This window comes from Narcine bancroftii, chromosome 2 (assembly GCF_036971445.1).
Source record: "Narcine bancroftii isolate sNarBan1 chromosome 2, sNarBan1.hap1, whole genome shotgun sequence".
NCBI lineage: Eukaryota > Metazoa > Chordata > Chondrichthyes > Torpediniformes > Narcinidae > Narcine > Narcine bancroftii.
Window position 1 is genome coordinate 141357256 of NC_091470.1, and position 144179 is coordinate 141501434.

Here is a 144179-nt window from a genome sequence, read left to right on the forward strand (position 1 = left end):
AAGAAATAGTGATCTTTCCGATGATGCATACAGTGCATGCATGCATGAACAGTGAGAAAAATCCAGAACCCCTGGGGAAAATTCACACAGACATGGGGAGAAATTCCAGTCCCGATCACTGGTGCTGTAAGGGCATGGCACTAATTGCTATGCCAACCGTGTTGTCCTTGTGAGGGGAGAGGGCCTGCGAACTTAGATAGCCACATGGATATGAGAAGATGGAGAGATATCCATCGGTGTCTCTCCAGAACAGACGTGCATTTCTGAGCTATTCCGTTTCCTGTTCTAACTACATTTACCTTAATCAAGACTAACTACATTTACTTTAATCAGGAAGGTTCACAAGTCAGATGGTTGAGTCAAGGTTATGATTTTGTTACAATCACAAAAATGTGGTTCAGAGAAGGGCAGAGCTGGCAGGGGTAAATTTTTGGCATGACAGAGGAGCTGTGGCCCTGCTGATCAGAGAGATCATTGCAGCAGGACATCAAGGAAGGATCGTCCCATGAGGTTATGTTTGAACAAGAAAGAGGTGGTCACTTTGATGGAGTTCTATTGTAAGCTTCCCAATACTCAACGAGAATTGGAAGGACAGGTATGTTGGCATGTGGCAGAAGGAGATAAGAGCAAAGGGCTGGAGGAGTGTGAATGTAGGATTAACATAGATAGATGTATGCCAACAACAAAATTCCATGGGTTTTAAACTTAAAATTTTGACAAACATATTTCAGCTCCCATTTTATTCCAAATATGCAGCACAATCTTAATTTTACCCTATGTAAAAGTTTTAGTTGTGTAAAAAAAAAATCAAAGCATTTCCTGACGGCGCTTTTGAGAATTTTTTAATCTGATTGGCTGTTTAATCAGTTTGATGGCATCACTGCACTGGCAACAGTAGGTTCTCCTCTAAACACACCACTTGCAAGCAGGAGAGCAAGAGGGGAGCCTCCACCATCCTCAGCAGGCAGATTCTTCAGGATTCCCTCGTATTGCTAATCCTCCCCTCCAGTCTTCCCACTCCTCCATTTCCATCATGATTTCTTCATTGATAGGGATTCCTTCCCGGAACCTCTCTGCCCCTCATTCCTCCCCGGAACCTCTCTGCCCCTCATTCCTCCCCGGAACCTCTCTGCCCCTCATTCTTCCCTTGTAACAATTCCTTATGATCACGGCTCAAAATCTCCTTCCCCAGCTCAGACATTCCTTTGCTTGATAACAGTCACAGATAGATATTGAGCCACATTAACCATACTCTGTGATCTAGTGAGATCATGTTTATAATGTTGAGAAGAATGAGGTGGGAGTTACTTTTACTGGAAAGCACAAGGTTGGGTGAAATGAACAACAGGTTTGACTGCATCACTGCCTCATTGTCCAAACATTGAGCCCTAGTCATGCATCTGCATTGGAATGTTGACCTGTTTATTCCTTCTCATAAATTTATTGAATGGGCTGTGTTTTCAATTAGAAAGTTTATATACATTTTAAAGAAGAAAAGCAGGCTACTCTTGAAGATAAACTAATTGCCTATTTTGTAAAGATGTCACCCTATGCTTGCTGCTGCCTTTCACCGACACTCTCTGGTTTGGCACGATGACACAGACACGTCAGTCCACTGCCCGACTCACTCGAGCAGCGGCCAATGAGAGGGAATCCTTTCCCACATCTTGCCTACTGATCACCTACATCATGCATTTGTACCCTGCTTCATAGATAGCTACCACTGTCTGAAGATCATCTCTGTGATGGCTGAATCTCATCCTCCCTCAAATTACAGCTGTCAAACAATTTGCTTAGGCCACATGTGGACCAATGTGTTCAGTCTGGACACTTCATTAGAAGGATGAGGATTCTATAGAGAGGGTGCAGAAGAAGTTCACCCAATGTCGCCTGCATGGAAGGGTATTGGGTACATGGTGAAGTTGGATACCCTTGGGTTGTTTTCCGAGGAGCGCCAGAGGCTAAGAGGCAATCTGATAGAAGGTTATAAAATTATGAGAGACACAGTCAGTATCTTTTGTCTGGGTGGAAATATCAAATACCAGAGGGCACAGGCTTAAGGTAAGAGGGGAAAGGTTAAAGGAGACGTGCGACGCAAATATATTTGCTTGGTTGATTTATCAAGCACAGGTTGCGGAAGGTTCAGGAACGCACTGCCCAGGGGTAAAGCAGAAGCAGATTTGACGATGATGTTTAAGAGGCATTTAGAAAGGCACGTGAAGATGCAGGGGACCACGTAAAGGCAGGTGGGATTCATTTTGATTGGCACCATGGCCAGTACTGACATGGAGGGCTGAAGGGCCTGGTCCTGTATGTACCGTGGGTTTGATCGGCGTTGCAGGAAATATGGAACTTGGAAACTGCTGCCAAATTCTGACAGTGATTGCTTCTTTGACAAACCATTAATTGAAAGATCAACTGCCACAGAACAGGAAGAACAAATTGTCATTATATAATGAAACTAATTGTTTGAGAATGCACTGCAAGGATACGAAGTGGTTGCTGCAGTTATCGTTTGGATGAGATTGTCGTAAACAAGCAACTTACATCACTGCCATTGGATTCTGCAGCATGCAAGCCTTTGGTCCAAACTTGGTGGCTGGGCTTGGCCCATGTAGAGACTGGGTCCTCCTGGTGAAGAAAGGAACCAGTTAGTCAACAGAGCAAAGTGGTAATTATTGGGATTCAAATTCATTGTTCCTGAATCATAGCCCAGCCCTTACTGCCAGCATCAAAGAATGAAACAGAGAGAGCACAATCCAACATCTAACCTGGGACTCGGAACACTGTGCTAGAGACAGCAGTAAATGTTGTTTCCAGAATGAATTTCAGGTGACAGTGACCAATCCACTGCTTAAATGACACATCATCCATAGCTGGGGCAAGGCGACATGAAAGAAGGGCTCTGCGCTTCCCTCCACTTTGGCAGAGCTGTATTTGGCAGAGATGCAAACAAGCTGAGGCAGGTTGCGTGCATTTACTTAAGGTGCAGATACATGCTCCCCCTCCCTATATACCACCCTCCCTGCCTTTAGTACCCTCCACCCTCCCTGTAATCCACCCCTCCCTCCGTATAACACCCGTATCCCCACCCCTCCCTGTGATACGCCCCCTCCCTCCCTGTATTACCCAGTCCCTCACCCTTCCAGGTCACACCATCACATCTGGCAGTGGCAATTTATTGTCATCTGTTTGTCATTACTGGGTCTAAATGCTGGAAATTCAACCCCAACTGCTGCGAGTGGCCTTCACCAGCTAGGCTGCCTCAAGCACATTCGTAGCTCGCTACATCTAGCACAAAAGAAAAGCTCTGCTCCATGTGTCAGGAAGTGCTATAGGCTACTCTCATGCCATGCAAGCACAGATTATCAATTCGATATTTGCCTTCAAGGATGCCCATTGCCTCAAGACGATGGACCAAATGGCCTGTTTCTGGGTTGAGAAACTACAACGACCAGGTTTGTCTGGTCTTTTACCAGTTGGATCACATGGCCCTGCTGGGAGGGAGAGTCTGAACACATCTCTGAGGCAACTGGTTGAACGAGAAATGGAAAAGTTTGAAGATCTATCAAGCAGCAGAGAATCAGAGTTAAACAGTACAGAAACAGTCCTTCAGCCCGACATCCATGTTGAGAGGCCCACCTGAACTTCCCCTGTTAATCAATATTTGGCCCACAATACTCAATAACCTTTCCTATTGATGTATCTGTCCAAATACCTGAAATATTGCCAGAGGAAGTTGTAGTCACCTCTACAGCTTCCTCCACAGCTCGAAGTAGACAGTCACCATCCTCAGTTTGAAAACATTACCCCCCCAACTGTGACCTGTGCTCAGTAGTTCTAGACTCCTCTACCCTAGAGATAAGACTGAATGTGCACAGTTGATCCTTAGGCATCAGAGGTATTTTAAATGATCCACAATCCCGGTCTCTGGATTGCTATTGGGAACACAAACACCACATAGGTAAGATTCAAAGTCTTGCATTGTTCTTCAAGTAATGAGGACACTTCCCAGAGACTGTTCAACCCACTTGGATGGATGGTAACACGGAGAGCTCCCATGACACCAGGCAAGTCAGAATGTAACCTGAGAAATGATGGGTATGGGATTACCTGGAGCTGTGAATCTGCTGGCCTGACCACTACTGCAGTTAAAATGGAATATTGAGGCCAGAATCTCACCTCTCTTCTCCCTTCTCAACCATTCGACATCCCCATTGGGAATGACCAGATTTGGGCCACCATAAAAGATATATTTAAAAAGAATTAGACATACAACACTGTAACAGGCCATTTTGGCTCACGAGTTAGTGCCGCCCAATTTACACCCAATTAATCTACAATCTCCAGTACGTTTAGAACAGTGGGAGGAAACCAGAGCACTCGGAGAAAACTCACAGGGAGAATGCACAAACAGACAGATTCGAACCCCAGTCCCGATTGCTGGCTCTATAAAGGCGTTGCACTAACCGCTACAGCAACCATGCCATCCCAATGACTCCTTTCCCCAGCATAATAGAAAGGGTGCAACAGTGCTTTGTCGAGGGCAATTTAAAGACCACAGGAATCTGCAGCAGACAGCACAAGACGTTTCAAGTCTCCAGGAACAGATGCAAGCACAAAAGCAAGTTGTCACATGTCAAGAGAACATGTACCAGAGAAAGATTGACCCTTCCATCTCCGAGAAATACAGAGAGCATTCTTTTAGTCTTCAGTAAAACTGTTTCCTTCAAATTCTCGGGTAGGGTGGGGCACCTTGGCATGCAGATGGACTATTATCTGTGGAGATAATCTTCAAATGAGGGAGGGAAGTCATTCTTGTATTTGGATTTTAAAAGTTAGCATGAAGGTGCAACAAGTAGCAAGGTAAATGGCACTTTGGCTTTCATGTTGTTGGTTAGGTCACACCTGGAGAACTGAGCATCATTTTGGTCCCCTTTAAAGAAAGCAACATTGGAGGCAGTGCAGATTTTCACTGCACTAATTCTTGGGACGAGCAAGTTATCAACCACGTTTAAAGCAATTAGATTCTCTACATCGGATAGACTGGATGCAGACTGTGAGATTGCTTTGCTGAGCACCTTCCCTCTGTTCACATCAATGACAGTGATCTCCCAGTGGCCAACCACTTAAATTCTGCGCCCCACTCGTGCACTGATAGGTTTGTCCAAGGCCTCGTACTGTCCAATCATAAATGAGAGGAGCAACATCTAGTATTCCGTCTGAGCACTCTCTAACCAGATGAGATTAACCATTGACTTCTCCAGCTTATGCTAGCCTTCTCTTCATTCTCCCTCCCTTCCCTTTCCTCCAGCTCTCCATCCCCTTCCCTCTCCATTCATAGAGCCATTCCCCCTCCCCTGCTTGCTGAGGTGCCCTCCGTTATCCACCTGTGGGTCCGTGCTCCTCACCCTGCCCCTCCCCCCCACTATTTTGTTCAGGCACCTACCGACATTTTGTTCACACCTTGATGAAGGGCACAGGCCCAAAATGATGATGATGTCTCTTTACCTTCACTACATAAAGTCCACTGTTGGACTTGGTGAGTTTTTCCAGCATTGTGTTTATAGATCTGGATTATTTGTAGTTTAGAAGAACAAGAGGTGACGTCATTGAAACATAAAAGCCAGAGGGGCCGGACAAGATGTGCGTGGAGATGTTCCCACTGGGGAGTGCAGGCAGGAGGATGTCATTACGAGGAGTGGTTCATTACGCAGTCGCACAGAGGCTTTCTGTAGGCTACATTGCTTCAGATTGTTAAAGAGGCTGCAGATGGACTTTTGAATGTCGGGGTACTGAGGGCTACTTAGGACAGACAGAAAGGCAAGGGAGGCAGGATGGGCACGCTGGCCAGATATTGCCCCAACTTTTGTGATGAAGGGGTCCAGCCTGAAGCATCGACTATCTGTTTTCCTCCCTGAAGCTGCTCGACCTGCTGACTTCCTCTAGGAGGAGTTTTGCCCAGGTTCCAGTGGCTACATTCTGCTGTGTCTATTGCTTCTACCTTGGGCACAACACTGGGAGGGATTTGCGGGAGCCAGGTCAGAGATACCAGAAGCCCTGGAGTAGCTGGTGAATCCAGCCCATTCTTTGGTCTCCCAAACCCTTGCTCTTTAGAGAGTCCAACACTCAATCACTGGTAACTCCATCAGGACCTGCAGATCTAACAGCAGGTTTGGGGACAGCACCCTGAGGGTATTCACACAGTTCCAGGGAGAAGCAGTCACAATCCAGACTTGGTCCAGCATTGAAAAACTCTTGTGTCTCAAATAACCACCATCCAGCAGCTTCCCCCACATCAACCACACCTCTATGGAAGTAAAACACGAACATCTGCAGACTCTGTGGTTGCAGCAAAACCACAATGTTGGAAAAACTCAGCAGGTCAAAGAGTGGACTTTACATAGCAAAGGTAAAAATACAGAACCGATGTTTCAGGCTAAAACCCTTCATCAAAGTATGGAAAAATGTTGGCAGGCGTCCTGGACACCTGTACAGCTTTCCCCATCACCAAAATCCATTCAATGTATTTAAATGCAAAGTTTAGATTCTCCTCTCACAATGAGGCATACAACCAGGAGAAACAAACTGATCGCCTCCCTGGGATACCGTGATGTAGCTAAAATAGAACTCCAACAGAACATCAGCAGATGTGTGAGAGAATGAGCTGCCAGCTGAGGTGGTGAATGCAGGCTCAGTTTTAATATTTGAGGAACATTTGGACAGGTAAATGGATGGGAGGGGTATGGAGGGCTATGGACTGGGTGCAGGTCAGTGGGATTAGATAGAATAATAATTTGGCACTGACTAAAAGGGCTGTAGGGTCTATTTTCTGTGCTGCAATGTTACATGTCTCTCCTTGATCCAGTATCAGACCCATTTAGTCGTTTAGAACAGGAATCACCTGAAAAGTTGATTTTTTTGCACAATCACGGTTTAGAATTCAATATCTGACCTTGCTCCATTCAACATTTCCCTACTGCAATTCCACTGGGTGAGACAGGGCGGGAGTGGTTCACAACAGTCAAGGAGCCCCTATTTCATCAATGGAGCTTCACACCTTCTGAATCAACAAATTTATTTTGCAGACACATCCATTTTCTTCACATTTCCTCGTTTATTACACAGAATGCAGAACTGCTCCCCAGTCCATTCCAAACCCTCATCATTTTTATTTAATATTACACACTATTCTTTATTGAAGAAGTTTATTTTTTTCTCTCAAGGAAAGGGCTCCAGTGACTAAAATGTGTCTGGGTGGATAGAACTGACATAGCCGGTGACTTCATGACAACCTGCATGTTGTCGCCCCACCACTAAGACCAATCTCCGCACCCCCCCCCCTCACTATTTCCAACGTCCTTTACCACTTTAACAGACCGGTAGGTCCATCTCACTCTCCCTCTGGATGCTGTTTGACCTGCTAAGTATTTCTATCACTTTTTTGATCCTCCACCTGCTTCTTAATGACTTGGAGACAGGTCAGGTGGCTGGATCGGTTATTTCTGCTAAATACAAAAATACAGGCAGGAATCAACCATGAAACCACTGACAGCAGCTCAAAAGGAGAACGGCAACAAACACAACCCTCTGAGAAATGGTTCGACAAAGTTTATTCAACTAATGTTAATTGAAATAAAACAGATCTCTCCATTCAAAGGCTGTTGCCTAATCTTTAGCCTGTAATGAAGTATTCTATACTGAGCTATCATAGACATCAGTATACACATAGTCGAGTTGATGTATATATGGGGAAGTTTATGTACACATTGTGAAGTGAAGTGCAAGACCAACAACTCCCAGGCTTGCATGCTGGGCTTGTATACATCCCCGCTTCAGTCACATCGACATCATCAGTGATGTCGTCAGCTCAGAAAAAACTGTGTTGGATGCAGGTCAATTTCCAGCATTTCCCTCAGCACGTCCACCATTTAGGGAGCCGGTTCACTTGCAGGTAAGTGGATTGCCACAACCCAATGAAAACAGAGGCAATGGGAGGAGGGCACCATTCAGTAAGTCCATGACTGCAGCAACTTCACAACCCCTTCAATCCCCAAATCTCTCAACCCTCTCTCGTCCAAAATCTATAAGTTTTAACCTTGAATCAACTTAGTACCCGCTGTCCTCTGGAGAAGTTCCATAGATTTGAATCTCTTGTGTACGTTTGAATTAAATGAGCAGTCATAATGCTATCACTGCTTGCGATTGATTTACACGGACAATTGTAGTCATATTTTTGCAGAGCAGAAATGGTTCAGGAAGAAAGGTTGAAAACAATTGTATCAGAAATGCCAGTGTTTAGGTTTCACTAAAGACTATGGCTTTTTAGTTTCACAATTCACAGATCTTCAAATCAATAACAGCTGTGGTTGGCTCTGCATTGTTGAAAAGTGCCATCACTGAATGACTTAGCAGAACCCTCAGTGTACCTGCCCTCGTAACAAACAGCTTGTGAACAGGTGCAGCTTGGGTGGAGGAAGCCAAATACCACCGTCAAGGTGCAGGTTGACAAATTAACTGTCCTGAACTCACAGGGCCAATGGATTACAGGGAGGGAAGGTCTTCAGCCAGCATGACAATAGTGAACAGTCTCCTGCACTGTTAAATTTCTATAATTCCCCCATTAATTTTGGAAAAGGATGAAGACATGAGGAATCCTACCCATTCCCACAAGTTGCCATGACAGCCAACATTCCAAGGTACTACCATCTCTAAGTAAAAGCACCAGTGAATGTAAATATACTTGATGATCAGTAATAGAAAACAAAGGGCTGGTTTACCTAGATCTCACTGACCTGGAACTATGACGTGGACGTTATACTCACAGAGAGTATCTGGGCAGAATGCAGATGAATGAAGGTGAACCTTTAATACAACCTGACCTGTCTCAGGAACAATCTGAAGGTGAACTGATACTCTACAAAACACTCCCAACAATCAGTGCATTGCACAACAGTGGCAAGAGACAATTAAATTTTTTTCCAAATTATGAAAACGTATGCACGTATTACAAAAATAGTCTGCTCAACACCAAGATACGGGAAATTCAAGACAGCCACTATGTGGCTCTTGAGAAAAATAATCAGTTCAATAAATGGGATCACATGACATGGGCAACATGCCTGGCATAAACAGATTGACTTCTGTGCTGTGGACCTTCCACCAGGAAGGATGAATCAGGGACAGTAATGTGTCAAATGCAGAATCTGCCCTAGTTCCTGCACCAGCCCTCCATTCTCTGGCCCTCCATTCTCTGGCCCTCCATTCTCTGGCCCTCCATTCTCTGGCCCTCCATTCTCTGGCCCTCCATTCTCTGGCCCTCCATTCTCTGGCCCTCCATTCTCTGGCCCTCCATTCTCTGGCCCTCCATTCTCTGGCCCTCCATTCTCTGGCCCTCCATTCTCTGGCCCTCCATTCTCTGGCCCTCCATTCTCTGGCCCTCCATTCTCTGGCCCTCCATTCTCTGGCCCTCCATTCTCTGGCCCTCCATTCTCTGGCCCTCCATTCTCTGGCCCTCCATTCTCTGGCCCTCCATTCTCTGGCCCTCCATTCTCTGGCCCTCCATTCTCTGGCCCTCCATTCTCTGGCCCTCCATTCTCTGGCCCTCCATTCTCTGGCCCTCCATTCTCTGGCCCTCCATTCTCTGGCCCTCCATTCTCTGGCCCTCCATTCTCTGGCCCTCCATTCTCTGGCCCTCCATTCTCTGGCCCTCCATTCTCTGGCCCTCCATTCTCTGGCCCTCCATTCTCTGGCCCTCCATTCTCTGGCCCTCCATTCTCTGGCCCTCCATTCTCTGGCCCTCCATTCTCTGGCCCTCCACCAGTTCCCTTCCCCACCCCTCACCAAGGCCTCTCTCTCCCCACCCCCTCCCAATCCCCAGCCACCCCACCCCCAGTCCGCACCTCACGCAAAATCCTCCCACTTGATCCCCGCGGACCCTCCCCAGACCATTCCCACAGATCCCTAGTCTCCCTACTCTCATCCCCCGATCCCCACCCCACCCCCCAGAACCAGACCCCTACTCCCATAGACCCTTCCCCCCCAGATCCCTAACCCTACCCCCTCCCTTACCCCATCCCCCGCTCCTACCCCCTACCCTCCCTCTCTCCCCTCCCCACCTCCTCTACCTTACCTCCTACCTCCTCCTCCCCCTCCCCCTTCCCGGCCGGACGCCCCTCTGCCGCCACGGACTGAAGGCCTTCACCTGGACACCTTGCTGGCGACGAGGGCGGGCGACGCGGACAGGCTCCGGGCCTTATCCTTGGTTCGGATTCGGAACCGGGAAGCCAACCCCGTGTGCAGGCCGGGGCCCCGCGCCTCAGTCCGGCCGGCGGAACCCGGACTTCCCCCGTCCATCCCGGCCGTGGCGTCAGAGAAGGGCCACGGCTCCAGGCCGCCGTCGTCGCCGCTGATTGGTCCACAGCTCCATTCAGCAGCCGCTCATTGGCTCATGGTTTGGCCAATGATTGGCTCATAGCTCCAAACCGCCACCGCTGATTGACCTACAGCTTTAAGCCGCTGCCTCTGTTTGTCGGAACTGTTCCAGGTCGCCGCGCTGATTGGACACACTGCACCCGCGCTGACTAATAGCACACGCGCAACGACTCACTACCGCGCTCTGCTGTCCGGACACGGGGAAGGGGGTCCGGGCGGGGTAGGGTTTGGGTGAGGGATGGTGCGGGGGACAGGGAGGGTGGCAGGTGGAGGCGGAGAGGGGTCCGGGGCGAGGGTCCGTGAGCGGCGCGGGGATCCGGGGGTTGGGCGGGAAGGGTGTCTGTTCCCCAGCCAGCAGAGCTCAACAAGCTCAAGTGCAGCAAATCAGAATTTATTGCCATGAAGTTCGGTGTTTTTGGCAGCGTCGCAGGGAAAACATTCACATTATAACCATCTTACAACATTACTATAAAAACTATGGGGAAGTGCACGAAAAGTGACTGTGGTTCATCAGGAATCTGATGGCAGAGGGGAAGGGGCCGTCCTTGTACCGCTGAGGGCTCGTCTTCAGGCTCCTGTACCTTTTCCCCGATGGTAGCAGAGTGAAGAGGGCATGGCCTGGGTGGTGGGGGTCCTTGAGGATAGAGGCTGCTTTCTTTAGACATCATCTCTTGTAGATGTCCTCGTTAGAGTGAAGTCTGGTGCCTGTGATGTCTCAGGCTGAGTTAACAACTCTCTGGAGTTTATTCTTGTCCTGAGAGTTGGCACCTGGCACCTCCATACCAGGCAGCGATGCAACCACCAGAATCCTCTCCACAATACACCTGTAGAAGTTTACAGGATCTTTGGTGAGATTCCAAATCTCCTCAGACAGTCACAAAGTTTTTCTCCCCACACCTTGATGAAGGGCTCAAGCCCAAAACATTGATGTCTACAGACTTACATGTTTAACTTCTTTCTTCATGAAGTAGAGATAGATCTGGGGCTGTCAAGGCACTGGAGGCCCCCCTACCCCCATCACCCTTCAGCTGAGCTGAGGTCTCAGTATTCATTCTGTGTCCTGTCTCCAGTGCAGAGGAGGCCACACCTTGGCCACCAGAAAAAGCTCCCTGCAAAAATAAAACCTGGACCATGCTCCTGTGACATGTGGTACAGACATTCTCAACCCACTCAGGGTTGGGAGTGTTCTGGTATTTTGGAAACCTTCTTTGCACTAATAATCTGGCATGTTTTATACATTTTAATACAGGTTGCACTCAGCATTTTATGGGAGCTCCGTGGTCCAACACCTTTTGAATTTGTAGTACAGATCTACACCAATTATCTAAGTTCCAACTTCAACATGCCAAAAGCCTCTCATTATCTTTATGTGCAAGATGAGATTTACCACGAAAAAGATGAACCTAATTCCTCCTATTTAGAGCTGAGATGTATTCATCTATTGCACTCTCCACAAAGGTGTAAATCTGGGTTTTTTTTTGGTTTCTGACAATGGGTTGGGGAATTGAAATGTGCAGCTTTTTGCAGGAGTCATCTGGTGTTCCAGTTGTGGTCTCCTCAACATTGAAGACTGGATGGACACAGACTGGGAGATTACTTTATTAAACACCTTGGTTCTGTCTGCTGCAATAGCGTCGATCTCCCAGTGGCCACCCATTTCAAATTTAGTTCAGGGACCTTACTGGGTAGGTAGCACCACTACAGGCGAGCACAGTGTAATAATGCTGCCTCACATCTCCAATGACCAGGTTCCACCTGTGTGGCATTATCCCTGTGACCTGGTTTCCTCCTACATCTCAAAAAGGGTTTTGGTTAACTGACTACTTTGAATGGGCCCAGTCTCATTGAATGGTTATGTGTGGAGGAAACGTGGCCTCACTGCCTGTCTGGAATGTGTGGTTACATGTCTCCCCCATCTGAAACTTACTCAGAAGTCACATCACCTGTCAATTACAGGTGGACTCCAGCCACCCATTAGTGCACACCTTGCCACTGGCTAATTTAAATCACCTAGGGTCATTATTGGCTAGAAGCACTGATTATCACTGTATATAACAGTGGTTCTCAACCTTTTTCTTTCCACTCACATATTATTTTAAGTATTCCCTATGCTCTGTGCTTAGTAAGGGATTGCTTAAAGTGGTATGTGGGTGGAAAGAAAAAGTTTGAAAACCCCTGTTTTAAACATTCCTAATTGACTCATTATGTGCACTGCTATCCATTGGTACAAGAAACTGGACGTGTCTAAGAGTTTGTTTGTAGTGTGTGTACTCAAGTATGTGAGCATGTCATGTATAGGTTCATTGTCAGAATCCAACCTAGATCCGAGATAAATGTCTATATCATTGCTTAAGTGAAATAGTAATCAAGTACCATTTAACGTTCTCGTTTGTCTCCCATGTTAAAGTTGTGTAATTGCAACACTTGTGTCCAGACTTGTCTCTTTGTGAACCCACTAAACCTGTACTCCTTCCCAACATGATGGTGGTTCAGTGAGTGACCCACCTCCTGACGTGCAAGGCCTTTCCTCCAACGATAAACACCAATCAAGAGCACAATGGAATGCTCCACTTGGCTGGAGGAACAGCTCCAATAGCACCTAAAAAGCCCTTGCCCATCCAGACACAGCAGCCTATTGATTGGACCCCATTACCACCCTCAACATTTATCCCTTCACTGCCAGAACACTACAGCATGTACCATCTACAATTATTTCAAGGTCAGACACATTCTACCTGGTACAGGGAGAAGGGTTCTTTTGTGAGCAGTCCATCAAGTACACTTTAACATTCAGACATGGAAGAGCAAGAGCAGAGATTAAAGGTGAGAGGGAGAAGTTTTAAATAGGACTTGAGAAGCATCTTTCTCTCAGAGGGCATAAGGAACGAGTTGCCAGGACATTTATGTTAAAATATTTAGCCACATATCCCTACCCCTCTTCCTTTCTCCAGCTTTCTCTGCTTCTACCCTCCCTCCAGAATCCAACTGTGACCAGTTAGCCTCCTGCCCCTCCCCATCTCCTCTGCCAACTTTTTATTCAGGTGTTTTGGGCCTTTTCTCCCCCAGGTCAAAACATTGCCTTTTATTTCCTTAAGATTCTGCATGACCTGTTGAGTTTCTTCAGCACTTTTGTGACTTGCACTCAACCCCAGGATTAAGATTTTCTTGTTTAACTCCAAGATATTGAATGGCCTCAGCCCACACTGCAGTGTCCCAAACTCCATAATATGACACCAGAGTGACGATGTTGTTTCCTCTTTTGCTGTGACTGACCCAAGTGAGGCTGAAGGTTTCCATCGCCACACTCCCTGCACCTCTGGCCCTTGTTATTTCCACTGCACATCGCCTGCTGCTGCCACATACCACCCTGACCCTCAGTGTTAAGTCTGTCGACATCGAGTATTGTCTTGATTTTGTAAACAGTTTGTGGCCAAGGTTTCATTTTCCCTCAGTTCATCAAAACTGGTCCAACAGGAGGCAGCAAGGGGTCATCGACAGCACCACAGATCCTGGGAAAGCTTCACTCTGTTCACTCTGTTCCCATTTACAGATGTCTGGCTCTTCAGTAAGGTGACTTGTCTTCTAAAATAACAGTCTGGATCAAAAGAGCATTTGATTCTCTGCAAATGTAGAAGTGTTGTAAACTGGAATAATTTCAAAACTTTTAGCTTTAATCTCTGCTGACTACAAACATTACAAAAGAGAACAGAAGAACAAAACACTATTGGACATAAGTGAAGTTTGAACATTTAGACTGCTTTCAACTTTCACACAGAATACTGCAGGCCCTTCAGCCCACAATGTTGTGCCGGCCCATATCAACCAACTCCACGATAATTCTAACCCTTCCCTCCCTCAGCAAAATGAATATCAATTTAACAGGCTTTGCTGCTTGATACTTCTGAAAAATTGCTCACCTGTATAAAAATGAACATTTCTGAAAATGTTAGCCTTTTGGTCAATGAAACTTTCACACTAAGGTGAAAACATGGATGAGGACACAGTCATAGTTACTTTTAAGGCATTATTTTTCAATTAATATTTTATTATCACGCTGCTCAGCAAGTTAAAACATTTCTGAACTAAACCATTTCAACTTCTAAGAATATGGAAATCAGCCATCCTTCCAGTTGAATAAACAACTAAAAACATCACAGAAATGCAGCTGATAAATAGGAATCAAGGGCTTGCATCTACCATGTCAAGCCTCTTTGGCATTGGAGTGACAGGGCATACTCTTAGGGCCATGGAAAGGTGACCTTTCCATCAAGTGAGAAGAAAGCTTCTTCAATAATGGCACCTCACTTACATGCAGCAAAATCTGGGCCACCAATAGTCTATTTCTGCCTCTACATCTTATGGGCATCAAAGGTTCTGGGGAGAAGGCCAGGCAGTGGGGGAATGGATCACCTCATGATTAAATAGCCTACTTCTGCTCCAATGACTTGTGCCCATATCCACCATTCATTAGTAGTGATAGCCAGTCAAACTAGGTTAAGGGACATATTAACCAGGGAGCATATCACCTGGAATGTCTCATTTACTAATTACTCAAATTCTTTCCATCATTCACAAGGCATAATGGCCATGTGATGCAATATTGATTTTCCTGCATGAAAGCAGGACTATCCAAGACACTTACCCAACACCCTTTTCCACTAGCACTGTTCTGCAGTGCATTCACCTACAATGGATTTGTAAAAACTGTCAAAAGTTGCTTCCACATCACCTCGAACCCACCTTACAAAGGAAACCAATGCAGAGGGAGAACATTCTTCAGCACATGTCCCTCCAATTCACACATCCTGATTTAGAAATATAGCAAAGTGGTTAATCGGAGCTACATCCACTTCCTGCAACACATTAACTACACTGATGAGCATTGTTGCCACTGACTGCAGTTGGCTGCTCACCAGTTTCTCCAGGGTTGAGCCTACCAGTATGCTCTTCCCCTAAATAGAAACTCAGATTTTTTAAAAATATCAAACCAAACAAGAACCTCTACACTTATTTCAATTCACTTTAGCATCATTTGTAAATGTATTGCATGAACGATTTATTTGGAATACATCAAAAGTGTTTCAATTGGATATAAAAACAGGTGCTGGAGGAACACAGCCGGTATCGCAGAGATCACCGACGGATGCTTCAGGCCTGAGCCCTTCAAGGTAGGAGCAAAAAGCAGGCAGGCATCAGAATTAAAAAGCCAGGGAAAAGAAAAGCAGGAAGACGAGCACATACCAATAGATAAAAGGTGTTAATTGGATATAGATACAAGGACAGGAAAGGAAAGGTTGGGAGGGGGTGTGTGGTTGGCTGTGTTAGTGCAGAGCTGGGGGAGACAGGAGAAAAAGAGAGCTAGAGGAGACATGGGAATAGGCGGGTGTGCAGCATCTAGTCAGAGAAGTCGATATTCATGCCATCTGGCTGGAGGGTAGCCAGGCAGAATATGAGGTGCGATTCCTCTAATTTGCAAGCAGTCCTAATCCAGCAGCGTACGAGATCATGGACAGACAAGTCAGTAAAGGAATGGGATGGGGAATTGAAATGTGTAGCCACTGGAAGATCCCTGCCATTGGGCACCTTAATGTCCGCCGCAATGAAGCATTCTCCCAGCCCAGTCTCTCTATTGTAGATCACAACAGAAGCACCAGATGCAGGATTGTTTCAGATCAGATGTCTTGTCAACTCATCCATTCCGCAAAATATCATAGATCACCAGATCAAAACTGACTACAATGCTGTTACTTAGGCCTGTTTCAGTGTTGCCATGGGTTGTAGTCATCAATTGGGAGCAACTGCCCCAAGGAGCAGTGAAAGTAAAATTACAACAAGCAGTTGAGAAAAATGACAGGAGAGTTTCTGACACTGGTAACAAGTTAGTATCTTAATTGTTTTATTAATCCCATTTTTTGAGGCTAGAAATCAAACATTACATTCATAGCATGCAACACACAAGGCACAGTGTACAGGATACTGTACAACAGTGAGAAAGCTTTGAAAAGGAGAATGAAGACAACATGATACAAATTTTGGAGAGTTAGCTTTATGCTAGTTTATTTTGATTATTCAGATAAGTACCCAACTGTACGTGGTCAAAGTCATCATACCCTCCCAATACTGCAAACTGTGTATGAAGCATTGCTGGTGCTCCATCTTGTAACTGAAAGCACACTAGGACTGGGCATTGATCATAAATTTCTTTAAATTTAGTTTCTGGAAGTTTCTAATTAGACAATTCTAAGGAAATGGATTAAAGGAACCAGCCAAGGCATCACTTGTGTCAAACTGTTTTATTACATCTTAAATAACAGTACATTTTAATATAGTTTCTATCTTGCATCCAGCTTTCTGGTAGTACACTGACTTTAAAATTAAATACAAAAGGCAAAAGGAAAGTGAGGAAAGACCTACAGAATTAATGGAGAGTTGCCGGTGCAGGCCTACACACAATTACAGCACATCTGTACAAGTTGGCAGGAATAGAATGGAAAAGCGACTAATGCCAGTAAAGAGCACTTCTGTTTACAGTAAAGTATGGCTGCAGAAATTTCTGCCGTTCAACTCAACAGATTCAGAAAGCCAGAAACCTGTCCCTTACAAAATGATTCTAACATTAAGCTTTCTACAAATTTCATCTTTTAATGGATAAACAGGATGGTTTGTTTAAGAATCATTTGTGAAGATCATTTAAACAGGTCAAGATTGTGTTGGGTGCTACTCCAGCACTTTATTCTTCATTATGCACAGTGTAGCCATGAATACAATGGTTACAATTTAACTGGTGTCTTAAAAGAACATCTATTGACTTAATTCCATAAGCACTTTTTTTTTGCAATTCTACAGCATGCTTCTATAAGAGTTAACCCATGGTAAAAGGAAAAACAAAAAGACTCCCAAAAAAATTAACTTAGAAATTTCAAGATTATTTTCAACATTGAACTTACATCATTTGATACACACAGGACCAAATCCAAGCACAGGACATCTGCAGCTGCTAAAAGCAGGAATCTCCAGTAAGCACAGGCCATTCGGCACTGAGCAACTTTACCAAGAAACCAGTCAGCTTAAAATTCATTGGGGAGTTTTCATTTTTCTATGTTACCCACTAAAGTGTAGAGGGGGAAAAATTACATTTTAAAAACAAGCATTCACTATTAATGACTGTGTCTTGGTTAGTTAGTTCCAACATATTTCCTACGCAATATTTGTGCAACAAAAAGTCCATGACACAGGACATGACCAAAAAAAGATAGCTTTGATACTAATTTACAGTCATTGACAAACCAGGATGACGCTGCTCAAGGACTCCCTTGTTTTCCAGAAAATTTCATACTTAAATTCCTTAGCTAAAAACAACCGAAAAATTGAGATGCGTGTTAACACAAAGTCTTTAAACCCTTAATTGGCAGCAAACCCGCATGGTTTTAAAACTTTAATCTACTGAGAAAAATTATTTATTCATGATTTAACAAGTTTTCTTTTAGTTACATTTTGCGGGATAATAGTGTTTTCAAGACAAAACAAAATAATGGTCCCAAAAGGAATGCGCAATCTCATTTTTATACCACAGAATCTTCCATTTTAAGTTGTCTAACTTTGTGCTCTTCATTATAGCAAAGGTTAAAAGTACATTTTGCCCTTTGAAGTTGAGGGTGTCCAAGTCAGTATCAGTGGATCGGATATGCAACATAATTGAATGTGGAATGATCTTCCAGTCACCTCGGAGTCCCGTCTGCAATCTGGAAAAAAATGAAAGTAATTCATTACTGCTGCACCATAACTCCTTACTTTGGGTGAAATTGGAAATAAACATTCATTGACTGCATGCAACTTGTATGAAAAACAAAACCACAGCTATGTTCAACTTAACTTTCGCTGCCTTGGCACTTGCGATTCTTAGCCTCCAAATCCCTATTCTCTGATCGAGGTCTGCTCATTCCACGATATTTTATTACATCACACCATTCGACTTCCATATGCAGCATAATGGAGTTCAATCCAGATAAGTGTGAGATGATGCATTTTGGAAGGACAAAGGCTGAGGACAGGGCTAATGGTTGGTTACTTAAGAGCGTGGATGAACAGAGGGACCTTGGGGTCCAAATCCATACATCCCTCAAGGTCACTGCACAAGCTGATAGGATAGAAGGTCTATGAGATGCTGGGCTTTATTAATAGGAGGACTGAGTTCAAGAGCAAAGAGGTTATCTTGCAGCTCTACAAATCTCAGGTGAGTCCATACTTATTGTTCATGTTGATGCCATGGAGAGGGTGCGGAGGAGATGTACCAGGATGTTACTTGAATTGGAAAACAAGTCTTATGAGGTAAGGTTAGCAGAGCTGGGACTTTTCTCTTTGGTGCATAGAAAGATGAGAGGAGACTTGAGTCCTTCATAAATTAAATATTGAATATAGGAGTTGGGTTGTTATGGTGAGGTTATACAAGACATTGGTGAGCCAAATTTGGAGTATTGTATGCAGTTCTTGGTGCCAAACTACAGGAAGGATTATTGGTAAGATTGAAAGAGGGCAGAGGAAATTTGCTAGGATGTTGCTGAGTTGTTATAGGGAAAGATTAAACGTCACAACTTTATTCCTTGGAGTGTAGAAGAATGAGGAGATTTGATAGAGGTTTACAAAACTATGAGAGGTATAGACAGAGTATATGCCAGTAGGCACTTTTCACTTAGATTGGGAGATAAATACAAGAAGACATGGGTTTAGGGTGAAAAAGGAAAGGTTTAGGGGGAACTTCACACAGAGTAATGGGAGTGGGGAACAAGCTGCCATCTAATGTGGTAAATACAGGGTGGCTCAAGTTTTAAGAATAAATTGGATAGATACATGGATGAGAGAGGCCGTGGGGGGGGGGGGGGGGGTTATGGAATGGGTGCAGGTAGTGGGATAAGCAAAATGTTTCAGCACAGACTAGAAGGCATGAGTAAAAAGTGAAGGGAGGAAAGTCTAGGAGAGACATCGGGGCTAAGATCTTTTATGTGGGGAGTTGTGGATGCTTGACGGTGGTGGAGGCTGGAACATTAGGAGCATTTAAGAGACTCTTAGACACATGGATGGAAGAAAAAGGAGGATATGGGGTAAGGTAGGTTTAGTCTTTTTTGAGGAATGTATTGGTCAGCACAACATTGAATGACACTGTAGTGTTCTATGTTTTAAATATATGAAAGTTGTGCCCAATTTTCAGCTATTCCCCACAAGCCAGATAATAAGATCAAACAACTTCTTCACCTGAATAAAGGTACTTGTAGTCTGCCTGAGAAGAATGACAAATGAAATGCTGATGCTTCACCAGAGGCTTGAGGTTAATTAGCTTATCAACATGACCAAGTTTACAAATTAACGTAAAGACAACTTTCAAGCAACTGAACACTGCCATTTTCAACATGGCACGTTGTACAGATATAGCTATGGCCAGAGATGTTGTGGAACTAAAAGCATTTTATTAAACATTTGCTTAAAATAAAATCGCAACAGATGATTCCTAAATATCCAATAAGAGGGATGAAAAGAAAATGGACTGAAGGAGGATGCATCACTCGACATTTAAACTTGACACTAACTCAGGATCTAGCTGTTGAGTGGAAAATGCCACTTTCTACTGAAATGATTCTGATCGACACCAACATCCACAGGTCATTTTGTAAATTTGACATGGCAGCTTCCACCCTTAAACCGTTTACCCAGCTCATACATCAATCAAGCTCATTTACAACCCAAAGCCAAAAATACCCACAAAAATCAATTCATCTCTTGTGCTATAAATAAAATGCCTTTTTTTTTTTTAAAGCTACTCATCAGTTTGCTTTATGAATGTCAGATATGGAGTATGTGGCCAGTCAATGTGAGCCAGCCTAACAAAGAATTGCAAAAGAGCTTTTGTCTGAATGCTGAACATTCATCCAGAAACTGTGGGCCTCATATCTCTATTCTCAAATAGCCATTCCAAAAAATGCATCTTTTAACAACTTGCAGTTACACTGGAAGAATATTTACCCTTCCACACTTGTGCCACCTGGTTTGAATGGGGCTTTCTCTTTATAAAAACTATTACAAAATAATGAAGAATCAGAACATTTTATAACTTTTATTCTGAAATGTCATTTTTAAGAGGCCAATATAGATGTCACAAAGGGGGAGCATCATAATAACTACCTCACCAGTTATTTGAAAAAGCCATGTCTTCTAAATAAGCTATGTTTAAAAGTGTGTGCAAACTATGATCGCATTTAAAAAAAGCTTTGATGCTGGATTTTCACAAGTTTGAACAGAGTCCAGTGAAAAAAATAAGCCCGGTAAACTGTGACAATAATAGTAGACGAAGACACGACTGGCCAACAAACCTACAGGTTTAGTTCCAGATCTTCAGAAAACTATCCCACGATCCTGTTGCAACTGCCATCCCATCATCAGTCACACCCAGGCAGCTCACACGGTTATCGTGACCAGCCAGCACACCTGAAACAGTCAAAACTTCAAGGTGAAGGACATGTATTTTGGCTTTCAAGAAGGGAGGGGAGAGTTGACAGTAAAGGACACAAAGCAATTCACTCTTTTATCAATCTAGATTTAGGTTAATGTGAATTAAATATTATAAATTTTAGATTTACCCTGCTAATACATCTGTGGTATTTAACTAAATTATCACACTTTTGGTATGATAAACATTGTAAACTTATTGTTAATATTTTAATGTTATTGACAGAAATATTGCAAAAACCTCTAGGGAACAGAACAGTATCAAATTTAGAGAGCAACTTGCAAAGGGAATATTTACATAACCAAAGAATAAAATGACCACATTAGCATGAAACAAATACCAGCACGGTCCGCTTTCAGAGTATCCCAAACATTGCAATTGAAGTCATCATAGCCAGCTAGCAGGAGTCGACCACTCTTGGAAAATGCCACAGATGTAATGCCACAAATGATGTTGTCATGGGAATACACCATCAACTCCTGATCAGCACGTAGGTCAAACAGCCTGCAGGTGGCATCATCTGAGCCAGTTGCAAACGCATTTCCATTAGGGAAGAACTGAAAGTGAGAAGAGACAGGCATTTATACATAACCTCAGAATATCCTACATTTTATTACCAATGAAGTCTTCCTGAATTTTAGTTATAGATAAAATGTAAAATTAAAACAAGCACTTCACAAAGCAGTCTGATAATATAACAATATTGGCAGTGAGCATCACAGGTTCTTGTATTTCCCTTGATTTAACGTAGTCCAGTGGTTCTCAACCTTTTTTTTCCACTCACATATCACTAAGTATTCCCTATGCCATAGGGGCTCTGTGATAGTTAAGGGATTGCTTAAGGTGGTACGTGAATGGAAATAAAAACTTTGAAAACCCGTTTTAAATCGTACCTAATTGATTCGTTATGTTCACGGTTTCATAACTCCAAAGGAAATGGGCCAATGCAGTGGTTCTCATCCTTCCCTTTCCACTCACATACCATCTTAAGCAATACTTTAATTACAGAGCACCAATGGAATAGGGATTACTTGAAGTGTTATGTGAGAGGAAAGAAAAATGCTGAGAACCACTGACGTAGTCAAAAGACAAAACTTAAATCTGACAATTTGCAATTAATATCCAACTACAAATGTATCTGAAAGATTCTCTTGGTTTAGATTTCCAAGTTTCTATTCACTGAAGCTGCTCCACAGATGTCCGAGGAATGGACCTTCATGCGCCTCAGAATGTCTAAATACCTGAGAACTTGCCTACAAAATTGAAGAAAAAGTTCCAATACTGGCAACGCTTTAGTTTTTCTGGGTTGCTGAACATGGAGTCTTATTTATAACGTCAAGGCCAAGATTGCAGAGAAAAAGTTTCTCCTGCTTTTCAGACACTGCACACAAAGCCTACTGAAAGAGTATGAAATTGAACTCTTCTGGTATCCTCTGCACAATTTAAAACTTTGATGGAATAAGAATGTGATTAAAAAGGTTTTAATATTTGTCCAAATTCAAAATGAACTCCAGAACATAGATTTGATCTGGTACATTTCCTCCAAAACATTCCACTTCATGACAGAAGTGTTTTACATTAAAAAAAATTTGCAATCAAATCTTATCCAACAATAAACATACTAACTTAAACAGGAAAAGCTTGTAAAGTCTTGTGATCACCTTATTTAAAACTTATGCCATTTATTTCAGGAAAGTAATGGATATTTTTACCAAAACTAAATGCCTGGTAGTGAAAAGACAGCATTATACAGCCATGGTGAAAAGCACTAAAAAGACAAACTTACACAAATGGCATTTATATCAGACTCGTGGCCAGTGAAGGTCTGTCGGCACATGCCTTCTCGAATGTCCCAAAGTTTGCCTGAAGCATCACAAGCCCCAGAGACAAAAAGCCTTGTATCAGGGGCGAGGGAAAGGCTCATGACATCACCAGTATGGCCAGTGAAGGTGGTTGTTTGCTGCCCGGTTTCAATATCCCAAAGGGCACTGGTAACACAGAAGAAAAAAAACTTCAGATTACATAACCTATCACGCACGAGTATATTTGAAGTAGTTCAACAATATTAAAGAAATCAAATATTAGGGTTGTGCTTAAATCTGCTTGGATTTTTAAACTCGAGCACTGTTTTTGGATAATCTGAGTGAGAAATCTGTCAGAAAAATTTCAAATCTGCAATACATTTAAAGGAATATGAAGTAGGCCATTTAGGTCCCCGAGTACACAACTCATTCATCAGGATTTAAGTTGAAGTTTACTCTCACATTTCTGCCTGTTAAGGACAACTTTAGTGAGTTTTCAAAGCAAACAAAATGCATTTGGCATTGAATGTTTATATTTTTAAACCAGTGGTTTTAAAACTGTCCTCCTAAACTCACATTCATCCTTAAGTAATCCCTATGCCATTGGTGCTCTGTGATTAGTAAGGGATTGCTTAAGGTGATATGTGCGTGGAAGAAAAAGTTTGAAAGCCATTGTTTTAATAGTCCCTAATTGACTCGTTATGTGCACGGTTACATAACTCCAAAGGAAATGGGCCAGTGACCATTTTTTCCTCAAGCAAAATATTTCAGTAACAGTTGGGTTTCAAACGGATTCTCAACCTTCCCACTCACATCCCAACTTAAAGCAATCCCATAATAATCAGAGCGCCTATGGCATAGGGATTGCTTAAAGTGGAATGTGAGTTGGGCGGTGTGGGGAGTTTAAACATCTGTTTTAAACAAATTGCTGCAAGACAAATATTGCGTGAAAAGAAAGTTGTCCATTTGACGAAGTCAACATAAAAGATTAATTTGTTCAGCAGGAATCGTCAATATAATTTCAACACTAACCAGGTGGTATCTCCTGAACTGGTTACAATTTGGTTATCATCCAGAAAGCGGCAACAGGACAGGTAACCTGCCAAAAGCAACAGTTAAAGTTGAAATCAATAAAATGGAAAATTATAAAAATTCCAAGTTAGCATTAATTTCTTACTAACCTACTCCTGTAGTTTTTAAACTGTGCAGCAATGTGCGTAACATGCATATGATTAACTTTATTCTGCTGTATGGATTCCTTCACCTATCTTTATACAACATCCTTGTACTTTGGGACCACCTAAATAAATGGCAAACTATTCCACAGAATCATATATTATTCAAATATACCCCCAACCCCCCCAATCTCAACCCTGGTCAGGAAAAAGATTCAAGAGCGTGAGATTACACCTCAAATTGAAGGAAGGTTTCTTTCCCATTATCAGATTCCTGTATGAACCCAAAATAGCCAAGTTACGTTGCCGTTACTCCATTCCAACTGATATCTCTCTGCAATTATGCACTTTTGTATCGTCTTAATTGCATTACCATGTCTGAGATGCCTACTAGTCTGCCCATAAAACAACCTCCAATCATTGCATTTCAGTCTAAATTATAGTAAACTTGATCCATCTTCATGCAGGTCCTGCCAGCAGGATTCAATTCCAATCACCTGAAATGGATGCTGGCTTTTGGTGGTGTTTGCATGTTCCTTTTTTGACTGTAGGCTTCCTGAGTGCTCCAGTTTCCTCCAACATTCAAAGGCATGAATCGCAGAAGCCATTCTGATACATGGCTGATATCAATTAATGCGACAATTCAAGAACTATAGCCAGGACTTTCATGTTTGGCACCATTTGTCATCAATGTGCATCACAGGGACCAATTCCTCTTACAGCTGTGGAGACAGTGAGAGACAACACTCTTCTGCTCCAATGACTAATTCTGCTTTGGTTCAGATCCAACATCTGAAAAGGATCCATTTATTACCATACTCTCCTTCCTACCTACCAACCAGTTTTCTATCCATGTCAGCACATTAGATCCTACAGTGTGTTTTCCAACTTTGTACGCCAATATCTTAAGTGAGACCTTGTGAAAACATTTTTTCACCCCCCCCCCCCCCACCCGATGTGATCTACCAGGATTATTGACTGAAGATGGCGTGCAAAATTATTGAGGACCTCTTCCACCCTGTAAACAGCATCATTCAGCTGCACCTATCATCAGGAAGAGATGCAGGAGGATCAATGCCAACACCACCAGGCTAAGGAACAGCTTCTTCCCTCGGGCAGTGAGACTCCTGAACGACCAAAGGAGTTGCTCCCACTAACCATCCGAGACTGGTTTGTACAAAACAATATTTATTTATACGGATAAAATATTTGTCCTGTGTATGCATTGTTTGTGTATTATGCATGGTTGCGTCTACATACTTTGCACCATAGAGAACTTGACAAATACACCATGTAACTGGTGCACCTTGATCATTCTGCTGGTTACATTCTCAAATTCTAGATGGTTTCCCTTTTGTGCATTCAAAAGACTTTTAGAATGTCACAGGGATGCAAAGAAAAGAGGGTTATGGGTGAGGTACAGAAAAATTAGATTGTTGTGGAGTAGGTTTACTCAACATCATAGGCTGAAGGGCTTGTACAATGCTGCAATGTCATATGTTAAATCCATGCTGATCTGGGCTAATCCCATCACTCCTCTCCAAATGTGCAGCAATGACTTCTAATAATTGACTCCAGCTTTCTCCCCACTACCAAAGTCAGGCCATCTAGTACATTTCCTACTCTCTTTTAAAAAATGGTCAAACTTTAGCTGTCCGCCAGACCAAAGAAAACTACGGGAGCGTAGAGAATATTGGAACATAATTACTAATGCATCCACAATCTCAAGGGCCTTCTCGATAAGTAGTCTTGAATGCAGCCTATTGGGACCTGGGGATTTACCAAAAACAATAGCCTTCAATTCCTCCTCTATGATAGTCCCTCAGATGCCTAGTATTTCCGGAACGTCAGGTGCATCTTCCTTAGTGAAGACACGATGCAAATAAATTATTCCAATTGGTCTACCATTTCTTTGTTCTCCATTATGAATTCCTGGTTCTCACAGCAAGGGACCTACATTTGCTTTAACTAGTCTCTTTCTCTTTACGTGCCTATAAGAAGGGTTTGCCATTAGTTTTTATGTTCCCTGCAAGCTTATTCTCGTACTGTATTTCCCCCCTTTGAATGAGACTCCATCTTCCTCTGCTGAATTCTACATTTCTCCCATGCTTCAGGTTTGCTGCTTTTCCTAGCCAATTTATATGACGTTTCTTTGGTTCCAATCATTCCTGATTAGCCACTACTGAGCAGTCTTCCCAGTTTAATTTTCAGAGCAAACAGGGACATACACATTTCACTTTAGTACGATAGTTTGCATGAGGTAATTTGATGCATGTAGGAAAGTGGACATCGCATTTTCAGGTTGCAAAATGATGCAAAATAGATGATGCACTTTGGTGTAAAGGTCATCGATTGATTTGAATCATTACATATTTTTCTTCTCGACATACAATGCTAACCAGATGACTTCAGCATTTTGTTTTTATTAAAGTTTCTAACATTTTCAGTTTTTGCCTTTGGTCAAATTAATGAATACATTTCAAAATTAATCCTAGCATTTGACTAAAGGTCTGCTGCAGCTGAAGGGATAACCGATTGAGCAAACGTCACTGAAAAAAAGTCTTAGAACTTTTACAATGCATATGGTGTATTTCTAAACTTGTGCACAAATCAAAACTGGTTCAATGACCAGCCATGGTTCACTGAAAACTAATAGTTCCAGATGAACTGCGTTATAGTAGTTAATAAACTTCCAATAGTAAAGAACATGTTGCCAAGTTGACTTCAGGTACAAACCATGTAAGCAATATTTCAGAGATTTACATATTTAACAATTTCATTTGTACATAATGCATATAACAAAATGATTGTAGGCTTTAAGCAATACATCAGCCAGTGCATTTCATAATTTTATCTGAGGCAATGCTGGAATGTTTTGGAATTTAAGGAATTTCAATCTATTAAATCTAATTTTGATTCAAAAGAAAGATTTTCAATTAAAAGCTTTAAAAATCTACCATTACTGGCAATCAATCTACAACACAACTAAGTTACAAGACAGATAAGCACAGTCCACATTATCTGGAAAGGCAAAGCTATGTGTGGGAGCAAGTGGTCCATTAAACACAAACTCAAGGTTACTAGTTTAGGCAAATGTAACCTTGGTTTTACTTTACTTTGTAAAATAAATGATAATAGGAATACAAGGATTTTAAAAATAGAACAATACAATCACAACAGTAACTAAAAAAACTAGAGGAACAAAAGATTGACCATAGCGTGTGGTTTAAAGCCAATCGCTTTGGACAACCATTCCCCGACTCAGATCGTCTTACCTATTACAAATCTATTGGAAAAATACCAATAAGATGATAGAATAGAAACCTATTTCAGCAAAATTGTCAGGAACTGAGCTTCTGAATAGCTTCCAGCTTATCAAAGTATTTTAAGAAATCACAATTTTAACTACTAATACAAGTGGAAAAAAGCACAATTAGAAACAAAGTTGGCATTCTGGTGCCAACATGAATCAAGAAAAAAAGTTTTGTCTGGAGTGCTTACCTGTATGCCCAGCTAGCTCACGACTGACACGGACATTTCCTTCACGGGTTTTTAGATTGTAGATGGAACAGATGTTATCCAAACCACCACAAGCAACATAATTACCAGAAGGAGCATATGCACAGGTCATGACCCAGGAAGATCGCAGAGGTATGGCATGAACCTGTTTTATAAAAAGGAGAGTTAGCTTGAGGTTTTGAAGGCTCAATTTTAGTGGGGATACATTGGGGAGAGCAGGCAGAAATAGCAGAATAAATGCTTCCCTATTCCAAATATACAGAGCTTGTTAAGCATTACAAAAGGAGACCAAGATTAAAAAGGGATGACACCCCCCACCCCAAAAAATCTGAAAGAATAACTGAAAATACTAGAAATAGATTGACGGCCAGGCAGCATCTGCAAAAGGGAGAAATTGCTTGTATTTTTGTTGATGACTTTTTATACAGTTCCTATTTCCATGGGTGCTACCTGAACTGTTGAGTATGTCCAATGTAAATTTTGAAAACTCAATTTTTGATTTTTATAAAAAGGAAGACAAAACAATTCAAACAAAGTATTAGTTTTGGATTAAATTTTAACACCTTTGTTTAGAGCTAATTAAAATCCAATTGTAACGGCACACTGGGGGGATTCTCTGGACACAAGAGTATCTGAACCAATGTGAGATGCACACCCAGTACACCTATTTTGAACAATACCTTTGTTTCTCACTCAGGATAAAAGTGTATTATTCAAGAAACAGAGCAGATAAATATTTACTGTATATTTTGATGTTCAAGTTGAGTCTTGAAACCCTCAAAAAGCATTAAAAAAATGGCACCTTAAATTCAACCAAAAAACCCACTCAATGTAGATTCGGTGTTTAAGACGACTCCAGAAGCAACTACCCACTGCCGGTGCTCCCTTACTTCTCTCCACTGCCAGGTGCCACCATAACCCACAAAGATATTCTAGAATTGTAGAGCCTGAGGACACTGCTCCTGCCCAGGAGCTGACACAACTGTGGTTCTTGCATAAAGCACATTCAGGCAGCAATCCAACGCAGACAACACCGGACGCAATGATGAGAATGGAATTGCTGTCGCCGACTCCAGCTGCAGCCGAGGCTGAAGACTCGGACCCAGCTCTGTTTGACATTTTCCCAGCTAAAGGTTTTTAAACTTGCTTAATTACAGATTGGTTACTTGGTGATTGGGGTGTTGTAACAAAGGAAATCTCCTGGCATCTTTAAAACCAGTTTCTGGAAGGTGATCAAAAGTTCTGCCAAACTGGCTATTGAACTTTTGGCTATTAAGGAAATACAAGCTGATGAGGTGGGTACATTGAGAACATAGAACTTTACAGCACAAGAACAGACTCTTCAGCCTACAAGTCTGATGAACACGATATCCATTTCAAATTAAAACTCTGCTGCTTGCACTTGATATTCTTCCATTTCCAATGGACCCATGACTGTGTGACCAGGCACAATTCCAATGCCATCTACAAGTTTGCCGATGACACCACAGTTGTTGGCAGAATCACAAATGGCAATGAGGAAATGCACAGGAGGGAGATAGATCAGCTCGTTGAATGTAATGACAACAAACTTGCACTCAACGTTAGCAAAACCAAGATGATGATTATGGACTTCAGAAGAAGTCAGGGGAGAGTCAAGAACTTCAAACTCCTGGGTGTCAACATCTCCAAGGATCTGTCCTGGAGCCTCCATGTTGATGCAATCACAAAGAAAGCTTGCCAGCAGCTATACTTTGAGAATATCTGAAGAGATTTGGTAAGTCACCAAAGACTCTTGTAAACTCCCACCATGGCAAGCATTCTGGCTGGTTGCATCACTGTCTGGTACGGAGGAACCAACTATCAGGACAGGAATAAACTCCAGAAAGTTGTTAACTCAGCCTGTGACATCACAGACACAAGACTTCACACCATGGAGGGCATCTACATGTAGCAATGTCTTTAAAAAAAAAGCAGCCTCTATCCTCAAAGACCCACCACCATCCAGGCTACACCCTTTTTACTCTGCTACCATCAGGAAAAGGCACAGGAGTCTCAAGACTAGCACTCAACAGCACAAGGACAGCTTCTACTCCACCGCCATCAGATTCCTGAGTATGAATGAATGAAAGACATTGCCTTATTGTGCACTACTATTTTAAAATGTATAGTAATGTCATAAGATGGTTATAATGTGAATGCTGCAAACCACCTAATTTCATGACTTGTTCAAGACAATAAATCCTGATTCTGTTAATCATCTATCTACCTAGAAGCCTCTTAACCACTATTGTATATGGTTCCACCACTACTCCAAGAAAACCAGAACATCTGGCGTGATTTTTGCCCAACACATCTTCCTCCCCCTCACCTTTAACACTTTTCCAAGGAGTGACACATTTTCCCTGGGGAAAATATGGAGTATCCATCCTATCAATACCACTCAATTTTAAAACAAACGTATCAGGTTACCACTCACCCACTTATGCTCCAGAGAAAACAACCCAAGTTTGTAAAATATCTCCCCATATCTAGACTAAAATAGGCAATTTCTTTGTCAACTTCTGTACCCTTTCCAAAGCCTGCACACCCTTCCTGTAATGGGGCAACCAGAATTGCACACATTATTCCAAGTTTGGCCTCAACAAAGTTTCAACATGACTTCCTTGTTTTTACACTCAACGCCCCATTCATTGAAGCCAAGTTTACCATATGCCTTCTTTACCACCCTATCAACTTTCGTGGCCACTTTCAACGAGTTATGGACCTGGATCTCCAAATCCTTCTGCATATCAGTGTTTAAGAGCCCCATGATTAAGTGTATACGCCCCCCCCCCTCCAACCACCAATATTTGACCTCCAACAGTGCAATATCTCTGCTATTTCTCTTAGGGAACAAATCATACATTATAATGCTAAAGATGTAGCTACAAAAGTAGAATCTTCTTCAGGTGGTGGGCACAGTATGAGAATGGATGATGACTGTGTAATATTAAAATTTAAAATAACTGTACTACCTCAAAGAAATCAAACAAGGATGATAAAATTAAATTTCAAGTACCAATGAAAGTCCATACAACAAGGGCAACGAAGGGGTGCCCAGTTCAATGCAGGCCAAGAGCAGCTCTATTTAAGACAAGCTCAAGTTTGCATAACAAAGGGACAAAAAAAAAATTGATCAGGTGACCACGACAGTCAGATCACATTTGACAAAGGCACAGTTGTGAATTACAAAACGAATGAGAGTAGGGTAGAAGCCAAAGTATTAAAAATGTGGAAGCAGGCATTCTATGTAATACAATGAACACGGTCAGACATTCAGATAAACGTCAAAAACACCAATGTGAATTCATACACACAGAAGGGGTTGCCTTCATGGGCAGAAGAGTTGTAGTGTGAATAAAAGCTCACTCTGGAGTGAGAACGTATGCTTTTATTAGCTTATAACTGAGGGTAGTGTCTTACAGTGGTCTTCAGAGGGGCTCAGGGTTTAGGCAGGAAACCAGGGTTACATATGGGTAGATGGGGCGGAGCCAGCCATCATAACTCACCCCCAGTGAATCTCAGTTCACTACAAGAGTCTCCTGATCACAGTGAAGAGAGTGTCTGTAAAATTCCTAACTTTTTAGTTGAACAGGAAACTAACTGGGTACTTAATAATTGGAAGAGGAAAGGAGTTTGGAATTTGGGATGGGGGTGGGGAGTCAATTTAGAAGAAAGAATGTCCAATAATGAAGACAATTAACAATGTCTATATAAAATGGAAGCTAGAGGCCATGACCCAGCCACATTCCATCATTCAGGCCAGTGTAAATTTAATGTTTACTGATCACGATCAAACCCAATGCTCTGTGCCTTTTGCCTCCCAAAATAAGAATAATGAAAACCTATTTATAATTTAGGTGCAGCCATGAAAAGTTTTAAAGCAAATTCAATTCCAAATTTCAGACTGAACTCACCTTGTTTGTGGTGTAGCTATCCCAGATGATCAATTTCCCATCTTGGGAGGCACTGACAAGCAGTCTACAGGGGGAAAAAAATACAGCTGATACCACTTTCAGAATTACCAAGCGTAGGTCCAAACATGGTTTCAAATTCTAAAATAAACATTTTTAAAATTTCATACATCCTACAAAGTATCTTTCAGAAAGAATTACCTGGAGTACCTTGTGCATAATAAAACAAGCAAAGTGCATCCCTCAGAAGATCCATTATTTAATTAATATTAGCTAATCACAAGGATCATCTCAGGTGTTATTTCAACAGGTTAGAACATTATTCACTTCTCAAATTATTTCCTCCTCATACTTGCAAAAAATATTTAATGGAATTTCTTGAATAACTATTATTCAAATATTTGCAACATAAATGATTTTCCTTTACCTCTATAAATTTCACTTTGAAATTTCATATGGGTCCCTTTATTGAATCCCAAAGGATTTTAATATTAAAACATTAGAATTATAAGACTCAATTTCAAAAATTGTTATTAATATCTTAATGTTTTGGAATACAAAATGAAACTTAAGCACATAAGAATGCTAGGTGCCATCAGAGAGATTGAATGTAATGCACTGACACTCAAGCAGCAGTGTAATTCATAAGTTAAGGAAAATGTCACAAGGTTCAAATGTTTTTTGTATTGTGATAAAATTAGAAGGAATATTTTTCCACTTTCATAGCAGTAAATGCAGGAATACACCTGAGATCTTCCCTAGTACGTCATTAAATATCAAGGGTTTAATAACTTGAGGAAAGCAAAGGTCTACAACACATTAAAATCTAAAACTAACTTTACTGTACCATCTCACAATTGACTGCAATGCATTTTATAATAGTAACAAATCAGACTAATTCTTGCAAGTTTAAGGTTATTTAAAATTATAATTACAAAACACGGGCAACTGAATCGCTATAACGTGGCTTCCGCATATCACTGCCATTGTTTTCAAATTTAAGCTCCAACTACAAAACATCAATGTGTTTTCTCCCCAAAGATGTATAATTTATTAATTAGATTGTGTAAGTATTTCAGAAGATTATCGCATGGTCTACAACTATCAAATATTATGATGTGCTCTACAAATACAAAAAGCACTGTGCTGTGCATTATTTTCATGAAACAAAGCTGTAAACAGCAAATCATCCAAGAGCAGGCCTGAGTAAGCAATTTTATTAAAATATGAATATTTAATAAATGCATTCAAAAGGAAGTCTGATTTACTTATCATCTTTTGAGACAAAATTCCTCTTCTGCTATTAAATGCAACTGAAAATCACTGATTGACATTCCTAAGTCAAATTAGACTTACTGTGCACAAAACTTGCAGAAACATTGGAACACACTATTTTATCTACACCTGAATAACTCCATTCCCTGATGATTCCTCAGGTGTGAGTATATCTTATCACATGGCAGTTAGATTTGCCTAATTGGCCACACTGCACCTGCCTCCATTTAATTAACTGGCAAATTAGTTTGTATTCTCACACATGTACTTGGATCTTGACCATTTTTCACATGAAAGGGAACAATGCATTTCTGTAGCATGTTTTGTGACCTTGGACAGTTCAGAAATTTACAGCCAGTGATATAATTTTGATGGATAGTACTCTTATAACAGTATATTGTCTCTTCAAGTCTTAAGTTGTTGAATACTCAGTACTACAGGTGCAATGTGGGGCTAGCTGCAGAAAGGAAATTACTCTACTGAATTTCCATAAAAGGGAAGAGATATAAAAATGCCCAAAGCTAGTCTGCAGGCTTGCAGCTTTGGCGATAGGACTCATGAAATTCCAGTAAAAGGACAAATGTTCCAGAGCACATCTTGAAAGTATTGAGAGACAAGAAAGAGTGGGTGTGGAGAAGTCGATTCTAGTAGAGGAACAGTCTAGGTTATGGGAAGAAGGCAGAAGAGCAGGGAAAATATATCAATGTCAAAATCATAATTTGATCAGTCAGAATGAAAAATCCAATAAAAGGGTGCCAGCTCTCATTCAAGTCACCCAAAGCCAAATTTGCATTACAGATCATTCTTGCTTTCAATATCCCAATAGCTGTTGGAAAGATATTGTTCTTGAACCTCAAGATGCTGGTCTTCAAGCTTCTATGGCTTCTTCCTCAAGGTAGCAGTGAGAATACACTGTGACAAGGATGCTGGGGTCCTTTATAATGTTGGCTGCCTTCTTGAGATAGCATCTCACATAGATGTTTTCAATGGATAGATCAGAGGCTGTGATGAACTTGACTATGTTTGCTACTTTCTGCAGCCTTCTGTGTTCCTGGGCACTCAAATTACCAAACCAGGTAGTACTGCAATTAGTCAGCGTACTTTCTACATCGTACCTATAGCACCAGTCTTCAACATGCCAAATACTTCAGACTTTTGAGAAAGAAGAGACAGTATACCATCTTCACAGTTGCCTTGATGTGCTTGCTCTAAGAAAGGTCTTCAGGAACTTGAACCTACTAATTTATTCCACCTCCATCCGAACAATACAAAAAGGTACATGGGCCCTTGGCCTCCCCTTCCAAAAATCAACAATAAGCATCTTGGTCTTGGTGACACTGAAAGCAAGATGGTTGTTCTGGCATTACTCAAACAAATTATCAATCACTCCCTGCATTCTGATTCATCATTTTCAGTTATTCAGCCTACTAGAATGGTGCAATAGTAATTTTATAGATTGCTGAGCTGAACTTGACAACAGTCATGAGTACTGGAATAAAGCAGGAGATAATGCCAATCCACACTGATTGGGGCCTGCTGACGAGGAAGTCAAGGATCCAGTGGTTGGGGGACCAGCAGATTCTCAGATCCCTTAGATGGCCATTTGTTTTACTGGTATAATAAGTGTTGAATGTCAATGAACACAAACCGACGTAGATGTTTTTGTGGTCTAGGTTATCTAACAGAATGCAGGGCCTGCGGGATGTGTCTCCCATTGACCTTTTGTGACAAAAGGTATTGCTACTTTTGGGGAGCCATGGATACATCCTGAGATTTCTCCACATCAAAGTATCCTGTCATTTAAACATTACTTTTCTCTTGCATTTGATCTCCCAAGATACCACACTTCATATTTGTTTGGATTAAACTCCATCTCCCATTTCTCTACCCATATCATCTATCTCCTGCTGCATCCTTTGACAAACTTCTACACTACCGGCAACTTCACAAATTTATGTTTTGTCTGAAATGTTACTAATCAGCCCATCTTCATCTCCACCCCTCCCCCCGCCAAATCATTTATTCATGATTCCATGTGCATTAATTTTCTGGAGCGTCAAAAAATTACCGGCTTTGTCAGATGCCTCACTAAAGTTCACATGGACAACATCTCATTATCAATTTTCCTCACTCAAAAAACTTGATCAAGTCAGCAACATCTAACGTGCCCCAATAAGACCATCCTTTTACCAAATACCAGGGAATCCTCTCCCAACAGCTTCCCCATCACTGATGCAAGACTCAATTTGGGCAGCACAGGATCAAGGGCCAAAAGGGCCTGTTACCGTGGTGCATTTCTAAATTAAATGAACATCTCCAGTCCTCTGGGACCTCAAACTATGTTTAGAGAAGCTATGAAAATCAAGGCCCTAGCAAGCTTTTCTCTTGCCTCACCCAACAACCTGTTTTGATCCATTGGCCCCAGTGAACTTATCCAGCTTAGTGACCCAATACCACCTCCTTCTTAGTACCTCCTGTTAATAAAAAAAAACTTGCAGTGTCATAATGTGAATAACCAAAATCCAATTTGTGAAGTTCTATCACACAACTTTGGAAGCTTATTGACTATAAACCTTTCCTTTCAGGAAATCCAGTTTGACAAAATACTGGAGTAGCTTAAAGCAGGTATGAATGCAACCAAACAAGCTTCTCATGAAAAATAATTACTGAATTGGCCTTATCAAGCGAATGCCTATCATAGCTATGCTTGCAATGCATACTCAAATTTTAGTTCCTTTCTTTGGATTACAGTATATTTAGCTGGAGTCCTAAATTAATTTTGTCTCTTACTACATACATTTCAATCATTGGTGATAAGTGTATAGTATAACAAATACATGATTAACAATTCATAAATATGTTTTCACAAAAAACCTGTATTTATGTTGTGCACGAGATTCCCTCCAGAGTCATTAGGTAATGAAAACAGGGGCTTTGGGAATATATTACCTTCAAAAAAAATTCCATTAAAATAATGCTGTGCCAATTATTAGACTGCTCGTTACCTCCATAATTGACATTTTTTATTCTATAGAGCTGCTCTACACCATCACCATTTATCTGAACCCAATATTAACACTTAGAAAACAATAACTAATGATATACGCACCTGGAGTCAGTACCCCAGTGCATTGCATAAATTTTAGCAAGGTGGCCTCGTAGTGTTCGCCTAGTACGCATCTGAATTCGGCCCACAGGATCAATGTTAGCTGTGATCTACAAGGCAACAAAAATTATACTTCATCAGATAACCATTCAATTATTTCACATTAATTATCAGTCAGTACAATTATCAATAATCTGTAAACATCCAGTGATTGAAAGGCTCTCAGGAGCTAAATAACCAAATGGTTTTTTGTAAATGAAATTGACTAATTAAGGTTCATAATAAACCTTGGTCACATGAGCTTCTTATCTGAGGAAGGATACTTATGAATAAGCTCTGATGGACTCTGCCCTGATCTCCTTAACCAACATGACACTTCATAGTCAAGTTCAAAATTTTATTGCCCTTCAAATCAAGTTAACTCAGAAAAGAAACAGAATTAGAGACTCTTATAAAATTCCTGAATCTGAAAGTTAAAAAAATGGCAGGAAAGACATTTCACTATTAAGTACCCAAAGATGAAAATAAAGTTAAACCAAAATGTTCCAAATCTTTAAATTCATAATGAGATTAATTATTTTGGGCAACTGTGCTTAAATTATCAGTTTCAGATCTCAAGTATGACCAAGTACACTTCTTTACTGTGAAATAATTTCAATAGATAAGTGGACTTAATATGCTCTGTGGACTCCTGCCTGAAATTCACTGTCTTTATGCTTTAAAATCATCCCATCATTTAAAGAACAATAGTCCAATCAAATGTTTTCATTCCTTACCCAAATCACAGGCAAATGAATATGTTGGAAAACAATTGTTTACTGTCAGATAATCTTTCAAGCAAGTTGTATGTAATATCATGCACTGTGGAACGTCATTGGTGGCTAAAAGCAAAAAGACCCAACTAAAAGGGAAGTCTGTTGCACTGCTAAGTGAATCCCTTTAATTGAACCTATATATTCAAAGTGCACAGAATGAAACAAAATCTTGTGTAAACGGAAAAGGAAACAAGTCCATGGACTTAATACTGAAACAAGTAAATATCAGCACAATGGGAGCATGAACATGTACCAAAAAATGTTGCTAACATTGTGCACATTTCCAGAAAGTCACTAACCTCCAACTGTGAATAATTCTGCAGTATGAACCACTAAACTCCATGTAAATAGCTGGAGTGGGGTAAGCTGTAATTTGTTTTCAACCAGAAATAAAACTGCACAATAATACTTGTTCAATTCTTCAAAGTTCTGGTCTCCATCTTGATTGCCACTTAACTAGATTTGTTCTTCTATTATCTCCAATATCTTAGATAACTCACAATTAATCTAAAACATGCCATAGTATTTCCTCAATACATACCATAATATCAAACCTTAAAATTCTCACTTTAGCCCCAATTTCCAAATTATAAATCCCCCAATATTTATTTCAGGTCAATAACTTTCAATTCTTAATGCAATGTCTTCATTCCCTTCCATTAGATGACCCCTAATTGGTGTTTAGAACAGTCTTTCCTATGCTGAAGTATTTAAAAGAAAAAAATCTGAGCATTTTGAATCCCGTTACCTGGGCCAAAGTAGCATCCGCACATGCTTTTCTGGCATCCTGAAAAGGAATAACAGGATAGTAATAAACAAACACCGACACATCTCAATAAATGTTAACCCTGAAACATCAAAAGATTATACAACATTAATCCAATAAGATCCACACAACACATCATTCTACCTGGGCAGTTGACAGGCCAAATGAATTTTCCAGTGAGAAGAAATGAATCCCCTCTCTTCTTCTGATCTCTTCCCCCCCCCCCCCCCCATTTTTTGTCTCCTTTTTCACACTGTACCCCACTTATTCTCATCCTTCCCATGGCTATTCTATTCCACCTTCATTTCATCAAAAGACCCTGCTGCCACCCCCCCCCCACCCCCCTTACAGATCCATCAGGTTCAACTTGCCCATCTCTCCCGTAATAGCTTCCATATCACCACTATTATCTCATCTACTTATCACACTCTTACACTTTATTTCTCCTTATCAACTCCCACCCCACCCTACTTAACTCCCCTTCCTCCACCTGGCCCTTTTCACATCTCGTCTTTCTCCTTGTCTGGCACCTTCAGATTTCAGATTTATTGTCAGAGTACATACATCATATACAGCCCTGAGATTCCTTTTTCCTACAGGTGCGCAAAAATTACAATGCTTGTGCAAAAAAAAACTGTACAGTGTAAACATGTAAACAAATAAAGAACTGCAAACAATCAAAAATACAAACTGACTGCAACAGAGAATAAAAAGAAAATCAATGAAGTGCGAAAGTAAAAGTCCTTCAAAGAGTCAGAGTTTGTCGTTGAGGATTCTGATGGTGGAGGGGTAGCAGCTGTTCCTTAACCTGGTGGTGTGAGTCCGGTGCCATCTATACCTGCCTCTAGGTCAGCCATCACTCCTTCCTGGTTCACCAATCTGCTACTAGCCCTGTTCAACCTTTCTCACTTTTACTCCATTATACTGCTAATCTCTCTGCATTCTCAACATTGAAAGATTTTGCACAAAACGTTAACCATTCTTTTTCTCCCACAGATATTGCTAGACCCGCTGACAACTTCTGGCAGACTTTTTTGCTTCAGATTCCAGCTTTTGCAGTCTTGTCTCTTCAATACAAAGTCATGGAAAAATTCAGTTACTGCTCATCCTTCAAAATCCCATGGAAATTTAATGATCAACCAGGTCAAGGGTGTGAAATGTTGGATGAGTTCTAAAATAATGCAGCAAGTTTCATTTTTAAAAAATTCTTGAATCAGAGTCATACAGCATAGAACAGACTCTTCAGCCCATCTCATCCGTGCTGATCAAATTGGCATTCTGGGCTAATCCCATTTGCCTGCATTTGGTCTATATCCCTCTAAGAACATGAATCTGAAGATTTAGAACTAGATTTAATTTTACAGCTTTCTCTGACAAGTTGAATTTATGACTTTTCATTAACATGTTAAATAACTCTGGTTTAGAACTTGATGTAAAGTGATATCTATCTTCAAAAATGTAATAGAACCACAAATTTATCATTGCCATCAATTTAGAATGGATTCAGAAACCCAGAAGTGTTGTTAGCGTTTCAAAATGGCTCTCCGGCATTTCTACTTTCATTTTTTCCCCCTTTTCTTGAATAGTGGAATGAAAATCTGCTTGATGGTTTTGCACAACGTCAACCCAGTTCACTGAAATTGTTATCAAAAGCATAAATCTACTGAATTAAGGACTAATTGCTAAATGTGAGTCAAAAGCTGAGACAGTGATGATTTTGATAATTAAAATGTGAATTGGGAGTTTTCCCCCCTTGGAGCAGAGAGAGTGTGGGAAAGAAAACAAGGACACAATCAGAGATGACCTAGTAATTGTGATGAGTGGTGAGGTCATTTCGAGATAGCAATAAAGGGTTTAACTGTTAACATGGAGGGAGCTTAAACATAAGCAGTACTGCTCAGATACTCTGCACACAAATCTCAAAAGCAGCTACATATTCAGAAACGTTCTTTGCTTTACCCAAAGATTGTGATAGCTTTCATGAGCAGTGTCCAATTTTCCCCATACGAGAAAATACAGGCCCAACAATCTTGTAGAAATCAAGATTTTAACAGGTCCCTTAAAACATCAAGGAACACAGTGGAGGGGAGTATTTAACATTTACAAAAGCTGAAACAAATATGATCCATATTAAGACATTGGAGAAATCAAAGGTTAATAGCACAAGAAGCTGTCATTCAGCTGGCTGCATTGATACCTTTAAAAAAAGGTGGTGTAATTTCACTTCCCACATAATGGAAGATTAAGGCTCTTCAAGAGAGCTTGTTTGGCAGAAGCTGGTTTTTAATTCAATCTCAGGCTATAGGTGGTATTAGCAGATTCAGCATTTATTGTCCACCAATAATTCCCTTTGACACTAATGACCTGCTACATCATTTCAAAGAGGAGTTGAAACAACCATCTTGTTGACATAGGGCCACATTCTAGATCACATTGGGCAAGGATGGCACATTTTATTTCACGATAAACCACAGGTTAGATTTTCTTTAAATCCCGCAACTGATCAGCAATAAAAATTACATGTTAAATTGACTAGCCTTTAACCCTTAACCACTAGACTATTGTTCTCGTAAATTAAATGCTCCTATTAGAGTTGTAGAGTCAGCATTTTACAACAAGGAAATAGGCCTTCAGTCCAATTTGCCCATGTTTATCAAGTGAGTTACTGAAGCTGGTCCCATTTGGTTATGTTCATCCCATATTCCTCTAAACATTTCCTACCCATGTACCTACCTGTCCAAATGTCTTTTAAATGCTGTTACCAGTTCCTCTGGCAGCTTCGATTTTATACCCATGACTCTCTGAATAAAAAAGGTGCATCTCAGGTTCCAATTAAATCTCTCTTGTTTTAACTAGTTTTAGATTCCCCTCACCCGGGAAAATGAGACGACTTAACCTTCTTTATGCCCCTTACAATTTTATAAATCTGTATAGTCCCCTTTCAGCCTCCAATAAAAAACAAGTCCCAGCCTATAAAACCTCTTTATAATCAAGGTAACAATCTCACGAATGTTTTTCATTCTTTCCAGCTTAATGAAATTCCTTCCATAAGCCAAGTAACCCATCTGCATACAACTTTCCAAACGTAGTCTCACCAATATCTTGTGTAGTTATTACATGACATCCCTGCTCCTGTACTCAATGCTCTGACTAATTGGAGACATATGCTAGGAGTGAGCTTCATCATCATTTACCTTTGTCACCACTTTCATGGAACTGTACTACACCCACAACATTGGGAGTTTGTTTCAGCACAAGGGGTAAATAATCCAGTGACAGCCCAGAACAAATACCCCCTATTTGCTAGTCAAAATAAAGCATCACTTGCTGGCCAGAAACTTCTCTTCTGCCTCACCAAACCATCTGTGCCAACCACATTCCATCCAGTATTCTGTGTACAGTTGTTATAAAGGAATTTGCAACAGTTCACATGCTGGAATGTAATACTCACTCGGATCTGATTCTTCAGTTGCTCAGCCTCCTGACGTAACTGCTCCAGTTCACTCATTTTCCTGTTTTAAGCTCGCCTCCACTGGAACACTCCAATATCTGAAAAACAAAAAGCTAGTCAGTTCCTCCAACATTTGTGTTTTCGCCACAAGATGATGATCAATGATCTGGGGACAGAGTGGGTGAGAAAGCATATGAAAATAATTTCATACATTTGGTCCATTCAATGCATACAAGCGGCATTTCATGTTTTCATTGAAGACAAACTAGAAATCCGGTTAAAAAAAATTACATATGTTTAAGTTACACAGTTCAAGTTAAAATTAATCTATAATACAAAATCAGATAGGAAAATTATAATCAAAAGTTCAAATCTGACGAGTGTAACTTCATTTATTTTTTTCTACCATTTTAAAGTACATCCATTGAAAATATACTAAATATATCCAACAGATTTACAACAATTTTAGTCGGCACGATGGACCTTGCAACTTTTCCAGTCATACATCACCTTTCTTTAAAATGCACAGCAGCCGATGACAGAGAATTAAATCCCATTACCAGCACTATATGAATAAAGACCCCCCCCCCCAACCAAAGTTATATACTCGTACTTACTATTTAAAACAATTTTTTTTTTTATTTTTATATAAAGTGTCCTAATTGCTGTGATGGTTCAACACTCTCATACAGACTAGTCCATTCACTGTGTGCGAATAGCAGTCTGCCCTGCTGCATAATTCACTCAAGGTTAAGGACTGTTCATTTCACTGCTACGCCAAATCGGTTTAAGAAGAACCTGCTGATTATACAAACTCATGACAATCCATGACCCAAATCCAGTTACTGTCATAAGACGATTTATGTTTATTCTACTTTCTTTATGTTAAGCAAACTGAAAGGTGGCACTCAGATCAAACAATAAAAAGGTTCCATTGGTGGAAATGTTACTGAATTTTAAAAAAACGGGCTAAACCTGGGGGCATGGAATCTAATGTAGAATGAAACTAATATAGACCTCTCTCCCTTCCATTCTTTCTTTTTCCCCAGCCTTTTAATACAGGTGGATGCCTGCTTTTTGCTCATTACTTGAGGAAGGGCTCTGGTGCAAAACATTAGTAATATATTTTTACCTCTTATGGACATTGTGAGACCTGCTGGGTTCCTCCAGCATTTGTGTCACTACAATCACAGCAACTGTAGACTTTCGTGTTTTATTCTATTACCAATTCTATCAGCGTGATATAATGGACATGTGCAGCTCCAAATGCTTGAGCATTTTGCTTTTTTGATACAAATAACCTACTTTTTAAAACAATTAAACATCAAAAATAAACTTGCCCAGCTGAATTTTTAAACTTAAGATTTTGTTTTCCAGTTAGATAAAACAATTTTAGACAAAGATTATGCACACATTTGCTTTTAAATATTTGTCTAATTTACAATAGTATTGACCAAACTCACCATGATGACAAATTCATTTGAACTGAACATACTTGACCAGAGTTAAATCTTTGCTAGAAACTGGCTTCTAACTTGCACACCTTATTCCAAACTGATCTTGTGGTTAGTGCAATGACACAAAATCCTTTTAATCTTTATATGAAACAACATGCCTGGATTAAAACAATCAGAACAAGATCTAATCCATAGCTGTCAGTATCATTTACTGATCATTGGAGTAAATGACCTCCAACTCATTTTAATCATACCAACTTACTCAGTTGCATTGTTGCTTTAACTTCCCTATTGAACATCTACATTACTCCTATATTGAAAACCAAATTTGGGCCCCGACTAGGTACTAATGCTTTTAATTCTCATCTACTGGAACAATGACTTAGATACGTTTTAAGTCAGAGACTATTTATGTTCACCCATGGATTAACATCTAATTTAATACGTCTGAAAACGCAAATATTTTGAATGCAAGTCATTTACTTTAAGTTCAGAGTAACAACATTTTTAAAGGTTTATTCTGCAATTATGGAGAATCTTGTGTGAACTGCCAAAGCTTGTTTATAATCTTTATTTTTATATAAATAAAAATTATTTATGATCTAGTTTCAAATGACGAAACAAGTTGAAAATTACAATATTAAATGGATAGCAATTTTAGCAAACACTGGTCACTGAAAATTTTTTGGACACCAGCTGATAGCCAATAAAATGCGTCTTGATGGCATATGCACAGGAATAAATTAAAAGCAATATTATGCAAATAGATACAAAGAAACAAGGAAATTAAAATCTGTGCTCACTAATTTTAATTAAACGTTAGATATTGTCTACATATTTTATATGTATTCCTAAAAGAAAAATATAGTCTATTGTAAAATGATCTTTAATCACATGCTCGATTCACTGGACTTTGATGCAGTTTTAGTTATAATTATACAATACTGGTACAAGGGAAATATGCAAATAATGTATTACAGTTGCAGAGAGTATTATGTGATGAATAACATACAAATCAAATGGCTGCTCTAAATATTTTAAAATCACAGTTACACTTGAGTTTTACAATTAACAAAAATATCAGAAATAGCAGTCAATAAAACAGTGGAACAAGTGAATACAAAATAACCCAGATTCCCCTGAATTAAAAAAAAAATCACTGGATATAGTGCAGTGAAACTTGGGCCCATTCATGTAAACTCTCAACTTTACAATCTAGTCAGATAAAGTGGCTGTTAAACAAATCTGCAGATGCTGGGGTTAAATGCAATACACAAAGTGTACTGGAGAAACTGAGCCAGTCATGTCGTATCTGGAGGAAGTAAAGGTTCACTAACATTTCAGGTCTGAGTCCTCATCAGGGTACAAGAGAAAACAGCCAGGCACCTGAATCAAATAGTATGGGTGGGATAAAGTGGCTGTTACGTCCAAATTTGCTTGGTGATAAAAATGACTGGTATTTTTTCTTCACCCCAATGGGAGGCAAAGAATTTAAAGCCAATGAATTTCTCTAATCGTATGCACTTAAATAAAGAAATCATCCCAATCTGCACATCAAGCTCCCCCAAGAAGCAATACAATGAACTTTAAAAAAAATGGTTAATTGATTAAATACAAGACGAGGCTTTTGCAACTAGACAATGACTATGTACTACAATCATGTGGGCTGCTAACATTGCATTTCCCCAAATGGATTTGGCTTTCACATAATAGCTGATTTGGTAAGAAATACATCGACACATGCTGAGGAACTCATAACAGGAATTAGGGAGACATGAACAATTTAAGGCTCTCTGTTCTTTTAGTAATGGACTAGCTACAAAACAGATTAAAACGGAATAGAAATGTTAGAGAAATGTTTCTTCAATGCGGATTAATATTCTAAAAAAAATGTCATATCGTAGATTTTTTTATTCCTTCCCAATGCCAGCAACCACATTATAACACAAGGTTCACAAACTGGGAGCATACAAGCATGTTTAGTAGAAATAATAGAGAAAACATTCACTTCTTTTGCTCTCACAATATTAATAAATTTGCATTCTGAGGGAAGGTAGAAACAGATACTCGCTAGCTATGGCTGGGCTTGCAGGCCACTACATCCTACAAGGCAATGCCCTTTATAAATGGCTGTGTTGCTTTACTATCAGCTGAGCTGAACACTTTATGCTCACTTTGAAAAGGAAAATTCAATAGTACCAATGAGAATCCCTGCAGAGGCTGAAGACCATGTGATATGTCTGAGGCCAACATCTGAACAACCTTCCAGAGGGAACAACCTTCCAGAGGGAAAATCCTTGCCAGGCGTCCTGACAAGGACAATCAGTGGCAACCAACTAGCTGGAGTACATCTTCAATCTTTCAATGTTGCAGTCAATTGTTACCACCTGCTTCAAAAAGCAATTTTCTGGTGTCCAACTGGGTAGCCCAGTTAGCAAATAGCGGTTAGCACGAGGCTGTCATAGCGCCAGCAATTGGGACCAGGGTTCAAAACTCACTCTGTAATGAGTTTTAAATTTCTCCCCATGTCTGTGTGGGTTTTTCCTGGGGGCTCTGGCTTCCTCCCACCCTTCAAAACGTTCCAGGGTTGTAGGTCAATTGGGTGGCACGGGCTCGTGGGCTGAAAGGGCCTCTTAAAAAAGAGCAAAGTGATCTGCCTCAATGATTATTGCTCAGTCGCACTTGCATCTACTGTGCTAAATGCTTTGAAAGGTTGGTCGTGGCCAGAATTAACTTGTATCCAAGACACAAGACCTGGACCCACTTCACATCATCTAATGCCACAATAGAACCACAGCAGATGCTCCACTCAGCCCTGGATCATCTAGACAACAGCAACATGTACATCAGGCTGATTTTCATTGATTATAGCTCATGTTTCAATATCATCATCCCCTCAGTGCTGGTCAGCAAGCTCCAAAGCATGGGCCTTTGATCCTCCCTCTGCAACAGGATCTTTGACTTCCTCATCGGAAGACCGCAGTCAGTGAGCTCTTGTAGCAATATCTTCTCCTCATTGATAATCAACACAGACACACCTCAAGGATGCATGCTTAGCCCACTACTCTACACCCATGACTACATGGCTAGGTGCACCAAATGCCATCTACAAATTTGCTTATGACACCACACTCGTCGGCAGAATCACAGATGGCAATGACCAAATGTACAAAAGTGAGACAGAACAGCTAGTGATGCAACAAACATTAGCAAAACTGATTGCAGACTTCAGGAAGGGAAAACAGGAGAACACAAATCTTTTCCTCATCGATGGGTCAGCAGTGAAGTCTGTAAGGAACTTCAAATTCCTGGGTGTTAATATCTCCAGAGATCTATCCTGGGGCCTTCATGTTGATGCAATCATGAAGAAAGCTCGCCAGCAGCTATATTTAGGAGTTTGAGGAGATTTGGTGTGTCAAAGATTCTTTCAAATTTCTACAGGTGATCTGCAGAGAGCATGCTGACTGGTTTGGAGGTGCCAATGCATAGGACAGGAAGAGGCTAGAGTTGTGAACTCGGCCAGCATTATCATGGGCATTAGTCTTCACTCCATTAAAGACATCCACAAGAGGCCATCAAGAAAGCAGCCTCTGTCATCTAGGAGCTTCACCATCTAGGCCTTGCCCTGTTCTCATTGCCTAAAGACAAACACTCATCAGTACAAAATTAAATTCTTCCCCTTTGCCATCAGATTTCAGAATGGACAATGAACCAGACACCACCTCACTTTTTCTCTTTCACACCAATTTTAAAATGTAATTTATAGCAATTTTTGCACCAGTAATGCTGCCTCAAAATAACAAATTTTGTGATACATCTTCCTGACAATGAATTCTGATTATTGGAAATAAAACTAAAAGAGCCTAATTCACAAATATTTAAACATTCTACTTCTCACACTGAACAGTACAAAAAAATGGAAGAACTGATATGATCTAAAAAATTGAGTTGTGCTACATTTTTCAAAAGCTGTATCTGTATCATATTAATACCATCACGAAGAAAGCATGTTAGAACTTCCTCAGAAGCTTGTGGAGGTTCAGTATGCCATTGGTCCCTTGGCAAACTTCTATAGATGTGTAGTGGACCAGCTGCATCATGGTCTGGTATGGGGGAACCAATACCTGAGCAGAAAGCCGTTCAAAAGGTAGTGCACACAGTAGACCACAGGCAAAACTCACCCCTCCATCAAGAGAATTTACATGGAACACTGCCGTCAGAGATCAGAAGCAATCATCAAGGATCCACATCACCCAAGACATGCTGTTCTCATTGTTGCCATCAGCAAGGAGGACTCGCACTACCAAGCTCAGAAACAGTTGCTACCTTCCACCATCAGTCTCCTGAACAAGACTAATTCAGAAACTCATTCAAGAACTCATACTTTTCATTATTTATTACAGGTGCCTAACCTTTTTAAATCAGGGATTCCAAACACTGGCAACCTCCAAAAACTGGCACATTTTTCAGTAGATGACATCTGCTCATCAAATATGGTTTTTTACACACAAGTAACATTAATTTCTCGTAACAAGTTAGCACACTTGTCTTCGGAATGGCCATTCAGACACGTAGGGTGTTTGCACTAAAGGTTGCGTTGTTTTGATTTTGGAGGTTGGACATTTGAGGTGGGGTAGGTTGAATGAAATGCAACTGATTTTTAAAAAATGTTGTGCAAATATTGTCCATTTTCAGAGGGAATCCCCTGTGGTGGTGGCTGGCACATAAGAAATAGGAGCAGGAGTCGGCCATGCAGCCCATCGAGCCTGCTCTGCCATTCAATGATATCATGACTGATCTGATCATTGACTCAACTCCACAAACCTACCTTTTCCCTATATCCCTGAATTCCTTTTTTATTAAAAAATCTATTTACCTGAACCTTATATTTAATGAAGTAGCCTCAACCGCTTCCCTGGGCAGAGAATTAATTCCACAGATTCACTACTCTATGGGAAAAACAGTTTTTCCTCATCTTCATCTTAAATGTACTCCCTTGAATCTTGAGGCTGTGTCCCTTAGTTCTGGTCTCAGCTATCAGTGAAAACAATTTTTCTGCCCCTATCTTACCTATCCCTTTCATAATTTTATATGCTTCCATAAACATCCACCCAGCTAGAATCGATTTGCATATTCCCTGGCTCCGGCAGAGCAATTCCAGCTGCATGGGGGGGGGGGTTTAATGGGTGACGAAGACAGCCATCACTCCCACATTGAGCCATCACTGCCTGCTTCTCGTCACGAGCTGTGCAGCACTGTAAACTCTGGACTCAACAGCACTGCACCCCTGCTGCCATTTTGGGAGTTAGATTGGGGAAGTGACGGATGGTGAGGACCAGGAGCAAGGCATTTGCTTAAAGGGACCGTTATTTTAAAATGATTCCGAAATCCGAAGATTCCAAACAACGGCAGGTATTTGATCCTGGATAAAAGGTTAAGCACCTGTACTCAATATTTCTGAATTTGCACTCTTTGTATACATTTCTTTAGTCTTGAGCACAGCTTATAGTTACTGGTAATTAAAAATTCTGCCTGGCCCACAGGAAAAAGAATCTCAGGGCTGTATGTGATACCAAGTACTCTGATAATGAATTTGAACTTTAGAGATTACCCCTAAGCTTGGGAAACTAAATGGATTCTGGCAAGAGTTTTGAATTACCTTAAATATACTGTATTTGTCCCTTATATAGAGCAGTGACCCAATTTAGTTTGAATTAAAGGAAGATGGCTCCAGCACCACAAAAGGATGGTGCACGACAACAAGGTGCTTTTTTTTGGGGATAACTACAAATATTTCCCATCTTTTGTATTTGTCAATTTTTAATTCAATGTATACTACACTACAGTATTATATGAAGTAGCAAGAATTCCAGTTCTATGTACATTACATAGCATATATGACAATAAGATAGCTATTGTTATAATTCTATAAAACTACAATTGAAGCTATCATCCAATGCAATAACAGGATCCCTCGGGCAATTAGAAAATAAGCAGCATGCTGCCGTTTACACCTCTCTCCACACATTTTTCCAACCTCTCCAGCAGTATTCAATTATTTATGTCAGTAAGCACCAGCTGGCATTAGAGTTGATTAATCCCAGTCCCAAACATTCAGCCTGGCTTTGTAAATTCTAATCTGTCACTGCTACCCAGGGTTTCTTCTGTGACCGGAGAATAGTGTCTTTGGGATATCTATACGATTCCTAATAATAAACTGAACACCTACGTTGAGCTCTGTTCAATAACTCAAGAAAGCTCGGAGCTAGTTGACTTCTCATGTGCAAAGCATTTGATTTTTATGGCAGCACTAACCAAAAAGGCAAATGATTGAAAGCTGCTTGAAACTCACCGACTCAGAAATTTCACCAATGTTTGTCTATATTTGAGAATGAAAACAATTTGCATATGTCTAACATTCCATTTGACCAAAATAAATGATTTAATTTTTGTACATTTTTAAAATTTAATATTTCAGAGACATGTAGTACTCTACCAGAAGAAACTTGAACATTAAAATGCCACCCAAACAGGCCAAGGATCAAATTTGGCCAAGAATAAATTGTGTAGCCCTGATGAGTACTACCAATTGAACCAAACACACAATTCTACCACTTCCAGCAGGTACTTTGCAAGTATCGTTATAACATACACAATTAGGCAGTAACTTGATATGCCATAACTCATTAGTATCTGACATAGCAAGTAAACTTTCAATGGATTGGTGGCTGAAGGAAAAAAAGACTTACTTTAACCTGAACCTTTGACAGCATGAACTTTTTAAAATATGGTTGGAAATTTGAAAACAGATTCAAAAGGATTCAATAGAACACCAGGTACTGCAGAGAGATCAGAGGAAAGGGTGTTTACCCCATGCTCAGTTAAACAGATCTATCTGGAATTAAAAATTTGGTAATGTCTCATTTCAGGAACAAATATTATTGGTCATAAGTGCTTTCATAAAATGGCCTTTCACTTCCAGTCACTCATCTAGTGCTGATGGAACACAAGAAAGAGGAAAAGGAGCAGGCTATTCAATAAGACCATGGTTGATCTGGTCATAGATTCAGCTCCACCTACTTTTGCCCCATAACCCAAAAGAACAACAATAAAATTACACTGCTCGTTCGCTCCTGAGATACGAGTACAAAACAGTTTTAGATTCAAGTGTAGCACCAAAAGAGTGATACATCATTGCAGGAGCATGACGGGAATGAAATCACCCTCTCAAAACAAAGCAAATTGTATAATCTTTATGTTCGACAACCCCATCCTTAGGATTAGGGGAACTCACTTTAACAGTTTTGTTAATATCCACCTCACTCATTATCAAAACATACATTCACTGGTCATAACTTACCTAATGGTTTGTACATATGCTTCAGTGAGATCAATAACAAATCTACAGAAAATTGAATTTAAGTCAAAAAATCATCTTTCAAGGACAACAGAGGCATGAACACTTGAATCCCTTCAAGTTTCTGCCCTTCATAGTAACTGATACATTTTAAGTCAATAGTAACAAAGTAATAACTGTGATAGATAGAGGTTAGCCCTTACCCTTCATGACCTGGAAACTTTATCACCATTAGATAATCCAATGCCAGTTCATCATTGCCTTGTTCCATATAAATATCTTCACTGACTTTTCCTTAGTTTATGTATCTATTTTAACATCATTTCATTCATCTCTATAGCCCCTTTCACACTTGCATCCCACTAAATCTACTGTTCGGTGTCCTGGGATAGGAATGGGAATTTGTCTTTTCACAATTGACCATTCCAACTGGGATAGTAAATGCTTTCACACTTGCAAGGAATCATCCTCGGGGTTCTACCAGTAACATCATGACACTGAGTGACTGAGGACATGCCCCAAATTCTGACCAATGTATTATGATCTTATATTTGAACAAAATTAATCATGCCTAATTATAACATAATTAATCTTTATGTCAGCCCCTGCTGTTGTTGCGCTGAACTATATAAACCTTAAGGGACCGTGAGAAAGTGCTAGCAACAAACAGCAATAGTGGATACATTTTAAACAGCTTGGGAAGTTGGTCCTGCTAGAGTGCACAAGTTATACTCAGTGTTGGAAAGTTGGTAGCACTCTCGCATACAATTTAAATACCGTGGGGGAAAAAGTGTCAGGGACCTGCCCTCACAGAATTCTGTGCGGCAGAAAAAGGGCTGTGGGCACAGCTGTATATACAGAGCACATATGGAAGAGTTTCTCTGCTGCATGGCATTCTGGGAAGTCAGGTCTACCATTGCTTTTCCCCATGGTCTTTATAAATTGTGCGTTATAGCGCTACCAACTTTCCCATGCTGTTTAAAAATGGACTGCTATTGCTATTTATTACTTTTCCTCTTTCCCCACCCCCCCTCCCACTCCGCTACTTTCCCACAGCAAAGTTTAAACCTTCATTTAATGTTTTCTTCCTTCACATTCCTGCACTCACACAAAAACTTGGGTCATTTCAATTCCACAATGCAATCGTCCATTCTACACTTGCCAGATTTCAACGTTGGTGGCTGCAGATGCAGGGGATTGTACTAGGGGTCGAGCCGTCAATCACCAGCATGAGATAACTTCATTTAATGTCAGGGTTGAGAAGATTTTCCTTCCACACTAGACACTTTAAAGGCCAATTGGCTGTTAATTCCTGGGACCACTTGCAAGTGTGAAAGGGGCTTAAATTGCCTCTAAAGAACACAATTTTAAAAAGTGTAATGTCCACATACTTGCAGGTGACAAGCTGTAGCCCATCACCACTTGAGTCCCTCTATAAAATTCCCATTAAGCAAAAATTGGCAAGATCAATATTTCACAGACCATCACACTTTTTCTTCCCACGACCTATGTGAAATTGAACCAGGCTGCTTGTAACTTGGCTAAGATAATCTTCAGCCCAGGTGCTGGAGCCATTATTAGGACCTCCCATTTCCACTTTCATAAAGTTGCTCTGCTCAACTTCATATCAGGTATCTGTTCCTGAAATACCCATCCTTGTTATCTAAATACTTTTGGCCAGTAACTCTCAACAAAATCTATCCTTCACATTTGTAAATTCTCCAAAATTCTGTTGCTCCTCTTCAAACTTGCTGTAGAACAACAGCTGCAGATTAAGCAACACTTCAATTTTATTACTTCTATTTAATTTCAAAGCACCATCCCTTCCAACCTCAATTTTTATTTTAATAACATTCCTGTGAAATATCTTGGAAAGATTTGATCTCATAACTGACAATATAAAAGGTTTGCTAGTAACTAAGTTACACATAACAGCACTGTGATGCTGGTTCCAAAATAGCAAATTCTTCCATTTCTCAGATTTTACAATTAAACAAATTCTATCAGCACAAATATTTATGCATTTCCTAAAGGGTTAACAATCTTCAAGACAACTTGAGGTTGGTGATTTGCCAACACTGTGTATTTCAACAAAATATAAAAAGAAACCAGAAATGGATAAAATTTTAAACAGACAAAAATTATAGAAACTTTCAATGCCAATCCTCCAAGCACATGTATGCAGAGACACCATAGAACAGATAAAAAATACACTAAAACATCAGGGGTTAGGAAGCCAAAATATTACTTCAAAACCCACAAGGGAAATTAAAATAATAATTTGTTAACTGGAAAAATAAAGCCAAGGTGGCATGCTTTAGATTTGCAAAGTTCCTTTAAGCCTCCACACTTTGCTCTTGCCATCACTCTGATACAGGTTAATTTTGGTCTCATCTGTCCACAAGACCTTTCTTCAGAATTCTGGAGGCTCTTAAATACTTCTTGGGAAACTAGTGGTTTGTATCTTGCAGTGTAGCCTCTATTTCTTTTCATGAAGTCTTCTACACACAGCAGTCATTGACATATCCACACCTGAAGAGTGTTTCTGATCTGTCAGACATACATTTGGGGATTTTTTTTCTTCATTATGATGAGAATTCTTCTGCAATCAGCAGTGGAGGTCTTCCTTGGTATATCAGTCCCTTTGCAGCTACTGAGCTCACCAGTACACTTTTTCTTCATAATGAGGTTCCAAACTATTGATTTCGGCAATACTAAGGCCTGGGCAATGTTTTCAACCGTTTTATTCTTGTTTTTCAGCCTCATCATGGCTTCTTTGACTTTCATTGACACGCCTCTGGACCTCATGTTGAAAAATGGCAACTACAGACTACAAAGGTGATCAAAAGCTTCGAAACAAACCAAGCTCTCGTGCCTGTACCAATGAGGCAATTAAACATACGGATTTGATGGCAATAATGTCCCAAACATTATGGTGCCCTGAAATGAGGGGACTTTGTATAAAAGTGCTACAATCTGGAATGTGCACTTTAATTACCTGTGAATTGTTTGTTTACAAATTTAAAACAATGGAGTACATCAGGGCAAATCAAGGGGAAAAAATGACTGTCCCAAACATCATGGAGGGCACTGCATGTGATTATTGTGTGTGCGCCTGTGGACCATGGTCTGGAGCAAAGCTGTGGCTATTCCTCACAACAGCTCGTCTCCAGCTCAACTCTTTTTTGCTGCAAAATGGTTCTTTATTTTAAAAATTGAATATCAGAAGCATTTATAAATTACTTTATGATAGAAAGTTGTTTTCACTGTATACAGGGTTTGCTCTCTTACCACATGGCTATTGCATTTTGGAAATATGAGCAGACTGCAGAAGATGCAGATTGGCAACATCATGCACCCGCTGATCAAGATTGAGTGCTTAGTCTCCTACTCTATAGTCATGAATGGACTAACCAAGTTTGGCTCCAATGCAACCTATAAATTTACTATCAACACAGTGCTGTTCAAAAAAGGAAATGGTGAGTCAGAATATTGGATGGAGATAGAATCTGGTTTCATGGTATCAGAACAATCTTGCTCTCAAGGAAATAATTTTAGACTTTAGGATGGGGAAGCCATGATTTTTGAAAGAGAACATTTCCGATCCCCTCTACTGCCATCAACTCAGAACTTACTGGCATCTTCTCCATTTCCCACACAACTGTACTGGCCCTCCACCCTTAAATGCAACAATGCCAAGATTCACCTTGTTCTCACCTATCACCGAGCCTCTGCGTCTAATTTCTGTGACCATCTTCAAGAGCCAAGTTTTTCCATATTAACAGTGGTGGGTGGGTGGATGAAATACACTGCCAGCAATGGTGGTGGAGATATAGGATCTTTTAAGAGACTAGTAGATTAGCACATAGAACTGAGAAAAATTGAAGGTTATGCAGTAGGAAAATTCTAGGCAGTTGTTAGAGAAGGTTATTAGGTCGGCACACCACTGTGGGACAAAGGGACTACACTGTGCTGTAAATTTCCATGTCCTATTTTGATTAACACTAGAACATATTACAAACTCAAGGATTGGATGAAATATGTAATTTTAAAAATTCCTGGAGTTCAATGTTAATTTAGATCCAGAGATCCAAGCACAAAATCCATAGAAAACACTGCCTCCAGGTAAATATAATATTGTATTGTAGCGGCCTGAGCCGTCGTCCCAGGTGACCTCGCACGGCAAGAAGACTGAAATGTGGTAGGAACGATAGCCAAATCCAGGCTGGCACTCTGATGACGTGGTGCCCTGACGTCAGCACCTGGGCCCTGTATAAACGCGACAGTCAGTGCAATAAACCAGTCTTAACTTCAAGGCTTTGGTGTGCATGTCGTTTTTATCCATGCCCATGTAGCGCGATTGCCATACTGGTGACCCCGACAGGTTCAACTGGAAGTTGAACCCTAAAATGACGGACCAGGCAGAGCCAGAGACTATCCATGTAGTCTCACTCAGGTTCCCAGCATTTTGGGTGTCACAACCACACATGGTTCGAGCAGGCAGAGGTTCAGTTCTATCTTCGACACATCGTCGCTGACAACACCTGCTACACACTTGATCAGGACAGTGAGAAGGGTCATGGACTTCCTACAGTACCCTCAGGAGAAAGGCAAATACACGGCCTTCAGAGCTGTTAGCCCTGTCTGCCTTGATGAGCGAGATGCTTGCTTTGCCCAAGGGCCACAAGCCTTGCCGGTTCTTCGAGATCTTTCAGTAGCAACTACCTGAGGATATCCAACCCTTGCTAATGGACAAGGATTTCAGCAATCCTTGGATGGTTGTGGCCCAGGTGGACATCCTCTGGAGAGCGAAGGAGGATACCAGTGCCATCATAGACCACATCAGCAAGTCCCACGAACAGCCGACTACAAGACCAAGACCAGCGGAAAGACAAGTTAATAACCCAGCACAGCTCTGCTACTACCATCAGTGATGGGGTGGAGGCCCGTCAAAGCTGCTCACCCTATGGGTTTTCAGGAAATGCCCTGGCCAACCATCATTGACGGCTGTGGCGGTTGGCCCATGTGATAGCCTCCTCTTCCTTAGGGACTCCTTACCAGGCAGGTGTTTCGTGGTCAACACCATCTCTGAGATAAGCATCCTGGCCCTCGCAGACCTTGACACCTGCAATGGCAAGCAGGGCCCAACACCAAGGGCAGCTAATAGCTTCTCCATCTGGATTTTTGGTACCCGCACCATCCCCCTTCAGTTTGGCAACAGCTGGCAGTGGTTCAACTTGTCCTGGGGGGCCAACTTCCTTCATGGCCACTGCCTGCTTAGTCCTCAAGGGACAGTGCTTGATGCAAGACAGAACTTTGAACTCTATCTCTGGGGGAAGCCAAACTATCTGCATCCCACCTTGACTCTATAATGCTTTCAGTTAACGAGTTCTCCTGTGTACTGGCAGCGTTCCCCTCAATAATGGCGCCACAGTTCTCTGCGGTCGAGCAAACGCATGGAGTAAGGTACCACATTCTGTCCGAGGGCTCCACTCCAGGGAATGCTGGCTCCCTCCCAAAAAGCTCAGCCTTGTGAAGGAAGAGTTCAAGAAAATGGAGGAGCTAGGGATTGTGCTATGCTTTGGCAGTCCCTGGGCTTCCCTCCTCCACATGGTACCAAAAACAGCGAGGGGGGAGTGGCGACTACTGCTGCCTCAACAAGGCCACCACGCCAAACAGATATCCCATGCCCCACATCTAAGACGTCACTGCCAACCTGCACGGGTGTTTCCAAGGTGTACCTCATCCAGGGGTACCACCAAATCTCAGTTCAACCCCAGGATCGCAATTATAACCCCTTTTGGTATGCTCAAATTCCTACGCATGCCCTTCAGTCTGAAAAATGCAGCACAAACTTTCCAGCAGCTGATGGACGCAGTGGGCTAGGACCTCTCATTTGCGTTCAGCTACTTGGACAATATCCTCATTGCTAGCCACAGCTGCAAAGGCCATGCTGCCTGCCTGAGACAACTGTGCACTCAGTTGAGTGAATTCAGTTTGACAATTAACTTCGCTAAGTGCCAATTTGGCTTGGACACTTGATTTCCTGGGGCAAAGAATAATCAAACAGAACACCCTTCCCCAAAAAGATCGAGGCAGTCCAGCATTTCGCCAAGCCATGTACAGTAAAAGGGCTACAGGAATTCACTGGTATGATGAACTTTTATCACAGATTAATACCGGCAGTGGTCTACATCATGTGTCCCCTCTTTGCACTAATGGTGGGCAGTCAAAGGATATTACCTGGGTCGATGAGTCTTTGAGGGCATTCCAGAAGGCCAAGATGCACTGGCCAATGCCACCCTCCTGGTACACCCTAGACCAAAGGCACCTACTGCTGACAGTTGACAGCTCCAGCACAGCAGTACGAAGTGTACTGGAACAGCTCATTAAAGGCCATTAGCAATCCCTGGCCTTTTTTCAGCAGGCCCCCCCAGAGATCAAATACAGCACTTTCGACCAAGAGCCATAAGCACTGTACTTGCTGTTAAGACACTTCTGTTATTTTTTGGGACGTCAGCAATTTAAGGTCTTCACTGATCACAAGCCATTGACCTTTGCCTTCCATAAGGTATCGGACCCGGGATCAGCCCAACAGCAGAGACACCTGTCCTACGTGTCTGAAATGATCACTGACATACAGCACATAGCAGGGAAAAGCAACGTGGTAGCCAACGCTCTGCAATCATGATGGTCCATGCTCTGTCTCAAAAGGTCGACTATATGGCCCCCACTAAAACGCAGCAGCAGAACCCTGAGATCCCCGCGTATAGGACAGTCATCTCCGGTCTCAGGGTGGAAGACATCCCCGTCGGCCCAGATAACTTGACACTACTGTGAAACATTTCCACCGGCAGCCCTCGCCCCATTATCCAGGCCAAATGGAGGCACCAAGTTTTCAACGCCATACATAACCTAGCGCATCTGGCAATATGAACCAGTCAAGATGGTGGCTAGCAGGTTTGTCTGGCACAGCCTCTACAAGCTGGTCAGCCAGTGGGCCAAGACCTGTACAAACTGTCAGTCCTCAAAAGTGGAGACTCAAAGGAGCCCACACAGACTTTTGAACTAGTGCTGCAGAGGTTCAGCCACATACATAGTAATGCTACCCATGGAACGAGATACCTCTTGACCACTTCATGAGGTGGCCCTGCTAGCTGATACCACCACAGAATCCTGCATCAGGGAATTCTGACACATGGGTGTTCAGATTTGGGGCCCCAGAGCACCTAACCTCAGACAGGGGAGTACAATTCAATTCTGGGCTCTGTGCAAACCTGGCCAACTTCCTGGGTACACAGCTCCACCACACCATGGCATACTACCCTCAAGTCGATGGGTTGGTGGAGCGCTTCCACAGGCACTTGAAGGCAGCCTTGATGTCTTGGCTCAAGGGTCCCAAGTGGGTGGACGAACTGCCTTGAGTTCTGTTGGGGATTCACATTGCATTGAAGAAAGACTTCAGCGCCTTGGCTGCGGAGATAGTCTATGGCACACTCTTAATAGTTCCGGGGGAAATTCCTGGCTCATGACAAACGCACGGAAAACTTTGCAGCCACCCTTGAGAACTTGCAGCAAATAAATGGGGTCCCTGGTCCCACAACAACCCCTATCACAAAGCCAGCCAAAACATCATCCCCAGGGACTTGACGACGGTAGTAGGTTTTCCTATGAAGGGGTGCACGCAAGCTGCCCCGACAGCGACCCTACGAGGGGCACTACAGGGTCATCAGGGTCAATAGCTCCACTTTCGTCCTCGACATTGACGGTAAGGAGGCCTTATTGTTGACCATCTGAAGCTGGCATATCTGGACTGTCATCAGCTGGTCTCCACTCTTCCCCTGCGACGCAGGGGCAGACTGCCCAAGTCAACGTCCTGATTGCCGGTTCGACGGCGAGGTGTGTAGAGGTCTGCACATGGAGATGCAAACCGACAAAAAAATGGATGACAAACGTGGTGAATGCACAGACCTGGGGATGACACCGGCCACCAACCCAAGTGACCTACCACACGGTGGAATGACGATGAACTATGGTGGGAACGATGGCCAATTCCAGGCCGGTGCTCTGATGATGCAGTGTCCTGATGTCAGTGCCTGGGACCTATATAAACGCGACGACCAGTGCAATTAACTAGTTTCAACTTCAAGGCTTTGGTGTGCGTGTTCTTCTCCAAGCCCGTGTAGTGCAAATTCTGTAGTACCACACTAATTTTAAAAGAGAATTTTCAATTAGAAATTGAAACTGACCAAATTCCAGTCCTCATTCATTCTAATATAGTAGGGTGTCATTGTGCTACCATGTGAATACTTGTTAAACATCAACTCCAATGTTTTCTATAATACCACATTTCAAAAGTACAAGTTGTACAGTGCTTTGCGATATCCTGAAAGGAAAGTAAATGGTATTGTACAAATACAGTACAAGTCTTTCTTTCAGTATGCAAGCTCCACTGTATCTTTTATTTCTAAACTTGGCAATTTACTATTTGAAATAAGAAAATGACTAATTTTTCCTGCCAAAATTCAGTAAGGAGCAAATAATGCCTGAATAATTGCAATTTATTTTGTTCCTCAAACTGACATTTCAGTGTTTGTGTATTTATGGTGTCATCATATAAAAACAAAGGCTCTTTGCAATGTATTAGTAAGGGTTCATGTTGTTGTTTACTCAACATCTGTATGAAGCTCCCATCTGCAAAATTCTGCAATTTAAAATGTTAACACTATGCTTTCCAACTATTTAATATTTTAAATATCTAATTTAAAAGTTCTTTGAAAAGTGTGCCCTTAGATGTGTTTTCAGATGACGTAAGCAAGGACCTAGATATACCAATACAAAATAACAGGAATAGGTCATTCAACCTCTCTGGCCGACTCAAGATCTTCTACCACAATATTTTCCTGCCTTATTACCATATCAATTCCTCTAATATACAGACACATATCCACATATCAAGTACAACCAACAATAGCCTGCACAACATTCTGGATTACAGAACTGGAATGATTTACCAGTTTTTGAAGAATTTTTCATTTCAGACACGAATAACTAATCGAACTACAGGCTCAAGGAAAACATTCTCCCCACATCTCCAGCATTAATTTTACTTCAACCCACATCTACCCAGCACATCACTCATCATTCTCTAAATTCTACCCTATTTACTCAATCTCACTCAAGACAATCAACATACCAAAAATCAATTTAGTTTACTCGTGCATTCAAATCTTTTTAAAAATTTTATTAAATCATGATTAAACATACAATAAAAGATACAGCTTAGAAAAACAAAATACATACATATTTTTATGTAAATAATAACCCCCACCCCTACCCTAACCCACCCACTTCTAATCTTCTCCCAGAAGAAAGAGACCACATAACATAAAATTCATCAAATATTCAAATCTTCTAGCAATGAAAGCCAATGTATTATTTGCCTTCTGAATCCATTCTGCACTTGCATCTCAACTTTAATCAATTTTTTATAATAGGACGGCAAAGCACAAGCAATGGCCCAACAATTCAATACATGGCTGATCTCAAGGCTAAATTCCCTTTATTCCAGTTTCTCATCGACCTCTGTCAAATCTCTGTCCAATCTATCAAAAATGTATCAGCCTCTTAGTTCAAAGCTCCACAACCTTCATATTGGATATCCCAAGATACAAAAATTTCCTGTTTTAGAGTATGGTGAATTTTGCAATTTAATTACGCACAACAGCCATTTAATTGCCTTAAACACCAATGAGAAACTTGGCACTGATTCTGAGATCAAGAAAGATCATTGGAAGAGCGAGGATAAATCACCAGGGCCTAATGGGATATACCCCAGGGTACTGAAAGAAGTAATAAGATTGCTGGGACTGATGAAGAGACTTGTAACCTAAATAGCAATAGGCGAAGTTAAGACTTCGAGGACAAAGAGGGGTTAATATTCCTTCGTCATTTCCACCATCTACGTGAACAGCCACATGGGTCATTTCCTGAACCTCCCCATCTCTTTCTGCGCTCTATAGGGTTCAGTCCCCCAGCACTTTCACCTGCAAATGATCATGCAACACTTGCTCCTACACCTCCTCACCACTGGTGAGGGACAAAAACATTTCCTGGTGAGACAAAAATTCACTTGCACTTACCCCAATATCGTCTGCATGCAGTGCTCATGTGCCCTCCTCTATAATCGAGGGGACCAAGTCCAGACTTGTACATCATTTCACAGAGCACCTGCACCATTTGCAACCCCAAGCTCTTGTTTGCATGCCATTTCAACTCCCATTTCCACATTATTCTGTTCATTCTTGGCCTGATCCATTACCAGAGTAAAGCACAATGTTAACTTGATGAGCAACACTTTGTATTCTGCCTGGGTAGTCTATAGCCCATGGAATGAAAACAGAATTTTCCAAGATAGAATTCCCTGCTCATTTCCAACTTACATTCACCATTTTCACTCACTTTAACCCCATTTTCTAACACCCACTCCCATCTATTCTCACCCCCCTCTTCAATTCTGTCCTTTTCCACCCACATTTCCCCCACTGGATTCTTCCCCATCTAGTCTTGTAATTAACACTATTGTAACCTTGTTGTCAGATTCCAACACTGGGAGTCTTTGTTTCCAATCATCAACACCTCCCTCAGCCTGCACAACTCATCTTTCCCTTGACCCCTTTTACCCCCTCCCTTACCATTGTTTGGTATCAGGCAATCACTCCTGTCATTCTTCATCCCCTCCCATTCTGTCCTTGTCATCTAGCTTTCTCCCTCCGTGCTCCGATCTGATGAAGGATTCCAGCCAAGAATGCACACAATTCCTTTTCTCTAACTGATACTGCTTGACCAGCTGTGTTCCTCTGGCAGATTATGTTTTGGTTTTAACCAATGTTGTACCTTTACACAAGGAAGGTCAGAATAATCTAGTAAATTATAGGTGGGTAAACCTTACCTCAACAAGAGATATTAGAGAGGAAACCAAGGATAGGAATCACACATTTGAAAAGGCATGGTCAGATTAGGAACAGTCAGTATGACTTTGTGTGGGGCTGGTTATGGCTTACAAATTTGAGGTTTTATTTGAGGAGGAGTCTAAAGTGGTTGATGAGGATACGACAGTGGAGGTTGTCTATGGATTTTAATGAGGCACGGTAGGCAGATCCAGAAGTTACAAAGCATGGGATCTATAGTGAATTCATATCGAATTCATTATAGATCCCAGGCACATAGCTGAAATCAGAACTGGCTGGCCCACAGAAGACAGAACAGCAGTGAAAGTGTTATTCTGGCTGGAGGTGCTCAGTGGTGTTCCACATTGATTGGTGTTGGGACCCCTCTTGTTTGCAATATAAAATATTCACAGTATATGATTTATGTGATATATACAGAAAAACAAATTGGATAAAAGTAGGTGGATGTGTTAGTTTGCAGATGACACTATGAATGGTGGAACTGTGGACAGTATAGAGGGCTATCAAAGAATACAATAGGTTTGAGATCATTCCAGATAATAAAGCAAACTTTTAAAATCAAATCTCCTTTTATTGTACATAACTTAAATCTTCCTGAATTTGTTGATCAACTTTGGTGAATCTTTCCACATTCTGGTCCATGCTTACCTTGTTAGTCAGCGTTCTGGAATCGCGACTATCTCGATTCCTGTGTGCACGTGCAAGTCTTTGGTGGGTTTGCGTACTGGAATTCAGTTGGTGTTTGCGCAAACGTTAAGCACCCTGACAATATTGAAATCACACCCTTAACTCTTGTGCACGTGCCAATCTAACGCCAATATGTGAACCCATTGTGCATGCACCAACCTAAGACTTGTGCATGGGACACTGACTAACAAGGTTAAGTACACACATTTTGGCTTTTACATGCCCCATATCCCTGTTGTAGCTTCTGAGATTATAACAAACAGCATAAATTTAAAAATTTTAAATTTTTTAAAAATTTGATCATTTGCACAGAGGGATGCAAATCACAGGTCGCAAGTTGGTTCAATAAGTCAATTTAGAAACAAAGTTAAAATACACAAATGGCAATTTAAATGATTGATATCCATTTAACACAAAGAAACTCTTTCCCAGGGCAGAATATTTACAGTCCAGGGAAAGAATTTCAGTACCATTAAAACATTTTTTTAAATATATAAATCACAGCTTTTCACTTTGCTTACAGATTACATAATTTTGTTAAACAGTGTTTAATCATTAATTTTTTTTAAATTAGATTTGAACCAAGGCAAAGACTCAATAAATTTTGGAAAATGAATCACTTCTGCTTTCTAACATTGCTACAACAGAATGCTTCCTTTATCTCTGCCTCAAAGCACACAAAAAAGCCCGCTGCAATAGTATTTCAGTTTCACATTGAGACAATTTTAATAGTGCATTTTGAGCAGCAACTGGTCAGAAATGGCCTATGCCCTTTAGTACTATATTCAGGCTACTTAGCATAACTCACTTCAGTACAGGTATCCATGTATTTGTGGCCATTCAGGTAACAGAAATTTACCTTTACACAATCTTCAAATCACTACCAAAAAGTTTATGATATGAAATAAAACTTGCTCTCAATTTTTCTTGACGAAAGACAAATGATGTGGCTGTGCATTAAAGAAAAATCATGATATGTACCATTTTCTAGGTACCATCTCCTTCCTCACTCCCCCAAAATAACAGCCCTTTGCACAGAGCTTGAAAGCCATCTTTTATCCACCTTTGTGAAACCATTGCAAGATGGATTGGGGGTCTAGACTTACCAGTCTTCAATCCACCTAGCTAGGTAGTCTCAGCAGTGGAGCGTATTTGACTCACGGAGCTGGCTTTCTAAGATGTCTACGGGAATACCCCAGCTTTGCAGTATAAAAGGGGTTAGTGGTTGCTTGTACTCTGGGTTTTTGCATCAATGAGGTTTGATACAAAGTTTATCATGCTCATTAAAAAAATTAATTTACAAATGTTAAAATATGTTTAAAATGCCTAGCCCAAATTTCATAGAGGAAAGCAAAGAAGCTGTAGTACATTTCAACTGAGGAAAAGCAGCAAAGTATAGCATTTGTTGAAAAACAAAATTAGATCATCCCACAACCAATAACCTCAATTATTCAAATTATACAGATGATAGTGATAGTTCTCTGCTCATTTTGTTTTCTTGAAGATGTGCTTTATTTAAATGAAGTTGTTTTATTTAAACTGTATCTACAAAGAAATAAGACTCCAGTGAGTCAAAAAAGGTAAGATAAAAATTGGTATAGACTGGAAAAGATAAACATTTTGGTAATATATTTATTCTAATTAATATGTCCTATCATCCACTGTATTACCTGCCAAGGTAGGTAGTATCAGAGCCAATGCTTTACGCATTGGCTCCTGTCAAAAAGGCCGCATCCAGCTTTCCGGGTCCAAAGGCTGGGACACTGAATGTGTACGACTTACCTGCAGGAGATTCAAACTTGAAACAGCAGCAACGAGGTCATGACATGGCCTAGCACATACGATAACATCACACAGGATGCCGACACTGTAATCCTGCAGGTCCCGCCTCCTTTTGCTCTAGGACTTGGGTTGCTATGTAAAAGGTCGCACTGACCCGGCTTTTCTTGGTTCAGTGTGAACAACCCAAGCTGACTTAAAGACTGGACATTTACATGCCAATTAAGTGGGATCTCAGTGTAAAAAGGGTATTAGAGGGTGGGATTCACACAACCCACTCTTACAAATATATTTTTCATTCTATTTTGGTATCTTCTGCCTTTAGCATGAAATCAAGTATCATTGAGCATAACCGTGTATTAATTCTTTAAACAACCACCAACCCATGCTGATCTACAGAACTAAGTAGCACAGAATAATATCTCAAGTCATCTATTTTAGGATGCAACACATGCTGGAACTGCACCCTGATGCCAATTTCAGTCTAGTCCAAAGATGCTCCATGACATGTCTGTTCTTTCTTTTCCAACCAGTGACTTTATGATCCAGACAGCTTTCTGAAGAGTCATATTTCATAATTGTGTACCTTTTCTAACTGAATAATTCAACTAACTGCAGTTGTAGCATGCAAAATAATTATGCTTTATCAAACAGTGAGAGGCATGCCCAAATGCTAATTAGAGTTAGTCAGGATGCATAGGCATTGTTAAAAACGTTTTAAAATTACCGTAAAGTACCGTAATAGCCACGTTTCAAGGTCCAATTTTTCAGGTCATATGTGAGGATTAACTTTTACATAATACTACTTTTGACCTCCATAAACACCTGCGTTATTCAAGGTGGCCAGGACCAGGTGTTAATTCCACATTCAGGGTGTCAGGAGCTTGGATGGGCAGGTGCCCGAAGAGGGTTTGTGGTTAGGGTGTCAGGAGTTCAAATTGGTGGCCAATCAGGGACAAAAATAGGGGCATCGACTTTTACATGGGAATGACTATCATACAAGTATATATGATAGTTTAGAAACAAGCAGAATTACAGATCTCAAATCTTTTTCCATCTGTAAATCTTGTTTTGCTGCCCCGGGCCAACTATTTTAAGCACCTGTTGGATATCTTAACATACATTTATAGCCTTTCTTCCATAGGGTCGATTTTGCTGTGTTAAACTCCTTCCTCATCTTTAGGAGCTCAAAACTTGTGTCTGGGTAGAAAAAATATTTTTTGACCTTTGTATTCCAGTGGTTTTTTTGTCTTCTCTAATTTTATTCATTGCCTTCTCCAATATATTTTCTCTTGTCGTGTATCTCAGAAATTTTACTAAAACGGATCTTGATTTTTGTTGTGACTGTGGTTTCGGGGCTAATGTTCTGTGTACTCTTTCTATTTTCATTCCTTCCTGCATTTCTGGCATTCACAGGACTTTTGGGATCCATTCTTTTATAAATTCTTTCAAATCTTTTGCCTTCATCTTCCTTAAGGCCCACTATCTTTATATTGTTTCTCCTATTATAGTTTTCCATTATATCCATCTTTTGAGCTAACAACTCCTGTGTTTCTTTAACTTTTTTGTCACTTTCTTCCAATTTTCTTTTTAAGTCGTTCACTTCCATTTCTACCGCCATTACATGTTCTTCCACATTTTCTAATCTTTTCCCTACATGTTATGACCAGCTCTATTCTACTCACTTTTTCTTCTGTACTTTTCATTTCACTAAATTCTAGTGTCAGCCTTTCTTTTAATGCTTTCATTTGTTCTTGAAATTTTTTTTTTCCTATGTACTGTCCATTCATTTTGCCTCCTATTCATCTGTGCAGAGCTTGGTGTTCTTCTTCTTCTGTGCCTGCTCTTGGGTTTGTGTCTTCTATTTCTTCTTCCTTGTATCTGTGTCTCTTCTGACTTTCTTATTGAGTTGCCTGTCTCAGTTTGTTGAGTATTTTTTTTCCCCATGGTACCTTGATGTTGGTCCTCTTCTGTGCTGGTTATCTGTTGTGTCTTTAGTTTCCTTTTTTCTTTCTCCCCCTCCCATTCCTGTTGCTTTCTTTATCTTCCAGCTGGGAGCCCTGCTGTCGGGCCTCTCTCAGCTGTTCGTGCTGTGGAGTGAAACTCCACAGCTGGTTCCCCCTCCCGTTGGTGTTCTTGTCGTGCGCAGCTGCACACCCTTCTTTGGCTGTGAGCCATTTTTGCAGTCCTGCTGTTAGTGGGTCGCGACCCTGAGGGGTCTCCACGAACCTCGGGGAGTGGGCTCCTCTTTCCACAGCGGGTCCCTGCTTTTTCGTGCAGGTAAGGCCTTCACCTTTCTCTTCCGGTGTCTTTCTTTTTTACCCGTTGTTTTTGGGTTTTCTTTCTTAGATGTCATTTTCTCCACACCTTTATCTTTTATTTGTTGTGATTTGTGTGTCTGGCTGGGGCTTTGCTTTTTCTTCACTTTTTTCCTTCTTTTCTGGAGAGGGCTGGTATTCTCCTACCAGCCACTACTCCATCACGTGACTCCTTCTCCATCTGTAAATCTTGGTATTTTTCTCAGTTGACTAATTAAACAGCTTTCAACTTTATTTCAAAATTTGAAAATATTGTACTACCACTCACACAAGAGCAACCAATGTAAGAGAAGACTGTTATTAGGCAATCATGAAACCAATAGCTGCAACATAATGCAAATCTGCGCTAGCCAGAGGAATATATAAATTTGAACATAAAAAACATTGTTTTTACAGACCTTACCCACCTGCCTAGATTAAATTTATTTTTCAGGTCATAGTCTAGATTTTGCTCAACATTTTAAATAGGTTCTTTCGTCATTCACTTCCAGCTTTTTTGTCCAATATCTTGCTGAAAACAAGTTACAACATGAAGTGAAAAATAAGACAACCGAGTTCTTGGTAAATGCAGATTAAAGCGTTTGAAATACAAATGGAGGATGGATTTGGCAAATCAAGTGTTGAGAAACTGGTGAAATAAAGAGTTTAAATTAAAACAAAAGAATTAAGAAAAAAAATTAACACCTGAACTGCTACTTTATAGAAATAAATCTGCAGCTTCAACTGTTGCACTTTTGCTCCAGAGGTTGAGCATCACTGCAGTAACAAACAATGTCAGAAAAAGTAATTATACCATAGTTGGAGCCATAATTTTCTTCAGCCTGCTTAATTGGCAATTATGCAAATACAGCAATTTCATACCACATTGGTAGCTGTTGATAGGAAGATGCAAATTGTACAGAAAATTCTGCAAAATTGAAATTCAGAATAATTTCTTTACCAGTTGGACTTTTTGCAGGTTAAAGTCAACGTTGATTTGATACCAAAATCTTGGCACTGAAAACTTGGGAGCTACTTTTCAAAATACAGTACAACTCGGATGATCTGAAATCGGATTCTCCAAAATCCTCATTTATCCAAAACAAATCAGAAATCCTCATTTATCCAAAATTTTTTGGAGCCAAACTGATCTCACAGGTTGAAAAAAATTTACTCAACATGAAATTAGAATGATTGCCCTTGTTTCAGGTTAACTACCTTCTCTCCAACTCTCCCTCAAAATGTGTGGCACTGTATCCCAGGTGCAAGTGGTCGGAAGAATCCCTTGTCCCAGTGTCATCAAGGAGAGTGGGACCCATCAAGGAGCGTGTCCTTGGGGTCAGTGGCGTTCATTTCCATCCCCTTGGCACACTGGAGCTCCCAACGCTGATTCCGAATCCTCCCCTCAGCCCACTACCGCACGCCAGAATCACTGGCGTATGTGTGCAGTAGGCCAAGGGGAGGATTTGGAGTTGGGACTCAGATCTGGTGATTGGGGAGACAGGAGCCCACTGACTCCACCAGTCCAGGAAGCAGTTCCAAGGAAATCGGCCGTGGCGATGGGGAGGTCCCGGGGAAATCGGCCGTAGCCAGTATTGTTTCAGTAAGAATTAAATATTTTAATGCTTAAAAGGCCTTCCCTTGTTTGTTGATGTTTAAACATTGATTTGCTGTTGCTACTGGGCTGTTTTTTTTTTTAAATGTCTAGTTATCCAAAAAGTTTATCCAACATTGGCCTGGTCCTGACCATTTCAGATAATCAGAGTTGTATTGTAATTATGGTACATGAGATGGCCATTTAACCAATATATGACTTATGCTTTTGACGGTAATTCCATTTTGGCTTCTAGCCCATGTGCCACATCATAGATAGAGAGATGATTTAGACACTTTTAAGCTATAATAAGAGTCTTGCACGCTGCAAGTTCCAGATCACCACCACTCTTTGGTTAAAGAGGTTTGTTTCTCAAGTCCTCTTCTACCAAATATATTAAATCAATGTCCGTGGTTATTGCCCTCACCTTATCTCGGTCTCACTAACTGCGCAGATATCCAAAGAGTGCAAACCAAGCACAGCCATTATCTCATTTGAACTTCTCTTACCAAGACATTTTCTTAGATCACTTATACCATCTACATTTCTACTTCATTTTGAAACTGAAGTTGCAAAAATCTCATTATTCATTTGATGAATGAAACATTAACAATACTGAAACGAATTATAAATCTCGTCTCATATAGAACTTTAATTAAAATATGGTTTACAACTCTAATACTTAATCTTACTCATGATTCCACAAATTTAAACTATCTTACTTGTGGCACATTAACATTTATTTAAAAGTTCCTTTTCAGTCATAAGGACTTAATCAACACAGCAAACATTTAGGTGCTGGTAGATTCAACTAATTATATGGATACAAGTTCATTATTTTCACCCTTGATAAATATACTTGTAACCAACTGGAGATTTCTGCAGTAGGCAGAAAATCTAATCTGAAATAATACCATCAAATTATTACCAGGACCCAATTTAATATTCCTTTGAAAAGAAATGGGATTTTAACATGATTGATTTTTTAAAAAACACGCACGTTTTGAGTACAGAGTTTGTATGTTTCTGTCAGGATTAAAGGGAAGATTAGCAGGCATATGGAACCTTGGTTTTTGAGTGATATTGGTGATCTGGTTCAGAAAAAGAGGGGTAAATAGCACGTATAGGCAACATGGAGCAAATGAGGTACTTGAGATGTTTTAAAAATGCAAAAAACCTCAAGAAAGAAATCAGGACCAAATTTAAATGAATAAATGTATTCCATTAGAAAAAATAACATATTGGTTAAGAAATAATATTGAAATATTCGAACAAGTATAGGAGCCTTACATTAAATACAATAGCGAAAACCTACCGGGGACAAACATTACCTAAGTTGATGGAAGGAGAAGGAAAGAATGGACTCAGTAGAATTTCTGGTGTAATTTTGTTGAATGACAACATTGTCGGACTGGATTAATGCAACCTAGATTGTATACCTAAAATGGATGAGAGGGGGGGTGGGGGGGTGGTTTGGGAGGAAAGGGGGGGGGGAGAAAAAGTCACTGTATATGTGTGAAAAAGAAATTGTGTATATCATGGCTAATGTGATTTATGGTGTGAAAAATAAAAAAATTTAAAAAAAAAAAGAAAGAAATCAGGAAGGCTAAAAGACATGAGGTTGCTTTGGCAGACAAAGTGAAGGAAAATCCCAAGGGTTTCAACAGGTATATTAGTAAGGGACAAAATTAGTCCCCTTGAAGATCAGAATGGTCAACTTTGTTTGGAGCCAAAACAGATAGGGGAAGATCTTGAATGTTATTTTTTTTCCATGAGTGTTCACTCAAGAAACAGCCACAAAGTCAGGGGAAGCAAAGAAAACAAGCAGTGGGGTCACAGAACCCATCCAGATTAAAAAGTCACAGGCCTCCAGTTTGAGAAATAGTCATTCACCACTCCTCTCTGGCTTCTCCTGTCCAGCCAGTAGGCCTTTTCATGCTGCAGTGTAAAATGAAGTTCCTGGGAACCCTCCCATGAATCTGCGGTGCGAAAAGGTTGACCTGGGAATTTTAAACAGGGTCATAAGTAGACCACGGCCTGGGAAATTTTCCCAGACCACCCTTTCCCTGTGGTGTGAAAAGGCAAATGGCCGAGCAGAGGCAACCTTGTGACATCAGCGCTTGTGAGCTGTCGTGAAGGTGATTAAAAATTAAAAGGTTTATGTCTCCTGACAACACAGGGCTGCTTCAGCATGTCATGACAGCAACACCATATGGGATGAATAGCTGTACTCTTAAAGCAAATAAGGGTGGATAAAGATATTCTCTTGGATCTTGAGGGAGGTTAGTGTAGAAATTGCAGGGGCTCTGGCAGAAATATTTAAAATGTCCTTAATCATGGGTGTGGCAGAGGTTTGGAGGGTAGCTCATGTTGTTTAAAAAAAGACTCCAAAGGTAATGCTGTAAATTATAGGCTAGTGAACCTGACGTCAGTAATTGATAAATTATTGGAAGGTGTTCCAAGAGATCGGATATACAATTATATGGATAGCCACAAACTAAGAGAGCCAACAAGGTTTTGAGAGTGGTAGATCTTCTTTTACCAATCCTAAGAGTTTTTCGAGGTTACCAAGAAGGTTGACGAAGGAAAGGCCGTGGATGTTTTCTACATGGAGTTTTGTAAGGTCTTTGACAAGGTCCCACATGGGAGGTTAGTCAGGAAGTTTCAGACGCTAGGCATTCAAGGTTAAGTAGTGAACTGGATTTGACAGTAGCCGTTTTCACACCGCAGGGGAGCAGTGACCCTGCTTTGTCCCAGTGAAATTCCTGGGCCTTTCATTTTTCCTGGGAATTTAGGGGGCCCTGCCCTAAACCAATGACACGTTGAGCTCTCACAGGTGTAAAAGTTCACCCTGATCTATCAGTTGCTCGCCGCTCACTCCCCCCTCCCGGCTGCCCGTTGCCCAACTTTGGCACGTCGCAATGGCAGCTCCATGTGGAATGAATGGTCGAGTTTCCCATAATCCCTCTTGCAGCTAGAAACACCAGAGATCCAGCTGCTTGAGGGATTATGGTCAACGAATACAGCTGTTCATCCCATATGGTGCTGCTGTTGTGACATGCTGAAGAAGCCCTGTGTTGTCAGGAGACATATACCTTTTAATTTTTAATCACCTTCATGACACAGCACACAAGCACTGATGTCACGAGGTTGCCTCTGCTCGGCCCTTTACCTTTTCACACCACAGGGAAAGGGTGGTCTGGGAAAATTTCCCAGGCCGCGATCTACTTATGACCCTGTTTAAAATTCCCAGGTCAACCTTTACACGCCGCAGATTCATGGGAGGGTTCCCGGGATCTTCATTTCACACTGCAGCGTGAAAAGGCCTATTGGCTGGACAGGAAAAGCCAGAGAGGAGTGGTGAATGAATACTTCTCAAACTGGAGGCCTGTGACTAGTGGTGTGCCTCAGGGATTGGTTCTGAGACCATTGTTGTTTGCCATCTATATCAATGATAAAGTGCTTAATTGGATCAGCAAGTCTGCAGATGACACGAAGTTTGGAGGCACTGTGGACAGCAAAGAAGGTTTTCAAATCTTGCAGAGTAATTTTGACCAGCTGGAAAAATGGCACATGGAATTTAATGAGGCATGGCATTTTGGAAGGACCAAGAAAGGATATACATACATGGTAAAAGGTAGGGCACTGAGGAGTTCAGTAAAACAGAGGGACATGGGAATACAGATACATAATTCTGAAAGTAAAGAGAGCTTTTGGCATAATGTCCTTCATAAATCAAAGTATTGAATATAAGAATTGGGATGGTATGGTAAAGTTGTACAAGACATTGGTGAGGCCAAATTTGGAGTATTATGTAGTTATGGTCACCTAACTACAGGAAATATATCATTAAGACAGAGTGCAAGAAGATTTACTAATATTGCCTAGACTTCAGGAACTGAGTTTGAGGGAAAGATTAAACAGGTTAGGACTTTATTCCCTTGAGCATAGAAGAATGAGGGGAGATTTGATAGAGCTATTTAAAATTACGAGTAAATGTAGACAGGTTTTTTCCACTGAGACAATGAGATACAAACCAGAGTACATGAGTTAAAAGTGAAAGGGGAAAAAGTTTAGGGGGGAACATGAGGGGAAACTTCTTCAGAGAGAGTGGTGGGAGTGTGGAACTCCCAGCTGAAATGGTGAATGCGGACTCAATTTTAATAATTGAATTTGGACAGGTATATGGATCGGAGAGGTATGGAGGGCTATAGACTGGCTGCAAGTCAATGGGACTAGGCAAAAACAAATGGTTCAGCACAGACTAGAAGTGCCAAAGGGGCCGGTTTCTGTGCTGTAATGGTTCTATGTTGACTTGTCACCTCTCATATTAACATATTGTGAATTAGTTTAGCAGTTCTTGTAATTGTTAATGCAACACTCCTAAAGCTTCAGTTAATAATAATTTTTTTTGATAGGTTGATTGATTCTAATAGTGGAAAAATAAAATCAAAACAGCGAAAATGGTGGAATTACAGGTTCAGCAACTAAAAAGTAACAGCAGTCTTGTTACCAGAATTTTTCATTTCAAATTTCCTGTTTTTCCCCCCCCCCCCCCCTTCACATGCTTTGATCAGATACCATATCTGCAAAGCAAAAAAAAAATTTCATTCTGAGCTATTGCATTTCAGGAGACATCTTCTTTCTGTAGTTTCAAGGAAGCCACACCCATCACAGCTCGATAAATGCAACAAAAATGAACACCAAGGACTTCAAATTTCAAATGACGCAGAGCAAAAATCTTTATTAATGGAAATAAACAAAGAGCCAGTATTTTCTTCACAAACCTATATCCTACCAATAGCCCAACACAAATAAAAATCACTTCTGAACTCCCTAAAGGGCTAGAGACATTTCTCACTGTAATTACTATGGAAATTAAAGAAAGTACACTTTTACACAAGCTAAAAATAAATCTCAAAATTAAAATGCCCACATTTTCCTGGATTTAACAGAAAAACAAGGTTTCTAAACTGGCTATTCTAAAGTCATTAAAATACTCATTAAATTTAGTTCAATCCTTGCTCCATGTACAGAAATGCAAGCAATCAAACGACAGATCTTAGGGATTTCAGCAGTAAAGACCACACCTTATCAGAACCAGTATTTGTTGCATTGATAATGAAAGCATATTTAAAACCATCTCTTATTATAATTAGAATAGAAAGTCTAATTATATCATTTTCTGATCAATACATGGCACAAAATGCCAGCATCGTAGTTAAAATCTTAAAGAAGGGCACTGGTTATACAACTTTACCTTCTATGGACATTGCGAGACCTGTTGAATTCTTCCAACATTTCTGTACTTTTTTTTTAAACTACAATCAGTATCTGTAGCAGAGTTTGGTGTTTCACAGCATTGGAGTTACCTCTGATTAATGTTGGAGACATTCAGCCTGTCAAACAGTATATTTTATATAGTAAAGATAAGTTTTGGACTGAGCCCTTCATCTCTATATATACACACTGTTTGACCTGCTGAGTGTCTCCAACATTGTTTTTACTTCAATCACACTGTCTGCAGACTTTTGTTTTACTCCTGTTACCTCTGATCATTTCTAACCCTAAATGAGATTTAAGTACTTGCCCGATACTCAGAAATATAGATGCTCACTAATACATTAGTGTATCCTTGCTGCGAGCAGTTTCACAAGGATGCAGTTATAATCCAAAACTACCCCAAATCAACACAAACACCTGACAAGCAACGATGTCAACATAATTCACCACTTCAGCCTTGAAATCAAATTCAAACCGTTGTGTATAATTTGATCACATGATTCAAAAGTATCAACTTCCAATACTCAGAAATGTTCCAGTGCCATGCAGTATGGAGCTAGAATTGTTCTGATAATGCTTATTACAAACCGATGGTTACGGCAGTGGACAAAGGGAACAACTTTTAAACATCTCTGCAGTAAATGTCGGATTTGATTCAGTAAATAGGGTGATTGAGAAAGTTGTTGATTTATTCACTAATTCAAAAAAAGGATCATGCTCCAAATATACCTGGTCTGGCCTATGCAGGACTCCAGTCCCTGATGCATAGCTAACATAAAATGTCCTCAGGGGAACTAAAGATCTGGAATAAATATTTTTCATCCTTGTGCTCAAATTACACAGATAAAAATATCACAGGAATATTATGACAGACCTAAGAATGTCAAAAATACAGGAGCTCCTAATAACTAGGTAATATATTAATCAATGCATATCCTTGGGCAAAAATAAAATTAGCCAAATATTATTAACGTTGTCTGTAAATTTGTGAACTTAGAAAGGAAAATTAAAAATTGCATTTTAAATGACTATTCCATGAAAGTAAATTAACATGCAACATCAAAATGTTTGCTTCATCTGATCTTTAACTAAAAATTTTAGCATCATGCCCAAAGCAGCACTCAAGACTAGATATCAGTCGATGAAAGATCACAGCCCAGAATCTTATTGCTGTGCACTTTAAAAGTTGTTAACAACCATTTCCTTCCTCTTTCAGCCTCTTGCTTTTTTTGTTGTCATTAGTCATTTTATTCAAAATATCTTTGTAACTACTCAGCTATAACTGAGAAAGAATATTCAAACTCATGTTTGGGATAAACTAAATTTTAATTTGCAACAAAACAGGCTTTAATGCTGTTGGCACTTACAAAAAGACAAGAAATCATATGAATTTGCATTAAATTGCTAATTTTGATATATTTAAAGCTTTACATGTTTGACATCTGGACTTGGTCTGTTTCAGTCAGCTCATGTCTATAAGCTGAAAAGCTATACAATAAAATCTCTAATCACATTAGAGCCACAGAAATGATCTCAATTAGCTTCAAATATGGCACAGTGAGTGTTAGTCCAAAACAGCCAGCCATCCATTTCCTGCCTGTGTTGAAAAGCAGAGACAACAGCTCACGTGGTCCCAATGGAAATACTACACTAACAAGCGAGTTAACCACCTCCCTAATTCAGGCAGAAAGAAAAGCATCTCCCCTGGCACAGAGGCCCACAGAAAAACAAGGACATCTGTACACAGAACAAATTGTTCCATAATAATCAGTTTCTTAAAACTAATACACTTTCAAGAAACTGGAGATGTATAAAGGATTACAGAATTGCATGCAATGATAGTTTGCAAAACAGGATCAGCTTGAAATTCACTGCAAATGAATAGATGTAATCAGGATAAAAAGATGTTCCACTTATTCCAGAAGGTACATTTTTACAAATATTTAGATGATATGGTAGACAGTAACCTGCCAGGTTAATAAAAGCCTAAATTGCTTTATGGTTTGAGGCTGATACAAGTTTATTTTTAAAATGCTATTTAACTTCCTACAAAAGACAAACAACAGCTCTCTATCTAGCTCAGAATGAATAGGATTTTAATACAACACTCATATGGCTTGAAACACTCAAAGGATAATCCTACTTTGTCATTGTGGAAAGTGAGTTGCAAGATCCCCGATACTACAGTAGTTAAAAGTTTGAAATGCAAAGTTATCTTAAACAAAAAGGAAATTTCAAACATGTACTTCACATAGCACAAAATGTGACCCCATACGTTTAGAATTCAACTTCAATGTGCGAGAACGAATGGCATTTCTGACTACATTCAATTTGATATAATTTCATATTGAGCACTGAAAAAGCTTATTTTGGAACCAGAGCAGCAAGCAACAATACCAGGCTCATTTGTATTTGTGCTTAAAATACAGTAAAACATTACAAGTACTTTGCTATGAATTATTATCCAAAATTATCCGAGTCACTCAAGAATCAAAAGCTCAACTCGTCATATTTTTAAGGAGCATCTCAAAGCAGCAAAAGGTAGAAGAGCAGAGGGAATTTGAGAGAAGCCTGGACCCCAAGGCCACAATGGCTTTTAATGAATAATGGATAATAATGTCATAATTTTAAAAAATGGAAGCAGCCAGACAAATGAGAGCGCTGAAGGCTTAAGAATACTGTTGAAATGGGAAGAAATGAGCTCATGGAGTGATATGAAAATTAGATTATAAAGACAGCCAATGTGTTTCAGAAAACAGAGATGGAGTTTTGATGATGACAAGCAAGAAAGGACAATTTGACATACATTTTCATTCATTTCCAATGGCCAAGCAGTTCCAATTACTATTTGTATTCCATAGCACCATTCAGTTCAGTAGACCGTTCTTCAGAGATAATCAATAATGCAGAAGAAAGGCATAGATTACTGAAAAGTTAAGAATTAAATGAAGAAAATTAAATCGAGACAAATCAAGAGTAAAACAATTTTCACAATAATAGAAATCTGGAAATCTCTCTCAAAAGGCAGCTATCAAATTAAAATTAGACAGAACAAGGGTGTTATTAAGTCTATGAAGTGATAGGGTCAACGATCAGCTGGCCTCAATGTAACTAAATGGTAGAATAGGCCTGAGAATAGATTGTCCATTCCTCTTCCACACGAAGAGGCTTCTTATGCACGAAGCCTCTCAATGTATTGGACTTGCTATAACCAGAAAACATCCTTGCTTATAGCAATGTAAAGAAAACTTTGGGAACAGCTTCAAATACAATATGAAAACTGCATTCAACAATAATGAAAAGGGAGCAAAATCTCAAAGCATTAACATAAAAACAAAAAAGTATTAATATAAATCAAAATATCAGGTGTGCACTTTTTTAACAAACTGAGTTCAGAAAATGCTTAGAAATCAGTTGTATTCAAGGCATTTTATACTCTTGACAAACTCCAAGTCATCCACTATTTAATAATAATCAATTCTATGACAGGAGAAATTGATCTGAAATCAATTAGCATACCAAAGAACAAGCTGGACCAGAAGACATCATCGTTGGATATTATGAGATACCACATATGGGTTCAATCATTTAATTACAAAAACATTTGATGAACCGTTATAGGATAAAAAGGTATTAGTGGAATTAGTTCACGAAAGCCAAATATAACCATGAAAAATAATCCTGCAAAAGATCATTTAAAAAGTACAATTAAATATACTCTTATCAAGTCTGGGCAAAAATCTGAATGAATACATAATATTTACATAAATCTGAACAAAAAAAAGACTAAGATTTGCATTTCAGATGCACAACAAATGCATATAACTACCTTCCACCTCCTAAGATTGATGGAGTTCAAGAACCTCTGCCTGAAAAAAAAATCCTCATCAACTTACTAGGAAGAGCATGGAAGTGGGATTCATCCAGAGATCCCATTTGATTATGGATTGCAATGCTACTGTAAATTTCAATGAAATAATGCTGAAGATCCAACTGCGCTGGGTAGGTCATGTCTCCAGAATGGAGGACCATCGCCTTCCCAAGATCATGTTATATGGCGAGCTCTCCACTGGCCACCGAGACAGAGGTGCACCAAAGAAGAGGTACAAGGACTGCCTAAAGAAATCTCTTGGTGCCTGCCACATTGACCACCGCCAGTGGGCTGATATCGCCTCAAACCGTGCATCTTGGCGCCTCACAGTTCGGCGGGCAGCAACCTCCTTTGAAGAAGACCGCAGAGCCCACCACCAACCAATTTTCCCTTTCAACCGTGTCTGCCTGTCCCCCATCGGACTTGTCAGCCACAAACGAGCCTGCAGCTGACGTGGACATTACCCCTCCATTAATCTTCGTCCACGAAGCCAAACCAAAGAATGGCAAATTCTCTTGAGCACACTTTACCAACAGTATGAAAGACTGCAAACCGTAGACTCTCTCTCTCTCTATGTATAATATATATATATATATACACACACACACACATACATACATACACACACCCAATGCATTATTTAAATGTCAAAACAGGATTTAAACACCTTCAAAGAAAACTATCTATACACTACATTGATTCTTGGCAAACTTGGGGAATGAATAGTTTCCATCCCATTTTTGGCAAATCAACTTTGCAATAAAAACACGTTTAAGCCCTGGAAAAATGAAATTTTGAACATTTTAATTCCATGTACGACAAATTCCAATTTTCAGGTGTGAACAACTTTCCATGGGCCCAACTTATCCTGAAACCTATTGCTCATTTTTTTTTAAGCAATACAAGTTGCGCCCACTTTCAAACAGCAGACTTTTCTTGGGAGTGAAAAGCATTAGCTCTCACATAATTAGCAATTTGCTCAATTCTGCTAGCCCATACTAGTTTTGCAGCAAAGTATCCATCAGGGTGGTGGCTTGAGAACAAGTTTAGAGAACAGCTTTTGCCTCCCTTCCTGATCCGTGATATAAAACAGTTCATTCAATATTATCCCCTTCTCATAAATGGTAATAACATGAAGATATTTAACAAAGCCTTGACAATAATCTCGTCCCATATTCCCAATCACTGCACTCACAAGTAGTGACTACCTCTATACATTAAAATGGAGGTACATAGAAATCGATGACTTAGCTACTCACAATTAAGGATGGGAAGTGGTACATCTCAGGGAAAGTGTGGAATGAAGATAAACTAGTCAACTGCACTTGAATGCTAGATCTCTTGTTCAATATTAGATTTGGATATGAACAAACACCTTTTAATACATGCATTAGAGCTCAAGAACAATTCTTCAGCAATACACGCTGCCTTTACTCTGTGTACTTTAACATGATTGAAATCTCTACTCCTCCTCTCTCCTTCCTATGTCCTGGAGTATCCAGTCAACATAAAAGGACTGGTTCAAATGCTAATTTCCCACTCCCCAAATCCAGATGCGTTTTATGCATCGCCTTTGATAGATGCTGATGCGAAATATCCTTCCCCAATCTGGAGCCCAACAACGGTTACAGGGTAAAACAAAGCAAGACCAACCCGCCCATCTTCGGTGTGTTGGGTCGGTGTTGAGGGGCCGGTTCGCCCTTCCCCCCCCCACCCCCCCACCCCGGGGTCGGCCCCTCTCCCCCCGACTCGGCAGCGCCCCGAAGCTGCTGCCGTGGCTTCGAGTAAAAGGAAGAGAGAGCGGGGCGGAGGCAGCGCCATGATGGGCCCGGGACGAGCCCGGCCCCGGGGACAACCGCTGGGCGGGTGGGCAGAGACCCAGACCCTGACCCTCCCCAATGGCGGTGACGGCCCCCCAATCCCTGCCCTTCGCCCCCCACCCCCGGCCTCACTCACCCGGCGGGCTGCCGCTCTCATTGACCGCTCCCGGCCCGGGGCTCGGCTGCCAACGGTCGGGCTATGCGGGTTGCCGGGGTTTGCCTGGCGACGGCGGCCTGTGTTCGGTGCTCGGGCAACGGTGCGGGCAGGCCCGGTCTCGGCTGGCTGGCCGTTACCTCAGGCGGACTGGGCGCGGCGGCCGGCGGCCATTACACGGAGACGCTCCAGCGGATGGGCGCGGTGCGGCACTCGCCCCTGCTCGCAGCTCGGGAAACCCCACGCTCTCCCGCCTCCCGAACGCGCCGCGGCCGGCAAGACGAGAGGCAGCAGCGTGCGCGAGCGAGAGCCCGTCGGCCGTGACGCACTGGTGGGGAGGAGGGCGGTGGCCGGGTCCGTGATCCCAGGGCGACAACAGCGCCCTCTGGTGTTTGACGGCGGGGATTTGTTTCCTCTGAGCTAGTGACTCCCCAGCCTTATGCAGGGCAATACAGCCCTTAAAGTGTGGTGTCGCCTCACAGAATGAAGGACAAACGTGACGATCCAGCAGGCTGCACAAGGCCCACAGCACTGCCCTCCAGTTGGCCACAACTAAAGGCGCCTAACTGGCCTATCAAGGAAAGCGGATCACAAACTCACCAATCAGTGCTGAGGGGGCTTTGACCACGTCCCTCCGCTTGAGAATAAAAACAGGACTGTGAGCCCAATAAAGCTCAGTGATAACTCCACTGAACTGGGTTTGTTCTTTCTGGGAATAGCATGTTCTTTCTGAGCTAACCTCTCCTCCACAGCTCTAACCTCTCCTCCACAGCTCTAACCTCTCCTCCACAGCTCTAACCTCTCCTCCACAGCTCTAACCTCTCCTCCACAGCTCTAACCTCTCCTCCACAGCTCTAACCTCTCCTCCACAGCTCTAACCTCTCCTCCACAGCTCTAACCTCTCCTCCACAGCTCTAACCTCTCCTCCACAGCTCTAACCTCTCCTCCACAGCTCTAACCTCTCCTCCACAGCTCTAACCTCTCCTCCACAGCTCTAACCTCTCCTCCACAGCTCTAACCTCTCCTCCACAGCTCTAACCTCTCCTCCACAGCTCTAACCTCTCCTCCACAGCTCTAACCTCTCCTCCACAGCTCTAACCTCTCCTCCACAGCTCTAACCTCTCCTCCACAGCTCTAACCTCTCCTCCACAGCTCTAACCTCTCCTCCACAGCTCTAACCTCTCCTCCACAGCTCTAACCTCTCCTCCACAGCTCTAACCTCTCCTCCACAGCTCTAACCTCTCCTCCACAGCTCTAACCTCTCCTCCACAGCTCTAACCTCTCCTCCACAGCTCTAACCTCTCCTCCACAGCTCTAACCTCTCCTCCACAGCTCTAACCTCTCCTCCACAGCTCTAACCTCTCCTCCACAGCTCTAACCTCTCCTCCACAGCTCTAACCTCTCCTCCACAGCTCTAACCTCTCCTCCACAGCTCTAACCTCTCCTCCACAGCTCTAACCTCTCCTCCACAGCTCTAACCTCTCCTCCACAGCTCTAACCTCTCCTCCACAGCTCTAACCTCTCCTCCACAGCTCTAACCTCTCCTCCACAGCTCTAACCTCTCCTCCACAGCTCTAACCTCTCCTCCACAGCTCTAACCTCTCCTCCACAGCTCTAACCTCTCCTCCACAGCTCTAACCTCTCCTCCACAGCTCTAACCTCTCCTCCACAGCTCTAACCTCTCCTCCACAGCTCTAACCTCTCCTCCACAGAGCCATAACTTGTAGCAGTGAGCTACAAAAATACCATGCAAGTAGTGATTAAATGCCTCTCCTGACTTGTCAGAATCCCCTCCAACATGTGGGTGAAAATATGTTTCCCACCAAACAATTGTTTTATACGTTCTCTGGAATTTTTGCTTCTGCAAAGGCAAAAACATTCTTTCAATTTTCTCTCACCAGGCCCCTCAACTTTTCACACTTGAATGGTATATTCCTGTCTGGTTCAAAGAAAGTAACCCTGTATAATTCCATTTTTCTTCAAACTTACAATTTTCCTGTTCTGACACATTGTAAATCTCTGTGCCATCTCCACTGCAGTCACATTCTCCTCTAACGTGGTGACAACATCTGAACCCAGAATTCAACTGTGGTCTGGCTCATGTTGAAGGACAACATCCCTGTTCTTCCATACCTCTGATAAAGGCAAGCATCGAGGGGGCATTTCCAACCCCTTGATTGACTCACTAAGATGCTGTGAATAAGTTTTGACTCTTCACAGCTCTTACAGGAAGGCAAGTTTATTGATCAGTTTGTAGTAAAACACAAAAGTCTGCAGACACTGTGGATGAAGTCAAAGCCCAACACTGGTGAAACTCAGCAGATCAAACAGTGTCCTTTATCTTCTTTGGCTTGGCTTCGCGGACGAAGATTTATGGAGGGGGTAAATGTCCACGTCAGCTGCAGGCTCGTTTGTGGCTGACAAGTCCGATGTGGGACAGGCAGACACGGTTGCAGCGGTTGCAGGGGAAAATTGGTTGGTTGGGGTTGGGTATTGGGTTTTTCCTCCTTTGCCTTTTGTCAGTGAGGTGGGCTCTGCGGTCTTCTTCAAAGGAGGTTACTGCCCACCAAACTGTGAGGCGCCAAGATGCACGGTTTGAGGCGATATCAGCCCACTGGCGGTGGTCAATGTGGCAGGCACCAAGAGATTTCTTTAGGCAGTCCTTGTACCTTTTCTTTGGTGCACCTCTGTCACGGTGGCCAGTGGAGAGCTCGTCATATAACACGATCTTTGGAAGGCAATGGTCCTCCATTCTGGAGATGTGACCCACCCAGCGCAGCTGGATCTTCAGCAGCGTGGACTCGATGCTGTCGACCTCTGCCATCTCGAGCACTTCGACGTTAGGGATGAAAGCGCTCCAATGAATGTTGAGGATGGAGTGGAGACAACGCTGGTGGAAGTGCTCTAGGAGCCGTAGGTGGTGCCGGTAGAGGACCCATGATTCGGAGCCGAACAGGAGTGTGGGTATGACAACGGCTCTGTATACGCTTATCTTTGTGAGGTTTTTCAGTTGGTTGTTTTTCCAGACTCTTTTGTGTAGTCTTCCAAAGGCGCTATTTGCCTTGGCGAGTCTGTTGTCTATCTCGTTGTCGATCCTTGCATCTGATGAAATGGTGCAGCTGAGATAGGTAAACTGGTTGACCGTTTTGAGTTTTGTGTGCCCGATGGAGATGTGGGGGGGCTGGTAGACATGGTGGGGAGCTGGCTGATGGAGGACCTCAGTTTTCTTCAGGCTGACTTCCAGGCCAAACATTTTGGCAGTTTCCGCAAAACAGGACATCAAGCGCTGAAGAGCTGGCTCTGAATGGGCAACTAAAGCGGCATCGTCTGCAAAGAGTAGTTCACGGTCAAGTTTCTCTTGTGTCTTGGTGTGAGCTTGCAGGCGCCTCAGATTGAAGAGACTGCCATCCGTGCGGTACCGGATGTAAACAGCGTCTTCATTGTTGAGGTCTTCCATGGCTTGGTTCAGCATCATGCTGAAGAAGATTGAAAAGAGGGTTGGTGCGAGAACACAGCCTTGCTTCACGCCATTGTTAATGGAGAAGGGTTCAGAGAGCTCATTGCTGTATCTGACCCGACCTTGTTGGTTTTCGTGCAGTTGGATAATCATGTTGAGGAACTTTGGGGGGCATCCGATGCACTCTAGTATTTGCCAAAACCCTTTCCTGCTCACGGTGTCGAAGGCTTTGGTGAGGTAAACAAAGGTGATGTAGAGTCCTTTGTTTTGTTCTCTGCTCTTTTCTTGGAGCTGTCTGAGGGAAAAGACCATGTCAGTAGTTCCTCTGTTTGCGCGAAAGCCGCACTGTGATTCTGGGAGAATATTTTCGGCGACACTAGGTAAAGAACCAACGTTTTGGTGTTGAGCCCTTCATCCAGGTATTACCTTCATCAAGTTCTGCATCTTTACCTTTGCTCTATAAAGGACACTGTTTGACCTGCTGAGTTTCTCCAGCATTGGCCTTTTACTTTTATTGATTAGTTCAGTGGTTCTGAACCTTTTTCTTTCCACTCTCCTGCCACCTTAAATAAAATCCCTCACAAACCACAGAGCACCTATTGTACTGACAATAACCACACCAGCAGTGCGAGTATAAGACAGCTTTAATAAATTAATATGTACACTAAGAGGTCTCGTCTCTCTGCAAGACAAACCTGGAAGTTAGACTGTCGCTCTGGACTGCTTTATATCCAAGGTCACCGGGATGACCCCTGGTGACCTAGTAGTGTCATTACATATCACCACACCTATGACATAGGATGCCATAGGTCAAGGGTGGCCAAACCACAGCTTGTAAGCCACACATGGCTCTTTGACATATAATGTGCAGCTCACTGAAATTTGCTGGCTGAGAGGAATTGTATGAGTGGGTGTTTCATAATTGTAGTGGTCACAGCTTGCGATAAGCTGTCTTGCGGCTCTCAAACATCTGAAGTTTATTGTATGTGGCTCTTATGTTAAGCAAGTTTGGTGCTCTGTGGTTAGTGAGGTATTACTTAAGGTGGGATATGAGTGAAAGAAAAAGGATGAGAACTACTGGATTAGATACTTTATTGAAGTGTAGTTACTGTGGCAAACCAGGAACTAGATTTCTCTCAACAAACTCCAACAATGAAACGTGACACACACATCCGTTTTTGTAATATTGGTTGAGGAATCAGTTACTCCAGGACAACAGGAGTACTCCCTTGTTCTTTTTCAAATGTCCTATCAATTTTTGCATTCACCTGAGAAAGAACCATAGAACATTACATCACAAGAGGAGACAAAAGTTAGCCAGCAGTGCATCACACTCTTGGTTCTGCAATGGAGCAGCAGACCAGGTTTTAGTGTGAAAGGATTTGGGGTGGAATGTGTAACCATCTGTTTCAATAGTGAGAATGAGATTCACTAAGCAACGCCAACATTGAATGAATGTATGGCATTCTGCATGACTCCAAAGTCCTGAGGACTGTGTAAAGCTTTGTTTATGGAAAATATTTTAGCTCTATTTAATGCCAAAATTATTTTTAATATGTATACTGTATATACGTCCAAGTATACACCCGGTCCACTGCAGATAACACCGCAGTGTTTCAGTTTTTCAGATTAATACAATGTAGTACAGAGCACAACCACCAGAGGTGTTAAATATACCCCCAGTATGAATCCAAACTAACATTCTCCTGCAGCATATAACTTTCATTGTCTTCAGTAACTTACTTACCAGCGTCCGTCGGACTTCTCAGATATTCCTTGAGAATGTATCTACAGTTGACGCTATTGGGATTACTGGGTTGAAAGCTCTGTTTCAAGCGCAAGCAGTTGAGAATCTGGAGTTGGTTGTTTTGTGTTTTGGTGTTGGTCGATGCATCGCGTGATGTACACATCAGAGCTGTCTAGAGACATGTCTTGAATCTCTGGAGACTGCCACAATTTCCAATTACCACCTAGAAGCTTAGTCAGTTTCAGAGGGAGCCAGAGACATTAACTTCATCATGCAATATCAGCAGGGACTTCCTAAGCAATCAACAATGCACAAGGAGGAATAATGTGAATTTCTATAGCACCTTTAACATTGTAAATCTTCCCATCATAGAAGCATTATCAGAGTTTGTCTTGTGGCCTCTGTCAGTTGTGGTTGACCATGGGTACTATGCCTCTGGCAGTAGCTGGAGTGGCCTCTTCAAGGTGCAAGCCAGGCAGAGGTAATATGGAGATCTGTCTGTTGCTCTTGCAGTATGAACCTCCTCTCCATGCTAATGACAAGTCCAAAGGAACACCAAAAGTTAATACAGTTTGGTGCCTGCGACATCACAGAAGTTGCCGTGGCGGTGCTGGTAACAGCAGTCAGTCGCCTTCGGGACTCCCACTCCGGATTTTTCATCAGGGTTTACTCCCAAAGCCTTTTCCATGAACTGGTCTTGCCCAAAGGGAAAGGAGGCTTGAAGTCAGTTTTCCTTCTCCTAGATGAGTTACCATTCATGGTTAGTGAGCCCCATTTGCCTGGAGCAACTGGTTTCAAGGTGCCAGTGGCCCACCTTTGCCCCTTCTCCTGTCAGCGAGAACAGCTCCACTGGGCATAAGAACTCTGCCACACATAGTTGGACTTGGTTGTCATAGGCTGTTTGAGTAGTTTGTGCAGCAGTGGGAGCTTATCCCCACTAGACCACCCTTCGACTATAACAACCTTTCGAGCCCTGAATTTATCACTGAACCAGATTTAGCATTTGCCAATCTGTCATCAGAAAGGTGAACCAAGACATGGGGTTAAGGTTAAATTTAGAGTACCTTGAAGCATCCAATGGGTCCAGAGGTGCTAACACGGAGGGCAGTTTGAGCACAGGATGAATATTTGTGCCTCGAGTAAATGAAGGCCAGAAACCAGAAATTCAGGGGTCGGAGTCAGTGGGTACATCAGCAGGTGCATTATAGATGAGTTCAAGCTCACGTTGGGAACAAAAATTTCCCCAACTCATTTCTTTTACACGATGTGACTTCCTGATCTCATGTTTTTGACAATTACCTTTAATATTGTACTGTTCTGTTGAAATTTGGTGCGAGAAAATAAATCTGAACAGTCCTACTGTTGTCAGTTCTATATCTGAGTTTTAGTTCTGCAATTATAATCTTAGCCATAAAATCATTCCTGAAACTCGCACAGACTCTTTTTTATGCATTTCTAGCAAACCTACATCTATAACAAAGCTTCCAAAATCAATATGCATGTATTCCTTTAATGGACACTATCCTGCAGTCTTCCCACACAGAAAAAAACCAAAGTAGATGCATTGATGTGAGTGATGACTTTATTTACGGAGCAGGGCTCACAAAAATGAGGCAGCTTTTGGGGAGCAAATTCCACGATTCACCAGTTCCTCCTCATCTCCGTCCTAGATCTACTCCTCGAATCTTGAGGCTATGTGTATCCTAGTTCTAGTCTCATCTACTAGTGGAAACAACTTTCATGTCTCTATTTTATCTGTTTCTTTATCATTTTACATGTTCTATGAGATACATTTTCATTCTTTGATGAAACAAATATCTTTACTCACGGCCTCTACAATTTCTTCCCTCAATATCCTCAGAGTTAGGTCCTGCTGATCGACCTATCGGTACACACATTACAACCTCCAGTACCTCCTCTTTGCTAATGTGGACGTTCTTCAAGACATCATTTTTTGCGTGCTTGAGTTCTCCAGCTTCCATGTCCTTCTCCACAGTGAATATAGATCAGAAATTTTCACTTTAAGATCTTGCCCATTTCTTGTGACTCCACAAGTAGATGACCTTGTTTATCCTTCAGGGTAAAAGATGAAAGTCTCCAGACACTGTGATTAAAGTAAAAACACAATGCTGGAGAAAGTCAGCAGGTCAAACAGTCTACTTTGTGTAGGAAAGACACATCACCAATGTTCTGGTCTTGAGGCTTTCATCAAGGCCTGAGCAAAATGTAGGCAGGTGCCTGAGTTCAGACGTCTACCAACACCTTGATGAAGAAGGTTGGTTATGTGTCTTTCCTTCACAAAGTAGACTGTTTGACCTGCTGATTTGTTCCAGCATAATTTTTGTATCCTTCAAGGGCCTTATTCTCTCTCTAGTTTGCCCTTAATGTACTTATAGAATCTCTTGGGATTCTCTCTCATTGTGCACACACCATCAACTTTCTTTTCATTAGCCAACTTATGAATCAAACTGCCTATATTCTAAGTTGTTAATATATGTCACAAACAACAATGGTCCCGGCACTGATCATTCTTGATGAAGGGTTCTGACCCAAAACATTGTCCATTCTTTTTCTCCCACTGATGCTGCTCGGCCGGCTGATCGCACGCTGCTCCAGGCTCCAGCATCTGCAGTCTTGTGTATCTCTATGAATAAACGCCAGGTATCTGCATGAGTGCCAGTGAAGCTCATGAATCATTGTAAATAGCCAATGACCTTTGGGGGTGTTAGAACCATAGAGCATATTACAACACAGAAACAGGTCCCTTTGGCTGAACCATTTTTCTGCTTAGTCCCACTGATCAGCACCCAGTCCATAGCCCTCCATACCTGTCCCATCCATGTATCTGTTCCACACTCCTACCACTCTCTGTTTGAAGAAGTTCCCCCTCATGTTTCCCCCTTAACCCATGTCTGCTAGTTTGTATCTCACCTACCCTCAATGGAAAAAAGCCTATCTATATTTATTCTGTCTATCCCCCTCAACATTTTAAATACCTCTATCAAATCTCCAGGGAGTAAAGTCCTAACCTGTTTAACTTTTCCCTGAAACTCAGTTCCTGAAGTCTGGGCAACATCCTAGCAAACCTTCTCTGCACTCCTTCTATTATATTGTTATCTTTCCTGTAGTTCGGTGACCAAAACTGCACAAAATACTCCAAATTTGGCCTCACCAATGTCTTGCACAACTTTAACATATCATCCCAACTCCTGTACTCATGACCTTGATTTATGAAGGTCAATATGCCAAAAGTTCTCTTTACAACCCTATCCACCTGTGACGCCACTTTCAAGGAATTATGTTTCTGTATTCCCAGATCCCTCTGTTCTACTGCACTCCTCAGTGCCCGGCCAATTTCTCTGTATGTCCTACCTTGGTTTGCCTTGCCAAAATGCAAAGCCTCACACTTGTCTGCATTAAATTCCATCTGCCATTTTTCAGCCTATTTTTTCCAGCTGGTCCAGATCCCGCTGCAAATTTGAAAACCTCCCTCGCTGTCCACAATGCCTCCAATCTTCGTGTCCTCTGTATCCATCAATATTGACCTTGCCAAAGATACCTGTCATAACTACATATTCCCCATCATTTTGAGTCATCTAATTTTACATTAAATTTCCATTTTGCTTCCTGTGGCTCCATTTCTCCCCTATTTCTGAATCCTTTACCTTTTTAATATTTATTCATTGCATATCACACAGAATAAAAGCAGGGGATGTGATGGAAGGTTTGCGTCAGTATTAGGGATTTGAGGTAAGGAAAAGTTAGATTGTTGTGGAGTAGGTTTCATTGGTCAGCACCATATCGTGGGCTGAAGGGCCTGTACTCTGCCTGAATGTAATGTAGTGAGAGTCTTCAGCATAGTGGCGAAGTTTATTCTTTTGATGGTGCAATTTCTGGCAACAATAGCTGTAACTGTTAGAAGTGTGTGAGTCTGTGATATTTGGAAGGTGAAAACAGTAAAGTTAGTAAGTTGATTCAAAGTTAAGACCATTTTTAAAATAGTTTCTTCTAATTGGAAAGCATCTAAATTATTGAATTAGCTATTAACGGGCCATTAGAAAAGTTTAAAAGCTTGAGGTTGCAATGAATTATTCAGGAGATTTTTGCTTTTACACATCTAAAATCAATAGTATGAATGCTGTTGATGAGGGAAGGACTTTATAAACAGCTCCCACTGAACATTCACCACAGGCAGAATTCCAAACCACTCTCTAAATTCCTTTTTGACAAATAAGAACACTGTGGAATACACAGCCATCAGAATAATCCCGGCAAAGGCACAATTGGCCAAACGACCTACTTCTACATCTTAACTTTTTAAGTTTCTACATGTAACATGTTTCAAACTTAGTACTTAAAGTGTGCTTAACTTACCAGGAAAAAGGTTGCTCCTTTCTTGAAATGGCTGTCAAAGGTTTAGATCTGAGCACATTAGAGTCACACAGGAACATTTTACAAATTATCTCTGGGCTAAATTAATTCATACGCATCAAAATTATTCCAGTTGATGAAGTACAGAAATACAATATTTTTATTTTGTAGAATGTTTGCATGGATTGAGATTTCACCTGAAGTAAATGGTGATATTTTTACAGTTGTGGTTTGATGATTGCAAGTCTTGAGACCCACTTCTTTCAATGTTGTAGATTAATGTTTTGGATCGTGGAATGAATGGCTTAGTGGCCAAGTTTACAGATGATATGTTTCTCATGGAAACATTTCGAATGTTGAAAGGCATGGCAGAGTAGATGTAGAAAGGTTGTTTCTCATGGTGGGAGAGTCCATGACAAGAGGGAACAAATTCAGGATTGAAGGGCATCTGCTTAGACAGAGATGTGGAGGAAGTTCTTCAGCCAGAGGATGGTAAATGTAAGGAATTTGTTGCCACGGACGTTTGTGGAGGCCAGGTCATTGGGTGTATTTAAGGCAGAGATTGATATGATCTTGATTGGCCAGGGCATGAAGGGTTGTGGGGAAAGGGCTGGACAATGGGGCTGAGAGGGAAAATTGTTCAGCTCATGATTAAATGGTGGGGCAGACTTGATGGGCTGAATGGCCTATTTCTGCTCCTATGTCTGAAGGTCTTAACTTTCAACCAATGCCACCAACAAAGAACAAACACAAATATTTTGTTTTGTAAATAAAACTTAATAGTCCAAAATCTTTCCCAGCAATAACTTTGGTGATTGTGTTTGCTTAACTAAATAAAATGAGAGGTCCAGTGACGATGAACAGAAGCAGTGCGAATCTCTGCTGGAAAGCTGGCAGAGGGCTTCGATCCCTAAATCCTAGGGTGTCACTTCCCTTTCGATTTCTTTCTGGAGTTAAGGTTTGTGGCCAGAAGAAATTTCCGTGGAAGTTTGTTCTCCTAATTTCCTTACAGATTTTACAAACACACTTTTGCTGGCCGTACAGATTCAGTAAGTTGAAGATAATTTAGTCCAGCCATTCACAACCTTTCTTTGGCTATGGCCCCCTCAGGACACTGCCCAAAGTTTATGGGCCCTCTTCCCTGTGAAGCAGTCATTTAATTGATTTCTTCAGTATTTCTTTCCTCCCGTCAACACAAAAACATAAAAATATTTTATGATTTCAATCCCTGACCCTCCCTTAAATGTGTTGTGGTCCCTGTTGAGAATGGCGGAGGTGGTCACTAGAATAAATATTTCACTTATATTTGCTGACTATAGAGTTGTCCTATTTTTTTCCACCATAGTTCAAATGGAAGATAATTTGGGAATGAAATCTTTCCTTCTCAACGACTCTTGCAAATTTCTACAGGTGGAGAACATTCTGACCAGTTGTATCACTGTCTTGTACGGAGGTGCTAATGCTCAGGACAGGAAGAGGCTCCAGAGAGTTGTCAACTCGACCAATGCCATCATTGGATTAGTCCTCACTCCATCGAGGACATTGACATGAGGTGGTCTTTTAAAAAAGCAGCCTCTATCCTCAAGGGCCCCCACCACCCAGACCATGCCCTCTTCACTCTGTTACCATCAGGAAGGAGGTACAGGAGCCTGAAGACTCATTCCCAGCAGCACAAGGACAGCTTCTATTTGGGGCCCCAAACAGTTTTTGTGAATCCTTCAGGGTAATTTACAGTATCTGGTGATCTCGATGAAGCCTCTTTTACATCAGGGAGGCTGGATGCAGATTGGGAGATCGCCTCATTGAGCACCTTTGCTCTCTCCGCTGTAACAGCGAGGACCTCTCAGTGGCCAACCAATTCAGTTCCACACCCCACTGCCACACTGACATATCTGTCCCTGGCCTTGTGCATGGCAGGTTTTTCAAAAATTTTTTTTTAATTTTTCACACCATAAACCACACTGACCAAGATACATACATTTTCCTTTTCAAATATATACAGTGTCATTTTCTCCCCCACCTCCTCCCATCCCACCCTCCCTACCTCCCCCCCCCATTCATTTAAAGTACAAAATCTAAGACACATTAAACCAGTCAAACAATGTTGTCATTCAATAAAAATAAACAAGAAATTCCACTGGGTCAATTCTTTTCATTTCCTTCTCCTTTCGTTAATTTAGGTGGTAGATGTCCCCGGTAGGTTTTCTCTATTGTGTTTCATGTATGGCTCCCATATTTGTTCAAATATTTCAATATTATTTCTTAAATTATATGTTATTTTTTCTAATGGAATACATTTATTCATTTCTACTTACCATTGTTGTATTCTCAAATTATCTTCCAATTTCCAGGTTGACATAATACATTTTTTTGCTACGGCTAGAGCTATCTTAACAAATCTTTTTTGTGCACCACCCAAATCAAGTCCAAATTCTTTATTTTTTATGTTACTTAGGAGGAAGATCTCTGGGTTTTTTGGTATATTGTTTTCTGTAATTTTATTTAATATCTGGTTTAGATCTTCCCAAAAATTTTTCTACTTTCTCACATGTCCAGATTGCATGAATTGTTGTTCCCATTTCTTTTTTACAACGAAAACATCTGTCAGATACTGTTGGGTCCCATTTATTTAACTTTTGAGGTGTAATGTATAGCCTGTGTATCCAGTTATATTGTATCATACATAACCTCGTATTTATTGTATTTCTCATCGTTCCAGAGCATAACTTCTCCCATGTTTCCTTCTTTATCTTTATATTTAAATCTTGTTCCCATTTTTGTTTAGTTTTACCATTTGTTTCCTCATTCTCCTTTTCTTGCAGTTTAATATACATATTTGTTATAAATCTTTTGATTGTCATTGTATCTGTAATCACATATTCAAAGTTACTTCCCTATGGTAACCTCAGACTACTTCCTAATTTGTCCTTCAAGTAGGATCTCAATTGGTAATATGCCAACACTGTATCTTGAGTTATATTATATTTATCCTGCATTTGTTCAAAGGATAATAATCTATTTCCTGAAAAACAATTTTCTATTCTTTTGATCCCTTTTTTCTCCCATTCTCTAAAGGAAAGGTTATCTATTGTAAAAGGGAGTAACTGATTTTGCATCATTATTAGTTTTGGTAATTGGTAATTTGTTTTATTCCTTTCTACATGAACCTTCTTCCAAATATTGAGCAGATGATGTAATACTGGAGAACTCCTACGTTGTACCAATTTTTCATCCCATTTATATAACATGTGTTCAGGTATCTTTTCCCCTATTTTATCTAGTTCTAATCTAGTACAATCTGGCTTTTCCCTTGTTTGATAAAAATCTGATAGGTATCTTAATTGTGCGGCTCTATAATAATTTTTAAAGTTTGGCAATTGTAAGCCTCCTTGTTTATACCATTCTGTTAATTTATCTAGTGCTATCCTCAGTTTCCCCCCTTTCCATAAAAATTTCCTTATTATTTTCTTTAACTCCTTGAAGAATTTCTCTGTCAAGTGTATTGGCAATGCCTGAAATAGGTATTGTATCCTTGGGAAAATGTTCATTTTAATACAGTTTATCCTTCCTATTAGTGTTAGTGGTAAATCTTTCCAATGTTCTAAATCGCCCTGTAATTTTTTCATTAGTGGATAATAATTGAGTTTATATAGATGGCCGAGATTTTTATTTATTTGTATACCTAGGTATCTTATTGCTTGCATTTGCCATCTGAATGGTGATTCCTTCTTAAATTTTGAGAAATCCGCATTATTCATTGGCATTGCTTCACTTTTATTTACGTTAATCTTGTAACCCAACACTTCTCCTTATTCCTTCAATTTCTTATATAATTCTTTTATTGATAGTTCTGGTTCTGTTAAGTATACTATAACATCATCCGCAAATAGACTGATTTTATATTCCTTATCTTTTATTTTTATCCCTTTTATATTATTTTCTTTTCTTATCAATTCTGCTAGTGGTTCTATAGCTAACGCAAACAATAAGGGTGATAGTGGGCATCCCTGCCTTGTTGATCTGCTTAAATTAAATTGATTTGATATATATCCATTTACTGTCACTTTTGACAATGGCCCCTTATATAATGCTTTAATCCAATTAATATACTTCTCTGGTAAACTGAATTTTTGCAATACTTCGAATAAATAATTCCATTCTACTCTGTCAAAGGCCTTCTCTGCGTCTAAAGCAACTGCTACTGTTGGCGCTTTACTCCCTTCTACTGCATGAATTAAGTTAATAAATTTACAAATATTGTCTGTTGTCCATCTTTTTTTAATAAATCCAGTTTGGTCTAGATTTACCATTTTAGTTACATAATCTGCTAATCTTTTGCTAATAGTTTAGCTATTATCTTATAATCTGTGTTAAGTAATGATATTGGTCTATATGACGTTGGTGTGAGTGGATCTTTCCCTTGCTTTGGTATTATTGTAATTATTGCTGTTTTGCATGAATCTGGTAAGCTTTGTGTTTTGTCATTCTGGTTGATTACTTCCAGGAAGGGAGGAATTAATAAATCTTTAAATGTTTTATAGAATTATATTGGGAATCCATCCTCTCCTGGTGTTTTATTATTTGGTAGTGTTTTTATTATCTCTTGTATTTCTACTATTTCAAATGGTTCTGTTAATTTATTTTGTTCCTCTATTTGTAATTTTGGTAGTTCAATTTTAGTTAAAAATTCATCTATTTTGCCTTCTTTCCCTTCGTTTTCAGTTTGGTATAATTGTTCATAGAATTCTCTAAAGTTTTCATTAATCTCCGTTGGATTATATGTGATTTTTTTGTCTTTTTTCCTTGATGCCAATATCATTTTCTTAGCTTGTTCTGTCTTAAGCTGCCATGCTAGAATTTTATGCGTTTTTTCCCCTAGTTCATAATATTTATGTTTTGTCTTCATTATGTTCTTCTCCACCTTATATGTTTGTAGTGTTTCATATTTTATTTTTTTATCTGCCAATTCTCTTCTTTTAGTTGTATCTTCCTTCATTGCTAATTCTTTTTCTATATTTACTATTTCCCTTTCCAACTGCTCTGTTTCCTGATTGTAGTCCTTCTTCATCTTGGTAACATAACTTATTATTTGCCCTCTAATGAACACTTTCATTGCATCCCATAGTATAAACTTGTCTTTCACTGATTCTGTATTTATTTCAAAGTACATTTTAATTTGTCTTTCAATGAATTCTCTAAAATCCTGCCTTTTAAGTAGCATGGAGTTTAATCTCCATCTATACATTCTTGGAGGGATGTCCTCTAACTCTATTGTCAATATCAAGGGTGAATGGTCTGATAATATTCTATCTTTATATTCTGTTTTTCTTAGTCTATCTTGCATACGAGCTGATAACAGAAATAGGTCTATTCTTGAGTATGTTTTATGTCTACCCGAATAATATGAATATTCCTTTTCCTTTGGGTGTTGTCTCCTCCATATATCCAAAAGTTGCATTTCTTGCATTGATTTAATTATAAATTTGGTTACTTTGTTCTTTCTGTTAATTTTTTATCCCAGTTTTGTCCATATTTGAATCCAAATTAAGGTTGAAATCCCCTCCTATTAATATGTTCCCTTGCGTATCTGCTATCTTCAAAAAAATATCTTGCATAAACTTTTCATCTTCTTCATTAGGTGAATATACATTGATTAGATTCCAAAACTCCGAATATATCTGACATCTTATCATTACATATCTCCCTGCTGTCTTATTTCCTCTTCTATTTTAATTGGTATATTTTTACTGATTAATATAGCTACTCCTCTTGCTTTTGAATTATACGACACTGCTGTTACATGTCCTACCCAATCTCTCTTTAATTTCTTGTGCTCCAATTCAGTTAAATGTGTTTCTTGCACAAATGCTATATCAATTTTTTATTTTTTCAATAAATTTAGAAGTTTCTTCCTTTTGATTTGGTTATGTATTCCGTTAATATTTAAAGTCATATAGTTCAACGTAGCCATTTCATACTTTGTTTATCTTCCCTTTCCGTTTCTCCATCATCACCTTTCCTTCTTATCCATTTCTGCTTTCTTATTTTGAACACTTTATAAGACAACATTTCTAAAACATCAAACATTTTCCTTATTTTCCTACTTAAAACTTCTTTAACCCCATTCTCCCCTCCCCATCCTGAGTTGCCCTTTATCCCATGTCGGGCAACCACATCTCCCCTCTCCATTTGGATTTGCGAATTCACTCGCAAGCGTCAACTGATTTTGCAGTGACCGTAACTCCTCCCCACCCAGCCCTCCCCGGAAAAAATTTCAATTTTCATATATAACAAAGATCACTCTTTTAATTCCCTCCTTATTCCCTCTATTCCCTTTCATTCCCTTATTAATTCTTATCTATACTCTATATATTTTCCTCTAAATACGGATACACTCATGTATAGACATATATACATACACATCTATATATGTATATATATGTATATATAGATGTGTATATATCTATATATGTATATACCCATATACACACATACATATAGTTCGTGGTCATTTTTACTCTCATTACATGTCTTCATCTCTCTGCTTGTTTTGTAGTTGTTCTGCAAATTTTCGTGCTTCCTCTGGATCCGAGAATAGTCTGTTTTGTTGCCCTGGAATAACTATTTTGAGTACCGCTGGGTGCTTTAACATAAATTTATATCCTTTTTTCCATAAGATCGTTTTTGCTGTATTGAACTCCTTCCTCTGCTTCAGGAGTTGAAAACTTATGTCTGGATAGAAAAAAATTTTTTGACCTTTGTATTCCAGTTGCTTTTTGTCTTCTTTTATTTTCTTCATTGCTTTCTCCAATATATTTTCTCTTGCTGTATATCTTAAAAATTTTACTAAAATGGATCTTGGTTTTTGCTGCGGTTGTGGTTTCAGGGCTAATGTTCTATGTGTCCTCTCTATTTCCATTTCTTCCTGTAATTCTGGTCTTTCTAGGACCCTGGGGATCCAATCTTTTATAAATTCTCTCATATTCTTGCCTTTTTCATCTTCCTTAAGGCCCACTATCTTTTTTAAATTTTTATTTTTTATTTTTATTTTTTATTTTTCACACCATAAATCACAATAGCCATGATATACACTTTTTCTTTTTCACACATTTACAGTGACTTTTTCTCCCCCCCCCTCCCTCCTCCCAAGCCACCCCCCCCCACCCCCCCCTTCTCATCCATTTTAGGTATACAATCTAGGTTGCATTAATTCAGTCAGACAATGTTGTCATTCAACAAAAATACACCAGAAATTCTACAGAGTCCATTCTTTTCTTTCCTTCTCCTTCCATCAACTTAGGTAATGTTTGTCCCTGGTAGGTTTTCGCTATTGTATTTAATGTAAGGCTCCCATACTTGTTCGAATATTTCAATATTATTTCTTAAACTATATGTTATTTTTTCTAATGGAATACATTTATTCATTTCTATATACCATTGTTGTATTTTCAAATTATCTTCCAATTTCCAGGTTGACATAATACATTTTTTTGCTACGGCTAGGGCTATCTTAACAAATCTTTTTTGTGCATCTTCCAAGTCAATTCCAAATTCTTTATTTTTTATGTTACTTAGGAGAAAGATCTCTGGATTCTTTGGTATATTGTTTTCTGTTATTTTATTTAATATCTGATTGAGATCATCCCAAAATTTTTCTACTCTCTCACATGTCCAGATTGCATGAATTGTTGTTCCCCTTTCTTTTTTACATCGAAAACATCTATCAGATACTGTTGGGTCCCATTTATTTAACTTTTGCGGTGTAATGTATAGTCTGTGTAACCAATTATATTGTATCATACGCAGCCTCGTATTTATTGTATTTCTCATCGTTCCAGAACATAATTTCTCCCATGTTTCCTTTTTTATCTTTATATTTAAATTTTGTTCCCATTTTTGTTTAGTTTTACCATTTGTTTCCTCATTCTCCTTTTCTTGCAGTTTAATATACATATTTGTTATAAATCTTTGTTTCTTTGCTGCCCTTTCCTCCTCTTCTTTCTTGTTTCCATTGTCTTCTGTGGTCTCTTCTTGCTGCAGAGCCGAGTAAAAGTGCGCAACCGCGCATGCGCGACTCCTCGCGCATGCGCGATGCGCATGAAAAAAAACACACCGACGGGAGGGGGGACCAGCTGGGGAGTCGATCTCCACAGCCGGCAACGACAGCTGCAGAACACCTGCAGCAAGAAGAGACCACAGAAGACAATGGAAACAAGAAAGAAGAGGAGGAAAGGGCAGCAAAGAAACAACAGATGGTCAACCCAGAGGAAGAAGAAGAGGAAGAATACAGTGAAATAGATAAAGGGAAAGGCAAGGTAAAGGATATACTTGCTCTTGTTAGAGGATACATGGAGTCATTTAAAGAATGGCAAACACAGGAATTCAATGATTTAAGAAGAAGAATAAACAACACAGAAAAGAAAATAAATAAAATGGATATGACCTTAACAGAAATGGGGAAAAAAATGGACAAGATGGAAGAACGGGCAATAGCAGCAGAAATGGAGGTAGAAGACTTAAAAAAGAAATTGGAGGAATCTAATAAAAAAACTAAAGAGACACAAGAATTACTAGCCCAAAAAATAGATATAATGGAAAATTTTAACAGAAGAAATAACATAAAGATAGTGGGCCTTAAGGAAGATGTAGAAGGCAAGAATATGAGGGAGTTTATAAAAGAATGGATCCCTAAGGCCCTAGGATGTCCAGAACTACAGCAAGAAATGGAAATAGAAAGGGCACATAGAGCATTGGCCCCTAAACCACAACCACAACAAAAACCAAGATCTATTGTAGTAAAATTCCTAAGATATACTACAAGAGAAAAGGTACTGGAGAAGACAATGGAAAAAGTAAGAGAGGGCAACAAACCACTGGAGTATAAAGGGCAAAAAATCTTCATTTATCCAGATATAAGCTTTGAACTCCTAAAGAAGAGAAAAGAGTTCAATGCAGCAAAAGCGATTTTATGGAAGAAAGGATATAAATTTACACTGAAGCATCCTGCGGTATTGAAAATATTTATTCCAGGACAACAAAACAGACTATTCTCGGATCCAGAAGAAGCACGAAAATTTGCAGAACAATTACAAAAATAGACTGAGGGATGAAGACGGGTAATGAGAGCAAAAATTATCACGATTGATATGTATGTGGGTAAAGACAAAAATAGACTGAGGGATGAAGACGGGTAAGGAGGGTAAAAATGACCACGATTGATATGTATGCGGGTAAAGAGGTATAAGAGTGAATAGAGACAATGGGCATATGTGAAAGTATCTGTAATTAGAGGAAAACATAGAGAGTATAGACAAGAATTAATAAGGGAAGGTAATGGAATAGAGAGAATAAGGAGGGAATTAAAAGAGTGACCTTTGTGACATATAAAAAGCGAAATCTTTTCTGGGGGGGGCTGGGTGGGGGAAAAGAGCGGTCACTGCAAAATCAGTTGACGCTTGCGAGTGGATTCGCAAATCCAAATGGAGAGGGGAGATGTGGTTGTCCGACAAGGGATAAAGGGCAACACAGGAGGGGAAGGGGAGATTGGGGATAAAGAAGATAGAAATAGGAGAATAAGGAAAATGTTGGATGTTGTAGGAATGTTGTCTGGTAAAGAGTTGAAAATAAGAAAACAGAAATGGAAAAGGAGGAAAGGTAATGATGGAAAAACGGAAAGAGAAGATAAACAAAATATAAAATGGCTACGCTGAACTATATGACTCTAAATATTAATGGAATACATAACCAAATTAAAAGGAAGAAACTACTAAATTTACTGAAAAAGGAAAAAATAGATATAGCATTTGTCCAAGAAACACACTTAACTGAATTGGAGCACAAGAAATTAAAGAGAGATTGGGTAGGACATGTAACAGCAGCATCGTATAATTCAAAAGCAAGAGGAGTGGCTATATTAATTAGCAAAAATGTGCCATTTAAAATAGAAGAGGAAATAATAGATCCAGCAGGGAGATATGTTATGATAAAATGTCAGATATATTCGGAGCTTTGGAATCTACTTAATATATATTCACCTAACGAAGAAGATCAAAAGTTTATGCAAGATATCTTTTTGAAGGTAGCTAATACGCAAGGGAACATACTAATAGGAGGGGATTTCAATCTGAATTTGGATCCAAATATGGATAAAACGGGGAAAAAAATTAACAGGAAGAACAAAGTAACCAAATTTATAATTAAATCAATGCAAGAAATGAAACTTGTGGACATATGGAGGATACAAAACCCAAAAGAAAAGGAATACTCATACTACTCGACTAGACATAAAACATACTCAAGGATAGACCTATTCCTGTTATCAGCCCACATTCAAGGGAGAGTTAGGAAAACGGAATATAAAGCAAGACTATTATCGGACCACTCACCCCTGTTATTGGCAATAGAGCTAGAGGACATCCCTCCAAGAATGTATAGATGGAGATTAAACCCCATGCTACTTAAAAGACAGGATTTTAGAGAATTTATTGAAAAACAATTAAAAATGTACTTTGAAGTAAATACGGAATCAGTGGAAGATAAGTTTATACTATGGGACGCAATGAAAGCATTCATTAGAGGGCAAATAATAAGTTATGCAACCAAGATGAAGAAGGACTATAATCAGGAAACAGAGCAGTTGGAAAGGGAAATAATAAACATAGAAAAAAAATTAGCAATAAAGGAAGATACAACCAAAAGAAGAGAATTGGCGGATAAAAAAATAAAATATGAAACATTACAAACATATAAGGTGGAGAAGAATATAATGAAGACAAAACAGAAATATTATGAACTAGGGGAAAAAACACACAAAATCCTAGCATGGCAGCTTAAGACAGAGCAAACTAAGAAAATGGTATTGGCAACAAGGAAAAAAGACAAACAAATTACATATAATCCAAAAGAAATTAAGGAAAACTTCAGAGAATTCTATGAACAATTATACCGAACCGAAAACGAAGGGAAAGAAGGGAAAATAGATGAATTTTTGACTAAAATTGAACTACCAAAACTACAAATAGAGGAACAAAATAAATTAACAGAACCATTTGGAACAGTAGAAATACAAGAGATAATAAAAAATTTACCAAATAATAAGACACCAGGAGAGGATGGACTCCCAATAGAATTCTACAAAACATTCAAAGACCTAATAATACCACCCCTCCTGGATGTAATCAACCAGATTGATGAGACACAAAACTTACCAGATTCATGTAAAACAGCAATAATTACAGTGATACTAAAACAAGGGAAAGATCCACTCTCACCAGCGTCATATAGACCAATATCTCTGCTAAACACAGATTATAAGATAATAGCTAAACTATTAGTGAACAGATTAGCAGAACAGGTACCGAAAATGGTAAATTTAGACCAAACTGGATTTATCAAAAAAAGACGCACAACAGACAATATTTGTAAATTTATTAACTTAATTCATGCAGTAGAAGGAAATAAAGCACCGGCAGTAGCAGTTGCTTTAGACGCAGAGAAGGCCTTCGACAGAGTAGAATGGAATTACTTGTTCAAAGTATTGCAAAAATTCAGTTTACCGGAGAAGTATATTAATTGGATTAAAGCATTATATAAGGGACCGTTAGCGAAAGTGACAGTAAATGGACATGTATCAAAGCAATTTAACTTAAGCAGGTCAACGCGGCAGGGATGCCCACTATCACCATTATTGTTTGTGCTAGCTATAGAACCACTAGCAGAATCGATAAGAAGAGATAATAATATAAAAGGAATAAAAATAAAAGACAGGGAATATAAAATCAGTCTGTTTGCGGATGATGTGATAGTGTACTTAACAGAACCAGAACTATCAATAAAATAACTATATAAGAAATTGAAGGAATATGGAGAAGTGTCGGGATACAAGATAAACGTAAATAAAAGTGAAGCAATGCCTATGAATAACGCGGATTTCTCAAAATTTAAGGAGGAATCCCCATTCAGATGGCAAACGCAGGCAATAAGATACTTAGGTGTGCAAATAAACAAAAATCTAGGCCAATTATATAAACTCAATTACAATCCACTAATGAAAAAATTACAGGACGATTTAGAGCATTGGAAAGAGCTACCACTAACACTGATAGGAAGGATAAACTGTATTAAAATGAACATTTTTCCAAGGATACTATACTTATTTCAGGCATTGCCAATACAACTGACAGAAAAATTCTTCAAAGAGTTAAAGAAAATAATAAGGAGATTTTTATGGAGAGGGGGGAAACCGAGGATAGCACTAGATAAATTAACAGAATGGTATAAACAAGGAGGCTTACAATTGCCAAACTTCAAAAATTATTATAGAGCCGCACAATTAAGGTACCTATCAGATTTTTACCAAACAAGGGAAAAACCAGACTGGACGAGACTAGAATTAGATAAAATAGGGGAAAAGATACCTGAACACATATTATATAAATGGGACGAAAAATTGGTACAACATAGAACTTCTCCAGTATTACACCATCTCCTCAATATATGGAAGAAGATTCATGTAGAAAGAAATAAAATAAATTACCAAATACCAAAACTAATATTGACGCAAAATAAGCTACTCCCTTTTACAATAGACAACCTTGCCTTTAGAAAATGGGAAAAAAAAGGGATTAAAAGAATAGAAAATTGTTTTTCAGGAAGTAGATTCTTATCCTTTGAACAAATGAGAGATAAGTACAATATAACTGGAGATACAGCGCTGGCATATTACCAACTGAGATCCTACTTGAAAGATAAATTAGGAAGCAACTTGAGTTTACCAGAGGGAAGTAACCTTGAATATGTGATTACAGATACAATGTTAATCAAAAGATTTATAAAAAATATGTATATTAAACTGCAAGAAAAGGAAAATGAGGAAACAAATGGTAAAACTAAACAAAAATGGGAACAAGATTTAAATATAAAGATAAAAAAGGAAACATGGGAGAAGTTATGCTCTGGAACGATGAGAAATACAATAAATACGAGGCTGCGTATGATACAATATAATTGGTTACACAGACTATACATTACACCGCAAAAGTTAAATAAATGGGACCCAACAGTATCTGATAGATGTTTTCGATGTAAAAAAGAAAGGGGAACAACAATTCATGCAATCTGGACATGTGAGAGAGTAGAAAAATTTTGGGATGATCTCAATCAGATATTAAATAAAATAACAGAAAACAATATACCAAAGAATCCAGAGATCTTTCTCCTAAGTAACATAAAAAATAAAGAATTTGGAATTGACTTGGAAGATGCACAAAAAAGATTTGTCAAGATAGCCCTAGCCGTAGCAAAAAAATGTATTATGTCAACCTGGAAATTGGAAGATAATTTGAAAATACAACAATGGTATATAGAAATGAATAAATGTATTCCATTAGAAAAAATAACATATAGTTTAAGAAATAATATTGAAATATTCGAACAAGTATGGGAGCCTTACATTAAATACAATAGCGAAAACCTACCGGGGACAAACATTACCTAAGTTGATGGAAGGAGAAGAAAAGAAAAGAATGGACTCAGTAGAATTTCTGGTGTATTTTTGTTGAATGACAACATTGTCTAACTGAATTAATGCAACCTAGATTGTATACCTAAAATGGATGAGAGGGGGGGGGGGGTGGGGGGGTGGCTTGGGAGGAGGGAGGGGGGAGGGAGAAAAAGTCACTGTAAATGTGTGGAAAAGAAAAAGTGTATATCATGGCTATTGTGATTTATGGTGTGAAAAAAAAAAAAAAAAAAGATTTCACATAATTTAACAAACAGATGATTCTTTCTTGAAAATCTGGTGTGCGTACTTACAAATTGTAGGTATTAATTTATAAAAACTATCCCTTCCACCTCGAAGAAACTTATCTGTTCCTTGGAGTCAATTAAATAATGTATGATTAAAATCTCAAGATTTAAGTTTAATGAAATTATGGAAATTTTAATAACCAGGTGTGTTTTATCTTTATTTTCTTATTTATTTTAGTTTTTAGTTTTTCATCCTTTTCTAACCTTTTGGTTCTTTTCTTTCTTTTTGGTCTTATTATTTGGGGAGAAGGGGTGGGAGGGATATAGAGAGGATTATACATATAAAAGACATGTTATAACTATGTGATAAAGGATTGATATATTCTGTACATGTGTGGAATTTAAATAAAATATTTGAAAAAAGAGCACTTCTTGTGCACAATTCTGGTTCCATGTTACAGGAAGGATGTGATTACGTGAGAGAGAACAGCAAAGATTCCCAAGGCTGCTGCCGGGATTGGTGGGCCTGAGTTAGAAGGGGAGGCTAAGCCTGTTTTCCCGAAACACAGAAGAGTGAGAGCTTTATAGAATAGTTTTGGGTATAGATAGTCACAGCCTACTTCCCAGGGTGGTTTAAATGACAGGGTAAAGGAAGAGACATGAGATTTAAAGGAGTCATGAGGGGCAGGTTTTTCACACAGAGTGGGGGGTCTTTGGAATGAGTAGAGGTGGGGACAATCACATCATGTAAAAGCCATTTAAAGTGGTTATGAAAATTCATCTTATCTGTGCCCTGGTGATTTTATAAACTTCTAGAAGGACCTCCTTCAGCCTTCTATGCTGCAGAGAGAAAAGCCCACCCATCCAGGAAACATACACAAGTCTTTACTGCACCCTTTCCAGCTTACTGTAGCTGGGTGACCAGAAATGCACAGGATCTCACCAACGCCTTGTACAGTTGTAATCTAACATCTCAAGTCTGGTGCTCATTGGCCTGACCAGTGCAGGCGAGAATGCCATATGCCTTCTCCATCACCCTCCCTCCTTGTGTAGCTACCTTTCTTGTCTCCACATCCACTTAGCTCCTTCCGCCTGTCATCCATCTCTTAACTTGTTCCACCAACTTCCCACCAGCCTTTATCTCTGCCCCCCCCCCCTCCTATATACTGGTTATCCCCTCCCATTGCCCTCCCAGTGCTTATATCAGAAACAATGCTCCCTTTGCTCCCTTTTGTTGTTGCAGGAAGTGGTTGCCCTGTGATTGAGAAGCACAGTCTCACAGCACCACATCCACACACCTACAACCCGTCACTCTGACTTTACAATCTCTTGTTTCTTGATGATTCGAATCCTGCCTGCATCATCTTTTCTAAATAAAGCCTCACTGTACTTTATGCATGTGTTGAACTAGACCATTGGGAGAGTTACCCCACCTTGATTACCATCAACCTGAGTGCCCTGTAGTCTCAGTGGAACCTGCCCAACCATTACATTTTACAAAAGTATAGCTGGATATAGTTTCTGGTAAACCACTCTGCACAAGGCTGTATGCAAAACACTGGATGAGATCAGTACAAAATGCATTTCTCAAAGATTTTTTCCCCAATGCTTTACTGGAACAAATTCTCATTATTTATTGTGGGTCAACCAATATCTTTCCAAACCAATATTGGATGGGTATTATCAGTCAATTTTGGTATATTAAGTTTCTGGATGTTTCTTCTACAAATAGACTTTTCCAATAAAGAATAGAATGTTTTTAATTAGGGGCCTGAATAAAAATGCTCCTTTTCTCTGTGACTCAGTTAATAAAACAATATTTTCCTTTCCTGCGCATTTGTACAGGTTTTCTTAATTCAATTAGATGTTTATCAAAGCACGGTACATGTTCCTAGTGGAGGGAAAAGATGCCAAGATACTTGTTCAAATAAGATCACATTGCTATTTGTGGGCAATTGTGGGTTTCATTTGGCTCCACACTATCTACACAGTGACTGAGCTTTAAAAGTACTCAGTGGTTGTGAAATGCTTCAGGACATTCTGCAAGGGATGGAATTGCAAGTCAGATTATTGGAACCAGGTTCACTCTCTGATGTCAGGCACTTTCAAGTCCAGTTTATTGTCATCTGGTTGTACAAGTGCAACCCGATGAAACTAAGTTCTCCAGTCCTCGATGCAAAACATGCACTCACCCAGACATAACTCACATACACACAAACAATACACATGCAGGACAAGAGTTCATATGAATAAATAAACATTGTTTCATGAATATGAGAGACTCAGATGGTTAGTGTCAGCAGTTCCTTTGGTTGTGATGCACCATCAGTTACCACAAAAGACTGAGGTTGTGAACCTGATCAGCTTTTATTGACTATAGACTGGAGCAGCAGCCAATCTTATCAATCTCATCAACTCACGGCCTCTGTACCCTCCTCTGCAACAGGATCCTTGACTTACTCATCGGAAGACCAGTCAGTACGAATTGGAAACAACGTCTCCTCCTCATTGATCATCAACACAGGCACATCCCAAGGACGCAGGCTTAGCCCACTGCTCTATTCATTATACACCCATGACCATGTGGCCAGGCACAATTCCAATGCCATCTACAAGTTTGTTGATGACACCACAGTTGTTAGCAGAATCACAAATGGTAATGAGGAAGCGCACAGGAGGGAGATAGATCAGCTCGTTGAATGGTGAAATGACAACAACTTCGCGTTCAACGACAGCAAAACCAAAGAGACAATTGTGAACATCAGGAGAGAGTCAGGGAACATAACCCAGTCCTCATCGAGGGCTCAGTAGTGGAGAGGGTCAAGAACTTCAAATTCCTGGGTGTCAACATCTCTGAGAATCTGTCCTGGAGCTTCCATGTTGATGTAAACTTTGTGAGGTGTTTGAGGAGATTCGGTACGTCACCAAAGACTCTTATAAACTTCTACAGGTGGACCATGGAGAGCATTCTGGCTGGTTGCATCACTGGTTGTATGGAGGTGCCAACTCTCAGAACAAGAATAAACTCCAGAGGGTTGTTAACAGCCTGTGACATCACAGGCCCCAGACTTCACTCCATCGAGGACATTGACACAAGGAGGTGTCTTAAAAAAGCAGACTCTATCCTCAAAGTCCCACACCACCCAGGCAATGCCCTCTTCACTCTGCTACCATCAGGAAAAGGTACAGGAGTCTGAAGACGAGCCCTCAGCGGCACAAGGACAGCTCCTTCCTCTCCTCCATCAGATTCCTGAATGATCATTGAACCAAAGACATGGCCTCATTTTTCGTGCACTGTTATTTTTATTTTTTCTAGTAATATTGGAAGATGGTTATAATATAAATGTTTGCTCTGTGACGCTGTTGAAAACACCGAATTTCATGACTTGTTCATGACAATAAATCTTGATTCTGATGCTAATATTAGTCCCAACAGATCTGTTTGGACCTGCTGGTCTCGATTTTGCTGGAGGGATATTGTACAGCCTCTCCTGCAATGCTGAATTCAACAATCTAGGCCTTACAACGTTAACAAAACCCTTTACATCACTTACCATATGGAAGGAGATTCCACTGCACGGAAATGGTGATGAGATTTTAATGGTGCAAACATATACTGCTATCAGTGAAGGAAATAACATTAAAAAGAAAAAAAAACGTTTAACCTAATCAGTAAATATCTGCATTTGTCCATCCTTTTATATTAATTATATTTTGCATTGCGACATTTCATTTATCCTTCTGCTGTTGGTGTTGGTGTACCTGATAAACCTGTGTGGCTGCAGCAAGTAAGAATTTCAGCGTACCTCTACATTGTACTTAAGCATATGATAATAAATGTCTCATAAATATTCACAGAGATTATTTATTAATAAATAAGAATCTAAAAATATGCAGATTTTGAAAATCTGAAATAAAAACAAAATGCTGATGACTTAGCAGATCAGGCGGCATCTGTGGAGAGGGGTAGTTCACCTTTTGGATCTGCAACTCTTTGTCATACCCATGCACACAAAAATGCTGGAGAAACTCAGCAGGTCATGCAGCGTCCATGGGAAGGGCCTGAGCCCTTAATTCAGGAGGGAGGGAGCCTCCCAGGGGCTCTCTGCCACATTCCATGAAGCAGCCAACCAATGGACATCCTCGCTCTGTGACTGAATATGCAGTGGTACAACAGAGAGAAACCGGGCACCCAGGAACAGTAAGACAGAGGAATTTTCCTTCTGCTGGGTAAAACACATCAAATCATTCACATTCTGGTTGTATTTTATCAAATGGAGTTATGAGATGATCCCTTTGACAAGGGATGGTTCTACTGCTGGCTGTGGTGGTCCCAGTTCCCACTTGTTGATATGACAGCCCCAGGGGTTTGAGGGAGCCTCAAGTGACTCTGACTGAGAGCCCTACAGTCAGAGGTCGGGCTTGGGTAGGTGGACCCTGCTCGCAGGAGAAGGTGAAGTGTGGGGAGGTGGTGGGAAGAGAGGTGAAGGTGGGGGATGATGTGGATGGCTGGGAAGTGAAGGAGGGGAGCTGTGGGGAGTAGAGATATGGGAGTGTGGTGGTAATGTGAGGGTGGTGGTGGAAGGATGGGGGTTGTGGGGGGACAGAGGGATGGGATGGAGATTGGAGGGGTGGGGGGATGGATGATGGGGGGCTGAGAGTAGGGGGAATGGGGGGTGGGGGTGGAGGATTTTATTTCAGGTAAATCTCTGCAAAAAAAAGTAAATATGAAGATTAATCTTTTGCAACCCCACAGGAATAATTAGCCTGGGAAGATCAAATAGTAAATCATGTTTAATTTATGTGTCTTGTTGGTTTCCGTTCTAAGAATGTTTAAAGCAGCGGGATTGTTTAAATGAAAATGGATGTGAAATTTCCCCATCAAAGACACATCCTTGCTGAAGGCATGAAAATGTCACCAGTGACAATATTTATAATTTAGGCTGAATGCTATGGTGCTGCTTTCTTGTGCAGGAACAGTTACTAGGTTACTTGATGTGAACCAGAACTAATGGTATGATTACAGTGAACAAGGAAAAACTGACAGCCCATGTGTTATAACCCTGTGAGCAAATCTCCTTAAATAAACTCAAACGGCTGATTGTGGGTTGGAGTGTTGGCATCCACACGTATCCTGCCTATGACTGACCTCCAACAGCAGCACAAAATTCAGCACCTGCCAGAAAAGGGGTTCTGTTTTCAAAGAGAATGAGACAAAAATCTGAAAGGGATTGTCTGTTTAATGTTACTGCCCCTCCTGTTGTGAGATCAAGGCCCTGTTACTGTTAATGTTACTGCCTCTCCTGTTGTGAGAGCGAGGCCCTGGCTCTGGCCCTGTAACTGGCCCTGTTACTGCCCCTCCTGTTGTGAGATCGAGGCCCTGGCTCAGTGCAAACACTTGCTGATCCAAGGTGTGTACATTTTGAAACAATAATCCTCAGAAGGTAAAGGGGCATAAAACCCAAGTCTGGAAATGTCTAAACAATGCAAAACAGAGAAAATGATCACGAATATCTACTCGACAACTGACCCCCAACCAGCACTCTGGCCCTAACCCGAACCCTCGCCCTAATGTGAATGCCTGTGGCCACTGTTTGGTTGGGCTCAAGGTGAACCTATGCCCATCTCTGAAGAAGCCGCCACTGGTGCAAACCCTGCACCGTCCATGGAACACAAAACCCTCTCATAGCAGCCATGCTGTGAGCCTCTACCTCTCCCTTCTGCAGGGCATTGCCCCAACTGGACCCCAACGCCAGGGCTGGCGACTGGTACGTGCGTGGTACTGCTCCCTTCTGGAGAGGATGCTGAGAATGTGCTCTCAGTCTTGGTCCATGAGCTCCCTGCAATGCTCAAGCTGAGATTTAGGACATGTTTACAGGGGACTCTCTCCCACCAGCTGTTCCTCCATCACTCTGAGAGCTCCATCTTCATACAATGCCCATTCCCATTCCCAATGGTCCGGCACAGATGGCCATACCTCTGGACCTCCTTTGAAGATTCAAGATTCCTTTTTTGACACATAATAAAAGCGTCATGTTACACAAAAATTCCCGTACAACAGACAAATTCACCATCGGCAGAAATTGCCTGAAGCACCTCTTCCAGTTAGAGAAGGAGAAGCAGAAGAGAGTTCACCCAGTCTCTGAGTGTCCTTGGATTCACCTCCAGCACTCCCACAGTCCCTACAGCCTCATAGACTCTAGTCCAAACCATCAGCAACACAAGCTCCAAATCTGAACCTCCAATACAATCAGGCAGCCCTTGGCATCCTCTTGCATCCTGGTTCTGATCCCTGAGACCCCTTTAGCCAGTCTGGAGCCAGCCCACAGCCAGTGTGGGATCCTTCCTTGAGTTGTGAATAGCCCGCCTGCTGCCTATGTGTTCTTCAGCTGCAGAGCCCCTTGCTGGTCCACCACCACTGTGGTCCTTCTCACCAGTATCTCTTGGACCAGCCTTTTATTTTTTTTCCCAGTGTAGCCCAGCCCCTGTGAAATACTCGAAACTTGAAGCATAAAGTGTGAGTGGGAGTTTACCAGCCACAGGGCAGTGGTTGGCTTCTTGTGTTGTCTGCAGTGTGGACCTTTGATGGAAGCTGGAGATCTGGGGAAATTTCACAAAATCTACAGGTGATTTTCCTTTTGAAAGAAGTTAGAAATAAAACTTCTCCAAGTCCAATTAAATTTCAGGAGTGCAGGGTCTCGAATAATTCCTTTATCCTGGACGTGTAGGTGAGTGTAGTTGTTATAACATTGAATTGCATCCAAGTAACATCAATATTTTAAGGAATAATGAGGCAGCACATTATTAGATTTAGTTCATACTAAATCCATTTTAGTCCATCTTGTGCCCAGCAAGATTAATTGATTTTGGCATAAATGATTTCTGCAATATTTGTTGACAGCAGATGTGAATCGTGCCAGCACTGAAATTAAACGCAGCTCCAATCCAACCATATTTAAGGCAGTGCTCGACCAAATAAGCTGGTGGGAGTCTGGGTGGTCTCTAAGGAACAGGGTCTGGTGGGGGTCTCTGAGGGAACAGGGTCTGGGTGTTTCTCTCAATTGACTCCATGTCAGGTGTAGGTATCTGTTCTCCCTGGACTGGTGTAGGGATCTGTTCTTCTTGGGTGGTGTAGGGATCGGTCACCCTGGGGTGATGTAGGGATCGGTCACCCTGGGGTGGTCTAGGGATCAGTCACCCTTGGGTGGTGTAGGGATCTGTTCTCCCTGGGGTGTTGTAGGTTTTCAAAAGGAGACGAGTTGTTAATTGTCCGACGCAGGTTTCCATCGCCACCCTGTGGCGGCAGCAGGTAGTGCAGTGGCAGGCGCCTGCACTGAGTTCAAGGTGTTGGTCTGGCATTGCAGAGTCTCCAGGGTCCAGTTGGTGACTTGCATGGCCATCAAGAAGGAGGGAGGGAAGGAGGCTGAGTCGAGAAGGAGGGAGGGAAGGAGGCTGAGTCGAGAAGGAGGCCGTCGAGAAGGAGGCCGTCAAGAAGGAGGGAGGGAAGGTGGCCGAAGGAAGGAGGCCATCGAGAAGGAGGGAGGGAAGGAGTCCGAGTCAAGAAGGAGGAAGGTGGCCGAGTCAAGAAGGAGGGAGGGAAGGTGGCCGAGTCAAGAAGGAGGGAGGGAAGGAGGTCGTCGAGAAGGAGGGAGGGAAGGAGTCCGAGGCAAGAAGGAGGAAGGTGGCCGAGTCGAGAAGGAGGAAGGTGGCCGAGTCGAGAAGGAGGGAGGGAAGGAGTCCGAGGCAAGAAGGAGGGAGGGAAGGTGGCCGAGGGAAGGAGGCCATTGGGAAGGTGGCCGAGGGAAGGAGGCCATCGAGAATGAGGGAGGGAAGGAGTCCGTCAAGAAGGAGGGAGGGAAGGTGGCTGAGTCAAGAAGGAAGGAGGCAAGGAGGCCGAGTCGAGAAGGAGGGAGGGAAGGAGGCCGTCGAGAAGGAGGGAGGGAAGGTGGCCGAGTCATGAAGGAGGGAGGGAAGGTGGCCAAGTTGAGAAGGAGGGAAGGAGGCCATCAAGAAGGAGGGAGGGAAGGAGGCCGAGTCGAGAAGGAAGGAGGTCGAGTCGAGGAGGAGGGAGGGAAGATGCTTTTCTTTCAGGACCTAAGGGCTACTTTGGTAAAACAAACAAAAGAATATGAAGATGTAAAAAGATGATTAAGAACAGAATCTAAAACAGACGATGTTGAATCCAGCGACGGTCAGGATCAATGTTGCAGAGGGAACCCGAGGATTTTATAAAACTAAAAGAAGTAGAACAACTTCTACAAAATCAGTGAAGGGGACCCTAAATATATCATAAAGAAGAAAGAAGATCATGAATAAAGAGAAAGTGAACTGTAGATGATAAAAAGTAATATGTTAGTTATATTTTTTAGATCTCTTTTATTTTTATTTAAAGTAATATTGAAAGATATATGGAGGGTCCAACAGAGAGTAAGTGCTGGGCAGGGTAAGGCCCTGGTGGGGTAAGTTCCGGACTGGGTAAATGCTGGGCAGAGTAGTACCAGGGGTGGATGCTCTGACTTGAGGGGGTTAATGGTGCTGGAGAGTGAGAATTTTTTCAAAATGGTGTCGAAACTAAGGGGAGGGATTCTTCCTCGGAGTGGATTTCTTGATTATGTCACCGTCAGAGGAGAGGCAAGAAGGGAAAATCACTTTATTGTATAAATAAGATGGAGCTGAAAATGTACAAATATAAATGTGAATTGTTTGGTTACAACGTTAACGGGATAAATGGTCCCAAGGAAGCACGTTTTGGCACACATAAACAAATTAAAGGCAGATGTCATGTTTCTACAGGAAATATACCTTACAAAATTGGACCACAATAACTTAAAATGGGACTGGATGGGACAGGTTGTAGCCTCCTCTTTTAATTCCAAAGCGAGGTGGGGGGGGGGGGTGGGTAACAATTTTAATAAATAAAAATATACTGGTGTTGATTGAAGGCACATCCATTGACTTGACAGGAAGATTTGTAATGGCCCATTGTCAGATATATGCAGAATCCTGGACACCCGTGAACAAATTTCAATGATGAATCCTTGAAACAAAATGTCTTCTTAAAAATATTGGAGAGTAAACAAGATGTTCTGATTAGAGGAGATTTTAATTTTTGCCTGGATCCAGTCCTTGATAAACCAGTGATAAAGGCAAAGGCGGAAAAAGTTTTTCTATCTTTTATGAAAAATTTAAACTTGATCGATATGTGGAGAAAGTTATGGCCCACAACAAGAGATTGTTCATTCTACTCAAAGGTTCATGACTCCTAAACAAGAATAGACCTGTTTTTAATGTCTGCACAATTGAAAAACAGAGCGGTTGAAACAGAATATTTAACCAGTCTGCTTTCTGACCAGGCCCCTCTGACTTTAATGATAATGATGCCTGAGGAGCAAGAGAGGGTCTACAGATGATGCCTTAATCTTACCCTGCTGAGAAGGACAGATTTCTGTAATCTTATCAGGGAACAAATAGAATTGTTTTGTGGAACAAAACCTCCACTAACAATAGTTTCCTAATATGGAATGCATTAAAAGCTTACCTGAGGGGACAGATATAAAAATATGGCAGAGGACAATGGCCTGGAGAAAGAAATATCACAATAAGAAAAAGAATTACCAGAGAACAGGTTTGAAAGAAAAATATAAAACTTCGGTAAATAAAAAATTAAAACATAGAGAATAGAAAAACTATTTTAAAGTCAAAGCAGAAGTATTTGGAATTCAGAGGTAGAGTGCATAAAGTTTTGTCATGGCAACTAAAGGCAGAGGAAACATCCAGGATGATAAATGCAATTCATACAGAGCCTGACAAATTAACATATAACCAAAAGGAAATCAATGATACTTTTAAACAATACTATACAAAGCTATACAAATCAGATTTGATAGGGGAATCTATTGAAATAGATGAATTTCTCTTGGTGATTGAGCTGCCAAAACTGGAAGATCAGTATCAGAAGGAATTAGATGCCCTCTTCATTAAAGAAGAGATTGAAAAAGCCCTAAATACCCACCCAGGTTTTATAGACAATCTAAAGACCTCTAGATGCCTCTTATTATGAAAGGTATTGGACTGGGTAGTTGAACCTAAGGCTCTTCTGGAATTCTTCTCAACAACTATTATTATGGTACTATAAAAAAACCCAGAGACCCACTAAAACCATCCTCATGCAGACCTTGTTAAATATGGTATTGTAGCTCACTGCTACAAGCTATGGCTCTGTGGAGGAGTGGTTAGAGCTGTATGCAGGTTGGCACAGAAAGAACAACACAAACCCAGTTGAGTGTAGTTAACACTGAGTTTTATTCACAGCCCGCTTTTATTCTCAAGCTGAAGCGCATGGTCAAAGCCCTCTTAGTACTGATTGGTGTGTTTGTGATCAGCTTTCCCTGATAAGCTAGTTAAAGTCTTTTAGTCGTGGCCAATTAGAGGGCAGTGCTGCGGGCCTCATGCAGCCTGCTGGATCGTCGCGTTGGTCCTTCATTTTGTGAGGCTCCGTGGGGGGAGCTGCCACAGTATACAAATTTGGCAAAAGCACTAGCCAATAGATGAGGGAAATATCTAGCTAAACTGATAAATTCAGACCAGGTTGGCTTTGTTGATAAAATACACTCTGCAGATAATTTGAGCAGACTTTTGAATGTAATTCATTTGGCCAAGTCCAAAGAAAATCCAATTATAACTATCGTTAGATGCAGAAAAGGCATTTGATCAACTAGAATGGCCTTTCCTATTTAAAGTACTAGAAAAGCTTGATGGATAAAAAATCTTTATCATAAACCACAAGCTAAAATTATAACCAATGGTCAAATGTTGAGTAGATCCAGTAGACATTGGTGTCCGCTATCTCCAGGCCTCTTTGACTTGGTGATTGAGCCATTTGCAGAAATTATAAGGAGAGATCTAGATATAAAGGGATTCAGAGTTGGCCAGGAAGAGCATAAAATTAATTTAGGAAGCTGGTTCAAATGGAAACTAGATGGAATAAAATATTTAGGAAGAATGGTAGATAATAATCTACAAAATTTATATAATTACCTTTCCCTTCTTGGAAAGATAGAGGAGGATTTACACAATGGAGATATCTGCCTGTAACATTAATTAGAAGGTTTAAATGTGTGAAAGTGAAAGTGATGCCAAGACTGCAAGACCTCTTAAAATTGTTGTCGATTTCTTTGCCTAAGAACTTCTTTAAGATACTTAATGGTCAAATAAAAAGATTTCTATGGAACAATAAAATGCCTAGGATCACCATGGAAAAAATTGAGTGGGAATATAAGTTGGGAGGATTAAGATTACTGGCTTTAAAAAAATTTATTTAGCAACCCAGGCGAGGTTCCTCTCATCTTTTTTTGAAGAAGCGAACTCTCGCTCATGGATCCAAATGGAACCACATATGTGAGGGATACAACCATAGAGGGTGCAGCAAAGGATTTCATTTATAAATGGTATGTCAAATTAGAAACAAAAAAAAAACATTCAAATACATCTGATTAAAATTTGGCATGAGATTAATGAGAGTATTGGACTAAAAGTGAGGATATTACCAAAAGCACCAATGTGCCAGAACTTGGGCAACAGAATTTTAAATATTTGGCATGAGAAAGGAATTAAACATATTGAAGATGCCATGAAGAAGGACGACTTATGTCCTTCGAGCAACTAAAACAGATATATCATCTGTCACATGGAACTTTCTTCTGCTTTCCTCAGTTGAGGTCCTTCCTGTGAGAGAGATAGGGCCCCACAGTCACCCTGCCCTCAAGTAATGAAGTGGAGGGGATGCTTCAACTGGGAAACGCACCTAAATTCATAACCAGGATGTATCTTGCTCTCCAAGGTGAAAGGGCTGAGTCAGGGCTAGAAAGGTTGAGGGGGAGGTGGGAGTCAGATTGACGAGTTACAATACCAGAGGAATGCTGGACTGACTGGACAGTACAACATCAACAATTAATGTGAGATATGGATTGGTTCAATAGAATTTTGTACATCAATTATATTTCACACCACAAGAACTACATAAATCAAAATCTGAAATATCTGAAATGTACTTTAGATGTGGCTTTGAAACTGAAACCTTCATATTTTCCACATGGGTTATGTGTGAAGGTAAGACCATTCTGGATGAAATGCTAACAAGAGTCACAGGGGTGACTTCACATGCGACCCAGAGCTGTACCTTCTGGGCAACCTGATGGACATGAGCAACAAACTGACTAAATCTCAAATCTGTTTTGTTAAAGTGGCCCTTGCCAAGGAGTGTACAGCAACCACCTGGAAGTCCGACTCTCCCTGACTCTCTGCTCGTTGGGTTGGGTAGATGCGTAGGTGTATACCCATGGAGAAAATTATTTTAAAAATAAATATGACACTTTCGTTAAGATATGGAAACCACACTTAGATTATGTAGGGGTCCAATTGTAAACCTGACCCTTCAAGGTATGTAAAGATGTGATAACCCAGAAAAAAGAATCTAGAAAGAAACTAGAACTCTGATGGTACCAAAAGTTATGTTCTTATATTGAGGGGAGGGGGGAGGGTAAAAGGGCGGAAATTTTTGTATGTAAACATTTGATATAGATTTGAAATGTATAAAAGTTTAAAGATTGTGTGAATGTATTAATGGAAAAAATGAAATATTTTTAAAAATGAACCAAAGACACGGCCTATTTTATTGTTTTATAGTAATGTTGTAAGATGGTTATAATACGAATGTTTGCCCTGTGACGCTGCCGCAAAAAAAAACAAATTTCATGACTTGTTCATGACAATAAATTCTGATTCTGATTCTGTTTGATTCCATCCCCCAGAGACGAGCAGGGGGATATTGATCAGGTTTATTGCTGTGTAGAGTACAGGGCAGAATGGAATCCCAGTTTGGTGAGAGTGGCCAGGCCAGGCCAGTGGCACTGGAATTAGGAACCCACACATTTCTGCCAGTTGCAGCAATACCTAGTGAGGCAGGTTAACCAGTCGGGAAAGGCATCATGAACCAATGGGAGTTTCAACTGAACAAGTCTCCATTTATATCAGAATCAGAATTTATTGTCATTGAACAAGTCATGAAATTCGTTGTTTTGTGGTAGCTTCACAGGGCGAACATTCATATAAACCACCTTACAACAATAAATAAAAATTGTGCACGAGAAAGTCAGTCAGGCCATGTCTTTGGTTCATTTTTATTCAAGAATCTGGGGTGGGGGGGGGTGGGCGGGGGAGAAGCTGAGAGCTCATCCAGGCTCCTGTACCTCCTTCCTGATGGTAGCAGTGTGAAGTGGGCATGGCCTGGGTGGTGTGAGTCCTTGAGAATAGTGGCTGCTTTCTTAAGACACCGTCTCTTGTCGATGTCCTCGATGGAGTGAAGTCTGGTACTTGTGATGTTGTAGCCCAATTAACAACCCTCTTGGGTTATTTTTCTTGTCATGAAAATTGGTGCCATTAATGATTAAAGACAACCTCCTGCCTCACAGATCCAGCGGTCTGGGTTCAATCCTGACCTCGGTTGCTGCATCTGTGGAGTTTGCATGCTCTTTCAGTGACTTGTGTGGGTTTCTGGTCTCTTCCCTCACCCCAAAGATGTGTGGGTCTGTGTTTTACTAGGCTCTTAGACTATCCCCAGGGTAGACGGGGTGTCCTGCATATCAGAAACATGGGGTGTCTTGTGTATCCAGGAACACTTGGAGTACTGGGTGTCCTACGTATACAGGAACACTAGGAACATGGGGTGATCTCACTCAGCCCCCGGCCCCTGTCATGCTGGGACCAATGCTGGGATGTGGGGCTGATAATTGCTGACTCAGCACCCATCTCTTGTAAAGCCACTGGGACTGAGCACAGCCTGTCAATCCTGTCCTTCAGATATCCTGAGCCCTGTTGACTTTGCTGACACAGCTAATTATGCCCGTTCATTCGATTGACCTCAAGGGATGAGGAAATCTCTGACAACTGCTGCCTTCACTGCCCTACTATTAATGATCACTTAATCTGCACTGATAAATCCAGCTCCAGTTCTCTTCTTCCCTTCACAGCAGCAGCCAGTGCCCAGACAAAAGGTACAGAATCCTGAAGTCCAGCATCTGGTCCAACAGCTACAAGCTCGAACCTCTACATACTACCCTTCAGTCACCCTAACCACTCAATCCTTGCCAGTTCCTGTCCCATTCCTTTAAAACTGGCCACTGGTGCATCCCACCAACACCAGTGTTACTCCTCTCCTTAGTCAGGCCTTCTACATACTGCCTGACAAAACTTTCCAGAACACACCAAACAAATTTCCCTCTTTCCAAGTCCTCAGCACCATGACAGAACCAGTCGCCATGAGGAAAGTTGATATCACCTCCGATTATTCCCCTCTCATTTTTACAGCGGTCTGCAATCTCCCAATGTATTTGCCCCTTTAATTCCCATTGACTACTGGAGGACTTGTTGTACAATCCCATCCACGTGATCACCCCCTTCTTATTCCTCAGTTCCACCCAACTGCATGATGCCCCAGGAATATCCTTTACAGTACTGATGTACTGAGCGAAAACTTGCCCCACTCTTGTTTCTGAATTGAGGAATCTCTGCCTCAGGTAGATGGAGGGTGGGGGTGGCGGGGGGAGGAGATGAGCCTGGAAGAAAGAGAGAGAGAGAGAGCCAGGCCTACCCTCAGTAACCCCAGGCACATGAGGAGAGGACATTTGGCGAATTGCTGCTGGCCGATTTGCTTTAGACTTTGCCCAAGTTGTCAACAGGACAAAGATGCCCAGGACAAGGGTGCAGATCCCTGGAGTGACAGGAGCTGAATGTAAATCAAAGAAACAGCAGCGCGAAAAGACTTCAGTGGTCTTCGTGATTTCAATGATGGGCCAGGAAGCCACAGGTTCAAAGGACAATTGGATTAGATATTTCCTGCCATTACAATAAATAACTTCAGCATTTATATAGCATCTTGCAGGCAGAAACATTCCGAGAGGCTTCACATTAATTGAGTGCCACTTGCTCAGAATCTCACATCGCCATCTAGTAGTTTCCTAGAACCTGGTCAATGCTGACCTTCAAACAGACCCTAGAGGTTGTTGGTCAGTGGCCCGTGACTGGCATACTGCTGACAGCAGTCCTACTGAGCTGCACGATTCCAGGGACCATGCAGGAACTACGGCGGCCGTCTCCAGGGAGAATAAATCGCCAGCTCCATGCACTTATCAGAACAAAAGGGTCCCATAGTGGGAACAGGGCTGGGTCACTTTCCCTCCTGCTGCCCTCTACCCCACTGTGCACATCTGAGGTATAATTTATCCCCAACTCTGGCAGATTGCAGAGACCATCCATGCTCCTTTTTCAGACATTAGGAACCATCTAGTTGTTCATACTCAGCATGAACTGTGTGGAGCAGGATTCTGTGTACGAAGCTGCCTACTCGCTCCCGGGAGAGGACGTAAATAACTCCCTCTAATGGTTTGCCGTATTTGGAGGATTCTGCTCCGGTTTGTGACCCATGACACCTGTTCCAAACCAGGCGTGGGGTGGGGGAAGTACTGGCCCACTTGACACACCCGAGCTGGGAACGGCCCTATGATCCAAGTGGAACGATCACGACAAACTTGATGCTGGCGAATGCAGCAGGTCATTATTAGATGTCTTTTTGGACCAGTTTCATCTCACCTGCAATACCCCTGAGACCTGGGGTAAAACACACCTCCCCCTCCCCCCCAGTACAAGATATATGGCAAAGCTGTTCCCGGTCCTTTAGACTTGAGTGGGGTTGGGTCCTTGCACAGGGGTTCACAGTGCTGTCACATTGTGCCTCACATGTTGGAACAGGTTTCACTGATCAAACATGGCCAATTTCAGGTAGAGAACCAAGTTTAATTGCCAATGAAATCCGAGTGGTAACACTTTAAGGTCTTTGTCTCCCCTGTGGCCATGGAAGATCATACGTCGACAGCTGATGGAATTCAACTACCTCAGACAGTGAAAGAAAACTCCTCAGGACGTTCCCCTGTAACTCGAACCATCGCCCTGGGAATTGTCCTGGCAGAAATAGACCAACACAGAAGGCTGTGGGCCGAGCCCAGACGGGGTTGGAATTTTTCTCCAGTGGCTGTGTCCTGGCAGTGTGGAGTGCTTGTTGGCTGCAGGACCTGTGGTTTGTAAGGGCCGATGGATCTGCTGGTGGTTAAATAATCACATTCTACATCAGAAAGACCGGGCGCAGACTGGGAGAACGCTTTGTTGAGCACTTGGGTCTGTCCGCCGCAATTGTGTGGCTCTCCCAGTGACCACCCAGTTCAAATCCCCATCCTATTCACTTGCTGACATGTCTGTCCATGGTCTCTGCCAAGTTGAGACCACCCGTAAATTGGAGGAACAACACCTCATCTTCCGACTGGGCTCCCTCCAACAGGACGGCATCAATATCAACTTTTCTGGCTTTCGTTAAACTCCCCGCCACCCCACCTCCTGCTTCCCCTGTTGCCTTTCCCCAGCTCTGTCTCTCTCTCCCTTTTCCCTGTCAGAGACATGATAAATTCTTACCTCATCCTTTATCGTATCCAATTAACACCGTTTGTAGGTTTGGATTCCTCCCCCAGCCGCCACCATCTGAATTCTGGGATTACTGCTTCTGCTTATTCCCTGAAGAAGGGCTCAGGCCTGAAATGATGGCAATAGATCTTTGTCTCCTAAGGAGACCAGCCAAATTCCTTCAGCATTTCAGGGTGTGTTTTTACAATAATCACAGAATCTGCAGACTTTTGTGTTTCACTCCATTAAATAATCCTCTCCTACCCCCATGTTCACCAGGATGAAGTCTCTGAGATGGAGACGTGGCCCCAGCTCCAGCCTCTGGGACACTGGGTCCTTTGGCTGGCCTCAATGGGCTCCAGGATCAGGGGCCAGGTTCCTGCTGGGAGATGCTGAGTGGTGTCTTCACTCAGAATACGGAGTTCTGGAATGATCTCTGGAAGGAAGGGCATAAGTGGGGCTCTTGCTTCTGTCTTCGGGTTCTCACCAAGTCCAGGCACGGACAACGTGCTACTGTGGCAGAGTCTGTAGTTTCCACAGTGTCTTCTTGAGTTCCTCAGAGCCCGGAGATCTGTTGTGGAAGGACGTCATCATTGATCCCCAGGGACTGCTTTAGGAGATGATTGATTCCTCAAGTATAACCTCTCTACTTTTGTGTTGAATTTCCCTTGCACTAAACAGCAACGTTGGCTTTCCCTGGTACAGGTTGGCCTTTTGTGGACTAAGTCCTGGATTCCCAAATCCCTCAATGTTTCAAGAGTTCTCCAGGCATCTACCACATACATTCATGTAAAAGTTGACCCCCCCTATTTTTGGCCTCATCTGCCCTTCAAAACTCCCAATGCATTGACCGCAGATTCTCGCCTATGCCCAGCTGCTCACCCGTCCGAGCTCCCAATGCTTCATCTACAGACTTATCACCCAGTCCCAGCCACCCACCAGAATTCCCAAAGCCTTGAAAGACACAGGTACTTACCGTGGTCAAAAGTAGTATGTGTGTAATAGTCGACCCCATAAATATTGCGTTAAAAAATGGTATGCATGCAGGATGATTTTTTCTTCTACCTATGGCACTCAAACAGATGAGCTGATGTCTGTGGGATCCTCCTGTACACAATCAGCTGCCACCTTTCCTATTGGTCAGCAATGGCCACCCCTCCAATGTTCCTCATTGGACAGCCTAGAAGTGGCTGCAAATTTATTTTCTAGATCCCCTTCTATTTCAACACAGACAGTCCCCCAGCCCCCACTCCTTGAATGACTCTGTGTGCCACGGTAAGAGGATGAGGTTAGTGTTGCTCCATGTAACTCCCCAGCTGAACCCACCACATGTTCACCCACAACAGAATCCTTCCCATGCTGGGTTCTTAAATCTCCCCCTCACAATCCAGCTCACTCCCAACTCTTTAAAGTTTCCTCACCTCAGAGCCGGTCTTGTAATCATTAGGGGGCAAGTCTGATGTGAGTTCAGTGAAGTGTAGAGACCACCTGTTGCAAGTTTTTGATGCGATGGAAGCACATCTCTTCCTGCTATTCTGTTCTCTGGGTCATGGAGAACCCACAGGCTGATGCTCTTCGTTTGTAGATCTAATGAAGGGATCTTCCTGAAAGTGTTGGCCGATCGTTTCTCTTTGAACTCTGCATCAGTAATCTGTCACTGTTGTTTCTCTTGGGTATATCTTCTTTGAGGTTACATCGGAGTGACTGGAGGCAGACTGGAAGATCAGTTTGTTGGGGATCTTGGCTCTGTGCACTGCAATGGCGTGGATCTCCCAGTGGCCACCCATTTCAACTCCAACTTACCGACATATCTGTCCGTGATCACATGTACCGCCAGACTGAGCCGACCCACAAATTGGAGCAACAACACCTCATCTTCCAAGTGGGACCTCCAATGGGATGGCATTAACATCGATTTCTCTGGCTTTCATTAAACCTCTCCCCCCCCCCCACCGCCCCATATCACCTCTCCATTCCCTGTCTCCTTTTGCATAGACATGATAAATTCTTACCTGGTCCCTGATCACGTCCAATTAACACCTTTTGTTGGTCTGGATTCCTCCCCATTGTTTGAACTTTGAGACTTTCTGGCTCATTCTGATTATTTCCTTGAAGAAGGGCTGAAGCCGGAAATGTCTGCGATATTTTTACCTCCTGAAGATGCTTAAAAGATTGGCTGAGTTCCTCCAGCATTTTGGTGTGTTTTTAGAAACAATGCCAGATTTGTTTTGCTTTAACAATTGGGTAATGGTTTTTGAAGATCCAAAGTATATTACTTTCTTTTTAAACAGCTGGAGAGGCCCCGAATTTCTCTTTGAGGTACCTTCTCACGAAAAAAAGATCAAAAGAAGAATTACAACACAGTTAGAAGAAAGAGATTGTCCCAGGCGTAATGAACACTTACAGATTTGACAATTACTTTAGTCTCAAACAGATTTAGTCCTGATGAAGTATCCAGCTTCATAAAAACACAAATGGCATTTTACACTGTGATTCTGTTTGAATTTGGGTATTTTTCACAGGGAATTTATTACGCGAAATTGCATCTGAAAATCAATATGCACCATCCAGGAATAGATCTGATGAGAGCCTCTGTCAAGCCATAAAAGGCAGGTTCAACTTTTAAACCCATTGGGCGATGAGGGCGGACTCTCTCAATGATGTAAAAGATGTGCCTGTTTCCCGGGTGGCCTAGACCATTGGAAGATCAAGACTGCTCTCTGTCACGGGAACTGCACTCCCAAAGAATGGTGAGTAACAGCAGCAATTTCTGTGCCTGTGGCGATTCCTTGTCTCCGTGACTGGCTAAACAGATTGACTGGAACATTGATTTATCATTCAGATGTGGGCTGCAGGACTTTTTAAATAGATGTGAATTCAGGACTTCCCCTGTTTGTTAGTGCTTTGCAGTTGCTCTGAAGTTAGTGTGCATGCTCTCAGTAAATTGACTTTGTGTTAGATGCATGTGTTAAACACGAAAGTCTGCAGCTACTGTAATCTAAGTAAAAAGTCAAAGCTGGGAAACTCAGCAGATCAGTGTCCTTTATATAATAAAGATACTTAACTGGACATATGGCAGCTGCCTTACTGTTTGATGTTGATCGCCTGTCTTTACCACCTCCATTTCCAGAAGCTCCTTCCTGCGACACTGCCCATTCCTTCTCTCCATTCACATTTTTCCCTCCTCTTCTGTACATACCCTTGCTGGTGGAGTCTGGTGCCCTGTGACAGGGCCGGCAGTCCTTGGTCTCCTGTGGTGGGGCAGTGCTGAGGGAAAGGGTGCAGGGAGATGGAGATCTCAACTTGTACCCACTCTGCCTTCAACGTCCAACCCATTATTGTGAAACACCAGGTGACATCCTTGCAGCATTTGCCTTCTCTTCCCCATTTCAATAGGGTTACCTCTCAGCCTTCTAAACTCCAAAAATTACACAGCCGCTCCTCAATCCCTCACAAGCCCATGCCTTCAGCCCTGGAATCCACCTCATGAACCCTTGAATGGCCTCCAATCCTTCTTCAGATCAGACGGTTGAACACGGCATAAACACGGCATGAACACGGCATGAATGCGGCAGTGCTGGCCCTCTGTAACCCATATAATACTCCTTGAGTTGCCTAGGGTTTTTTTCCACCTCTTCATTTGCTGTTTGTGACTCCCCAAGCCTTCGACACTCCCAGACGAGCTGTTAAATGAATACAAGGGTGTGTTTGAGATGTTCGATGAAGAAGGCAATGGCTTGGTTAAAACGGAAGACTTGGCCAAACTGATGAGCCTTCTGGGGATCAACATAACTAAACGGGATCTGGCTCAGATGGCAAAGGATGTCGACAAGGAAGGTGAGAGGTCTCCATGTCTCCATGGAGCTCATGGGTGCACTGAAGGAGAATGAGATTGGTAATATCCCCATTAAATCAGGAGCATAGAGAGGTGCATGTATGAGACACGGTCATCCTGCTCACGACTTCAGGGAGATTTGTGTGGAAGGAGAACAGTCGGTGATGCCACCTCAAGACTAGGGCTTGGGAATGGCTCCCACTTGCATATTCACATTGAAGAGAAGCTCTAGATTCTCCACACCCGATCCCGACCCGTGTGGAGACAGGGATCCTCTGAAAATCAGAAAACCGCAGAAATACTCAGTGGATCAGGCAGCATCTGTGCAGGTGAACGGTTCAGTCAGATCCTGGTCCAAGCTCTAGTTCATAGTTCATACCTGCAGCACATCCTGTAGAACCAATGGGTTATCACTCCAAGCCACGATAGATCTAGGGAATAGATTCCTGCTCTCCCACCCCCTATCAGTTTCCCCTGGGGATCTTGTGTGAAAATGATCCTGAATAAAGAAAGGCCTCTCATAGCTTCCAGTATTGTGTCTAATATCTCTGTGTAGAAGGGCAGCACCAGTGTGTGTTTGTGGACAGGTGTGTGTCTGTGTGTTATAGCAGATACATGTGCAAGGGGATCGTGGGTATGTGGCTGTGTATGTGCGCACAGAAGGGTGTTCAAGTGTAGGTACAGACATGTATGCGTTTGCATGCTGGTATTTGTCTCGGTGTTAAGGAAGAGGTGTGTGTGTGTGTGTGTGTGTGTGTGTGTGTGTGTGTGTGTGTGTGTGTGTGTGTGTGCGTGCAGCACGCAGGCGTGTGAGTGTGTGTGTGCGTGTGTGTGCGCGCATGTGAGAGGATTGTGTGTGTGCAGCACGCAGGCATGTGTGTGTGTGCGTGTGTGTGTGTGTGCGTGTGTGTGCGCGTGTGTGTGTGTGTGCGCGCGCGCACGCAAGAGGATTGTGTGTGTGCAGCACGCAGGCATGTGTGTGTGTGTGTGCGCGTGTGTGTGTGTGCGTGTGCGTGTGTGTGCGTGTGTGTGTGCGTGTGTGTGTGCGCGCGCGCGCATGCGAGAGGATTGTGTGTGTGCAGCACGCAGGCGCAGGTGTGTGTGTGTGTGTGTGTGTGTGTGTGTGTGTGTGTGTGTGTGTGTGTATTTGCTTTTGGGTATTTACAATGGAGAATATCAGAGTTATGATATAAACTCAGCATCTGTGGTTGAGACAGTTTGCCATTTACTTTCTTCGACAGGGAAAGGTCTGTTCAACTGTGATAACTTCCTCATCTTGATGGGTGAATACCATGAGAAGGCAAAGAATCAAGACGAAGAGCTGAAGCAAGCCTTCCTGGTGTTTGACCCTGATCTGAAGGGCTACATTGAGTGGAACACATTGAAGTGAGTGGTTTCAGTCTCACACAGGAGATACTGACAGACTGGGGGCTCCAAGTATATCAACCTGCATGTCAAGGACCGTATCTGAGGGTCCGCTGTATCTGAGGGTCCTTGCCACTTGTACCTCCAGGGTGTGGGATTAAACCCCATTGACGAGACACAGGCAAAGTGAAGAACTCTAGGGAGGTCAGCTGAAGCAGAGGCTGGTCTTTGGGTAAATTGATGAGCAAGGATTTTCTTGCTGTTTTCGGGCTATGACAAGGATCCTCAAAGCCCTCAGTCTTTAACCGGATGACTGACATGGACATTCTGGTCTTCAGATGCTGCCATCTGTGGGATCTTGCTGTGTTTCATCTCTCCTTCACTGGGAGATCAAAGCTGTCTACTAATGATGGCACATCTCGCCTCAGTCTCCAGCTCCTTGCACTCCAAGCAGAGAAGTGTTTGTGTTTGAAGGATGTGAGAGAGGTTTCTGAGAAGTAGCTTTGGGGCTTGGAGGTTGACTGGGCCTTTCAGACAAGCAATGTCGGTCAGGGCATGATGGGGCATCCATTCTCATGTCCTTAACCCTGCAGAACAGGAAGTCCACGTCCACTCATTCTCCATTGGTAAAGCAGCCAGGCCTGCATGCAAAGGGCATAGACAACATCCAGGCAAATACAGGAGGGAATGCTCACTTTCAGGGGAAAGTCCAACTGGCCTTACCCCTACTGACTCTCCCACCATTGCATCCTTCTGGCATCACTCTTGACCAGGATCTCAGTGTGATCAGCCACAGAAATACCCTGGCTACAAGAACAGGTAACACTGGGTGTCCTGCCTATCTGGGAACACGCGGTGTCCTGCATATCCGTGAACACATGGTGTCCTGCGTATCCAGGGACACTGGGAACACAGGCTATCCTGCCTATTCAGGAACATGAAATGTCCTGCCTATCCGTGAACATACGGTGTCCTGCATATCCAGGAACACTGGGAACACAGGGTATCCTGCCTATTCAGGAACACGCGGTGTCCTGCCTATCCGTGAACACACAGTGTCCTGCGTATCCAGGGACACTGGGAACACAGGGTATCCTGCCTATTCAGGAACACTGGGTGTCCTGCCTATCCAGGGACACGCAGTGTCCTGCGTAGCCAAGAACATTGGGAACACAGGGTATCCTGCCTATTCAGGAACACTGGGTGTCCTGCGTATCCAGGAACACTGGGAACACAGGGTATCTTGCATATCCGGGAACATACCGTGTCCTGCCTATCTAGGAATACTTGGAACACAGGGTATCCTGCATATCCGAGAACATGCAGTGTCCTGCTTATCCAGGAACACAAGCTGTCCTGTATATCTGGGAACACTAGGAACACTGGGTGTCCTGCCTATTCAGGAACACACGGTATCCTGCCTATTCAGGAACACGCATTGTCTTGCGTATCCAGGAACACTGGGAACACAGAGTATCCTGCCTTTCAGGAACATGCGGTCTCCTGCCTATCTGGGAACACACAGTGTCCTGCGTATCCAGGAACACTGGGAACACAGGGTATCCTGCCTATTCAGGAACACTGGATGTCCTGCCTATCCAGGAACACGCAGTGTCCTGCCTATCCAGGAACACGCAGTGTCCTGTGTAGCCAGGAACACTGGGAACACAGGATATCCTGCCTATTCAGGAACACGCGGTGCCCTGCCTATCTGGGAACACACGGTGTCCTGCATATCCTGGAACACTGGGAATACAGGGTGTCCTGCCTATCTGGGAACACTGGGTATCCTGTATATCCGGGAACGCACAATATCCTGCGTATCCAGGAACACTGAGAACACAGGGTATCCTGCATATCCGGTAACACGCGGTGTCCTGTGTATCCAGGAACACAGGGTGTCCTGTATATCTGGGAACAGCATGAACACTGGGTGTCCTGCATATCAGGAACACAGGGAACACAGGGTGTCCTGCGTATCCAGATACACTCAGTGCCATTGGGTGCACTGAGGAAATGATCAATTGTCTCAGGTTTTCCATCTTTAGACAGGTTGCTTATGGAACGCTGACCAGGGAAAGTCATGCGAGGGTCAGCCTCATCAGCACCATGTGTACTGACCCAACTGCCCATCAACACAGGGGTTTTAGCTGTTGCACACTGCAGTGTGGCAGGACAAGTTCAGCAGTGGCAGGGCCAGTGTAGCAGTGTCAAGGCCAGGGCAGATGTGACAGGGCCAGTGCAGCAGTGGCAGGACCAGTGCAGTGTGGCAGGGCCAGTGCAGCAGTGGCAGGGCCAGTGCAGTGTGACAGGGCCAGTGCAGCAGTGACAGGGCCAGGGCAGATGTGACAGGGTCAGTGCAGCAGTGGCAGGGCCAGTGCAGTGTGACAGGACCAATGTAGTGTGGCAGAACCAATGCAGCAGTGGCAGAGCCAGTGCAGTGTGACAGGACCAATGTAGTGTGGCAGAACCAATGCAGCAGTGGCAGGGCCAGTGCAGTGTGACAGGACCAGTGCAGCAGTGGCGGGACCAGTGTAGTGTGGCAGAACCAGTGCAGCAGTGGCAGGGCCAGTGCAGTGTTACAGGGCCAGTGCAGAAGTCACAGGGCCAGTGCAGCGTGACAGGGCCAGTGCAGAAGTTGCAGGGCCAGTGCAGAAGTTGCAGGGCCAGTGCAGAAGTTGCAGGGCCAGTGCAGAAGTTGCAGGGCCAGTGCAGAAGTGGTAGGGCCAGTGCAGAAGTGGTAGGGCCAGTGCAGAAGTGGTAGGGCCAGTGCAGAAGTGGCAGGGCCAGTGCAGAAGTGGCAGGGCCAGTGCAGCAGTGCTGGAGGCAGAGCCTTTCCTTTGCAATGTTAAATCAACACCGTCTGGCATCTCTGTGGTTGTAAAGAATCACATTGCAGTGTCCCTCGAAGAGCTGGTTGCAGTATCTAGAAGCCAAAGTTTTGACCATGAGCCTTGATCATGTTACTGTTGATGGGATTTTCCTGTGTACGGCTGCAATGGGGAACATATCAGAATCTCCACTGGTTAAAAGAGGAAATGATGTCTTGACGAACTGTTCCAGATGGTAGGACAGGTTTAGATTCAGCTCAATGCCAGCAGAGGGCAAGCTGACCTTTCCAATGGAGAGATCCTTTGGAGAGGATTGGACGACAGAGGGGATCGACACAGATCTCCCTGAACCTGCTGCATTTTATCTGTGCTGAGAGCTGCAGGAACAACTCCTTGGGATGTGATGTGATGTTTCAGTCCCACCAAAGGTTGGATGCAGAACAGATGTTTCTCGCAGCTGTGGAGTCTAGAACCGGGGCCACAACATCAGTAATAGGCTGTTTAGACTGAGATACCAAGTAACTTTGTTATTGAGTGGTGGTAAACATTTGGGATGCTCTACCCTAAGGATTGTTGATATCCTGTTACATAGTTTATTTAAAGCACAGATGGATAAATTTCTGATGTTGAGGGATTTGGGGATGAGATACAGAACAATCTCCTGATCCCATTCCTCATCTTCCCCAGTGTTCTTAAAAGAGAGAGAAATGTAACACAACACAGACTATGGGCAGCATAGTCAAGATGGGCTGAAGGGCCTGTCTGTGGTGTTGACTCCATGAAACTGGGACGAGTTAACTCCCACCTCTGCCTACTTTTCAATAATTCATCCACAAAACAGGAAGATTTTCTTATCATAACCATGTTTCCTTCTTGTGGTTTACCAGGTATGTCCTAATGAATGCTGGGGAGCCCCTCAATGAAGAGGAGGCCGAATTCATGATGAAGGAAGCTGATAAAGATGGTGATGGCACCATTGATTACCAAGGTAGTTTGAGTAACAAATTCATCAGCAATGGTGAATGGTTCAAACTCTGGCCACACTGACATACGCCCCTATTTCTTTTCCAGAATTTGTTGATATGATGACTGGTGAATCATTCAAACTGATCAAGTAAGTTCTTCTGAAGGAAAATTTCCAACTGAACAGTGAATTACCAGTGACAGCCACTATGGGCAAAGTTCCATCAATACTCTGTACACAATAACAAATATATGTGTTTTTTTTAATTTTGAGACCTCATTTTCTTTTGCCTCACGAAGTTACACAAATTAGAAGAGATAAACCTGATAGTATGGGCTTGTGTCCAAAATTTCTTTGTAATGTCAGTGGGTGTTTGGAACTGTATGTTCGTGTGTAATAGTTAATACCTTGTAAAAGTCGCACCCATCCGAGCTCCTGATACCTGACTGCAGAATTACCACCCAGTCCCAGCCCCCGCCCCCCAACCATGGTGAAGAAGGCTTTTAGAATGCTGGCCTTTATCAATCATTGCATGGAATATAGGAGTTGGGAGGTGATGTTGAGACTGTATAAGACGTTGGTGCGGCCTAATTTGGAGTTAATCCCCTCTCTAGTCCACCTCCCTGCACAATGCCCATAATTATAGGAAGGTAAATACATGGTAAATTATAGGAAGGATATAAACAGAGTGGAGAGAGTGCAGAGAAGGTTTACCAGAATGTTACCTGGGTTTAAGCATCTAGCGTATAGGGAGAGATTGGACAGATTAGGTCTTTATTCTTTGGAGCGTAGAAGGTTGAGAGGGGATTTGATAGAAGTATTTAAGATTATGAAAGGGATAGACAGAGTGGATGTGGATAGACTATTTCCGTTAAGAGGAGGAAAGATTAAAACAAGAGGACATGAGTTAAGAATTAAGGGGCAGAGGTTTAGAGGTAACATGAGGGGGAACTTCTTTACTCAGAGAGTGGTAGCCGTGTGGAATGAGCTTCCGGGAGAAATAGTGGCGGCGGAGTCAATTGTATTATTTAAGAAAAGGTTGGACAGGTATATGGATGAGAAGAAGATGGAGGGTTATGGGCATTGTGCAGGGAGGTGGGACTAGAAAGGGGTGTTTGGTTCTGTGCGGACTAGAAGGGCCTAATGGCCTGTTTCCATGCTGTAAATTGTTATGTTATGTTATCTTATGTTATGCTTTAACATCCAGTCCCGGCCACCCCCCCCACCCCATCTGAGCCCCCGGTGCTTTATCAGATTTCATTGAAAAGGTTGCTTTCTTTATTTCTTCCTCCAAGATGGGTTCCCACCATTCTCTGTGAAGAGATTTCCCCTTCACGTTCCCCTTAAACCTTTCCCTTTTCACCCTTAATCCATATTCTCAGGTTTGTACCTCACCCACCCTCAGTGGAAAAAGTCGATCTACGTTTACTCTGTTATCCCCCTCATAATTATAAATACCTCAATCAAATCTCCCCTCATTCTTCTATGCTCCAGAGAATAAAGTCCTAACCTGTTTAATCTTTCCTTGAACTCAGTTCCTGGAGTCTGGGCAACATCATAATAAATTGTCTCTGCACTCTTTCTATCTTATTGATATCTTTCCTGTGGTTAGGTGACCAGAACTGCACTCAATACTCCAAATTTGGCCTCACCAATGTCTTCTACAACTTTACCATAACATTCCAACTCCTACACTCAATACTTTGATTTATGAAGGCCAAGATGCCAAAAATTCTCTTTACAACCCTATCCACCTTAATGCCACTTTCAAGGAATTATGCATCTGTATTCCCAGATCCCTCTGTTCTACCACACTCCTTGATGCCCGACTATTTACCATGTAAGTCCTTTCTTGGTTTGTCCTTCCAAAATTCAACACCTAACACTTGTCTGCATTAAATTCCATCTGCCATTTTTCAGCCCATTTTTCCAGCTGGTCCCGATCCCTCTGCAAACTTTGAAAACCTTCTTTGCTGTCCACAACATCTTCGATCTTAGTGTCATTTGCAAACTTGCTGATCCAGTTTACCACATTATCATCCAGATCATTGATACAGATGACAAAAAACAATGGTCCCAGCACTGATCCCTGAGACACCACTAGTCTCAGGCCTCCGTTACTCTCTGCCTTCTCGTGTCCAGCCATTAACAAATTCAGTTCACTACTTCACCATGAACCATTGACATTGAACCATAGAACACTACAGCTCAGAAACAGGCCATGTAGCCTATCTAGCCTGTGGTGAACTATTTATCCTGCCTAGTCCCATTCTGTACCTGGACCATATCCCTCTGCACCCTCCCATCCATGTATCTGTCCAATCTTCTATTAAATGTTGAAATCAAATCCACATTCACTGCCTTCACTGGCAGCTTGTTCCTGAAAACATACGAATTTAGGAGCAGGTGCATTCACCCCTTTGAGTCTACACCAGCATTCACTTTCATCGAAGCTGCCCATCTCTCGCCCTCCCTCCACACCCCTTGTAATATGACTGTGGTTTCGTCAAGGTTTTTTTGTGTTTATTAATTTTGCTTCATTTAGAAATACAAACTGGTCGAAGATTTTGAAAACCATTCAACCTCTATGTCCACTTAATCTTTTTGTCCACGAGAGAGAGAGAGAGAGAGAGAGAGAGAGAGAGAGAGAGAGGGAAAAGGTGGCCTTTCTGAAACACCCATCACATGCATAGAATTGAGAAGGGCATGGAACGGAAAGCACAGTCACGATGTTGTACTGACCTATAGAAACCTGTTCCACAACAATCTAACCTTTCCTTCCTCACCTGTAACCCTCCAATTTTCTTGCATCCATGTGTCTAGGAGTTTTTTAATTGTTCCTGTTGTACCAGCCTCCACCACCACCCCTGGCAACTGAGTAATGGTCTTGCCTCTGGCACCTCCCCAAAACCTTCCCCCACTCACCTTAGCAGATGTCCTCTGGTGTTTGCTGATCCTGCCCTGGGGAAAAGGTGCTGGTCGTCCATCCTATCTTTGCCCTTCCTAATAAGTCACCTCTCATCCTTTGTGGCTCTAAAGAGAAAAGCCCCAGCTCTGTCAACTTTTCTTCACAGGGCATGTCCTGCAATATAGACAACATCCTGGTAAATTTCAGCCCCCTCTCCACGGCTTCCACATCCTTCCTGTAATGTTCATGTGGACTCACCAGAGATTTATAAAGCTGCAACGTTACACTACACTGGTGTTCGACACATCCTTCGCAAGACTAATGAGCTACCATGACAACAGTCACGTTGGTCACCAGAGTCCCACAGTTCTTCAGGGCAACACAGGACAAGGTCTGAAAAGTGAGCTTTTCAGATCTTCCCCATCTCTTCTGGCTCTGTACAAAGCTGACCACACTGATCTTCAAGGGGACCAATTTTGTCCCTTACTGTCCTTACCTGTAGAAACCCTCAAGATTTTCCCTCACATTATCTTTTAAAGCAACCTTTTAACCTTCCTGATTTCATTCTTGTGTTCTGTTTTGCATTTTTTATGCTCTTCAAGTTCCTCATTTGCTCTTCCATTGGCCCATACCTGCTATACACCTTTCTTCTTCCAAACCAGATCCCTGATATACGGTGAAAACCGACTGATCCTGTTAACTTTGATCCTGACAGGAATGTCCAAACTCTGTACTCAAAATTTCATCCTTCAAGCTCCTCCAACTGACCTCGCACATCCTTGCCCGAAAACAACTTATCCCGACCCATGCATTTTAGATCCTTTCTCCTTTCCTCAAAATTGTCCTTTCTCTGATTTAGAAAATTAGGCCCAGTCTTCTTTATCCATAATTAACTGAAACTGATGGCATTATGATCACTGGACCCAAAATGTTCCCCTACACTTGCTTCTATAACCTGTCCTGTCTTGTTCCCTGGAGATCTCGTATTGCATTCTCTCTTGTTGGTACCTCGATATATTGATTCCGAAAACTTTCTGGAGCACATTTGACAAGCTCCGAGCCATCCGGCCCTTTCACAGTGTGGGAGACCCAGCCAATATGCAAAAAGTTAAAGTCACTGACTTTATGTTTCCTGCCCCTCTGCCTCTGCTCACCAAAGCCTTGCAGTCCCACCCTTTCACTGGCCACCCCCACAGTGGCCTCTCCACTAAGATCCCCTTCCTTTTATTGACGACACCTAATTAGCCAATGGTGGAAAATAACAAGCAGCTACCTTTCCCAGCCCTTTTTAAACCTACTCTCCTTCCAAGCCCTGCTCTCACAGGCCCTGTTGGGAAATTCACACCCCCCTTGACACTCTCAATCTCGTGCACTCCACACAACTGAGGGACAGGAGTTGGTGGATTCCAGCAGGACATGAACCTAGGAAGATGGTCATTTCAGTTTCCAGTTACCCAGGCACTTCAGTTCAAATAAGGATCTTTGTGCTTTGAACATCTGACAATTCTTACATTAAAGATAAAATAGATTGTAAAGTACATTTTATTAATAAAATAATTGAGCTTTATTAAAATAACATAACCTTCATGAATACAAAATTTTCTTTTAGGCCTTTTCTCATTTCGTAAACAAGACTTTTGTAACTCTCCCTAGAAATTGGTAACGTTACATCCAACTTCTAGGTACTGAGCCAGCAACTTGTGTCCAAAGTGGTTTCAAATGATTTTACGGATTTGTAAGTTGCTGCAATCCTTATTGTATTTGAGTAGAGTCTGCAACAAAAGTGCTAATGTATTTTGCAAATTTACATGTCACAGATTGGCTAATTTTGCCTCTCAAGGCAGGTAACTGAGGTAACCTCCCATCACGGGCAACACTCACACACAATTTAACGAGAAGAGGACATTTCTGTCACTTTTTGTCCAACTCCATGTTGGAGCAGAATAGTCTGAAATAGGAACACTTTAATATTGATTAAGCTTCCCAATATAAAATACCATAAATATCCCTTTTCACATCTGAAGGGAGAAAAGTCAGGCTTTCTTTAACTGGAAGATTCCGATTTAGGCTTCGTGAACGTTAGCTGCAAAAAGTGCTGGTAGAATATGGATCCAAATCAAATCGTGCACTTGGCAAAGTCTATCTTGCTGATTTGATTCTTTGAAACTCCGGTCCGGTTTCATTTGCATTGGATGGTGCCAGTGATACACCACTGAGAAAATAGTGCTTGTGTCATTACCCAGTAATGGAGTAGGTTTTGCAGCAATTTGCTGAACATACTTCATCTCCTGAAATCTACTTGGCCTCAGATAAACACCAATCAAAAAGATGACAAAGGTATACGGACAAGTTGTGATTCAGAGTTCTTATTGGAATGGCCCACATGCTCCCTCCGCAGAACCAGACCCCTCGTTCCCTTGTGCAATCTCAGGCCTATTCCCACTTGGATTCTCTGCCCTGCTCTTTGGTTCCGGGATCTCAGGAGGCTTGGCCATTTTCAAGGCCATCTCGTAGGTTGGTGGGTTCTCAGAGGCACAGAAGCTGTAGGATGGGGGAAGGAAAGCGAGCTGGGTGGGTTCATGAAAAGGGATGTGATTCCTGTCTGTGGGTAGTATGTGCTGCTGTGAATGGTCTCCTGGAAAAGAGAAGGGAAGGTTAATAAATGATAAAGCATTCATCTTTGTTCATAACAATCAAACAGGAAAAATAAACAATAAAGGTTAGAAAATTAAACAGCACGATTGAAAAATTCAGCAAGTTTCATCAACCATCACTAGCAGAAAATGTGGGTTTGGAGGAATGGACCTGCCAATCACTAAAAGTCCTTCAGAGATTTCTCACGCTGAGGCTTTAACGGCTGGTAGTTTTCAGACCATCCTCAGCGTAATTACTGCAACAAATCATTTGCTTGTTGATCATTTCTCTGAGGTTGGGAGCAGGTGCTGGGTTAGAAGTGTTCACAGTTTGCTGAGATCTAGAGGATCAGAGTATGATTCTCTGCTGCTGCTTCTCTGGGGGCCAGCCCAAATCTCTCCACATCCACGTGGACCCTTCATCTATCATGGACTGCCAGACAGGGAGGCTCTAACCACCTTTATCACCATAGATTGGTGAGGTGTGGGAAGGACTGAAACTCCTGTTTGGTAATCGCTAAATCAAAAGGATTCAGATCAAGGTAAATGTATGGCTGGTAATGCACTTCATCGGACACAGGTCCAACACTGTACATTGAATGATGCCGCCTGGGGTTCTACCACAGTGGAAACAAAGGCTTGTCTCCAAGGTAAGTGAGAAGACATGCAGGCCCTCACCTCCTGCTGAAGGCAGAGATCAGAGGGACACTCGACTCAGGATTTTCCAGTTCTTCAAATAGACTGAGATAAACCAGGAGCAACTTCCATGTACAAGGCCCCATTCTACCAAGGCCAGCATTGACATGGGGCAAGTTCACTGGCTAAAGAACATTATGTCCTAGTGCAAGTGTAACAAGTTAGATGTGCTGCTGATAAATGCAGCAGATTCAACGGGATGTGTCTACTGGGAAAATGTAAACACTTGAAAGGGAGGAACCTGCAGGAGATGGTTGCCGCCGGTGCTACCATTTCCATGCTTGTGTGGAGGGATTAGAGGTGCAAGTGTCTCTACGTACTTGATATAGTGCTGTCGTTTTCAATGTTGATCACCGACACTTCATAAGGTCTTGTGGCAAAGGTGGGGCGCTGGGACTTGGCCCTTCTGTAGCACTTCAAACAACTGGCCAAAACTCCACACGCCAGCAATATGAAGACCGTCAACAAGATCATCCTGGAATGAAATGGGGAAACCATTTCAAGTCTGCACACTACCTCACTTACTCATTCCAACACCTGGGGCTTGACACTTCACTGTATAATTGGATCCTGGATTTCCTCACCGACGATCGGTAAGAACTTCTCCTCCACAGTCTTCATCAGTACCAGAGCACCACAGGGCTGTGTTCTTAGCCAGAGCATGGCCTGGGTGATAGGGGTCCTTGGGGATAGAGGCCGCTCTCTTATGACACCCCCTCCTGTAGATGTCCTCGATAGAGTGATCTGATGCCCGTGATGGCACTGGCCGAGTTTACAACTCTGGAGTTTTTCCTGAGCTGGCCATTGGCATCTCCATACCAGAGAGTGATGCAGCCAGTCAGAATGCTCTCCACAGTACAGGGTCAAAATTTGCAAGAGTCTTCGGTGACAATGAATCTCCTCAAACTCCTTACCAAGAATACCCGCTGGTAAGCCTTCTACATGATTGCATCAACATGGAAGCTCCAGGACAGATCCTCGGAGATGTTGACACCCAAGAATGACACCCTCTCCACTACTGAGTCCTCGATGAGGACTGGATCATGTTCTCCTGACTTTCTCCTGAAGTCCACAATCATCTCCTTGGTTTTGCTGACATTGAGCACAAGGTTGTTGCTGTTACACCTTTCAACGAGCTGATCTATCTCCCTCGTGTACACTTTCTTATTGCCATTTGTGATTCTGCCAACAACTGTGATGTCTTCAGCAAACTTGTAGATAGCATTGGAATTTTGCCTGGCCACACGGTCATGGATGTATAATGAGTAGAGCAATGGGTTAAGCCTACATCCTTGGGGTGTGCCTGTGTTGATGATCAGTGAGGAGGAGACATTTTCAATTTGTACTGACTGTGATCTTCCGATGAAGAAGGATCCAGTTGCAGAGGGGTGTGCAGAGGCCCAGGAACACGCACACACACGAGCGCACACAAACAGATATCAACATAAACACGCAACTACATTAGGTGTGTAACCATAGTATCAAGGCCCAGCTCCACCACCTATGTCACTGGCCTCTCATCACTACAGACCCGAGGTTCTCCTCATGAACCTGGCGAGAAGGTAGCACCCTGGCCTGAGATAGTTCGTGGATCCTCACTCCCCCTGTGAGTGTGTCAAAAGTTCACAGGTGATTAATTACCACCATTAATTTGAAAAGCTAAAGCCTGGAAGAGGTTCAGCTTTTGGACATTTGAGCCCCTTATTGGCTTCACAAGTGGGTGCCTGACACCCTGCCTCCGGTTGAGACAGCTTCTGATGAAGGTGCAGGGGACGGGTGGCGAAGGTAGAAGAGGGTACTCACCAGACATACCACAGGCGTGACCAGTGGGAGCTGCAGCTGTGGGGAATGAGGAAGAGGCCATCAGTACTGTGGAGATGTGAACACATTCACCCTCACTGGACACCCCCACATGTATTTTCTGTTTTTGTATAAGATTTGCATTTCTATAGCACCTTTCTGTTTTCACAGCACTCTGGACATAAAGATTTTTTGAAGTCAGTTACAATTTAGAAAGCCCTTGAGTTGTTTTGTGCACAAGCTCCCAAAATATATGTGTGTGTGTGTGTGTGTGTGTGTGTGTAGGGGGGAGGGGGTGTGTTTGTGAGTGTCGGGGGTGTGTGTGTGTATGTGTGGGTGTGTTGGGGGTGTGTGTGTGTGTGTGTGTGTGTGTGTGTGGGTGGGGGTGGGTGTATGTGGGTGTGTGTCGGGTGTGGGCGTGAGTTGTGTGTGTTTGAGAGTGTCGGGGTGGAGGGGGGACTGGGGTGGAGGGGGGACTGGGGTGGAGGGGGGACTGGGGTGGAGGGGGGACTGGGGTGGAGGGGGGACTGGGGTGGAGGGGGGACTGGGGTGGAGGGGGGACTGGGGTGGAGGGGGGACTGGGGTGGAGGGGGGACTGGGGTGGAGGGGGGACTGGGGTGGAGGGGGGACTGGGGTGGAGGGGGGACTGGGGTGGAGGGGGGACTGGGGTGGAGGGGGGACTGGGGTGGAGGGAGATTGGAGGGGGACATGTTGCTGGGCAGAAGCAGGAATTAAAGATGCCAAACCAGCAGCGAGCTGCAGCGGGGAGAGTTTCACCCGCTGGAGGAGACAACGGGAAGCCACCCCACAGCCATACGGAGCGGACCCGGGCGAAGGATCTCAGCGAGGGATCGGGAGACTCACCTGCCGTTCTCTCCCCGCCCAGGGCTGCAGTTTTGAGCCCGGGTGACGGTGACAGTGACCTGCAGGAGAAAGCAGAAGGTGTTTACGTGGAGATCTGAGCCGATGGAAACGTGGGGACAAATTTACAGCAGGCGGATGCTCACCTGAAAGAGGCAAAGGGTAAAGGCTCCAGTTGTCAGCCCGGGTGGAGAGGTGGCCATGTCCTCGAGTCGGCCGTCCCAGTCCCCGACCCCAATCCCTCACTACCTTCATGGACGGACTCAACCTCACCTCTTTATAATCGGAACCACCCCCACCCCACCCCTCCCTCCCACTGCGGATGCCCCGCCCGGGACCGTCACCGCAACGTTGCCGACGGGAGGGGTGGGGAGCTTTGGAGCGGGGTCTGGCGGGGATGGTGGGGAGCCGGGGTGGAAGGAGATAGGACATCGAGGTTGGGTGAGGGTTGTTCACAAGAAGGGGAAAATCTCTGGGTGGGGGATATTCACAGAGCGGGACCTCATGGAGGGGGGTATTAGGGGGTCTCTGGGTGGGGGATATTCACAGGGCGGGACCTCAGGGATGGGGCTATTAGGGGGAGGGGTGGATTCCTGATACCCTGTCACTGGAAACACTCACCAGCCAGACAGAATAATGGTCGAAGCAGCGATTCCGCTCAACCTGCCATTGACAAGGCTGCACGGGAGCAACCTTGACCAGTCCATGTGGTTCACTGGTCCTAGTGGGAGAGAGAGATGGTGAGGAGGCAGGAGGGGAACTGAGATGTAACGCAGAGTCGCAGTAGGAAAAGGGTCAGAGAGAGATCTGGGGACATTTGTTCACAGATTTGGAAACAGGGCAGGTTGAGAGAGGAAGTCACCCCTCCCACGGCCAATACACTAACGGATCCACCCGCCCCACCCTCGACACCTGCACGACTCTCTGGGTTCAAGGACAGCGTCCTGCTGGTCTCAACCCCTGAATGAGCCCCTCACTGGTAAATGCGATGCCCCGGCACTATCTCTCTATCCGGCACTTTGTCTTTCTAACACCACCCCTGCACCTTGCAGTGACTGGTCTTTCTGATGTGCTGTCATTAAATGAATGAATGAGAGTTTGTCCACACATACAATGCACAGATGCAGATTTAAAAATGGGCTGACTTGCCTGGGTGGCATGCAAATCAAAGCTTTTCACTGTATCCTGGTACAGTGAACAATATAAATTGAGAGCAGTATAAAACACCTTTGAGCTCTCCTCAGTCCCTGGCAACCATACACTTCTCATGAGCCCTTCCTGTTTCCTGTATCTAATTTTGCCTCCTTCTTTCTGGAGGCCAGCACTTCACCTGCTTTGTCAACCACAGTTCCCTATCCCACCATGTTTTCCTTGTCCCAGTGGGACAAACTTATCCTGAACCCCATGCAAGAGGTCCCTAAACTTCCTCCACATTATTTCTGTGCTTTTCCCTGATTTAGTCCCCCTAGTTCCTGCCTCATCCCATTGTAATTAGCCCTTCCCCAATTAAACACTTGTCCAGTTTGTCTGCGTTTGGTGGGATGGTAATCCCCAGAGCAAAGGGCATGTTGGAGAATCCATTGGCTGCCCACAGGGTGAGGGAACTGCTTTTTACCTGGCATTGTCAAATAATACACAAATCACTTCAGGTGAGGAGGCCATTTGGTCCATCATACCTGTACTGTGGATCTCTCCTTAATCCCACTCTCCTGCTCTTTTCCAGAACCTCTGTAAAAGAATGTCCTCTCCTCCAATTCCTTTTGTGTTAACCTGGAGCTCAACCCATCTGTGTCCTCTGTGCTGCCATTAGCCCAGAACCACCCAGCACTCCCACCCACCACTCTCCATTCATCTATTACCCTCCACCCAGACTCCACCCACCTACCACTCTATGCCCATCCACCACCCTCCAACCACCCTCCACCCACTCACCACTGACCCTCCACCCTCCCTCCACCCACCCACTACCCACCCTCCACCACTCACCCTCCACCACCTAGCCATCCACCCACTCACCCTCCACCCACCCACCACACTCCAGTAAATATTACCCAGAGGACTCGGGTCTTCCTTCATCATTTCAGCACAGAGTGAGTCACTGATCCCTCCCTGGAATGATCCACAAATTCTCTCCCCTCCCCCCCCACACCCACCCACCCACCCACCACCTGCCATCCACCACCGACCCACCACTCACCCTCTGCCCAATGCTCAGTGTGGTGTGGGGGGGAGGGGAGAGAATGTGTGGATCATTCCAGGGAGGGATCAGTGACTCACTCTGTGCTGAAATGATGAAGGAAGACCCGAGTCCTCTGGGTAATATTTACTGTTCAATCACAATAATAAATTTGTGGGATCTGCTGTGTATTAATTAGTTGCCATGTTTCTGCCACTCCAAAAGTGATGACAAATATTTTATTAGCTGTACGACTGATGGAATACCCCTGGAGGGATGAGAAAGGTGCTATATGAGTGCACACTGTTGTTGAGATGCCGATGTTCATTCATCCCACCATGCCCTCACTGTTACTTGGAGGTGTTGCTGTACAAGCACAGATTTCTTGGACTAATGCCATTTTCCGGTGCTATCGTTGACCAGGTGTTTGTGTCATCTTTCATCTATCATCACCTGGAACAGGCCAGGAGCCCCCATGTTCTGCTCTTCCTCCCGCACATTTGGGAAAGCACAAGAGTATCCAGCTCTCCACTTTCCCTGCAGCAGCAGCGTACATACCAACAACAGGGAGGCCCGGGCAGGCAGGAGCCAACACCATGGCACAAGGAGAGACAGGGAAAGATGTATCCCCAAACCTCTCCCTCATGGATCTCTTAGGATTCCGTAGGGTTGTCAGAGCGTTGACCAGACATAAACCCCTCTCTCACAGCCTGAACTTGGGACATTTATAACCGTTGGATGTAGGGAAATTTACATTGCAATTTGTACAATAGAATTAGGCACAGATACAAACCATTCAGCCCAACCCTCCATGCCAGCCACCTCCCCTGTCCTTCCTCCTCCAGTGGTCCGACCCACTATGCTCTCCCTTCCTATCACCCAGCTCCATCCTCCCTTTTCCACCTCACTGGTCCCCTTGGGAGCCAGGTCCTGGCAGCCATAAGAAGAGTGAACCCAAAGGCTTTCAAACCACCAGCATAGAATGGTTCAGAAATGATAAGAGGCATTCAACTAAACCCTCTCTGCCTCTTCTTCCACTCTGGGCAGCCACCTTTCCCTCCTCTGCAACCACTTTGTAGGCAATCTAGAGGCCACCATGGTGACCAAAGAGGGAGCAGTAAGAACAGAGACACACTCCTACCTGATGTCTTCATCTGGATATGACAAAGATCGAGATAGGAACTAGTTTATTGCCATATACAGAAGTACAATGTACAGATGCATGAAAATTCTTACTTGTTGCAGCCACACAGGCATGAAGAGACACCAACTACAATAACATGCAGTAAAACCCCTGGTATCCGGCACCTATAGGGAATTGGTAGATGCCGGATAACTGTATTTTCCGGTTGCTTGAGACTTACTTTTAAAACGTCCAACTAAAACACCTACATTAAAAATAAGCAGTTTAAAAGACAAAAATACTATACTGTACTTACACTGAACAAAATTCACTTGCATGAATATATAAACCTTAAAGCATTTTACTTTCTTCTCGCCGCATTCTATGACAACATTTAACCATCGTTGCATCTGCAGGTTCCTCCCCCTCCCTGGAACCGCCCAAAAGACAAACAATAGCCTCATAGATAATTAACCCCTCACCTAAGTTTACAGATAAAGCCTCTGACCAAGGTGACTCTTACTAAGCAGGGATAAGGAGACACTTTAAGAATCACCCCAACAGCGATCGGCATCAACCAGCTCTTCATAATTTTCTTCAACACAATTTTATTCAAACAGCTGTTATGAGCAAAGCCCGCCAAGGCCCTCCCTCTGCTGGCTGAATATTTGCTCCCATCTTCACCAAAGGTTTATATGTTACTTCAGAGAACATTTACATTTTAAAACTTGCATATTTTTTACCTGTTATTTTATTAATTATTTTATTTTTTTTAATTTATTTTCCTCATTTTTTTTTCTTGAATTTTGGAGACCAGGGGTTTTCCTGCAAATTCCAGAAAGGAAAGTGATATTAAATATAAGGGGTAGTTAAATTAAGATTCACAGTCAGTGCAAGAAAAACCAGCGATGTTTCAGTTCTGCAGACAGATCATTGTGTGCGCTGGCGTAGTTTATGTTTAGGATAGTAAGGGGGAGGTTTGAGATTGACGTTGGATAAAAATTGTTTGTGAACCTGCACAGAGTTGGCTGCATGTCACCAGATAGCAGATTAACTAACACCTGGTCCCTAGGCTAAACTTAAGACCTCTCCCCCAGGCTACCCCTGCCGCCCCTCACTCCCTGCCACAGCCAAGGCCACCACTGCTGCCCCTCGCTTCTCACCCACGGCCCAGGCCACCTTCGCTGCCCGCTGCACCCCAGGCCACCCCCGCCACTCCTGGCCTCCCATTTCGGAGTGTTTAGGTTTGACAAGTGTTGGGGTTAGGGGTGGGAAGAAGAGATCAATTTACATGAAGGATTGTAGCTTGTTAAATGCAGATTTCCCTGTACTATTTTACCCAAACTCAGAAACACCCAGCCAAGTCTAGGGGAATCTACGCAGCTGGTCATCAACAGGCACACAACTGCAAACATTATCCTTTAAAAACAAATGTTCTGTTCTCACAGAAACATCTGGGGGCAGTAAATACAAGTCCCAAATCCAACTGGCCACAGTAGCCACATGGCGGTCCCATCAGCACCTAGTTACCAAACAGGACCCCAGATGCTCCAACTCTGACAAGAGATCGCATCTCCTACCATTCCCATAATTCACAGTCCTGATAGAAACTCTGCACACACACTCTCACACACTCAGGCAGGCCCGCACCCCTCCCCTTGTTCACTTACCTACCGCAGGTGACAGGCTGGAAGCCGGTATTTTGGAGCCCCCTCCTCACACATGCTGAAAATCTTCATGCTACTGCCACCCCAGCAATGGTGTGACGCCGACTCTGGCCCACAGTCTCTGGCTTCACCTGCGAGGTAAGTGCGAAATGATAAACCAAGACCAGGCTGCCCTTTACTGAGTAGGCTGAAGCCTAGGGGCTCGGGTCCCCTACCCTCCGGGACTAATGGTTAATCTGCCACTGGGCATCTCTCAACAACCTCCACAGGGAACAGCACGGCACAGGACAGGAACTACTCTGTCCAAGGAAGCAAGAAACTGAGGAGGGCCATGAACTTTGGCACTCTGGCTGGTCGCATCACTGTCTCATACGGAGGCGCCAATGCTCAGGACAAGAAAAATTCTCCAGAGGGTTGTTAACTCAGCCTGGGCACCAGACTCCACTCCATCAAGGATATCTATATGAGGTAGTGTCTTAAAAAGCAGCCTCTATCCTCAAGTACCCCCACCACCCAGGCGACGTCCTCTTCACTCTGCCACCATCGGGAAGCCTAAAGACGAGCACTCAGCAGCGCAAGGACAGCTTCTTCTCCGCTGCCATCAGATTCCTGAATGATCAGTGAACCACAGACACTGGCTCACTTTTATTTTTATAGAAATGTTGTGAAATGGTTATAATCTGATGGTTTGTTCTGTGACACTGCCGCAAAACATGGAATTTTGTGACTTGTTTATGACAATAGATTCTCATTCTCAGTTCATACCATCACACACTCCCCTGGACTCCATCTACTTCCCCTGCCTTGGAAAAGCAGCCAACACATCTCACCCCAGCCAAACTCTCTTGAATCCTCTCCTGTCAGGAAGAATAGTGTGAAATCACACACCACCATATTCAAGGAGACTTTCTTTCCAGCCATTGTCAGACTCCTGACTAAACCTCACACCAGTAAAACCATGTGGCCTTTGCTCTCCGCAATTGATTTCTCTTTGAATCTCTGCACTCTTTTTATGAGTTCATATTGCAGTCCCATGCATTGGTTTAACTGGCTGGGTTTCAGGCAAAACTTAGTCCCTATACCTCGGTATATGATAATGCATTTGAATTTGAAGTCGATCCCACCACCACTCTCTTTTCTCTGGATAATGCAGCATTTGACCTGCCTTTTCCTTTGGTTCTGTGGAATGGAAAGGGTTACAATTCCACCCCCTATCTCTCTTCCTTCCCCTAGACACCAAGGGGAAGAATGACTGACATACCATCTACCTGTCTGCAATGATGGGACATTGTGGAGAGCTCAAACCCTGGATGCTCTGTGGGAGGTTGCATCATGGCCTGGTTTGGGAATTCAAATACCCAGGAATGCAGAGGACTCCAGAAGGTAACAGACTTATCCAGTTCTATTTATGTGAGGCACTGCCTCAAGAAGGCAGCCAACATTATAAAGGCTCCCATCACCCGGGACACAACCTCCCCTCCCTGCTCACTTCGAGCGGAAGGTCCAGAAGCCTGAAATCAGCACCTCTAGGTTCAAGAACAGTTTCTTTCCAACAGCTATTAGGCTCTCGAACCCCTCACCCACCCCTGAAGCACTAATCAGGGACCGCTCCAACACTACAAAAGTACTTTTCATTATTCCAGTCACTTCACTTGGCACTAGAATAAATATGATTAGTTATTTCCTATCTTTAGTACACTATAGTAGTCCTTTTTTTAACAATAACAATATTTTTATATCTGTCCAGCCGCAGCAAAAATTTCATTGTAAATGCATATTGTACAATATATATGAAAATAAACTGGTTATCACACGCACTCGCACACAGCCACGCACGCACATGCTCATGGCCATACGTGCATGCCCCACCCTCACACCCAACTTCACATGTGTGTGCACACGCAAGCGTGTATCCGTTCTTTCCTCCTGTATTTTCACCTGTCATCAAGGCAGTGGTGAACTGGGAGTGGAATGGATTTGGGGGAGAACTGGTGAAGCATTGAGGAGGAGGAACCACGGGTTCCTACACACTCCCCACACGAGGTGAAGCAGTTTGGAAATTGATGAACTTCCTCACAGGGGATGAACCACGGAACACTTACATTGCCACTAGGTTCGTGTGTGTGTGTGTGGTCAGACCTGTGGTAAACAAAGAGAGTGGTTGGAACAAAGAAAATCTTCTGCTTTCAATGTGGCATCTACCTGTACCCAACTTGGGTCCCAGGCATCTGATGGCCACCTAATTATTTTGATGAAAGGCCTCAGCCCTGAAGCATAGACTATTTGTTTCTCCACAGATGCTGCCTGACTTGCTGATTGTTTCCAGCAGTCTCTGCTTTTGTTTCAGGTTTCCAATATCTGCAGGTTTATTTTATTTTCATTGGCTGGCAATATTGTGAGAGATGAGTAAACTTGACATGAAAATATGAAAGATGGGGAAACTAGTATAGACACATGGAGTGATGGATTAAACCAGTATGAACAGGCTAAGCATGGAAATTAGGATGCAGGAAGCAGAGTCAGCCTATGTAAGATAAGAACCTTCTAGTCCTTTAGACAGGATCAGTGAGCCCACCGTATGAATAAGATAAGGAGAGGCAAGGAAAAATAGAATGTAGGAAGTTCAGATAGTCTGGATGAGATAAGGGTCTCCTAGCCCTAGACAGAAGTACCAAGTTCTACATATATAATTAGTAAGCCACACAGATTTATCAAGTTATGCATATTAAATTAGTAAACCCTAGACAGGATAGCGAACTCTGCTATGAAGAGACTGTAGCTCTGAGAGTTGGAAAGGTGTGAATGGGGACAAGGTTGTGATGATAATGACATGATGAGACACTGACAGGATACCCCCTGGTCCTCCAAGTTCACTGAAACTGCACATAGGTAGGAAGGATTGCCTAATGCCAAACCCATCCAGGAGGCAGAAGAATGTAAGGGGGAGGGTATTCCAATACTGAAATTCACTGTATAAAAGTTGGGTGAGCCCCAGTGTATGTGTGTATTCCCAGGGTAAGGGGAAGCACCCAACTTTGCATTATTGTTGTAATAAATGTTCTTTGTTCTCAATTTTTGTCTCGAGCAATTTCTGTGAAGGTTCTTCTATTTCTAACAATATTAAATGGTATTGCCTCAGGACATCTGGTGCCGTGACAGGTATTGTAACCTCTCAGCTTTGGAAGGGGCTGACTGGAAGCAGGTGGTTGTGTTGAGAGCTTGCTGTGCCAAGGTTGGTGGAGAGTTCTGTTGCCTGGTTGTCTTGCACAGATTTTTCCGATGGCCTGATTGACTCAGATGTTCCACATGTCCTGACATTTACAACGGACCAATGGGAGGAGTTCCCAAGCACATGGCATTTTGGCATCTGATGTCTCAACCTGAACTTGGACTAGGTGTGTAGCCTAATTACACTGTGTAGCCTGATTACAGTGTGATCTAACCACCC

General features: G+C 42.1%; 4 protein-coding genes across 6 annotated transcripts in view; 1 reads left to right on the plus strand and 3 right to left on the minus strand.

Moving 5' to 3' along the window:
* Positions 1-10406, minus strand: part of LOC138754268 (NAD kinase-like) — a 59793-nt gene extending 49387 nt beyond the window's left edge. For both annotated transcript variants that reach the window (XM_069918251.1, XM_069918249.1), the window contains exons 1-2: positions 10205-10406; positions 2548-2631 (exon numbers count right to left, since the gene is read on the minus strand). In XM_069918251.1, the coding sequence (XP_069774352.1) occupies positions 2548-2631; positions 10205-10356 (236 nt within the window). In that variant the 5' untranslated portion in view covers positions 10357-10406. The remainder of the gene's footprint in view (positions 1-2547; positions 2632-10204) is intronic.
* Positions 10407-16712: 6306 nt separating this feature from the next.
* On the minus strand, positions 16713-78346 carry LOC138754269 (guanine nucleotide-binding protein G(I)/G(S)/G(T) subunit beta-1). Of its 2 annotated transcripts, none has more exons than XM_069918255.1 (11): positions 78028-78346; positions 40777-40874; positions 37308-37346; positions 35748-35854; positions 31367-31430; positions 27411-27573; positions 23767-23833; positions 22719-22920; positions 21273-21489; positions 20796-20910; positions 16713-18176 (listed from the first exon to the last, which is right to left on the minus strand). In XM_069918255.1, exons 2-10 carry the CDS (start codon positions 40831-40833, stop codon positions 20804-20806), a joined length of 1023 nt encoding a protein of 340 aa, XP_069774356.1. In that variant the 5' UTR covers positions 40834-40874; positions 78028-78346; the 3' UTR covers positions 16713-18176; positions 20796-20803. The 2 variants fall into 2 exon arrangements, with proteins under 2 accessions (XP_069774356.1, XP_069774355.1); XM_069918254.1 differs by having other exon boundaries at positions 20800-20910; positions 78028-78342.
* A 42168-nt stretch (positions 78347-120514) lies between these two features.
* LOC138754271 (calglandulin-like) lies at positions 120515-127133 on the plus strand. The gene is made up of 5 exons (XM_069918257.1): positions 120515-120622; positions 121535-121709; positions 122949-123093; positions 126791-126891; positions 126975-127133. Exons 1-5 carry the CDS (start codon positions 120542-120544, stop codon positions 127019-127021), a joined length of 549 nt encoding a protein of 182 aa, XP_069774358.1. The 5' UTR covers positions 120515-120541; the 3' UTR covers positions 127022-127133.
* Positions 127134-131315: 4182 nt separating this feature from the next.
* Positions 131316-136056, minus strand: LOC138754270 (transmembrane protein 52-like). Its single transcript, XM_069918256.1, has 5 exons — positions 135912-136056; positions 135769-135827; positions 134908-134943; positions 133425-133579; positions 131316-132410 (listed from the first exon to the last, which is right to left on the minus strand). The coding sequence occupies exons 1-5, from the start codon at positions 135966-135968 to the stop codon at positions 132142-132144; spliced, it is 576 nt and encodes a 191-aa protein (XP_069774357.1). The 5' UTR covers positions 135969-136056; the 3' UTR covers positions 131316-132141.
* Positions 136057-144179: the final 8123 nt, after the last annotated feature.

What these genes read in the sequence shown, in the direction of transcription:
- LOC138754269 (XM_069918255.1), bottom strand. Translation starts at nt 40,833, where the DNA reads ATGAGTGAACTGGAGCAGTTACGTCAGGAGGCTGAGCAACTGAAGAAT. An exon ending in ATAGCTACACCACAAACAAG is followed by an intron (nt 27,574 to 31,366) that starts GTGAGTTCAGTC and finishes TTTATAAAACAG; the next exon opens with GTTCATGCCATACCTCTGCG. An exon ending in TGAGCTAGCTGGGCATACAG is followed by an intron (nt 23,834 to 27,410) that starts GTAAGCACTCCA and finishes TGCTTTTGGCAG; the next exon opens with GTTACCTGTCCTGTTGCCGC.
- LOC138754271 (XM_069918257.1), top strand. Translation starts at nt 120,542, where the DNA reads ATGTGCCTGTTTCCCGGGTGGCCTAGACCATTGGAAGATCAAGACTGC. An exon ending in AAAGGATGTCGACAAGGAAG is followed by an intron (nt 121,710 to 122,948) that starts GTGAGAGGTCTC and finishes TTTCTTCGACAG; the next exon opens with GGAAAGGTCTGTTCAACTGT. An exon ending in TGGCACCATTGATTACCAAG is followed by an intron (nt 126,892 to 126,974) that starts GTAGTTTGAGTA and finishes TTTCTTTTCCAG; the next exon opens with AATTTGTTGATATGATGACT.
- LOC138754270 (XM_069918256.1), bottom strand. Translation starts at nt 135,968, where the DNA reads ATGGCCACCTCTCCACCCGGGCTGACAACTGGAGCCTTTACCCTTTGC. An exon ending in TTACCCTTTGCCTCTTTCAG is followed by an intron (nt 135,828 to 135,911) that starts GTGAGCATCCGC and finishes TTTCTCCTGCAG; the next exon opens with GTCACTGTCACCGTCACCCG. An exon ending in TCACGCCTGTGGTATGTCTG is followed by an intron (nt 133,580 to 134,907) that starts GTGAGTACCCTC and finishes ATTTCATTCCAG; the next exon opens with GATGATCTTGTTGACGGTCT.